Consider the following 121,896-nt stretch of genomic DNA (forward strand, 5'->3'; position numbering starts at 1 on the left):
CTTTGTTGATGCTGCCTGTATGCTGTCTGTGCTTAAATGTAATTTTTAAAAAATCCTTCTACCATAGGTATTTTTTAAAAAGGAAAAGATGCACTATGTTCCAGTTCAGATCTTGATCCCAAATTGTTACTTGACCCCAATTGTCAAATCAATCCCAGAGCTCCTGGCAAATTGTCATTTATGTAAGCGAGATGCACAGAAAGATGCAGAAACAATTACTGCCAACTTTAGTATGATTGCACAGTCTACAGACGTATAGAGAACAGCCTTTAGAGATCCTAAAACCTTTTTTTTTTCCCCCAAGATCCTCTTGATCATTTCAGACAGTGTTATTTTTCTGACAGACATTCAGGGAACTAAAAGGTTAACCCAGAAGAACATGACCACAATATCTAAAGGTCTCTTTAATGTGTCCTTAAGATTGTGAATATTTTTTAGACCCAAAAGTTCCCAGTGGAATTGTTGCACAACCTAACTTTTACATGAAGGGATTTCTAACACATCATGCTATAATTTCTGGTGATCTGATCTCTTTTTATAGAGAACTGCCAAACACCATGAAAAGCAATGAAGCTCTCTGAACTCTGCTGCCTCCTGAACAGTGTAAAACTACACATGTGTACTGAGTCAAACTGCAGCACTCCACACCAAGCAGCTTCCCACTGCTCTCTGCTGCTTTTGCAACAAGATTAACACCTTCCTGTGAGTACTCACTGATGGGACAGGGGATAATGGGCTTAAAGTAAAGATGGTAGATACAGATTTTAGGAAGAAATTCTTCCCTGAGGATGCCCAGAGAAGCTGTGGCTGCCCCTGGATCCCTGGAAGCGCCCAAGGCCAGGCTGGACAGGGCTTGGAGCAACCTGGGACAGTGGAAGTTGGCCCTGCCCTTGGGACTGATGAGCTTTAAGATCCCTTCCAACCCAACCCCTTCTGTGATTCAGAACTGAAGGGAACTGCAAGCCTTTCTCAGGGTCCAGCCCTACTATCAATATGCAACAAATTAACAGATCTTCATTATGAAAGCAACACTAAGCATTTAAGCAAACTGAGGTATTACAAATAGTCTCAGCTGTGGCAGCATGTTTCTTTAAGATAACAGACACATATTTCTCTTAAAAGTGAGATTAATCTTCTACAGCGTATCAAAAATCTTGCTCTAGGAAATGTCTTCCCTTATACTAAAATTAATTCAGATTTGGTAATGATCAGAGAAGAAGTGCCACTTTGGGCTCTCCACTCTCCAATCACAGCCAGCCATTTGAACTATGGCCCAATGAGTCCAAATGATAGGAAGAAGAGAACTGAAATGATCTCCAAGCTACTCTGCTATGCCAAGTACCCCAACATGCAATACTTGTCAATCTCCTCAGTTTTATATGATAGTGACTGAAACATTTCAGCTATTTCCTAGAAGCTTCCTTCTATGTATAATAAAACTTTTTCATCACCTCATAGCTTGCATAGAAAGAGCCCAGTACATACATGGAGATGAAAAGCATGAAAAATCATGCACAGCACTGAAAGCCCACTGAAGACTCAGACATATCCAAACATTTGTATCATCTTTAAGAATAAGATTTCTCTTCTACTTAGAAATCCCAAACATTAAGAGAGGAAGTTTGGGAGGAGTGTGATGCACACTCTGACATGCTAGCAGAGAATTTTCACCTCCAGTTATGCAGGCATTTCAAGACAGCCTGAAATCCACCATGTTAAAATTTAAGCAATTAAAGGCAACTCTCTACTTCATACAGAACAATCTGTGATACTACTTTTTTGATTAATAAATTCTCTATTTCTTAGCAAAATGAAGGCTTCTCTTGGCTGCAAAGCTGGAGCACCCTGAGCACTTCCACAGCAGCTGTTTGCCATAATTCCATGTAGCATTCCTGCCATGGATCAGTGTAAAGGAGGGCTAGTAAATGGCTCCTAACAGGAAATTATAGGTCTACAGACCAAACCCCTGCATCCCTGTCTCATGAAAATACACTGCATTGGGATTGCTGAAACTGTCAGCCAGGCTTTAAAAACACAAAACAGAGAAGATATTATGAGAAGAACATTAGCATTAAAATGTCAATTCATGCATTCTTCCAGGGAAAACCCTACACAAAATGAAGCTGAATTCCCCACAAAACAATAAACTCAGAATGAAACCATCACTTTCACAGTATACTATATATTTATATTAAGAAACCAAACCAAACAAACAAAAAAGCAACTTAGACCCATTTTAAACTTCTTTACACAGGAAATTTTAAGAAACAGGCTACCAGATTCTACTCAGTCTCCCTACCTTAGTTAATATTCCTTGAATTAATAATTAAATGTACATCTGGTTTGTTTAAGAGTAGTATTTAACATTAATATTGAAGTAGCAGCCCGAATGTAATAGAGGGGAAAACCCTTAAAGAAACTATTCCATGCAATGGCTGTAGCTTTTTACTTGGCTCCCACCTGCTCCATTTGTGTCACTGCAATTACTCCTGTAGACAGAATTAAAACAGGACAAGAGATCATTTCAGATTTTTCTATCACTGGCAGGTACTGTCTGAAAAGGCACATCCATGTACCATGAGAGCCAAGTCACAAGCACAACCCTGAATGTTCCCTTTCCTCACAGCAGCACCTGAGGCTGCCCAAAATGCAATTTCTCCATCTTTTCATTTCCCACACTTCCCTTTTAATTTGAGTGCTGCCACTAAGGACCCAAGTCACTGATACCCAGCAGAAAAGAGCTTTTTATCAAGTTGCTGGTATATCAGCATTCTGAATTTGCTGCTTTTGGAAGTCCAAGTTTGCAAACAAGGCTGATTTATTGAGCTGGAATGGATTTACCATACCTTATAGGCAACATTTTAAAAAGCTGTTCTGGGCTAATTACATACTCAGCTGATTCCCAAGTGATTAATAAAGTTCCTGACTAATTTTCTGTCTCTCTTCTGAGCTGCCAGATGGAATACCCATGTATATCCCATGATGCAGATTTTCATATTAATGGATAAAGTTTACAGCTAGGGAAAAAAAAAAAAAAAAAAACCAAACATGAGAAAATTTTATATCTGCTTTACTTTAACATTCCTAGAAGATATAAATGTCTCACAAAACAGGCTTACCCTTTCCTCTGTTTTCAGATCAGGTCAGTAATCTTTTTGTATTGGCCTCAGTTTTTACAACAGTGTTATTACACCGATATTTTAAGGTGAATAAAAAGGTATTTTTCATTAAGCAAGACAGAAGCTACCACACTGCCTTTGCAGACACTTGTGCCATTCAGAGCTGACATAAGTTCCTCTGTTCTTGAAGTCTCTATTCTTTCCAAAGAACAGTTAAGTGGATTTTGTCATTTCCCTTTGATTTTCTCACAAACAGAAAACACTCTGAAGGTGACCTTGCTGTTCTTATTTTTTTTCTTCTTTAAATTTCATAATGAATGTAAAAAGTAATCAACTATGTCCAGTGATTCAATTCTTTAGAGAGTGATTCAAATTCATTTGTCCCTTATAAGAACCAAAGGAAAAAAAAATTCATTATTAATTTAGGCAATTAAGAGTCATTTGAAAGCAATAACCAGTACATTAAAGAACCTGTCTCTGGAGTGCTACTTACATCTACAAAAAGTTAATTTTAGAGCATTTCCAGTGAAGAAAGGTCATTTCCAAGATGTGTTCTAGAGAATATTGTCATTTTTAAATGGTAGCCTAAATGAGAAGTGGATTTTTGTAAATATGGGGTGAATGGTTAAGAGAATTCAAAACAAAATTGAATGTATGTATTAGACTTATAATGTCACTTTAACTATGTATAATAATACTTATCTTTTCTTCTTATATACCAAAGAAGAATCTATAGATTTCTTCCCAACCTTTACATAGGGTACAGTCTAAAATGAAAATTTCTATGCAAGACACAATAATGAACACTAACTCTTTGTAGTTTCTAGAATCAACTGGTAGAAACAGAGTGCAGCTTTGATTCCACAGGAAAGGTGAGGAACTGCCTTACAGTGCAAAGTTTATTGATATTCAACTCTTGCCAGCCACAATGTACAGGACCAGAAAGCAGCCCCACGAGGTATACAGGATCTCCAACACTAATCAGATTCTCTTCAGCTACAAATTACCTGTCTCACCTTTTGCAAAGTGCAGAAATAGATTATCTACATGAAAACTTAGTATTTACTGATGGCATCAATTCTATGATAGTAGAAACTGGTGAAGGGAACTACATTAAACTATGTACAACTGTCAAGAGTTATATCAAGATAAAGAGTGCAAGACAGGAATAGTAGAGGCAGTTAAGTAAATTTCCCCCACACTAAAGTCAGAGAAATGATAATACAGTCACCAAGGCACAAAGCTGTGATTAAAGTTTCACATTCTGTCTGCACCAGACTTTCTAGATGATATAAACAGTGCACAGCAGCACATCCACATTCCTCAGTTTGTCATGTATAAAAAACCACTAATCTTTTCCACACAAAGGTGCAAGTGCTTCATAAGCCCAACAAATATATAAAAAAATACAGGGCTGGTCCTCACATTAACTAAAGGTTTGTGTGTGATATTCTTTGGCAAATGCAATGTTAAATGCACTAAACCCTTGTAGAAGATGAGGTAATGCTGTAAGGTAATACTCTCTCTTGCTCCGAGTAGCTCGTATTCTGTGATTTTTATAAAGGTAAGAAAATGTGCTGATGAAATTTCATGCACGTTCATTACACCACAGAAACCAAAACTAGCAGAGAATCCTTTCCAAGTTCACTCATATCAATAATGCAGCTAGATTAGATAAAAATATGGGCTTGTAGTTATTATTCTGTCTACAAAAAAGTCTTAGGTCCCCATTTGAACATCCTTCTCAGATCTTGGCATCCATCAAGAATCCTTATCACAAAACAGTCTTCAATGCAATAGGAAAACAATACAGAGAAAAGCCAACAGCAAAAAATAATAATGTACTCTAAACAAAATCATCTTCACATGACATCAAAAAGGATGAGTTTGGAAGAGAGGTTTCTTTCAATCAAAGGATTACAAGTACATATAATAAAACATATTATTATGTTCTGTCAAACTGGAAGACAGCAATAAACTTTATTTTGATAGAGCAGAAGAGTTCTTGGGACTAAATTTTACATTTCATAATATAAAATATATCATTTTTGTACAAATATATTAAGAGGTAACAGTCCTAGTAAACCATATTTATTATCTTTTCTGCCTAGTCTGGCATAAAAAGTCAACTGACATTCTGAAATAGTTGCATGTGCCAGTTAGAATTTCTTTCCCTCACACTCACAGATTGGAGAATGACTAAATATTTATGCATCATAGACTATTCCCTAAAATTATTCCAACATCTAGACATTATGATATATACCATTTTGAAGGAAGACTAACACTAAACTAGCAACACAGACATGGATTACCACACTGGGACACAGCCACAGCTAATCTTGGGGTTTCAGCAGGTATTTGTGGAAGTGTGCCTTTCTGCTGAAGAAGCTACAGAGAAGTAGCAAAGAAGAAAGAGAGGCAACTCGAACAAGCACTTTTAGCACCCAATAAAGAGGCACACTATTTATCCTGAGTCAAGGCTTGGCATTATAACCAGTTTGACTCCTGCTGTGCTCCAAGGAACCTGCTTTTGTGATTCTTTATTAAATAAATCAACTGAACTGTACTAGAAATACTCAGCCTCTCTTACAGAAACAATAACAACCATTGGATAAGCCAGTTGAAAGAAAGGGTCAGAATACTTCTGCTGCCAATAGCTAAATTTGAATTATGATGAGGATGAACAAGGTAAATTATGAAATGGAGCAGAAAAGCAGATAAGAGGAAAATGAAAAGAAAAACATAGGCTGAGAGGGCAGAAGAGAGAAAATGTGGCTCAAGGCAGCAGAAAAGCACAGATTTGCAAATGAAACATGCTGTAATAGAAGACAGATTGAAACTAAGGAGCCTTAAGAACAGAACCTTGCTTAGAGAACCAAATTATCATGTCCTTCAACCATCTGACAGCTCTTCCAAATGCCCCCAAGACACTGCTGGCCCTTTTTTGCTGCAAGGGTGTATTGCAGACTCGTTCCATTTGTCACCCACCAGGGGTTCCAGGTGGTTTTTGGCAGAGCTGCTTCCCAGCTGCTCAGCTCCCAGGCTGTCCAATAAATGGAGTTTAGCCCTTCCCATAGGCAGGACTTTGCACTTTGTGAGGCTCCTGTCAGTCCTTTGCCCCTCATTTTCCAGTTATAACCTGTGGTAACACTGTCGATGCCTGCAGTGGCCACACCAAAGCCCAGCACAAACCAATTGCTGAGCAGACTGCACAAATTCCTTTTACCAGCAAGGCCTCAGCAGAGGGGCAGAGCAAGAGAATGAGCTCTTAGTTGGCAACTTCAGGAAAAGAGATTCCTTGGCATTCCTGAAGTAACACTTTGTTCTTGGAATTAATTGGTTATTCACCTCTAACTTCTTCTAATTGTAGCCGAGACTTGAGCCCAGGCCTTTGTCCAGAGGGAAATGTGCCCTTCCAGCAAACACAGTTTGGGAGTCAGAGTTTATGAACTTGAAGTTTTCCCCCTCTCTTTTGTGATACAGCTTGTGAGGTTATGCACTGAGTGCCTCAGAACATGTCTTTGTTTTAGAAGTAAACCATTTTGCCAGTCTTTGTCAGGAATGATTAGAAGTATTCCCTATCTTGAACAAAGGTTGAGTCAAGGTCATTCTCTTGTTTCATTTGGCCATTGCTAACTGCTCTAGTTCTGAGGCCACGACTACAAAGGATGTGTGTTTGTCTATCCTGTCACTGTGCTATTGCTTTTCGTGGACTGTGCCTCATTTAAAACTAAACAAACATTTTCTCTCTTCATCCTGGCTCTGCTTCAGCTTGTCAAGCACTACAGACTATGTCATCTGCTTCCCAAAACCATGTACATGAGCACAGCACTAAGGGATTTTTAAGAAATGCCTTGGAAAATAATTTAAGAACATTAAAATAAGCTGCAATAGGCAAACATATGTAGTCCTATTTGATTTGCTTTAAGTGGACATTTCAGGATAATCTTTTCCACACAATATCTAGAAACAACATTAAAAAATAACGTCATTCCTTGGGAACCATCTTTTCAAATACTGCAATATATGAGACATAAAACCCCCAAGTGAACAAAAGCCTCAAAGGTATTGGTAGGAGAAGCATCCTCTTTAGAGCATCTGCTGGAATTTTTGCTTAATAAATATAAAACCAAACACATAATGAGTTTGTTAACTTAAAGGAAAAGTAATTATTCCAAATGTTGTTCTAACCTTCCTTCTTTGACTGGGAACAGACAAGGTAACCAATATTAGCACTTGATAACTGACTTCAAATATGTTTATTTATTATGAGGAGAATCAGAAGGAAAAGGTAGGAATAAAGGCAATTTTATCCCAAAGTGATTTAATACAACTGAAAAGGAAAACAGGAGCAGTTTTTTTATAGGGTATCTCAGAATCAGTGGAGCACTGGACTTGACAATAACTGACTGGGATACAATTTTTTTCTGCAAAATAACCACACAGTTCTTCCCATTCTCTGACACAATAAATAAAATTTTAAATTATCTGGACTCAAGGACCTGCATATCTGAAAATCCAGGCCACAGTTCTCCCAGTGTGGCAAAAAAACATATGCCACTGCCTCCTGGTTTTCCTTTAAAACTTCTATAAAGCATTGAAGATTTCTGCCTTTGGCTCTTTTCAAAACCTAACTTTACTGTATAACAGAGAAGGATCTAGAAAATTTCATTTTCATGAGGTAACAGCTTCTTAAGTCTTCTCTGATAGGAAGTACATGAAGTACTTACCTTTAGACAAAGACAGGCTTTTCTCACATCTGTCTACTTCCTTTCCTGAGTAACTAAACATATCAGAAGGGTTTGTTTGTTTTTTTTTTGGTTTGGCTTCTTTTTTTTTACCACGGCTGTTTATTAATCTAAATACTTAAATAATTTCATTTGCAGAATTCTTTCCACATCTAAATAACAGCTCAACAATTGTTGGTATTGCCTTTTCTGTTGTATTTAACTATTGCAAAGGTGTGCACAGGCCTAGGGAGAAGCTCCATAGCTCTTCTGAATGGCAAGACTCTGAAGTGAAAACTGCACACAGAGAGAAGCACAAGCACTCACATGAGATCACAATAGCTAATTAGCCACCTGCAATTTGTGCTGCATTGCCTCAAACTCCACTTAGACTTCACAACATTTTAAGCACTTAAACTTCTGACTTTCAGGATAAGCTTGCTTAAAACAAAAGAAAAAAATGAACAGAGTACACTTCCCCGAAGGAAGTAACTTGTAATCTTCATTAACCCCATTATGTGCAGCATCATTTCATCACCCTAACACTCCCTGCAGCTGTCTGGCAAGTACAATCTCAAGAAAAGCTCATTTACATATGGCTCCTGGCCTTGCTTCCTAGAAAAATTTGCTAGAACAAATCACAGTGTCAAAAGAAAGCTCATTAAATTTTTACATCAGGCTGCCATGTCACCCTTAGCTCCCTGGGCATTCATACCTCTTCCTGTTGTTAGCTTTCAGTCCTTAAGGCTCACTTTTTTTCAAGGGCAGAAGCAAACCAATCATGAAAAAGGAAGTTATTTCCTCACTGCTACACAATGGCACATCCAGCCACTGCTAATTCACATTCACCAAGAACAGCTCAATTGCCCCATCACACCACCCTGCTGAATAACACAATATTTCCACATGCATTTAATTCAGTACCAGTATTTTTGTTGAGGCAACAACAGCACTTTAGCATACTGAAAATGCGGATTGAGCACATTTTCCACCATTTCTCTGGCCCTTTTAGTGAGATAGTTTTTCCGTAACATAAAGGAACACCTAGCCCATTTATCCAGTGGTGATGTTAATGTTTCAGAAGACATAAAAATCCTTGGATATCTGGAAAAGTGGAAAACATTTATTGGCTTCACCTTAATCTACATTATGTTGAGTATTTTCAAGGAACAGGCATTTAAGGAATTGAACTACATGAAAATTATATTCCCTGTTCACCCGTGCACACTATTTAAAAGGTACATAAACAATTTTTTGCTTTTATAAAATCTCTTCTCTAATTTTATTGGATTTGAAATATTTATTTCACTTCTAAAGGATTCACCTAGCCAATATTTCACTATGCTTTTCAAGGAGTACTTGTACTAACTAACATTTGATGGAGTGCAGTCATTCCTTCCCAGCCCAGGCCTGCACTGCCACTGGCAGGTAGGATGCAAATCAATGGAATTGCTTCTGAAACATCTCAGCAAGTAAGATTTCTCCCTCAAAAGTGCCAGAGGCAGCAGATGCTAAAGTTTGCAATGCTTTTTTCAACTTCCCAGATTTCTTAGAGTTCTGCTGAATCAGGATTTTACACCAGATATGCTATCTACTGCAGATCTACACTTCTTCAACTACAAGTGGTTAAATAATTAACAGGCAACTGACCCAAAGAAGTCACAAAATCCTCAGACACCTGGCCTATGTTTAAGCTACTGATGATCATCACTATCATCTGGTGAGTAAAGTCAACTTAGTGAGACCTGGAACAAAAATAATTAATTTAAAGAAAAACGGGGCAGGGGAGAGAAGCAGGATGTGAACTCAGCCCCTCTCCCTCTCATCCAACTTATTTATTCCAGCTAAAACCATTTCCATGCACCATTGTGGGCCAGCAGGATAAGCCACAAGGAGAAGCCATCAGCATTCTAATGATTATAGATATCACAGGAGAGGAATGAAAGGCCAGCATCTCTGCAGTTAAAATCAAACATCAAGGATCATAGATTCCCATAACTCCTGATGGAATTTGTAGTCTTCCAATGTCAACAAAACAATGTTACTATGGAAATGACCAGAAGCACTGAAAAAGGCCTTGTGACCGGCTGCTGAGAGCCCAGGCATCCCATAGCTGTCCCTGACCACACAGACAGATCCACTCCACAGCCATTTGATGCACTAATATATAAACAGCAAAGTTTTGGAGCTATCTTGGAGCTATTCTGACACTTGACCTATAGCAAAGCATTAAATTTAATACTGCCATTCCTGCATGGAACTAAGGGTAGTATAACCCACTCTGCACCTTCCTAGCTGCACTTGCATAGCCTTTACAGCCAGAAATCACTTGAAATTGAAAAAAATTTGAAACAAGACAAAGTAGACAAACAAAAAAGTCACAACAGGTATTGCTGAAACACCTGAAGCTGTTCTAAACTTCCAAACATCAGCTACCAAACTGCATTTACTTTCTGCTGCCAGCTGAGAGGTGGCTCTACAACCCAGAGCCTGCCAGTCTCTTTCATTAGAGACAGTGATCCACAAGCAGGGCACTTTCTGCAATCACTGACAATTGGTTTCCATTTAATTCCTAAGGGGCCAAGGCTGCCCTTACAGGTGAGCCAAAATTCTTTCATCACCCACCCATTACAGGAGGGCAGACTTCCCACAAGGATTTCTGACCAGAAATCTGTGCCACTGATGTCCCGGCTTTCAACAGCCTAATTATGGTATGCATGAACAAATAACACTCTGAGGGGATTTTCTGATGCATTGTTTTGGGGTTTTGTGAGGGCCCCCTTCCAAATAGATAACATTAATGAGTGAAAATTATCTGACATTGATATGTCACTTAAATAGTGAATCTCTACTCCATGTGCACAAGTCCAACTGGCTCTGGTGAAAATTCAACATCTTGCACGTGTCACAGAAAGCTAAACATCAGAAGGAATAAACCTTTAGTAGAAAAATGACATCTTTTTCTAAAATTTGACATAAAAATTATTCTTTAACATTATCCCATTGAATAGAACTTTCTCCCCAAGTTTCACATGACTGCCACTGCCTTTTTAAACATGCTCTTTTCAAACAATCATGCTGGGTTAGTGAATTGTGTGCTCTGTCATTCTGAGATGAACTCAGACAGCAGGGCAGAAAAAAAGAAAAACCCAGAAACCCCACAGGATCTGTGTGCAGCATGTATCCCAATACTGACAGAAGCAATATATTTTCAGGACCTGAAAAAAAGAAGTACTAGCTGCATAAAAACATGGTTCAGTTAAATAATAGGCTGCTCTCCTTGTATTTATTGCAGTTAAAACAAGCATCTTCATGAGTGCTTCTACATTTTCATTTATTAAAGCAAAGTGCACAAAATAAGGCTAAAAGGGCTAAGATTTTGACCTGAGATTGAAGTACTAAACATGATCTAACCCCCCAAAAGCATTTTAATTTCCAAGGTACCCCATTGGAATGTCTCAAAGTAGCACATCTCACATTAATTCTCAAATCAGAAGCTGTTGTCATTCGTGCTGTACCACATTTATTTCAAACAGCAGACACATTCCCAAATACATTTTAGCTCATGCCAGAGATTGTCCATAACCACTTAACCCTCAAAATGTTTAACCTGCTAGAGATGCAGGTTAAACTTTCAGATGCATTTCTAAAATGAAGAGAGGCAAGTGAGTCTCATTTATCACTTGTAGCTTCAAAAGTTTGAGCTTTATAGATCAAGACACTGTGAATATTCATTGGAACATAATATCAGCACTGCTCAAACAGGAGCTGTTCTCAATAGACTGTTGAGCACTTTTTAGGAATACTGTGTTGTTATAAAGGCTGGCAGTTCCTTGGTTAAGATTAAAGCGAGCCATTTCATTACTGAAACCCTGTAAAACACTGCATCTGAGAACCCTTATTGCTTGTAATAGACCCAGCCTTTCAACCTGAAGAATAATATATTTGTGCATAGCTTTTAAACTGATTGGATGCTGCAAGCTCTTGTCTGTGTGGGAGTCTGCCCACTTTAGAATTTCAACAGCTTTTTTATGAGCTTCTTGTTGGGATTCACAGCACATCTACAGTTTGTCATAGGCACTACCCTTTATATCATTTGATTTCAAAGCTGCTTGCTACAAATCCTCTGCAATCAGGTTGTTATTAATACCTTTAATCTGCCCTCAGACAAGAAATCTAGTGCAGCGTTGGTTGTGCCAAGCAGGCTGAACAGTAATCAGCACCCATATCTGATGGATTATGTTCTTTGTACACTATTTACAGTGAGCAAGGAACAGAAAAACACACATATGCTCATGCCTTGTGCTACTGTGCACGCAGGCCCTGGTGCTGGGTCCATCTGTATTCCCACCAGTATGTTCTCTGCAGCCAAAGCAGCTGAAAAGAAATAGAGTTTTGGGGGGCAAGTGCCATACTGCCCCTCTAATGGAATGAAATATTCACAGCCTTTACCAAGTAACATAAAAGGTGCTACAACTTGAATATACTGTGCAGTAAATAGCAATTCTGAGCTCTGCTATATATTGTTTGCTTTTGCATATTGAATGGGAAATTCAGAAGTTTACTGAAAAGGAAAGTTTAAAGAAAAATCAATAGCAATTTCTGTTCTCCTTCTGGAAAAATTGCCCCATCACTGCTACTTATCGCTTCAACTTACAATCCCTTCAATTTCAACTGCCATTACAGTCATAATTCTGGGATCCATGTAACTGGAAGGCAGTCCTGCACTGTGGTGGTTTGTTGTTTTACAATTGTTTTCTGTTAATGAGTTTATAATGGTTTGTTCCATGTACCCCGTTCTGTTCCCCTACTGGTGTAGCCCTAAGTTGTTCACCTCAGCCTTTTCCCACCAAGTCCTGTCAGTCCCTGTGTCAGTCTCCCCCGTCCCTCCCTTGTCCCTCCCTTGTCTCCGTATGTGTCCCTGTCAATCCCCAGCTCACTGCCCCCTACCCCTGCCTGTCAAGTTAGACACACCCTGGTTGTGTCTAACACAGACAAGGAAAAACAAAGCAGAATGAAGTGGTTTTCCTTCTGGGACTCTACTCCCTTCTGCTAGGGACAGGAAATGATTTAAGCAGTGTTTCCTTGGTGCTACACAAGTGATGTGCAGCAGGTGCACTGAACGTGGCTCCTCTTCCCTCAGGTCCTGTGGTCCATCCTGGCCAGGGCTCCAGCAGGAACAGATTTCATTTCAGCCAGATCCACTTGTCCCCAACATCAGCGTTGTAGCCTGGCTTGTACTTGCGCCCAGGGAGCTAAAGAAAGCAGAAAGCTCAGCCAGAACTCTGGTCTCTCCCCTCAAAGTTCTGAAGTGCCTCGTGAGATCTACAGAACACGAAATACTGTTTTTACATTGTAATGATAAAACTTACAGAAAAATCAGTCTCTCGGAAAAGACTGAGCTGTGCAGCTGAAGGAGGGACTGCGAAAACCAAAAAATATATATGAAAATGAGGCCAATGATCTCAGCACCACATTCCGCCTGGATTCATCCTGCTCCTCCCAGCCTTGCCTGTTACCCTTTGCACAGTTCCCCATTGGATTGTTAAGCCTGCTCCCTCCCCTGTGCTGCTTTCATTGGATTACCCGAGCTGTGTTCTCCTCCCCTAATGTCCCCTCATTGGATGTGAGTTGTTTCCACCCCTTATACCCTCCCCTCTTTAAAATGTGGTGCCCCCTTCATTCCTGTGCCCTCCTTGGGAATAAAGTACCTTGGAATTAATACAAGTGGCCCCTTCGTGTTTCTTTACCTCAGCCCTTCGTTTTCTGCTTTAGAGCTGTGTTACCCACGCCACAGCCAGCCACAGGAGCTCCTTGTGAGCACAGCCAGCCACAGGAGCTCCTTGTGAGCACAGCCAGCCACAGGAGCAGCAATTCCTTGTGAGCACAGCCAGCCACAGGAGCAGCAGCTCCTTGTGAGCGCTGCCACCCGGGAGATCTCGGAAGAGATCCGGGGCAGCCCCTCCTGTTGTGCCCTCCGGCCACAGAGAGAGTGCTAGCCGGGAGATCTCCGTACTGTGCCCGCAACCAGGCAGAAACACTGTGCTACTAATTCAAGAGATTTTTTCCTTTCATATAATTAATTCTGGCAGGTGTTCCTCCTTTCTGGTTGTTGTTGGGTTTGGGTTTTTTTTTTTTTGGGGGTTTTTTTGGGTTTTTTTTTGGGGGGGGTTTTTTTTGTTTTTTTTTTTTTTTTTGTGTGTGGTTTTTTTTGTTTGTTTGTTTGTTTGTTTTTGTTTATTGGGTTGTTTTAAATGGATAGCCAATGGCAATATTCCATGTATGTACTCTAGTCTAGGCTTTTGGGCCCCTGGTTTCTACAAAATTCCTTTGCTCAGTGCACAAAGAGCACATCTGAGGTTCTGGTAAATAGCACAAATTTATTACACACACAGCAAAAAATAATCCAACCCCACAGTCTTTGTCAGTAGGAGCTAAATGAAAATACATAGCATGGAGTTTTCAAACAATGCCAATCTGCTGAAATGACAGCACAATGATCTGCAATGTTGACAAAGATAACAAGAAACCACCCAAGACTGACTTTGAACAAGCACACTTTCCTTAGAATGCTCCCTCAAAATCCAGGAAACATTGGTGATGGGTGAAAACTGGGAGTCAGCTTAATAAAAGCAGTAACTTCACACAACCAAAGTTCACCACTTTTGGCTTACTCTGAATTCTTACCACTTTTCAGCTTCTACTTGAAGAAACTCTTGCTTAGAGATCATTGCACCTGACTTCCAGCTGCACAATACATGGGTAAAGGCTGCTGAGTTAGGAAATTAGCTATGGCCATCCTCCAGCTCTAAGCTCAAGAACTGGGGATAGCTCAAAACAATCAGCACAAAGAAAACATAAACCATTAGTTATTCAAAGAACCATGAGATTACACACTGCAGGATTTGTGCGAATACCAAAGAACAAAATTTATCTGAGGAATTTCCTTGTACAGATCTGGCATTATATATTACCCTGACTGCATTTGGTGAATAAATAAGTAGATTTAAGCATTTGCAGAAGAGAGTGGAATGGGTCAGACACACTGGGAGGCTGCAGGAACTATTTATTGATAATCAACATACACACCTCAGGATTGGAGGCACTGGAGGAGCTTTGAAGCCCATAGCACATTTCTCCTTACCAACAGGCAAACAGTGCAAGGACAACAGGAAACACAGGGAATTACTTGCCTTGGCAAGCACAAGAGTTTATTCAGAAGTGCTAAACAGTTTTGAGGAAAGGCCAAGAGTTAACATATTCTTGCAAAATGTTTTGCAGAGTGAAACAGCTGTGATGCAAAAATTAATCTGATCAATGTTTTCAGAAGCTCAGCTGAAGCATTTATTTCATTGAAGCCTTAAGAGAAAAAAAGTCAGTAAGAACAGACAAGGTACAACACATGGACTAGTTTCATGTTTTTAAATTTGTTAGGCTAAAATATTTCATTTGCCAGGAAATCTAGTTGTAAGCTCTGAGAATCCAAGGAAGACAAAGGTAGTGCCAGAACACTGAAAAAAAAAAAAAAAAAAAAAAAAAAAAGGGAAAGAAGGAACTGATCTTCCAAAAGGGGAGTTGGGGAAATCATTAAGCAGCTTAATTTGAGCTCTACAAAAACTCCAAACCCAAAACAGAACAAAAAAAGCATAGGCACCAGCGGTGAGACAAACAAAACTCCCCACCACAATCAATAAGCTCCTGAAGATAAAATACAATTATATAGCAGGCAGCATTGATTTTTTCTTTTTCCAAAACAAACCAAGTTAAATTTAATTTTCCTCTGTAACAGTGTACAAGAGCACCTCAATATCAGGTTTTCTGTAACTCATCTGGAAGAGGTTTTTTAACAGTATTTCATGTGACAGTCCAAAGCAAGCTTGGAGATGAGATGAAGATGAAACTACTGCATGATAAGAGACAAAATTGTTCACTCAGAGAACAGTTATTAATTATTACCTGTCCAGAACACACCAGGAAGGTTTCCCTGTGCTCACTACTAATATATTTCTTTAGCCCAGGATGAAACTTCCTCACTATGAAAGTCAAAAGTGCCAATTTTATCACGTTGAACTGTTTCGAAACCTGAAAGAAAAATAGATTCTTATTTTGAAGAAATGCCAACCAGAATGAAAAGGGGGCACTTCACTGCTTTCACACCCTAATGATGACTTGATTAACCCAGCAATTCACAGAAGGGAGCCAAGCAGCCTCATGGGCCATGTGCAGCAACACTGTGACTTATGGCTTTACACTCTTAAACTGGCCTCTCCAACACCATCTGATAAATCAACACACAAGTCATTAAGTGGTTCATTATCCCAGCAATATGATTCATTCTGTCTGCCAGGAAGAAAGAAGAAATGATGGGCATCTTCTACTTGCAACCATGACTGCCCATCAATATAACAGATTAAGTGTACGAGGGAGTTTCGTTTGGTGGAAAGGTCAGTGGGATGCTTCATGTGCCAATTTTTCTTCTGCAAGGCTTGACCTCTTAGCAGGGGAAAAATGTGTGGACAAAGGGGAAGAGAATGTGGTTATCCTGCTGTGTAGACAGCTTTTTAAAATAAAATAATAATTTACTTCAAAAATAAGAACCATGACAGAAGAGAATGGAAACAGGGCTTGCACCTGGTCACCATGAAGTCTGCCACCATCAGTAGCCTATGCTTATAAAAATATCATTTTTACTATGCATTCATATTTCAGATTGTCCATGACAGCCAGTAGGTCTGAATAAGAATTACTAGATATATAATAAATAAATCTCTGTCATCATATTATGCGGAAGATCATGCAACTTCCCTCTAAAGATAAAAGAGTTTGAGGAAAAAACCTCTGGCCTAACCTAAGAAAACACAGAAAAATGTGTATGATCATTACTTCACAGAAACAATGAATAGAAGCAAGAGTGTATTCTTACCTCCAGTTACTCATCATATATCAGCATCCACTACAAAATTTAAGAACAAGCTGATTTATAAAAAGATTGTGTCTTTATCTTAATCACAGTAACTCAAAGTTTGTCTTCAGAATTGAAGGACTGTTATATTCCTTCCCAAGATTTTAATTGCAACAAGAGTTTGCCTTTTTAAGAGTGGTTGGGTTTTTTTTTCTTCTGTCAGAAAAACACCCAAAAAACAACAGCAGAAGCACTTGTAGTATGATACTTAGAGATGGGAAAGATTAGGTTTTCCTAAAGATATCAGGGAATTGTGTAAAACCAGAGTAAGAGCCAGGATTTGGACTAATTTTGTATCCAGAGTAAGCCCAAGGGTTTTTACCACAACCTTTGGTTGGAGCTTTCCACACAAAATTAGATACAGCAAGATTCAAAGGATATTTATGCATATTACTACATGAGAGTGATGGTATTTACATAAATTATTTTATATAGCTACACTAGGCAGATCTGTTCCTCAAAGGAAAAACTTTTCCAAATTTCCAGACTATGAGTAGTCCTTAAAAAGCATCACATTTCAGTGTCCTTGTAACTATGGGCCAGAGAGATGAAGACTTCAGGCACAAATTTTAATGATATCAGTGCACTTGTGTAAAGATCCAATTTTCTGAAAGTTGAAAGCCCAGGTATTTTTCACCAATGCCAGCTGCACTATAAGTACAGACCTGTTACAATTATTTCTAGATATCAGCTATTATGCACCTCTCAAGAGGTGGAATATAAACTGCCAGAGCAGCAGGATGGTTCTGCTTGAACAAATCATGGGGATTGCATGGCCTGGCTTTGAGACTTAACAAGGACTGCAGCTCTTACTGCAGAAAGTCTTAACAAATACCTGCTCCTCAGCTGGCAGAGCACACAAACACTACAGGTTTAGGAGGCAGTAGAAAGATTTTTTGCTGTTTTTAAATTACTGATCAGAAATAAGCATTGCACAAAAGAATTAAGTCTCAAAATCATGCATTATTTTGAATGGCTGAAAAGATTCTCTATAGAAAGTAGTAATTTGGGAATTGGAAGAAAATAATTTTTTTCTGCTTAAATTTGGAGGTAAAAAATCTAAACAAAAAGAAAAATACCATATTCCTAAAGCAACTTAGACCTTGCTGCTTCTGCAGAATACATGAAGTGAAGAGGTGGAAGAAATGAAAAAGAAAAAAAGAAAATGCAATCTATGGGCCTAAATAGTTTCCTTTTAATCTGGAGATATCCCCATAATTTGCTACCAGTAACAGAAGGTAACAATTCCTGCCTTTCTCTTTGGGGAAGTGGGGGCAGAGTTCCAGAGTTTCAGGGCAAGCAAAACACCTTCACATCTGCTTGCCTGAAAAGTCCTGGAGTGCTGCTAGAACCCTGATCATTTTAGAAAAACGTGAACAGTCTTCAGGTGATGGTCTCAGCTGGCATACAAATTCCTGAGAATCAACAGGTTTTTGTGATTAAAAAAAAAAACAAAAAAAAAACAACAACAACAAAAAAACCACCGTGTGTAGCATTCCTCTAGATATGATTTAATCACAAATGACCGTGGTTTAAAGATTAGCTTCCCTGCACCAAATGGCAGAACTATCACCCCTCCCAGGCAGAATTCCCTTGTTCTTAGGGCAGGAGAGGAAGAGCTTTAACAAAGTTCAGGCTTCCAGGGACAAGGCCCCACCCCAGCGAGCTGACCTGACAAAGTTACTTCATCTCTCTGGCTGCTCTAATGCTGGAAATCACCAAATGCCCCAGAGCCAGGCTGCAACAGGTGCTCAGCAGCCTGTCTGCAATCACTGAATAAAAATAAAAACTAGTAAAGAGTTTCCCAAGAATTTCACCACTTGGATTCTTCACGCTGACATAAAAGCATTTTTTTAATCTCTTGTCAAAGACTAAACTATTTTATTCTTTGGATTTAATGGCAACCATATTCTGCACTTTGGATTTTTGGGGGAAAAAAAGCATATCCTGTGAGGTTTTAATTTGAAATGTTAGTACATTCTACACAGTCCAACATTTCCACAGAAGTGTTGATTTCAACTTCATTCCATCTCAGTAAGGGTTCCTAGGAATTAAATGGAAATGACAGCAACAGAATTGGTTTTGGATAATGTATTTGGAACCAGATTATATAAATTAGTGTTATGTCTAATTAATTGATGATCACAGAGAGATCTGCCTTTCTAGATGCCCCTTATGGTACATCTTTGCAAATCTCTTTTCCTACAACTCAGAAAAATTTATGTCAAAAAGCAGTGAAATGTGACATATTCCCCCAGAGCAGAGACATTAACTTTTTCTGAAACTAGTCTGCATGAAATAAAAAAAAACTTAGCATAGAATTAACATTTTTGAAGACTCCTAATCTGCAAAATTATCTTATTGAAATTGACAGCAGTGAGGTTTATCTCTTCACATAGGTCTAGGAAAGGATAACCTCAGAGGGACCAATGGTCCAGCCACAACAACTAGTAGTAGTAAGAAAAAGGAATATGAGCAGTAAATCTTTTAGAAGATATTTTTCCCTCTGTCCTCCCTGACAGGGCTTTAATGAGACTCAGGAAGGGGAAGGTGAGGGTGTGGGGGAAGGAAAAAAAAAATCTTCAGAAAAGATCACATATCAGGAAAAAGCAGGACTGATGAAAGGCACTAATAGCTCAAGTTCAAGATCTCCTGATTTTTTTACTACAATCTAGTAAATTCTTTACATTTTGCTATTTATGTGTTTGTCAAAATGCAAACTTTTAATGAAAATAATGGAAAATAAACATATTTTTCAAAATAATAGAGTATTTAAATGAGATTAAAAACATTTCTGACGTTTCAGAATTTGACATCCAACGTTTAGCTATAGTGGCTATCAATTTTCATTCTGACACATACTGAATTTCACTAGTTAGGTGTTTTCTCCCCACAGAGGTGCCTTTTCTGAGCAGGATATATAGTCCTGCATTCAGTAACTATTGGCAAGTATCAAAGGTGCTATGTATAATTTCACAGAACACCTTTCAGAAGTTTTGAGATGGAAATTGTTCCAGTATTGAATTCTAGAAGTCTGGGGTCTTTTAACCCAGGGAAGGGAAGGGGAAAGGGAAAGGGAAAGGGAAAATTTATGTTGTCTATTGTATCACTTCTTTTAATGGTGTTTCAACGTGAAAACTATCTCATAGCATGACCGAAGAGAGGCAATATCCAAGTGCCACCCCTCTCCACACCAAACACTGCAGCATTACTAGAGCCCGTTCCCAGCTGTGGATCCAGCGCTGCGCGGGGGCAGCTCCGCTCCAGCCCCGCAGATCCCGTGCTGGGGGCGGGCAGGGCTGGCACATCCCGCTGGCAGCAGAGCGCTGGGACACACCGTGCTGGGAGCGGCACATCGCCCTGGCAGCAGGGCCAGCAGAGCGCTGGGACACACCGTGCTGGGAGCGGGACATCGCCCTGGCAGCAGGGCCAGCAGAGCGCTGGGACACACTTGTGCAGAGCCCTGAGCGTGAGCCGGTGCCCTCCTGTGCTCCGGCTGAGGAGCAGCGGGGACCCGCACCCCGCACCGCTGGTTGCTCCGGCAGGCGCGGGCAGAGAGACAGCCTGCAGGTCAGTGACACACCCTGCAGGTCAGCGACACACCCTGCAGGTCAGCGACACACCCTGCAGGTCAGCGACACCCTGCAGGTCAGTGACACACCCTGCAGGTCACAGTGACACACCCTGCAGGTCAGCGACACACCCTGCAGGTCAGTGACACCATGCAGGTCAGCGACACACCCTGCAGGTCACAGTGACACACCCTGCAGGTCACAGTGACACACCCTGCAGGTCAGTGACACCCTGCAGGTCAGAGTGACACACCCTGCAGGTCAGTGACACCCTGCAGGTCAGTGACACCCTGCAGGTCACAGTGACACACCCTGCAGGTCACAGTGACACACCCTGCAGGTCAGTGACACCCTGCAGGTCACAGTGACACCCTGCAGGTCAGAGTGACACACCCTGCAGGTCACAGTGACACACCCTGCAGGTCAGTGACACCCTGCAGGTCAGAGTGACACACCCTGCAGGTCACAGTGACACACCCTGCAGGTCAGTGACACACCCTGCCGGTCAGCACCCGAATCGGAGCGAGCACAGAGAGCTCCCCAGAGAGAAACCGCTTAATGCCACTCGTGCTTCACGGTGTTTTTTCCGTCCTTACAGCGGGGTTCGTGGGCAGCTGAAGGGAACTTTTATACCAGAGTGCCTTCTAGTGGTTATGGATCCCAAACCTCAGCTCCAACCAGAAATCTAACACCGGCCAAATTATTATTCACTAAACCAATCACAAAAATATGTTCATAGATGTCTTATGGGAAATACTTGTTGCGTGTCAGACCCACAGTTCTCCGCGGTTAAGCTGTTTATAAAAATAGAAACATAATTTAGTCATAAAAGGGTGTTATTTCCCAAACACATAAGCAAGAAAATAAGAGATACTAAAATGCAGTGTTCATCTTTAGGAAAATACTCAACCTAAATTGCAGGTTTATGCTAGCTAGGAAGATTTGCAATATTGTGAGTTCATTTCATTGAATAGCTCTAAGAGTTATTATTTATTAGAATGATTATAACTGTACCAGCTACACATTTATGTAATATTGAGCTATAAAATACATAGAAGTTTAGACTTAGATACTGAAAAAAATTCACAGTCTCAACTAAAAGTTCCCTAATATATAAAATAGTCTGAAATGGTGAAAAACAAATGGTCAGTCTGCTCAGGAATTATTAGGTTTTTCTCAGTCTATCAACCTGATATATAAAGTGTTCTGCAGAAACTTTGCATTTCTGTATTTGCACTGCAGGTGTAGCTCCCTGGCTGCTGTGTTTAATGTACTTTCACTAATGGCAGCAGGCTCTGGAACAGCTCTCTAGCTTAAAGTGTTATATGGAGAAGTGGAAACTGCTGGTGAGGGGGATTTGTGCATTTTCAGTTAACTTCTGAGCTGTGTCCACACCACATTGGAGTCACTTCAAGTATGTTTTCCTTTTCTGGAAACATCCCAAACCAGTGTCCAAAAGCCATGGGAAAGATTACCATTTCCAAGGAACACCAAAACATGCTGCTTATGCACCAAACTGCTGCTGCATTTATTTGAATGTCTCAAAGGCACCTCAGAAGAGAAGCTTAATGGTTACAGAAAATGTAGGGGGAAAGCTTCATTCTACCTTAGGGCTCACTAGTAAAAGTAGTCAAAGCTGATTACAAAATTCTATAGACAAGAAATAAACAATCCTTTGTTTCCAGCTCCCTTCTGTGACTGCCAACCACATTATCACACACACATCCTTCTTAATTACCTTATTTAAACCCAAAAGTAAATGCTGCTGCTCCCATAATCACCAACACAGACCTCTCAATTAGGACAGCTTTATACCAGAGGATCTATTTCTTTCTCATGATGCTGTGTTTAATTTATTTACATTTGTTGAGAAACACAGCAAAAACCTCTGGTAATTCAGGGAATTGTTCATGCAGATAAAATCTGCTAACTCCAAACACCAGCTGAAGTATCAGTGCCACTGGAGTGCCCTCAGGTGACCTCTGAGACAATCATTTCATAGGAAAAAAGGTATATAAAAATAGAAATAGAAAATGAGGCAGCTTTTCTTTTTGCCAGGGGGTGACCACCACCAGCCCCCCTCAGCACCTGAGGGGAGGAGCCCTGGAGTGAGGAGCTCCTGCCCTGGCTGGGGTGGCTCAGGGCTGTCCCCAGGGTTGGGGTACGGGGCTGGGTGGGGCTGGGGGTGCTCAGGGGTGTCCCCAGGGTTGGGATGCAGGAGCTGGGTGGGGTTGGGGGTGCTCAGGGGTGTCCCCAGGGTTGGGGTACGGGGCTGGGTGGGGCTGGGGTGGCTCAGGGCTGTCCCCAGGGTTGGGATGCAGGAGCTCCATGCCCTGGGTGGCGCTGGAGCAGCACCGCTGTTCCCTCCTAGCTGGGATACAGGAACTCCCCTTCGTTTGCCTCTGTGGCAGCACCGACCTGTCGGGATCTCTGCTGTGAGCAGGACCCGGTGCCTGGTGACCCCAGACAGTGAGGGGTGTTTGGGATTTCCCCCCAGCTGTGCCTGCAGCCTGGGCTGTGTCACATCCCCCTGGCTGTGATAAATCACCCGTGGGCTTTGTTCCCCACATTGAAGCAGCACAAGCCAGCCTTTGCACAGGGTCCCCCTCTAAGGAGCTGCTGCCTCTCTCACCTGCATGGCCAGGAATAATTCACTTTACACAGTGAGGCTGCATTGCACACATGCAAAGTGGAGCACTGTGGAAGGGAGAATTGCTCATAAACCATACTCTTAAACAATACCCTTAACATCCTACTCACCTCGCTGAGACTCAGTGGAGACACTTAACCAAAGTTACCTGCAAACAAACCGGTTACCTGCACGCATGGCTTCTTAACAGCTGTCAGACAACTGCACTGACAAAGGTAAATGCTCTCCCCTTGGCATCAGGAATGGATCAGGGAGCCTCCCCGTGGCAAAGCAAGCCTTGTGGGACAGCCTCCAGCCTGCTTTTCAGGGCTGCGACAACAGAACACAGCACCCCAAATGAAACATCAGACTCAAAATACAGTGTTCTTCTCTAAAGACATTTTCCCAGTTGCAGTCTGGCTCAGCATGCCTGCATGGCAAGGGAAGCCAGGTGAGGCCATGTGCCACCTTCTGCTTTGGCAATAGCTGTGTGGACAGACCTGGGTCACAGCAGCACCTCTTCTTGCTGGAGCTGAGCTCTTTCTATAAACCCACACCTTCTCCACAACTACTCCCCTCTCCTCCAGTGGCAATTTCTAGTGAATCATAAATGCAAGAGGCCTCCTGTGTATAAACATTCCTGCTTCCCTTTCTGACGTCCCATTCTGTGTATATGACTATACTTATAATTTCAGGTTATCTTTGATTGGTGCACAGAACCAGAGAAACTTCTAATATATGACCACACCTGCAATTCCGTTGTCTCCAACCCATTCTGCTCATGAAGACAATTCCCTCTTACTCCCCCCCAGCAGTCTATGTCCTACTGGTTATATATTCCTTCAAGGTGGGGAAGTGATACCAAAGTGAATTTTCCATACCAACACTTGACCTAACACATTAATAGTACAAGACTAATTCTCCAATTCTGTTTCAGCTTCTTTCTCTCAATGTATTTGTAGTAGATATTGTAATACTTTGTGACAGATTGCACTTTGGCAGCAATTTGAAAGCTTGGAGTGTGTGCTGGTATTTTTAGGAGCATTGCATTTCAAATCCAAGCATGTTTTCTAAAGATGTTTGCTTTCTGATTAGTTTCAAATATATATGGAGCTTTCAGTGCATCTTCACTCTACTCTGTCCTGCTGCTGGAATGTTCAACTTCCCAAAGTCTTTGTGTGTGGTTTTCTGCAACTATTGGACATTCTGCCTCAGAATGTCTAATAGTTGCATAAAACCACACAGAAAAGGAGCCAAGCCATGTCTGCTGCTAGAGACAGCACCAGCCACAGGCAACTGAAATCTTAGGCACTTGGAAATCAAGAGATGGACTTTCAGACAGCAGTGGATTTTTACACGGGTGTTTTATGGTTCCGAGAAATTCTAGGAAAGCTTTTCATATGCCCAATGCATGCAGGTAGTATTTCCAGCTCAATGTCCTGATTAACAAGAAGGGTCCCATCAAGGACAACAAGAAAAGACTGGGTTGCCTTTTACTGAGGGAAGCAATCAAATAGCATACAACACTAAAAAAAAAAAATAAAAATGCAGATCTAGAATTATAGAAATATAAACAGCATTTAAACAAGTGGAAAGTTTCAATGAGACAGTGCATGGATTTGCAAACACTTTGTTAGCACAAATAATCCTGTTTTTTTCAGAGCTTCAGTGAAGAACAACAGCATTGCTACAGCTAAGGGGAGTCTCCAAAGATTCATGACTCAGTGGTATGTGCATTTTTTACACCAGTACAGAAGGAAATGGTTTAGATCAGTTAAAATGGAAAGAATATAATGTTGGCTGCTTTACCAAAGTAACTGAAGAAATCCCAGCTTTATGGTCTTGCTCTTTATCTATATCTTTTATTAAATTGCTTCATAAATAGTCTTACTCTGAAATGAGAGAAAGCTCATCCTTCTGAAGGTAGTGAATCGATGGAATGAATATCCATTTCTGATTGCTATCAGGCAGACAGCAGTTTAGGAGAACACTTAGGCTTTAAAGAACAAGCTTAAATCTTACTGGAGACAATTATGTCCTTTGCTAACTGAAGAAAATGCTTGTAGTACCTTTAACAGAGGCTCATGGTTATGTTCAGCAGTAAGAAAAATAGTGTAAGTAAAAGGTAATAATAGAGCAGCCTGGACACAAAAATACATAAGACAAATAGAAATTACCTGCAGAATTGGAGTGTGTTATATTAAAAAAAAAAAAAAAATGTTCCTCCAGTTCAAACTTATAACCAGTGGGTCAGACTGTGTATTTCTGCTTGCCAGGACTGAGGTGGTTTCACAAGGCACAGAAAAGAATGCATGTGCAAAACCATTTCACCCCAGACACTCCTGGCACCGAGTTCCTACCTAATCCAGCATTCTTACAGCTCTCAGCTGGAAGCAGCAGCTACCAAAATGTTTGTAACATTTGGGAGAGTTGCTGGTGCTGGGCCAGGAACTGGAGGTGCAGTGGAGTCCAGGAATCTGCACTTTGGCACAGAGCAGAGAGAATCAAAGCATCTTCTCTTTCTCACAGCACACCCTGAGGGAGCACAGACCCACTTGTCAGCACAACCCAGCTCGATGATGATGCACGTGTGTTGCTCTGTCAAGGAAAGGGAAAGTAGCTTCCAAGAGCCCAAGGCAGTAGGAGGCTGAGAGGGAATTTGTGCCACTGTAACCTGCTCTCTGTGGTGGTACAGTGGCACAAATTCCTCCTGTGCCACCACTGGCACATTCCAGAGCCCATCCAGAGAGGTGTGCAGGTGCTCTCAGTGGCTGGAGCCAAAGCACAGCAGCTCCAGAGGTGGGAATGTTTGCCACTGTCACTGTCCTGAAGGACCCAGGTGGGCAAGAGACCCTGGGCAGTGTCAGCCCTCCCATAAATCTCCTGTTATCTGCTCTGCCTGGCTGGACATCACAGCTCTAACCCAAGGCTGCTCATTCTAAACCATGTTTACTTTATATCCTTCTGCAGAAAAGGTCAGCTCTCTCTGACTTTTTTGGTGTTAGCTTGTGTTTCCTTTGTACACCTGCAGCTCAAATCATGATGGAGGTCTCCCCTGTATGGTTCCCTAAGCTTTCCTAAATTGGTTACAATTAAAATAGACAGTTCTTTGACTGATCTTCTTTTCTTAAGCACAGCTAATGCAGATTAACTGTCCACAGAAAGAGGCTTTAAGTATCCAGTGCAAGAAAAACCTCATATTAAACATTACCAGTGGCATCACCATGTATCACTGTCATCATTTAATGCATTGTGGTGTTTAACAATATAATAAAAATTAGCAACTAAAAATACTTCTGTGCTAAAGGACCCACATTTTTACCCTCTCTCACGTATTTCATGTGTGCTGTCTCATTGAATGGTTCAAACTACAGCACAAAGTAATCCTTGGGTGTCCTTCTGCCTAAGAATGACCACAGTTGCATCTACTGAAAAATATGGCTGTACAGAGAGCAATAAATTTGAAATTTCTTAACTACTGTTCAGTCTGATTTTTGTTTCTAAACAGATCCAAACACATAAAAGAGATATGTAATATGCGAATGAAAACATGACAAACTCTCATATTAGAGCACAACATTTTTCACTACATTCTAAGAAAAAAAAATCCACTAAGTGTGAGCACACACAAATTATTAAACCACAGGACTTTCAAAAATACATTTCTTAATTTTGGAAAAGGGTTTTATTCTGTTTGGATGAAAAGTCGTGGTCAAGAAAAAGATTTCCAGCACAAGGAAGCAGATGAATAGAATTTGTACAACTTACTATATAAAAACCCACAAATTTTCTGTAAGATAATCTGTGCCCACAAAAAGCAGATGGATGCAAAGGACTGGTTCCTAGGGTACTGTAAGTGAAATAAACAACAACCTTGCTCCATTGTGAACAGTCCTTACAGAACAGGTTGGTGAGTATCTCAGTAGCTGTAGAAAGCACAACAATCAATGCCTGTGAAATTAATGCAATTTAAAAATCTTTGCTACTACAAGTTTTTTTTAAGTATTCATTTGCTCAACTCCGTTTCTCCACCAGTGACTCACAGAGCTCAGACTGCAGCTATTTAAACCCTCCAAAGACATTGCTGGATAAAAGCATCAAAGGCATGAATGAATCCAAGGCTAGGGGAAAAGGAGCATGGTTGGTTCTTAACGTTCCCAGCCGTGAATCCGCAGGAATTACCAAAACAAAACAGAAGGGTTAGTCAGGCACATCTAAGCAGTGGAATGTTTGTCAGTGCTTCCTTAGGAAATTCACTTGTTTATCTAAAATCCAATTTCTACATGAAGATTTGGTCCAGCTTTGGGACAGATTTTCACTCCCAAATAATTTCATTCTTTATATACTTCAGTATATAAAGAAAGAAATTATATATTCTTTCTATGCTTCAGTGTCTGAGGAAGTCTATTAGCTTTTAGCACTAACAAAAGTATGTCTTAAAAATTGTTTTGCAACCACTAATTTCTTCAGAAAAAGACTCTTTGATGATTAATTCTGCAGAAACACAGGTATTGAATTTGACTGGTACAGAGTTGCTAATGCATCAAAATAAATGCCATGGTGAAAGTTACCTGGACTCATACCAGTGTGACAGCACAGCCAAGACAGCCATACACCAGTGGTATAGTGCCTGCTCATGTTGAACTGGAAGCAAACATTTTTTTCAAACTTGTCTGGTTTCCAATAAAAAGGTTTAATAGCAAACCCCAAATTAGGATGGTAATTTCTGACAGACACAAGCAGCAGGGATAAGCCATGCTCCCTGCAGGCCACCATCAGGCACAAGAACTTTGATAAAGTAACCACACAAAAACCACCTGGCAGGACCTGTTCAGGCTCACAAAAGGCCTGTGACAGAATTCTTCACAGTACTCAGCTAGAAAACCCAAATAAAGATATTATAAGAAGCAAAATACTTGCTTAAAACTACAAACTGTCCAGAAAATAGAAATTAAAGAAGGAATAATTGGTTTACTGTCAGTATGGCTAAAGAGTAACAGTAATAGCTCAAGATTCTGTACAGAACTTTTCTCTGCAATTTAACAGAAAATATGACAATTTTCTATCTGCCAAGTTTGGTTGAAAAAAACCCACCAAAACAAAACCAAATGGATGATCTGGAATAGAGATGGTAAGCAACATCCAGAGGCACAGATTTGTGGTTTTGTTAGGTAGATTTGTCCTGCACACAAAACAATTGCCAGGAGAATTGTTGTGTGTTCCTGCAGAGCAGTGCCATGGAGCTGTGCCACTGCTGCTGAAGAGCCTCTGCCAGGCTGCCTCTGCTCCCACAGCTGGGGCAGCTCTGGTCCTGAGCTGCACTCTGCCAGCTCCTACAGATTTATGCACCCTATCTCCTGAACAAAGGAACTGTTCATGTAAGTATTGCTAATTTATCATAATCACAAGATGAATTTTAGGCATATGTTTGATTTTCTATTGAAGAAGAAAATTACTCCTGTTCTTTTTCTGAATGAGTAAGGTCATCAGGAGGCAGCTTTCACCTGCCAGTCTTCTGAATCACAGGGTAGAGCTGGATTATTTTTTAAACCCACAAACTTTTTTTTTTAATAAAATGAAAAAGATTTCCATGCACATTTCAGCATGAAAGGATATAACTCCCTATTCTTGGCACTGATTGCAGCACTTATCAAAGAGAAACATCTGCTGGGGCACAAATACTGCAGAATAACCTTCTTTGGGTTAACGTTCTGTATATCCGTTATGGATTTTTTTTCTAACCAGATAGCTATAATAATTTTAAATAAATCTAATGTACTATGATTAAATGAAGGAGGAAGTTAAGGTAAGACCATACAGACCTCAAGGTTTCTGCAACATCCACTCCCTGTTGTATGTACAGGAGGGACTTGTTAAAGATGGCAAGAAATTGAAACTTTCCACAGAATCTCGTCATATCAGAAAGATCAAATATGACTGGATGTGCAGTAAATGTAGCTTTAAATTACACAGCTAAACTACTTTGCATTGCATTGTGTGCAGGTGAGATATCTACATGAATTCTCATTTTTGGCAGTGTCTATCAGAGTTTTTCACTTCTAGCAGGTGAGGAGCAGAACCACATAAGAATAAAGAAGGTATGGCTGGGTCAGTTACACTAAATCCTCTCCAAATAGAGCCATGAGCTGCCTGGGCCACAGGGATGTGATTGCTTTCAGCTTGTGCCAAGCTCCCCTGCACACCAGGACACCTGCACTCATTGTGCACTCATTGTGCACTCCATATTTTATAGGAACAGTTCAGGCGACAAAGACTAACCAATTTACCTGTCCAAAATCATCACTGCTTTGGTGAAAAGCCCAGAACAGCTTTGCAAAGTCACTTGTGAAGTTCTTTCCCTTCCTGTGAACTGGTGGTTTTCAGTAACTGAATATTTCCTAAGGAAGAAGGCTCAGTGTAAAAGCACAATTATCCTTCACCCATGTTCATCCTTTTTCTCCACTGACACTTCCCCTACCCTTTACTCACTGCCTTTTTCTAGCTGTACTATTTCAGTCAATGAAGCTGCTGTGACTTTCTCCTCTGTGCCCTAATTTGAAAGCCCTGTGTCTTGATATATGAAGCTGTTGAGCTTTACAGGCACTTTTCATGCCCACCCAGTTTTCCTGGTGTGTTCACCTTGATTTAGCACAGGTAACACTAATAGATGTGTTCCAGGAGGGAAGGAGCACAAACACAGTACCAGGACTTCTGACAATATAGCCTTACACACAAAAATGACTGAGAAACTGAGAGGGCTCAGGCAGAGCACTCCCACAAACAAGTGATTTACACAAGGGAAAAGTGCTGTACTTCCTAAGGGACTGGCTTACACGAGGTTTAAACTTTGTGTAGAGACATTACATTGGCGTGTTTCCTATCTAAAACAAAATACAAGAAAATAGAAAGCCACACACAGAGTGAAGTAACAAATTTAAAGCAGCCTCCTTTGCCTGTTTCTATAGTAACCAGCTGCAGTAAGTGCTTGGCAGAAATCTTAGACCTAGACTATATAAATTGTTTCTGTAATCATATTTTACATGCAGACAGATCTCTGCCTTAGTAAAGTCACTGTATCACAGGAGAGAGGTGTGCTTTACTGCCTGCATTAGCAGAACAGATGGAATACATGGCACCACCATGAATACAGCAAGAGACTGAATTTTCACTCTGAATTTTTAACAGTTCTGGCACATTGTCACTCTATGATGTGTCTGTTCTGGGACACCAAATGGAGCATTCTGTCCTTAGGGCTGTCAGTCAAGCATATCAGTCAGCACTAAATTCATTTGTAAAACATCTAGATGTTGTTTCTCTTACTGAGTAAATATTTTCCAAAATTACCAATATTTTTATACAATCAAATAGACTGAGAGAAAATAAAAGTCCTATTAGAGGGACATCTGCAATCTGGAATGAAACCCTCTGAATGTCTAATAGTCAGTCAGCTATGCCTGTTTGGTCTGGGGAGATAATCTGAAAGTTGAAGCCCCCTGTGGATATTTTGTTCCTCCTTTAAAAATTTTGAATTTCTTGTTAAATGGACTATACTCAAAAGCTCTAGACCTCCCTGCTAAAGTCTAAGAAGACACAAAATAGGAAAGTTATAGCTATTTCCCTACACCTGAAATGCAGCATTAACCTCTTTTCATCACTTATAACAGATTTAAAACACTGCATGTTACAAAGCAGCACATCTAATGAGAGCACAGCATTTCACCCCCTTACCCGCAGGATGTGATTAATACACTCCAAAACACTATTTTCCTTTGGATTTGAAAATACTGAAGCAAGAGAAGTTATGATGCTTGTCTGTGTTAATTCTAAGCCCGTTGTTAATTCATTTGAAAATAAGGTCTCCCAAAAGAAAGGCATGAGTAGCACAAAATAAAAGCATGTACAGCATTCTGGTAAGATAGGTCAGTTGTTCTTGTTCTTGTTTCTTCCTACTTTTGGCTGAAGCATTTCAGAATTTAGAATAGAGAATTATTCATAGCAGGCTAAGCTTTATTTTTAACTCTCCACATAATCTGACATTACAGTAATGGATTTAGTATAAATTTAAATCAAACTCTCTTATGGCAAAGTCAGATAAGTTCCCTTTAAAACTTTTGTCTTCAAGAAAGTTCACCCTGCTATTTTATATCTCTGAACATTTGGTGGCATAACTGGTTTCTAAGGCTTTTAGTCCACTGTTCTTTTTTTCCTCACTTACTGACACACTTCCCAGGTTAGAAGCTTACTGGCTATTAGTGATCTTTTCTTCTTTACATCACTGGATGAGTTTTCCCCCATTATTTGTAGAGTTGTTGTAGAAATAAAACAATCATTCATTCTGTACTTCAGATGTAGCTTCTAAAACATTTTACTGGTGTTGTCCAAGACCTGTGTTCTTAAATAGTTCAGGTAGTTAATTCTATTGCAATCACATCTTCAAAAAGCAAAGTGGTAAGGCCAGACTGCTGCTTCTGATAGACACCAACAGCCAGCAGAGAGGAAAACAGAACTAGCAATTTTATACAAAGCTTTGGAGAAACAGCATTACTGCAGTAGCAAAAGTAAGGCAGTATGTTCCTGTAAGATATAGCTCAAATTAAAATGGCTCTCCAACCCATAATGGAATCATAGTCTAAGAAGTATCCAAAGATCACATGAAACACAATTCAAGGTGGATTCAGAAACTGCTTTCCACATTAGCTAGTCCTGGAACTAGGCTGAGAATAGAAATGGTGGATTTCACCATAACAGAGGGGTCTTATACATATTAATTGGTCTCATCAAGGTTCCTAGCATAGCTTTTTATGTGCTACAATATACATTTATCAGAGTGAGGATTTCCTCTGTGCCTTTACTATAATTTCCCCATAATATTAGAGAAGTCTCAGACAAGTTTTCCCACTAATATAGCAATAAAGTCAAAGAAAATTCTAAAACAGCGCTACAAAAAAAAAATTATTGGCTTGTTGAAATTACTCTCAGGGAAGGAACATAAACATAGATGATGCTTAAATTGAAAACTGCAGAGTATCATCCTCAAACAGTAGAAATGATCAAAGTTACCTTACAATGAAATGATGAAATTGATTTTTCATTAGGAGTAAAAATACAAGTACCTCATATACTTAATGGAAAAAACAAAACCAGTGTTCATCTGTGTGGGGTTTTCAGCAATTTCTTTATTGCTTTGAAAGAAATCACAATTTTAAAAGTCCAAGAGATTAATTTATTGTATGACTTCACTATTCAGCAAACAGCAAGAGTTAGCCTGGTATACATGGCTAAAAAGGCAGAATAAAACTTACCATAATGAAATGTCCATGCAAAAATGGATACACTGAAATAGCAACTTAAATCTGACTAATTCAGCTGCTCTCTCTGAATTTAGTAATTCTCATTAACATCATCAAGCATCTATCTGCCATGAGATAATTACAGGCTTATATTTTCATGTGCAAAAGAAAATGCAAAGCTTCACAACTGAAAAGCAATGACTACATCATGCAATGCCAAAAAGAAAACTATGATAATCTATGAAACCTGCCCCAGGAATGGAACTGGAACACAAGACAGACATGTCTGAACAGGGGGTACTCAAGGCAGTCGTGGTTTACAGTTTGCTTCCACCAATCAGGGAGCAGAAGGGAATGACTTCAAAGACCAGAAAAGTGGTGAGATGCAAGACAACGGCTTTCACGCCTCCTGACATCCCATCTTAAGGCTAAAAGGTTTCTGCTGTTTCTCCCTATATTTCCAACAAGTCAAAAAAGGAAGAGATTCTTCCATACTTAAAAAGCCAAAAGTAATCAAGAGTTCTGTCTGCCCTCAAAACACCAAGACCCAGAAGCAGGGAAAGGATGGCACACACGCCCAGGCTGCTTTGTAATTCAAAACAGCAGCTGGTCCATGAAACTGTAGTATGTTTGTAATTCAGATGCTGCATGGTCTTAGAATGTTGCCACAATCCTGGACCCTATCTCAAATGTTACTTTTTTACCATACCACATTGTATGAGCATCAGCCATTTCAAAGGTACTCTGCCAGCCAAACTCTAGCTTTGACCTGATTCCTCTCTCAAACTGCAGTTGCTTGTCATTGAATTTATATTCCTTATAAACAGCTGCACAGGTGACTTTGTGAAGACCAAGAATGTGCTAATGTGAAAAATACCTGTGAAAAACATCCTTCACACTATTAAACAAGCACATCCAACCTGGAGAAAAGCAGCTGAACAAAGGGCAAATTTTAAAATAAGCCTTTGAAGAAAAGCTCTAAGACTGTTTGGGCACTCTCAAGTAAAGTGGTACTTGGTTATACTGCTGCTTCCAGGTTTTAATTTTGTGCTGAGAGATTAAGGCTTTCTTAGAGTGGGTTAAGACCACCCAGTGATTTACCAACAATTACACAAGTGCATCCTACTGTGGGAGTGACTCAAGTGCAGTTTGCAGAGCACAAAACATCTACACACAGCAGGACCCAACCACAGCAGCCAGGCATGATCAACTACAAACAGGCACAACAAAGCAGCTGGAGGTCCTGGTCCACAGCCCTAAGTGTCACAGTTGAGATGGCCACAATACAGAGTATCACCATACCATTTCAGAAGGCTTTAAACATTCCCCCAACAGAGTAACACCTTACCACATCAGGTTTGAAACATTCCCCCAACAGAGTAACACCTTACCACATCAGGTTTTAAACATTCCCCCAAACAGAGTAACACCTTACCACATCAGAAGGCTTCAGCTGTCTGTCCATACAGAGTAATACCATACATCACAGAAGGCTGCAAGCATCCACCCTCCTTGTTCTTTAGCCCAACCTTTTAACCCCTCATGCCCCTGTGTGCCCTCTGTTCCCTTTGTGGTTGGTCAGTGCCCCTGGGCACTCCATGGCTCATTGCTGTCAGTGCTGCTCACCTGCTTCTCACAGCTGTGCCCACTGGGGATGAGGCTGGGCCAGCCCCACTCCCAGTCACCACAAACTGTAGCTACAGGTCAGACCAATGGAATCCTGTCTGGAGCAGGTCAGGGAGGGGACCCTGCCCCTCTACTCAGCCCTGGTGAGGATCACCTGGAGTGCTGAGCCCAGCTCTGGGCTCCTCAGTACCAGAGAGACGTGGAGCTCCTGGAGCGGGGCCAGCCGAGGGTGACACAGATGGTGAAGGGACTGGAACATCTCTGGTGAGGAAAGGCTGAGGGAGCTGGGCCTGCTCAGCCTCGAGAAGAGATGACTGAGAAGGGACCTCATCCCTGTCTGTCAGTGTCCAAAGGGAGGTGTCAGAGCATGGACCAGGCTCTGCTCCGTGGGGTGCAGCAATGGAACAAGAGGAACAGGCAGGAACTGATGCCCAGGAAGTTCCACTTGAACACAAGGAAGAACTTTCCTGTGCAGTGACCAAGCCCTGAACAGACAGCCCATGGAGAGTGTGAGGAAGACTCCACATTCCAAAACAATCCTGGACACAACTCTGTGCCATGAGCTCTGTGACAGTAGCACAGAGCAGGGAGCAGGACAGCAGGACCAGATGACCCACTCTGGGCCCTCCAACCTGACCCATCCTGCCCTTTGGTGATCAAGCTGATTTTAAAAACAGAGACAAGACATTGTCTAGAGCTCAGCCAGGCTTAAAATGACGTGCAAGGGAAAGAAGTACTACATGTGCATCACAAAGGTAGCTTTAAGGTTTAAGGTTTTTAAACCAGGAGATTTAAGGTGTGGAGAAGATGGACAGAAGAACCAAGTGAGTTTTCAGCCATAGTCTTTTAATAGGAATTACACTTGGGTAATAAAAGCATAACACCATAGCACAACTTTTAGCACGTGACCTAACCAATAACTGTACAAATGCTACTGCAATGGCAGCAAGAGTCAAGACAGTCAGAAAAAAAAGATACCAAAACTTCCTTTCCCATTCCATTTGAACTGATTGCCCTCAACAGAAACAAACATTTCCTGTGACATTAAGTTGTCATCAGCTTCTGTAAATCCCAGTTCACTCAGTCTTTTCCTGTGTATCTGTCTCTTCTTTGCAGTAGTAGCCCCAAGTACACTTGCAATTTCAGAGTTGTTTTCAGTTTGTTCAGAAGCCTCAGTTCGCTTATAAAGCTCCAACTCATCAGTTACACATCCAGGTTGTTCTTGCCTGGAGCCCTCTGCACAGGCTGTCTCATCACCTACCTCGGTAGGTTGTGTACACCCTAAGGCAGGAAACAGAATGTGATCAACAGTCATGCAAAGCACCCACATCATTAAAAATCCTAGAATTAATTTTTTTCAATCATAACATTGTCAACTCATCCCACTCTTTGGTACTTCATGACAGCCACAAAGTTCAACGTTATGAAGTATGCAATCCAAAAACCTGGGTATACTAGACTTGGTTAGTAGTTTCAGGAGTTTCTTCTAAGAAAAGAAAAGTACCTTTTATTCCCTGTGCTGGAGCATCCTTCATTTCAGAGGGCATCCCTGGTCTAACCAGGACCACACCATATCCTTCATTATTGTGGATCACATTATTAACCATGGTTATCCTGGGAGCCTCGTAATCTTCATCTAAGAAGCTCTACAGAACAAAAGAGAAATCTAACATGTCATGTCCAGCTACAGGGACACAAAAATCTTCTAGTTTTAGGTAGAATCAGTTCTCTGTGTTAGTTAGAGCAGGATTATTTGCCTCCATAGGAGACAGTGCAAAAGGCATCTTCTCCTTCTGGCAGATAAGAAATAAAACCAGGTAATTGCTGGAGTGGATAAAAATGAAAATATCATACTGCAAAGCTGCTGGAAGGCTGTCTGTCTATAGGAGGGGTTTGTCTTTGCAGAACTGGTTCATCCAGCAAGGATCAAAGCAAGTGCAAGACAAGCATCATGTGCAACAGGTAAGTGCTCCAGCACAGCACAGCAGGGCTCTGAGCCAACCCAAGCCTACTGGCACTAACTGTAGCAGTGATTAGCTTTTGGCAAACCAGCACCTTGTGACTGGGACTGACCTTGACCAGTATTCCCTCCTTGCAGTGGTGGATCCCGTTGTGCAGCAGGGTGCACGCACTTCCTGGATAGATCTCCACACCAGCACCCTACAAGATACAGTTGGTAGCAGTTCACAACTAGTCTAGACACATTTTTACCCTACAAGATACAGCTGGTAGCAGTTCACAAGTAGTTTAGGCACATTTACCATTGAACTTGACCACTCCATGGCACATCTTTGTGTTCGTCTACCAGTTTGCACAATGCAAAACTGTGTTACCCCTCCAGCTGTACAGCTTTGTTACCCATCTCAAGCAGCATTACTGAAGGCTGAGGCCCCACAGCATGGGGCACCAGTCCATGAGGCCTGAAGAGTAGCTGAACAGCCTTGCCTTGCTTGTGCTTTAGTCATCCCTCTCAATACCTCAAGCTCCATCATGCTTCAAAATACCCAAAGAGTATCAGAGTCCGTTTTTGTGTTTATCATCCCTCTGTAAGAATCAAAGGTGTCTGAAAAGGGCATTTCGCTTGCAGAACAAATGGAAATGAGAAAACTAGCTATGGGCAGAGAAACTGGAAAATTACTATAAAAGTACTGCAGGACATGAATCAGCCATGCAGCAATGATTATTTCACAGATGTCCCCTGTTACTGCAGCACTTTGCTATCATCACACACAAATCAGCCTGAGACATTTCACTAGATTTGATAAGGGGCTACAAGACCCCTGGGACCAATCTTCATTCAGTAACATGTAGCTGTCCAAAATGAATTTGTAAAGGTTGTGTCCACAGTAACAGAAGCCACCCTGTGACTGGCTGCGCTATTTCCAAAGAGAAAGTTTTATTTTAAATTAGGAAATAAGCCAAAGTTAAGAATGAGTGTGTACCTTTGCCCCATAGAGATCTGAGTTTTTCATCAGTAGCTCAGCTGATGTCCTTACTGTTATTCCAGTGGTTTCACACTGTAACACACAATTCTCCAGTGTGGTTTTCCCATGATGAACATCTACATACACAGAAACAATTACTGCTGGATGAACCAGTTCTGCAAAGACAAACCCCTCCTACAGACAGACATCCCTGCAGCAGCTTTGCAGTGTGATATTTTCAGTTTATCCAGTTCAAGTTCAATTCACTGATTTGGTCATGTATGGTTTGAACTCATGCTGTTTTTCTGGTCTAAGCAGGGAGCAATGGCTGGATATTTGTCTTACAGGTTGACTTCTTTTTTTTTTATGACAGCAATAATTCTTTTCATTACATTCCTAAGAGATTTTTGGATTCAATAGCTATTAAATACATGCATACATGTGTTAATAAACATTTTAGCATGTTTAAAACCCAAATGTCTGTTGAGGAGAAATATTAGTCAGCATCTTCTGCAAAGACAAGGCCACAGCCAATAAACTTCTTGGATATAATTTAGACTCAGTTGAGTGTCAGTTTGAAGGTGCTGGAAACAAAGTTCTGCAGCACTCCTACAGCATGTGCTGCTCCTCAGTGGAGCACTGGCTGGGGTCAGCTGCAGCTGAATATTGCCATGGGGGCTCTTCTGTGGAAAGAAGGATTGTTTCCATTTCCAGGCAGCCTGACACAGGCTGTGCTGCACTCAGAGTCAGGCTGCCTTAACAGCAGAACAAGATCAAGTTAATGATCTTATCCCAGTAGAAAAATAAAGCATAAGAGCCACAATAGCTTGAAAGAGCAAATGGAAGTTACTGTGATTTCCACATTATAAGCAAGTTTAAAAAAAAGAGGGAGAAGACTCGATATAGATACTCATAGGGCTCCTCTCTAGGATATTTTGTTAAACTGCAACACCAGGTCCCAGCTTTAATTCTAACACTAATTATCAAAGAGTCACAAAAAGGTCAAGATGCTTTTACACTTACATAAAATCCCCTCCACAGCACCATGCTGCACTAACTTCAAATTGGAGATCTTTATATTGGCTCCTGTACAGTCAAAGAAGTGGTCTCCTTTGCCTTGTTTTTCTATCACAACATCGTCTGGCAGGCCATAGCCTAAGAGCAGAGGTGAGAGATGCAAGCTCAGAGAATATCTGGTGACAATGAGGTACTCAGTACATAGCAGACATGTAAATCAATGACAGAAGTTTAAAGCTTGATGGTTTAATACCTTGAATAGGATTTTCAACAAGTGGTCAGGCTACACCTTACATCCCCTCTGTGCCAAGGTACATGGACTCCACACTAAACTCAAAAGTTACCTTATTTGAATGGCAAACAAAATGCAAAGTTATCTGAGAAAGTTGAACAAATGGGTAGCTGAGTTCACATTTGCCAAGGCCAAAGTTCTCACTCCCAAAAGTTTCCAACAGAGATGGGGGGATGCAGGAATTGAGGACACACAGGCATCCCCAGTCTGCTTTCAAAGGACAGAAGTTCACTACAGCAGGCAGAGGTTCCCAAGAACACAGAGGGAAAAAGCAGTCACACCACAACACGAGGAAAAAGAGTGCAAAGGGCTTGATATTGTTAGCATGCTTCATTCAGCTTCCCTATTTACATGGAATTTGGGGGGAAATTCAGTGCTCCTCTGTTGCACAGGCTTCCAGATTAATTCAGTTTAAAAAGCAACTTTCACAAGCACATGCCAACACTGATTTACTAAACCACCCACAGTTGTCAGCATTTAAGCACTTACAGGAAAATTTATGAGCATGTAAAGCTTTTATTGCTTGTCACTGACAAGAATCATGATAAGGAAAGCAATAATGCCACATCCATTACAGCAGCATGAGTCCTATCATTTTCTGAAAGCACACACAGATAAGAAGTGCCCAAGCAAGATGCCAGCTTTTAACCAAGTACATAAATAAATAAATAGTGCCACATGCAAGTAGAAAGGTTAAAACCAAAATGAAAATAAAAAGCTTTGAACAAGAGTTGGCAGAAAGTTTTAAAGACAAGCCATTTAATGCAAAGTTAAGTGATTGATATTTCAAGACATGATATTACCTAGAAATCTGTTCCCACTTCTACTGATTTATGGTCACCCCTGAAGAGGAAGTGGCAAGGGGCAGTTCCAGCATGTGAAAAGAGAGCACCACAGGACAGCAAAAATTTAACTTTTCACCACTACAGAAAGATGTTATTAACCAAAGCAGGAGTTTTAGGAATGATTGTCCTGCAGAGTGCCTGCAGTTTTCTAACAGTGCCTTTAGCTTGCTTTACACTTCACCTCTGAAGCAGCAGCTCTAGAATAAAGATTCACCTGCTGCCCAGTGGTGCTCACTCCCCAGCAGGGCTGTGCCCCTGCCTGAGCCTGAGGGACTCCACAGCGGCCAAAGGCCACTGTCATCCTCTGCCACTGAGCACACACAGGTTCCCAGCCAGCTGCAACAGCTATGGCACAAGCAGAAGGGAAGTTCTTAGGTGCCTCTGCAACACTTTCTTGTCAGGCATGGAAATTATCTTTATCATGACTTCCTGCAGCTGCTACTGCTTTAACCTTATTTAGTTCCTGTAAGTTTTTATTTATTCCTGATTTACTGATCTTCATACTTTCAACCTCAGTACTGACTGCACATTAGCTGGGAAAAAATAGAAGCTCTACTAAGCAAAGCAACATATCTTTCATGAGTCACCTCTCCATCCCAAAAAAGCCACCAAAGCAGCCAGCTGCTCAGATTAGTGCCAGCAGAGTTTGTCTTGATGCTCCTACTTCAAATGCTCTTGGCTGCTCCTACTGGTATAATACCTTATCTAACAGGAGTCCTCATAAGAAGATTAAATACCTGACAAGTACTTGTTATTCAGTGCATGGTTTATACCAAAAATACATATTTATATGCCTTGCTTCTTAAAATAGAGCAGCACATCCTTTAATGTGTGCTAGCACACCATTTGTATTTCAGTTTCCTCAAAGCCAGAAAAGCAATAAATAGCACCACACACAATTTTAGAACAATGTCATTCTTGAGATAAACAAAGCACTTTATGGATGTCCCTTGTCCTGCAGGTGCACTGGTTATCACAATGTGTGTCTGTATAAATGAAACACACACAGGAGATGGGCAAGAAAGAAAATTACTCATAAAACAAGAAGGGCAAGAAAAATAAGCCCAGAACAGCAGGAAATTAAACTCTCAGCCTTCTCATTAAGAAGCTTTGACAAGACAAAAATGCAACTAAACATCTGAACAGCTGCAGAAGGCCCAGTGATAGACTATAGCACTGCAACAGTGTGTGCCTGCCTGAAGCAAAGGGATACACTGAGAAATCAAGAATGGTGAGGGAGAGACAGCAACATATCCTAGGCAAAGCAGAAGTATTTAAAACACAAATATTTTGCAAGAAAAACCCTAAAATTACATCTGTTGTGTCTTTTGCTGCAGAAAAAAGATGTGTTAATCAAAAGTTCCCTCCTCCACCCACGTGCTTCACTCACTGCAGAGCCAGGCTGGCAGCCCCTGCTCCCCCATCACCGACATGCTCCAAGTGCAATCAGTAAACCCTAGCAGTACCTCCTGGCTCCTTCCCCCTGCACTCCTGGGGCTGCACCAGCACTGAGGCTCAGAGGCTGCCCCTGAGGCACATTCAGACACTCCAAGAAGAACAAGGACATTTCTCAATTACTCCTAAGTTAGTAGAAGCCTCTCAGAATTACTTCTCTGTTTCCACTATTACAGACATCAAGACCCTTAGGTTTCTGTTGAATCCTCTCTATTATATAATCACCATTTATACAGACAAATAGGAGGAAATTATTAATTTGGTATTAATCAGCAAAATCTGCAGTTTATCTGCACTACAGTTAATTAAACAGCTCATTCCACCCTGCATTAGGCACAGCTCTACAGCAGAAACAGGAATACTTTGAAGAAAAAAGCAAATGCTCCTGGTAAACTCTGCAGAGTAAATCCTTACACAGAGCTAGTTTAAGACATTCCATTTACTTGTTTAAGGACCTTTAGACTAGCAAACCTTCTACCTTCTAGCTCTACTGAATCAGCAATGGAGAACACGCCATCAACAAAATAATGGCCAGGACAGATGATGACTCTCTCTCCTTCATAACAGGCATTTACAGCTGCTAGTGGATCATGGTGAAACTGCAAAAGACAAAAAAAATACAATCAGCTCCCAAAGACTGCTGTAAAAATGGATGCATTTATGCCTGTAGAGCTTGCTTTCAATTAAATGTTGCTGCTTTTGCTTTAAAGAAACCCTTTCAATGGCACTAATAACACAAAATTTCTACTTTGAATTCAAGAATTGTAGCCCTCTGCAGACAAAATCAGCCTTTACACATGATTTTGATGTTTGTGTTACAGGAGAAAACTGGGGCATACACAGATAAAAGGGCACATGCACCCCAAAGCAAACTTCACTCTGGCCTTGGTTCTAGGCCAACACTTCAATTGTGCCTGAGTGATTTGCCATGAAGAAATAGATGACAGAAGGTAAAGAAAATAAAAACCAAACAATTCAGCAACTAGATCAGAGCTAGTCTGAATACTCCTGTGTTTGCCCCTGGTACGAGTCACCCCCAAACAGAGTTCAAATACCACAGTGCTAAAGAGTGCCCATATGATCCTTTTTCTTGATAAAGAGGGCAGGCTGATATCCTCCACAAACATTACTGAGGGACTCCATACTGAAGGATGACAAATAGTAAATAAAAACTACACATTTATTGCTTCCCAGCAAATTCCAGAGTAAGTCTAACAAGAGCATTTTTTCAGTTGCCAAGTCAGAAAAACAGATTTATAGCCTAAAAGTTATTCCAGGACCTTCCCCATGGCTCCATTCTGGCAATCTGTAATTCACAAACGTGATCAGAATACAGCAAACCATTTCATTTGTGTCCAAGGAATTCAGCCTGTTCTTAACTGCTGAAGTAGCAAGTCTTGTCTGAAATCACTAAAACTAAACATGGCTGCTCCTAAAAGAAATGTATTTCCTGCACAGTACCAAAGCAAGAAAACTACACTTCCTCCTTCCTACCCTAGATCACTATCAGCAGCACCAAGAGACATGGGCATTTCAAAAAGTGTCATGCCTTACAGTGTTCCATTACAGAGTTATTACAGGTTCATCTCATTTCCTACACACAGGAAGCTGCTTGTATAGAGTACTCAACAGGCACAAATGAATTAAAAGAAATTGTTTTAATACAATTTTACCACTTATTATTTAAATTACAGTGATTTTTTTAAACTGAAAAACAATCCCACCACTGTAGTATCTTGCACATGGTAAATTAACTTATCTGTCCACATTGCTTCTTGAGATGAAAAACTATTAGCAGACAGACAATTCCTGCTACTGCACCTGTACTTCTAAGGCTTCACAAGATTCTGGGCAAAGTTTGTCTCTTGTCAACAGCTGGAGCAGATTTGCTGTCATGGTCAAGGGCACAACATGAATGACCTTGGCACCCGTTGATCTCGCTCCTTTGGCCTGGAGGCTGCCGTATTTTTGGTAACCAAACACGTACCTGCAACAAAAGCAACAGAGCCAACAGCTCTTCCTTCAGTCCCCACCTCCTCTGAGTTATGTGATTCCCCTTGCACAAACCCACCAGTTACCTCAGCAGAGGATTCTCAATTACTTTTAGCCTTTGTTTTAAGTGCTCCACTTTGTCATACAATTTTAGTCCTTCCACCATGGAAACGTTTTCTGCTTCTGAGTCCGAATCATTGCTTGAGATGCTGTTCCTCACATTTAAAAACTTCTCATAAAGCTCTTCACATTGAGATAACAAGTTCTGGTAGTCAACTACCAGCCCAGAAGGCACCCGGTGTTCCAGGATGTCATAGTGCCTGCAATTCAGAGCAAGGGGTCAGCATGGCACATTCCCAATCCTCAAAGACCAAACTGAGACTGGAGAGAACCTGAGGAGTTCTGCTTCAGATACTTGAGTCAAGGTCCTCTGCAGTCTACATCAACACTGCGCCATTTTATTTGAAGCAGCAAAACCAGAAAAAATCTGAACAGACACAAACATTTTACTTTCTAAACAGCTGCCCACACACCTTGAAAGATTGTCTACTATTAGAAACTCAACCTAAAAAAAAAGGCCTAAGCAACGGCCATTAAAAAAGGGTAACAATTTTGAAGGTAATATCTAAGCCTTTATTAGAATAACTGAGAAAGATTCACACACATTCCTCCTGGAGAATGATCAATTTACAAGTTGTTGTTTACATTCAGCTCAGTTATGGTTTTTATTTTATGCCCAGAGGTAGAAAATGGAGCATCCCACGGCAGCTTTTATTAGGATTACAACTTGTATGAGTGTGACTATTGTTGGGTTTGGGCACCATCTGATGGAACACCAAGGCTCAGAAATCAAGTGGCAGCCTCAGTTGTGTTCTCTTTCCATACAAGATTTTGACCAGCAGACAGTGAATGCTGTTAAAACAAACTTGCTTCGGCTTACAAGTCAACAGGGGCTTTTTACACCTAATTGTGAGTCACTCCTCCTGCATGACACATTGCAGTGGTTCTGCCCTAAGAACAGCAAAGGTGTTGCACTCACAGTCTCAGTCGGGGCTCAACACATCGCACAAAGTAATCAAACTCATCCTCCTCCTCCTCGTCCCAGGTCCTCCAGATGTACTGGTAGAGAAACCTTTGGAAGGAAAGTGTTAAATCACACAGGAGAGCAGAGTCAACAGCACTGGAAACACAATGTAACCAATTTGAAAATTCGCCTCAAAGCATCACCTCTCACTAGAATTTCACATTACCGTCCCATACACTGCTCAGTACACATGAAGTCATCATAAAGAGTTTTATTCTGTGTGTCTAAGCTCAAAATTCATAATAACCTGTGTTCTACTTCCTCAAAAGGGAGTGAAACCAGATAAAATCTGGTTTTGAAAAGCAAGACTGACACTCTTCAGATTCTGAGGCTTTTTGGTTGTTTGGTTTTGGCCAATCACCCTTCAGCTAAGCTTTCTTTCTCACAATTTAGGTCATTCCTCCTATTTCAGCTTTTTTTGTCCAGTCCTACAGCCTATTTGTAGAGAGGTTTCAAACAGCATGTAGTGCCTGAAATAAAAGGAGGTGGAAAAAAGACAGATGATAAAGAAGAAAAAAAAATAAAATATGTGAAGAGACACCTAAAGAATAAAGAGCAAATTTAGGGGAAGAGGCAAAATGCAGAAAAAAGAATGGGACAAAAAAAAAAAAAAAAAGAGAAAAATCCACCAAAATGTTATTGAAGAGAAAGAACAGTGTACTAGTCTACAGGTGATACAGTCCAAGGAACTCTGGGGTGAAAAAGAGAGGGAAAGAAGTCTCCTCAGAGCACCAGTCATCAGATTTAGTTTGGAAAGCTTGGCTTGTAGAGCTGCCAGCATGGCCCAAGAATTCAGGACAGAACCGCCTGGGTTCCAGCAGGGTGCAGTTGTCCTACCTGACATGCTCTATGGCTAGTGCTGTCTGGTCAAACTCTCCTGACTCATCATATACAACCCACAGCTCCTGCAGCAGGATCTGATGTTCCTTCAGCTCCAGGAGCTCCTGCATGCACTCCAGGGTAAAGCTGCTGTCCTGGGACTCGCACAGGAACGGCTCACTGAGCTGCACAACTGCCTTCAGGGCCGGGAAATTCACATCAACCACCTGTAGGAACAAACAGGTCCGAAATCCCTCAGAACCCCAGATCCAGCTGAGGGAGAGAAACGTGATGTGCCTCAGTCAGGGCCATGCTGGGTCCCCACTGACCCCACACACACCAACACAAATGGTACCGTACAGCCAAGGCCATCTCATCAGCTGAAGTGATAACCCAGAGTTATGCTTCTCATAACCCCACAGCTAGAGAGCCTTTTCCACATCCAAAACTTCATTCAAATCCTTCATAATACTCATAACAAGGCCAGTAAGTTGCTTCCAGCCCTCCTTTTTTTTTTTTTTTTTTTTTGGTGTGTTGCTGTTTTTTAAAAATGGCAAAAGCGATAGACTCAAATCAATGCTTCACAGCCCTTTGGGACTCCTTTGAGGCTCATTTTTCAAAGTGCCCACAGGATATAAACAATCCAAAGAGACAGTCTGGGCCAGTGAAAGCCATTCTGTCACTAACTGGGCAGAAAAGAGCTGGGGGGCCACAAAGGTTTTTCCTCCTCAACCATGTGATGGATCTGCAAGTTTGAACATCCAAGGTTTGCAAGACAGATACATGACCTGGACATTAGAGAGGTAAATTATGCTAAGTGGAGACAAATGCCTGAGCAGCAACGACCCACTCACCCCAACAAGGACCTCAAACACATTCGTGCGCCAGATCGCCTGCCAGCCAGAGGGCTCAAGGACCTTCTCCAGGTACTCAGCTATGAACTGCTTCACCTCAGAAGCTTTGCAGTCACCTAAAAGAAATTGAAGACACTATTTATGCAAGGAATGGAAGAAAAATCCTCCAGATCACTGGAAAATGAAAGTCAACACAATTGAAATGTTCTTCTACCACCTCTAAAGTTGGACTTCATTCTATTATGTTCATGATAACAGAACAGTATTAAATACAATGGTATTAAGCACATAACCTGTGCCTTACCTTAAACAGATTTACAATACACAAAAAAAAATGTAGGAAGATCAGCTAAAACAAGGCACAGGATCCACTACTTACTAACAGTTCTGCCTTTCTATCATTCATATTTTATTTACTTATATCAAAATTACTGCCTCCTGGTCCACCAGATAGAGCAGCTGAGGTTACAGCAAAAATGATGGCAAGGCACTGTATCTTTTCCAGTCTCCATTATTAGAAGCATCTCACAGCTTAATACATACAACTGACTCCACTTAAACTGAATTGCTTAAAGTTACTGCAAGAAACCGAATTCTACCTTACTTTCCTATGAAAAAATTACTTACCCAAGATATAATCCTGGTAAGCGCTGAATCGGTCATAAAACAAAAGATGATTGGTGTGAAAAATATCTGGGAAAAGCACGTTCCCGTCTGGCACAGTCCTTCCCAAAGCAGTCCCTGGTTTGTCACGACTGCCATAGTCACTCCAGGAGCCAGCACTCCAATCACTCTCGGCGTCTTCCCGTCGCAGATCTGGGAAGAGGAGCGGGGGTAAAGCAAACCCCACAAACTGTCACTTCAAGCACTCACTCACCCCTCTGTTCCCGAAGAACTCCTGTTCAGCTCAAGGTCTATCGTGAATCTGCCTACTACAGCACGCCTTGACTTACCCCTGGTGAAGCGTTTCAAACCCACATACGTTCCTGGACGTCCATTTCAGCGCCGTGGTAGGCACTGAGAAACACACCAGAACTTCACGATTAATAGGGGAAAAAAATCCACCACATTTTAGTGTTGATTTCCAGAGCCGTCCCTACCCTCGTTTCCAGCCCGGTGCCCGCGCCTCGAGCCGGGGCGCGGCTGCGGGGCCGGCCGGTGCCAGGGGCGTCCAGGCAAGCGGGCGTTACCCTGCCCGGGCGCGGCCCGCGGGGGATCCGCACCCCGGCGGAGCAGCCCGGACAGCACAGCCTGAGCCGGCCGCCATTCGTGTCCACACCACGCAGCTGCATCCCCCGGGCACCGCCCGAGCGCGGGGCGCAGGCTGCCCTGCCCTCCCGGCTCCCCGCGCCCTCCCTGCCCGCAGGCACACGCAGCCCGTACCCTCGGCCTGCTCGGAGCGGTCCCGCGGGCCGGTGCCCGCGGCCGGCGAGTCCCGGCCGTCCCCCTGCGGTCCCGGCGGCCGCAGCTCCGCCATTCCGCCCGCTCGGCTTCAAACCGCCCGGGCAACCGCCGGCCGCCAGCGCCGCGCCCTCATTGGCTCGCGGCGGCAGCGCCCCGCTCTGATTGGCCGTCGGCAGGCGGCACCCCGCTCTGATTGGCCGTCGGCAGGCGGCGCCCCGCTCTGATTGGCCGTCGGCAGGCGGCGGCCGTTGGCGCGCGGGGCCGTCCGCAGCCGCCGCTGGCCCCGTGCGTGGCGGGGCTCGCTCCGGGGCCGGGCGGGAGCGGCGCGGAGCGGGCGGAACCTCCCCCGTCCGGCCCAACCGAACCCACGAACCGCTGCGGGCCCGGCGGGCAACGGGCGGCCCTGCCGGCGGCGATGGGCTTTCCACTCAGCCTGGCGGCCGGGGATGCTGTCATCCCTGCCGAGAGCGGCTGCACAGCGCCCGGAGAGAAGGAAGCGGCTAAGCCGCAAAAAATGTAAAAGCGCCAACAATCGGCACCCTCAACAAGGAAAAAAAAAAAAAAAAAAAAAAAAAAAAACAAAAAAAAAAAAAAAAAAAAAAAAAAAAAAAACCACAACAAAAAAAACCCCAGCAACAAATAAACGAACCCCAGCCCACAACTAACATAACAGAACGGAATTCTCTGGGGCGCCGGGCAGCCCTGCTTTGCTTCCAGCCCTGGCCGGTCCGTACACAGAAAGCACCTGATCAGAATGTAAAACACCGGTCTGTTTCATGCCCCAGCGCTTCTCCCGAGGCCACTCCGTGTGTTTCGAGCTGTGACGGTAAGGGCCGATGGGGATTAAAGCCAAAGCAATTGCTCCGAAACAGCAGCGGCCACGAGAGGGCTGCCGTGGATTTCGGACACGGCGATGGAGCAGCTCCCGCGTTAGAGCCGCTCGCGTTCGCTTCCCAAGTACCGCGTGTAGCAGCACCGTGCCCGCCGCGGCTCACGGTACAGCAACAGCCCGAGTCATCCCGACATGACCGGAGTAGGAGCTTCCGTAGGCCCGCTGAAACCAACCCTTGCCCATCATAACCCCAAGAAGAGAATGGTTTAGTCCCCAAGAGGATTCTGTTGAATGTTGTCAGAATTTAACCATTACACCGGGCATGGGTGTTTAACGATACACATACAGTTATCATCTATCACAATTAGTTACAAAATTACAGTTAAACATCTGAATCCTTCCCAAAAGGTTATTGGCAAGGTCAGGCTTTCAAAGCAGAGTGTGTTTGTAAATAGTGTCTTTACATTGGCACGTTTTAAGTGGAGGGAAGGGATGCCAACCAGTGGGATTTTCACAGGTTGAAAGCAGCCTCTTAGCCAACCTCGTGCATTTGAACGAAGCCAAGTGCAAGGTTCTGTGCAGGTACAGGCCGGGCAGAGAATGGACTGAGACTTCCTGGGGAGAAAGACTTGGGGGTGTTGGTGGATGAGCAACTATGCAACCATAAAGTTATGGCTATGGAGGTTCCCATTTTTAGATGCTTTGATTATTTTTCCTCTAAATAGGTACAATGAATTCAGGGACTCCTCAGGGCTTACAGTGGGAAGATCAGTTCTTCCTCACCAAGGTGAAACACGCACAATGTTGAGATCAGGACAATCCATTTATCCCTATTTGTTTTGTTTACAAAATAGCTGGGGGCAGATTGTGTTCCATTATATAAAACTTACACACTGTTTGATTAATTATCCCCAGTCCTTGTAAAGAGCTGTTTTACTTCAAAGAAACACAGCCCTGGCCATTGATTTCCAGAGCCAGTAATTAATGCTGCAAGTGTCATGGACATACTAAGCTCCATTTGGTCAAAAAACTCCTCTGCAGGTGGTTTCCCTCCCCTCATATTGGAAATAGAAACAGTCCTCTTATTGTTGGAAACCTTCCACTTTTCAGCTTGCATGTGCATTTATTATTGAGCATGAATTAGTGCTTTCCTGAACCTCATTTGGCAATTCACAGTCTCCTTATGCACAGCACATTTTCCTTTTACCTCAGCTACTCTTTTTTGCACTTTTTCCCAAGCTTATTTTTTTTTCCTGTGTAAGACTGACCAGGTCTGTGTGAAGTCCAGAGGACTGGCAGTATTTTACATGGAACAATGACACTCCTGAGTTTGAGGAGGGAGAGAAAGTGCTTGCCCTCACACTCTGTTCTCAGCTCTCACACTTTTGAATGAAATCTCACCGCTGTTGCTCCTGTGAATGAGATCAATCACTGAGATGTTTCTAAAACCCCCAGCCTTATCTTGGGCCCCAAACAGATTTTTTTCTCCTGCTGCTTCCCTTGAAATACTAAAACAGTGAGGGGTGCTCATATGCAGAACTCTGTCTTTTGAAATCTGAAATAGGCTTCCACTTCACAACTTGACACAGCAAATAGAGTTTGAAAATCACAGAAGGTCATTAATTGCTTTACAGAAATGAATACAAGTGCAGCTACATAAACCTAAAGAAATGCAGAAAGGAACTAGTGTCTTACTGCTAAAAGATAATTAATTGTCTTTTGGTATTTCAGTAATTTTAACTGAAGAAACACAGTGGTAAAACAAACACCACATGTGGGATTTGGCTCATCTGGGTGTCCCCAGACATATCACAGATCACAGAATTTCCAATGCAGGTGCCACAAAGGTATAAGTGAGGCTATGACGGCTCAAAGCCTGGTGCTAACACACCCCACTGGGTAAGAGGAGCCTCAACTCACAGTGCAGCTCTGGTGGCTCCAGTTATTACAGGTAAGAGCATGCAGCCAACAGGGCCAGGATATCCCTGCCTTCCATATGAGGGCTTATGAAAAAACCCACCCATCTACAGGAGTATATGTAGGATAACAAACTCACTTGGTCATTCTCAACCAGACCTTCATTGTGCCACTGATTTCCCTGGAGCAATGTCTGTTCATGCCAACGGAAAGTCTGATCCAGAGTTAAAAACCTGAATAAAATAGTAGAGTGTTTTAGCCAGTGTCCTTATCCAAAATATTTTTTTTAAATCTCTTCATTCTAATTTGCTGCTGGTACTAATTCTCTTTTGTGGACATACACATATCTCATTTGAGAGTAGAAATTATTTCTGCTTTAAGATGTCTTAAAATAGTATCTTCTTAACCATGTCTTAGTACAAGGCAACCTTAAACTACAAACCAAATCAAAAGATCAAATTATTTAATTACACACAATGAAAAAAAAAATGTTAGTTAATATAAGGCTTGCAAATCAGAAAATGTCTATGAGACGTGGGGAATAAGCAGCTGAGCCAAGCCAACAGCGATGTGACAGCAATGTGAAAGAAACAAGTATGCACAAAAGAAAAAAAATTAGGAGACCATTACATAAGACAGTAAAACATTCCTGTGTACCTTTCTCGTTTTGGCACACATTTGCTTTGTTGCCATGGCAATCACTGTAGTCTTTCTAAGCCTCCATTTCTGCACTGGAAAATGCAGATAATATTTTTTACTGCATATGTTTCAGTAATGCATTTGCAAACCACTTTTATAGCAGGGGATGAATGGCGTCACTTAACTGTGGATTGCTGTTAATTAGTTGGCTTATTACAGATTGGGTTAGATAGCTGGTGTTCTTTGACAGGTATCTCTTCAGTCTTTAGATTTTCTTTTGTAGCAGTATAAATTTAAACCACTGTAAACCTAAATGCATTGATTCTTTCCAGGAAAGCAATTGAATTTTTCAAACCTGTTCTCAATTATTTTCAGAATATTCTCAATATTGGCTTCTTCAGGAAGATACTGGGTGGCTTTAGGATTGTTCTAACAGCCACTTTATATTAAAAAACCCAATAACTGCATTGCTTATTTGAATTTTCATGTTAATAGGCCATTCTTCTCTTGCAATTCACTTTACTGCTTCCAAAATTCTTACTGCTTTGCCTGCTGGGCATTGTTCTTTTCTTAACCATATACATGCCTGGTACTGCCAATCGCTTAATTTTCAGAAATGCAAATTTCGGCAGAATGACCTTGCAAACTGAACCTTGTTGTGAGGAGCCAGTTCGGGTTTGTTATGCCTCAACAATGGCTGTCAGAGGCACATGAGGAGGGGTGCACGTGTGCCCCGTCCAGGAGGCATGAGGAGAGGACAGAGGAAAGCCCTGTCTCTGGGGGGACTTTGCCTGGCAGCCGGTTCATGTGTCACACGGGACAGGCTGTCAGCAGGGGAACCCCGAAGGCACTGTACCCCAGAGACACCCTGCAAGCCATGGCGAAAGGTCTCTGCCGATGGACTGCAGCGGGACATTGGACTGGGCCAGTGCACTCCTGTCAGCAGGCAGACTTTGGGAGGAGACAGAGCCATAAAAAGTGACTGCATAAAAGTGAACAGCCCTGGGGGCTGTTCTGTCCTTTGCCTTTTGACTTTTAGGGGGCTTTTCGAACCTGCTTTTCAAGTATGGGCTTTTGGATAGGGGCTGGGATTTTGCTTTTGAGGCTTGGTGATTCGAAGGGCTTCTTTGAGACTTGCTTGCCGAAACTTGCTTTTGAGTCGGGGCTTTTTAAATCTTACGCTTTTTGCCGTGGCCCCAGTCTTTTGGCTCTCCTGCCCTCGCTGGCTCTTGCTCGCCCTGCGTCTGTCCTGCCTCCCTGTGTCCCTGACCAACGCCCTGCCAGCTCCGTCTCTGTGTCCCTGCCTGGCCGCCTGTGTCCAGCCCTGCCCGAGCCTGATCCCCCCCCGTGATCTCGCCACGACCCTGTGCAGGCTCCGGGCAGCGTGCACCAGCCCCGCCTCGGGACATCCATGGCACTGCCGACCTCCGCTGGGAATGCCCTCTTTTTGCCTCTGTCTCCTCCATCTCTCCCATTTTTCTTCCTCTTGCTCTGTCTGCTCTAGCCCTCTTTAGTACGGTAACTCCTTTTAATTTCCCTCTTTCGTTGCCAATAAACGGTTCTCAGATACAGTGTTCGCCTCGTTTGGCTTAGTTTCGTTCCTGGCCATCTATTTTTAAAAGAACTCGCAGTTTCCCACATTGGAATGCAACACTTGTGTCCTCCTATCAAGGAGGTGGTTTTCCTCATTGAAGAGGATACTGCAATTCTGTCTTCAAGATCCACTGAAGAGCAGACAAAGAAACATTCTAGGAGACCCTGCTTTGAGCAGGGAGATTAGATTAATGACCTCCAGTGGTCCCTTCCAACCTAACCCATTCTGTGATTCTGTGAAAATGCTTCAGTAGAACTGGGTGCAGCTGAGAACTCATCTAATATAGGTGAGGGGTTATTTTTTCCTCTTTTTTCCTTTCCATTATTTTACACATCTGCACCTCAGCCATGCTCTCACCTGAGGGAACTTTCAATCCAGACATTGATTTACATAGGACTCTACATAGTAATGAAAATTCAAGTTCATGCAGAGTGCTTGACTAAGACTCACCTGCAACAGAAGAGCTATTGACCATGTTCCCTTGGGACTGGGAAGGGCCCTTCTTCAGACACTCATCTCTCTGGGGAAAGGTCTTAAAACAGCCAGGAAGCTCTTTTTGAGATGCCTCAAAATTGTCAGGAGCACCAGAGGCATAAAACAAGGCTCCTGCAAGGTGTTCCTCAACTGACTGCAGAGTACAATAGGAACACAGCCCACAACAAAATGTTTTCTTTGTTTGGAGAGAAACAATAGGCAGGCAGATTTTTCCAACAGATGTTAAAATTGAAATTAAGAATTGATGGGAATAAATAGAGGCTTTGGGCAAAACCAGAAACTGTTAACAGGCTTCAGCTTTATGACTAATGCTGTGAGATTCATATATCAGGCATTTAGCACTGTATAACAGAGTGAATGCTGGTTTTTGCCTTATTACTGTCAAAATTTTCACTGGCATCATTGCCATTACTGACTCCTCAACTTCCTGCCCCTCTAGAGCTGCTGACCACATCTTTGAAAGAATAGCTAAGATGCAGTGATTAAATGTAAAGATGAAATCATGATAACACCAGATGCAGAATGCAACAAATTGTTAGGCACAATTATGTCAGGAAGAAGACATGATTGAAGAGAATGAAAATCACTTGCACTAGTGATTTTGCATGATCATTGCACCTCTTCATTCACTGTAAACAAAACAAAATTAAATTTACTAATGATGCAACAGAATGCAGCTGCTGGAGATGGGATATGTTGTTTTGATCTACGCTTCCTTTCATCTCAGTTAAAATTTTGAACATGGCCATTTAAAGGCAATTCTCCTATATTTTTGAGATAGTTCAAGTACTTTAGGTTCTTTTTTCCAGAGGACAGCTGTGTTGTTATCTTGACAACTAATGTGTAGTAATGATGGATTTAGGTCTTAAAAATTAGCTACTGAAGTGTGTCAGAAAAGAGATGAATTAGCCTGAAGTGATTCCTGACAAACACTTGTCAGTGGGTTTATGATTGTCTGAGCAGATGGCAGTTGGGAAGTTGGAGCTGTGTCAGTGTGCTCCCTGCAGTGCCAGTCAGAGCAGTGAAGACACAGACACTTCAGCCTGGGCAGGAGAAGCCAGAAGAGAGAATGCAGAGTACGCTGGACTTGTGGGTTTGCTTTTCTGGTGTTGATTCAGTTTTCTGCAATCTGCTTAGCAATTTGTGCATAATCACAGCGATCCTACTACATGCTCCAATAATGACAGAACACATAACTACATACATGCTTAAACGATAAAGCCAATTCTAGCCAATTCTGAAGATACTTGGGAATTTAAAAAATATATTGAAGGCCTTTCAGTAAAGAAGTATTTCAGACAAAATACAGGCTTTCTACTCAGTAAAGCAGATACTGGGGTACATTCTAAGGTCTGTGGTTTATAGAACAATAGAGTATGTGACCCAGTGATTCCAAACAACTGCAATCCACTCAATTAACATCTTGTTAATTTAGCTTGTATGAAAAAAATGAGCTTTTTTTTTGAAAAACAGATTTTGGTTATTTAGTGAAATGTTTTAATTCACATATGACAATGAAAAGATGCATTTTGATCTAAATATACACTATCCTTAAATTATACTAAAATATATTATATGCTGTGGTGTACTCAGCACCTGTTCCAGGAGCTAGTGGCACAGGGAAGCATGGATGTGCCCAGCTGGGTGGGAAGTGCCTGGCACTGTGGTATTCCCAGGGGATGAAAACCCTTTCTTGTGTGTTCATGAGGTGCTGATGAATAAAGGCTGACTTTGTTCATGCCTGTCTCCTACCTCAGGTGTAACTCACTAAATATGCAGCCTCCTGCTAGACAGATAAAACTCCAGCATTCCAAATCTTGTCCATAAAAATAATCTTTTACTAGCATCCTTCTCTTGGTATCAAGCATTCTGCAGTACTTGTAACCACACCCCAGCACGTGCTTGTCACTGACTTTTTCATCCCAGATTCCTTCCATTCATTAACTCCCTTTCAAGTACAAAAATATGAGGTTCCCATGTTGTCAGTGGCAACAGTACATCAGTCATCCCTACCACAGCTCCCTGTGTGACACACCAGCTCCTGTTTTCCTGCTGAAGTCTGGAGGAGTGAGCAGGCACTGAAATACAGCCGACGACCTGAAAAGCCTTCACAGGAATATATCATCAATATGCTTCTAACAAATGTGCCCAGTGAGAGATCCTGCTTTTGACAAGGCAGCAGACAGACTACTCTCAAAAGTTGCCAAGAAATGGCACAATCCTAATTCCCTAATTCCTAATTTGGTGTTCCCAGGAACATCAAAAATATGTTCCTGTCCAGGAGTTAACACCCGTACTGAGGCAAATCTTTCACCTCTGAGAAGATAAGGCTGAGAGGGGCTGGGAGAGACAATGTTTTTGTTCAGAGCTCTGCTACCGATAATAGAAAGATAACAGCAAGTGGTTTTCTCTAGCTGTATCAAACAAACCTGGTCTCAAATGGAATATCCCATATTTACATACATTTACGTTCTATATGCCTTATCCATCCTGATCTGTAGCTATTTCATTGAGTTTATCAAACATTGTTCTTTCTAGAACTCTGCTAATACCAATATGGCCTGATCAAATTTTATGATAGATCAAAATGAAATGACCCAGATATTGCACTGGAAAGACTGAAAGGAGTTACTCATCACTTGTCCAGTTAACCTGGTAAAAACAACTTGTCACAACTCCTTGCCAGAATTGACACATACTTGGGAATGATAAAAACCAGGAGTTCTTAATAAAAGGCCAGGACCAAGGCTGGTTATTTTCAGTGTGAATCACACTGCAATGCCACTTACATTGAACTGCTGTACTGCATGGAAACCAAAAAATCCTCCAGAAACTTGCACGGCCAGGACAAGACTCAAGGATAAAGCATAAAAGTGGGGGCTGAAAGACCAAAACAGTAGCAGAAATCCAAGCAAAAGCAATGAGTTTTAAGAGAGGACAGAAAATGCATTTCAGGTGTGTCTTTATATATGCACATAAACATGCACGGAGAAACCTTACTCAGTCTAGGAAAAGACAGCATGAAATCAGTAACAGAGCAGACTATAGCTGCACCCAAAAAAAGCACAAGTGATACAAAACCCCTCTCCTAGGTACTAGAAAGCAAAATACAGCAAATATTTTACCTGTGACTAGAAAAGGGACTGACTTCTAGGGAAATCAGGTTAGCCTAAATATGGTAGATATAAGGTAAGTTTTTATACTTTACTCATGACATTATTCATTTAAGCTTTCTGAGGCCATGGACATAAATAACAAAATATATTATATTATATTATATTATATTATATTATATTATATTATATTATATTATATTATATTATATTATATTATATATCTTATTCTAAAGTAAGAAGGCAGCCTGGTACCACTGCTCTCTTCTAAAGCATCTCCCTCCTGATACCCAAAAGCTAGGCTGGAAATAAATCCCCATAGACTGGAGTCTACAGAGCAGGTATTTGTTTATTGCAGCACCAGTGGTGAGGGGGATGTCTCCACCTAACTCACCCACCTTTGTCAAGCGCTGTGGTATATTTATACAGTAACTATTGCCAAGTGTCACTAAGTCACTACAACATCATCACATACACATCAGAACTAATTCACATGGTATGATCTGATGGTTATTATGCAGATCTTTTGCACTGCACTTGTGCCTCCCCAGTTTGGGGGTCGTCAGGGGTCTGTGATGAAGGCTTCCAACATCTTCTTGACATCTGAACTTTTCAACTTTGTCTTCAGAGCATTCACAGTTATGGTGTTCCTTGGTCTTTCTGGTCTTAACCAGCCTAAATTATTTTTTTTGTGGCTAATTGGCTTTGCACTTGCCAATTTTTCATTAGTACTATAATTATCTATCCCTAAAGCTATCCACCTGGTGAGTTTTTTTCTTCTTTTTTTTTGTCCATTCAGCTTAAGCAACTAGTTAACCATTACAACTAATTAGCCATTACATTGTATAAAAAGTTATTTATATCTGGTTATATGGGCATAAAAAGCTATGATTCAAGTTAGATAGGTATCAGGTTATATAGATATCTTATAACTCCAGCTACATAAGCACCTTGTAATTTTGATCTAAGTTATATAGGCATCACTCCAAGGCAGCTACTCAGCATGGCCCTTCTTGCAGGCTTAACACCCTTAACAGTTACTGCAGAGCCATGAACTTCAAGTATAACAGAATTTAAAAGTGCAAATACCAGCTTAGAAAGAGGAAACCTTGCCCAAATTATTTCTTTGCATAGTTTGTTGGTTTTTAAGAGGGATCCTGGTCTGATAAGGTTATCTGGGGATAGAAGCAGATCCTTCAAAACATGAAGGTTTTGTTGCAACCGAAGCAGATGGAGACAGAGCCCACAGAAGCAGCATCTGGAAAAGGCAGCTGCTTCATTTAAAGCAGGAAGCAGCTCTGCTGGTTTTAGGTAGCCTTGTTGGCAAACTGGAACAGGAGTGGAGACTGCGCAGGATGTGGTGATGAACGTGCCATTCTGCTGCCTCTGCAGCTGAGAAAAACACAGGCTGTTCAGGGAGCATCCCTCCTGACACTGGCTTAGGAGCAAAGTCTATATGACATTTTGAATAAGAAAATGAAGCTGCTAGCAGCATATCAAATTGTGAGAGTTAGTTAAAGCAAAGACTATGACCATAGGAAATAAAACAACCCTTATTTTTCTTAGTTTCTTGTCACAGATGACTATGTAGAAAAATATTTTAAGATGACATCTTCTGGTTGGTTTTATTCCACTGACCTGATGATTGCCAAGAATCCCATCCATTGTGCATCTCTGCTTCTAAGAAAAGTTCCTGTGCAGCCACAACCTCTGCATGATGACTAAAGAAGAGAATCCTAGCAGGGAAAAAGCCAGTAAAACCCAACAACCCGAAAGGTGCAGAAGAGACACACAGCAAACTTCCACAGATGTTGATGTATTTCATAGGAGGCCAATGGGAGCTTTTTCTTATGGAGTAGATCCTTCTTAGCCAATAACCTCTTATTGTTTAAGTGTTCCCATTAAGGCTGGACACAAAAGGGTGGTCACAGCCTGAACAGATGCATCAGAGCTTGATTCTAGCTGTTAGGAGCCCTTGAAAACCTACACAGATGATGAAGAGAAAAATGCCAATAATATCTATCATTAGCAATTGTAATATAATTTCTCATTTACCATAGTGTTACCTCTCAGAAAAACCAGCATGGATCAGCCATGATCAATGTAGGGGCTAACACCTTGAGTATCTGAGAAATGTTATACCTTTTTCACCTTGAAATTTTCACAAAAATTCTTCACCCTGTCCATGGAATAAATAAAGCTATTGCTGCATCAGAGAAAATCTGAAGGTTGATGTGGTGGAAGAAAACTCATTAATCTCTATGATGAGATGACAAGTTCACCACATAGCTGGAAGTGCAGCACCTGCATTTCCACTCCATTTCAATTACATTCTTTGTACAAATAATAAAACTGAACTCATCATCAAAGGATGAGTATCAAATTTTAATACAGCAGATTTTTTATCATCCTTCTTACAAGCAAGATGAAAAATTAATTTGATGGATCTACACTGTGTTCCATCAGACAGACATGGACGGATGAGTATTGACAGTAACTTCAGGCATCTAATTTAGGTTCCAGTGTTCAAAGCCAAGGTCACTCTGGATAGTCTTTGGGAAGCACAGACCCTAAACGCTGGTGTCTTGATTAACCCTGGGAGGCACCTACTGTATAATCTCAGTGGAATCTGGTAATTTACACCATTTGCTGCAGAGCAGCAAATGAAAAGACATGTCATTCCCTGAAAATTTATACTGGGATGTGAAGCTGCATGAAAAACACAGAAGAGTCTTATTGATTTCTATAAATCACAGATCACTTTCTTCTTCTGACCATCTCTTAAATATTTCATGGTCAGGACCAAACAAATATTCCACTGAAATCTGGGTTTTGACTCATAGCCAGCATACGCAAGTTTGTTGAGGTGATTATTTGAAAGCTACAAAAATGCAGAGCAATGTCAGAAGCTATTTTTTAATGAGTCAGTCATAATAAATACACACACATTGAAATCCTTGAATTTCTTGATTGAAAGGTCAAAACTTTTTTGAAAGGCTTAGGGAGAAAACAGTTTCTTTCATAAGCAAGATGAGGTCACCTGGAACATGAAAGGAAGTATAGATGAAATCACAAGTTAAATCAAAATGTTAATATTAACAGCTGAAGGAAGATAAAAGAGGATGAAGTTCCCAACCCTAAAGTGGTATTGAAGGCTGGTTCAGTGACTATAAAATACAGTGCAAATCTGAGAGCAAGACAATCCTCCTGATGATAATTACCAGGTCCTGGTATTAGCAAGAAAAGGGCATTTTTATCATTACAGATGTACGTAGAAGAAATGTTATTACCCAATAAAGTCCCCTGTTATTCTGCTGTCAGTTACCATCTGTTAATGAAGTCTTCATGATGTGACAGTTCATTCTTTAATTGTCACCCTGTGCCAGTCTCTGGTTCACAGCACACTGTGAACTGAGCCCTCATATATTATAGGTTTCATGAGCTGAGTTTTCCAGGCTTCACCTCTGATGTGATCTTTATCTCCTCCCTAAGTGGCATCCTCCCACACAGCTAGCCCATGGCTTCAGAGAATCCTTTGTGGGCTGATAAATTACAGACTTCTCTGCTATTCTGACAGTGGAAGAGTATCCTTACTATCAAGCACTTCTTTCAAAGTTTGCAAGTCTCCTGTGAGACAGTCAACTCGAATGTTTGTCATTAAGAGGTATTTAATGCTAATTATCCTGCCATTCCTCAGCTTTCTCTCCAGAGTAGTTTTTAAGTTTCCATAGATACCAGCTCGTAGCTCTGTTGAATAGCACCCTTTCAGAAAATTGTGTTTTTTCCCCTCAAGACAAGACTGCTTTACCTAGAAATCTGTACAACTACATTTATGTTTTAACACCTCCTGTGTACTCTGATGTCTCTCAGATGCTTCTCTCCCATGTGACAGTCCCACCACTACACAGAGTGAGGTGCTTCGGGTGTGTGTGGCATTTTAATAAAAGGTCCACAAATATTCAGCACACTGAGAGGGAAGCCACAAAAGCTAGCCAAAATAAATTTCTCAAAGAAACATTAATTAATTACGTCTTTTCTCAATTTTAGATGGCAAAGTCTTCATTGCAAGGAATGTGTATGCGCTGGAATTCTACAATTAGGGCATTCTCCGGGGGAATAAAAAAAAGGGCCAGGGGTTATTCATCAAAAACCGAAGCAGGTGTCCAAATAACCAGGCTGCAATTCCCTCTTTTTTCCCCACTCTCCGTGCAATAGCTGTCACTGCAGCACCTCTAGAGATTTGGGGAGCTCAAGCTCAGTTTTCTCCTCAGTCTTTCAGCTTCCATCCTGAACACATGAAGAGAGGGCTAAATGGTTGTACCTCTGCCACACCACAGAAGGAAACATGAGCCTCAGACACATTGTAATATAACCAAATTTCACCTGTGTAACTCAAACATGTTGCCTTTTCAGCTTTGAATGGTCTGACATCAGGCCAGGTCTGTGCATGGCCTTCCAACACAAATGGCTAATTCTGATACTCTCTTTTGAATTTTATAAAAATCTTTCTGATATCCTGTCCTCCAACACATCAGGTATCTCAATTTAGTCACTTATGAATGAGTGTTTTCAGAACTGATGTTCATTTGTTATTTAGTCTTGCATTGTCCTGCTAGATGCAGGTTGTTCTCAACAGCAAAGCCCTAATTATGTTTACCTTTGATGCAAGAATTCATCATCTGGCTCTGGTTATGATCAAGGCTGAGATTTTGAAAACTAAGGACTAATTTAGGAACATCCAAACCAGATCAGCCCCAGTGACTTAAATCCTGTCTCCCACAGGAAGCTTTGCTGGGAAAAGAGCATGAAAACAAAGCAATCATATAATGATTACTTCCCTAGAATGAAATGTAACTTCCCCAGAACACCCTCCTAGTCTCCAAGGATTTGCAGTACAGGGAATTCTTGAGAATGAAGTTGCAGGTTTATGTGTAATTACCCTCAATGGATAAATTTAGGGTCAGAATTTCCATGAACTTTCAGTATCCACTATGTCCAGGGACTTCTGATACAGATAAAATGCATGTTTAGAGATGCTGGGGAGAATATTGTGAGTCTGTGCTTATGATCAGCTTGCCATGGAAATACCTTCCTGGCTGGGGCTAGGGGGGATACAGAGAACAGATGTGCTTCCAGCTTATTCCTCGGGAATGCTGGACCAGCAGGAGATACAGAAAGCAGCCATGTCTCCAGCTTATTCCTGGGGAATGCCATCTACTGGTGGAAAAGAAGGTGTTGTGCAAATACATTCAACTGCCAGAAACACTGTTTGCCTAGAACTTGAGTATCACTCTAGAATTGCCAGATTAGCAGGATTGTGTATCTTTACATTATCAGTGCAAATGAAAAAGGTGATGTGGCAGGGGGAAAAGAACTTTTCCAAGGATTAAGGAAGAAGGAACTAAAAATGTGAAATAAGCCACAGTCTGGGTACCTCTGATTTTTACAATGCTCTCATCACCAATACAATGTTAAGAGATATTTTTGGAAGTCTGTCCAGCCCTCACTGAGTGAAATCAGAGAACATTTGGTTCTCAGTAATGTACTTTCAGCCAAGAGACAAAATCGGGATGACATCCTTTGATGCTGGCAACATAAATGAAATTGCCCAAGTGAAATACTGATCCATGAAGTATCCAGGATGGGAAGCATACCAATGCCAAACATGCCAGACTGCTGAATTGGTAATACAGGGTACCAGGAATAACAGGTGAAAGTGCTGAAGGAATCCAGAAGGAGCAAAAGGAAATAAAAGTACTTGTAGTGCTTGTGTTTTGTTACCATGTTTCTCACTGCTAATAAAATTCTTGTGTAACCTTAGGGCAATTACCTATGGGATGACTATTTTTATTTATTGCAGCCTAATTATCCAAGTCCATGAGTTAAATCATATTTCAAATCTATCGTCTGTATTCATCAAACTCACAAGACTTACTTCTTGACAAATTGTTATTGAAACAATGAAGCCAGACATCGAGGGGCTCATGATGTTTGGATGAATTCCCATGGAGTGGGACATGGCAATCATGGCCTCTCCTGAACTGCACAACACAGAGCAGACCCCACTCACCCCAGCCTGGCCCCTCTCCCCTCCCTGGCTCTGCCTCTTTGTCACATGTGAGCACAAGAGGGTTTCCTTAAGCAGCAAGTCACACTAGAAGAGGATGGGAAGCAGCTTCTTGTTGTCTGAGCAGGCGATGATGCCTCTCAGCAGAACCAAAGGGTTGCAGTCTGCTTTCTTCGTGCCAGAGCCATTCCCTTGCAAGTGCCTTAAAACCAGGCTGGGATAACTACACCAGCTGCTGCTACTGACACCCACACCAAAGATCCCACAGCCACATCCCTCACAGGACTAAGGCCTAGTGGATGTTTCTTTACTGAAGAAAAGAAAGTTCCTCCTTGGTAAATGGCAGGTAACACTGTGAACAATGAAGCAGATGCCCTTCCATTGGCACTGATCAAACAGTTGACTTTTCTCTGCATGTGTGGGAACAAGAAGAAAATGTGAACTGCATCATATGCAGGAAGACTTCTACAAAACATTTAAAAAAATGAAAGGAATCAGTAGGCAAGAAAAGCCCTGGCTGGCAAAGGGTGTAAGGCTAATAGGAAATGCTCACGGCAGAATTTAATTTTCCCCATTCATTTAACTAGGATCAGCTCCAACAGCAACACTTGATTTCCCAAGTGGTAAAGCCTTATAGGCATTTTCTCAGAGAGTCTAAAAATCATTCTTTTTTCTTAGCCAAGATACCAATCACTCATAGCAAAAGAATAGTTGACAACAACCTCTAAACATAAAATGAGGCTATTAACAAGTAAATATTTTGTCAAGATTTGCAAAACTACTAATGTATAGTTTATTTTAAATAAGTGAAGGTTCCAGCTATGGCATCCCACTCTTGAAGTGTGCAACAATTGCCCTTTAGCTTCAGTAAAGCTTTGGTACCAGAGAGCTTGTGGCACACCACGAAAACTGCCCCACATGTGAAGGTCTCTCTGTAAAGAACAACAAGAGCATTATGTACACTGTGCTATTTGGAAAGGGCACAATGATTTAACTTTGGGTTCAGATGCAGGCAAAGACCCAATATAAATATATTTATTACCTTACTGAACTGTAAGAAGATATCTGCAGAGGTCTTCAGCACCCTCTGGCCCAGCAGGCTCCACAGCCAGCTGGAGTGTACCCCCTCTCCAAGTGGTTTCCCAAGTATTTTTGGAACCTGATTTTGGCCTGTTCTGGGAAAAGTGTTATCTGTCTGCCGTGTGGGAAAATCATTCTGGTTTTCTGTCATTGCTCTGGATATACTCACCCACATATGCTCGAGTCATAGAAAATGGCATGATTCAGACAGCTCTCAGAAGTTACTGAAGGATGTCTTTGGAAGTGAAAACAATTATCAGGAAATCACAGGGGGAAAAAAAAGTTAAAATTTCAGAACACATTGGTATTGATATGCCTTGAAAAACAACACTACATCTTTCATTTTCTTGGGCTATTGTCATTCCCCTTTACTAACTCTAATAATTTACATTTTTTACAGCAAGAAAATGTTTAAAATCTGGATTTTAAGACCTGCTGTTCTGAGAGTGCTGCCCACCTAATGCACACTTGTATCTTCTGTCTGCAAGGTCTCTGGATAGCACTAGCACAGTCTTCAACAATAAGTCTCCAAAATGCAGAGTTATGGATTGATAGTTCATGTTTTCAAGAACAGAATTCTGTTAAGACATCATCCCCTGCCAAAGAGCATTAAAAGGCAGTAAAGGCAGTTATAGGACTTACTGAGAATCTCGAAATCTGCCAGGAGGTAAAACATTACAAAAGCTACTTCACATAAAGAACACAAGTTTACATGCTGCAAACTCACTGAGCTGCTGTAAAATTACATTAGAGCAGTTAAAGAATATAGCAATTATTCATGACAGAATAAATCCTCATGTGTTTTCCTGGTGCTTGAGATATTTTTTTTTTTTTTTGTCTTTTGAGTCTCTTGGCTGACTCTTTTATATACCACAACACAATCAGAAAGCAGTTAATATCACAAGCTTGATCTTGTCCAAACTGAAGTGAATGGAAAATTGCCAATGAGGCGCAAAGAGTAGAGAAAAAAGAGTCCCCAAACTAGGGGTTAATAATAATCATAAGCTCCATTGTTCCTTTCAGTTTGTTTTGCATGGCTTTACTTATTTGCTTTAGGGAGAAAATGATATGGGGACATGTAAAAGGAGTCTTTTCCTCACACATATTAGATATGCAGATGCCGTTTCTGTTTCTGGACTGGCCGTATCATAAGCAGTTTAAATTGCAAACTATCCTCAGTGGAGCTCCTGATTTACAGAGATTAACTGGCCCGGAATTTCTACTTCTAGCATTGACAAAGGCTTTATCCTTCCCCCTGAGGAAAAGGCCAGCCCACTGTTACCCTGAGAACACATGCTTCACCCCAGACAAATAAGAGAGAAGTTATTCAGCTGCTCTTGTTGTCTTACCTGATGCCCATTGGAATAGTTCTCTTTAGAAAGCTGCTGTGATTGCTTCTAAACTTATTTCAAACAGCTGATTTATGCAAATCTTTTATAAAAGAGGAGCTTACCACATGTGAAACATTGGCTGAATTAAGGGAGGCTTATGCATTGGTTTTGAGCAAGTTCTGTTGTCTCTTAATGATAAAGGGGCCCTACCGAAGGCAGCAAATCCCAAAGTGCTGTCAGCCGCCACGGAACTCTCATGGAAAGGGAGGCAAAGCCCATCCCTCAATGGTCACGTATTTTAAAGATGAAGATCCAGTGGGCCAAATCAGGAGAGCAGAGGTAAAGCTGCATTTCCTCTTCTGAACTACCCTTCCAAGTCAACAAAGCTCAGCAGCCTGGGCAGCTCTTTCAGAGGTCATTGTGTGCCCCTCCTGCTCCCCGGGCCACCTCAGCCATCGTGCCAGAGGCTGAGGGAGGCCCAGGCCCTTTCCTGGCTGCTCCTGGGTTTGGTTTTTGGAACAGAGCTGCCTTCCGTGGTTAAACTGGCTCCTTGACATCACATACAGTGCACTTTAAACACTGTCCAAGGCCACTGCCAGTTTTGAAAAAAGACGTCTCATTCCTTCATATTTTGTGGGAGGATGGATGCCCTGAGGGCGAGAGGGCACATCCCGCCCGGAATGGCAGAGAGCAGACAGAGACCATGGGGGAGCGCCGAGGGCCACGGGGACGAGCTGAGGTACGGTGTAGGGAGCAGGGCAGGCAGAGCAGCTGGCCCCGGCTGCGAACGGACTGGGAGAGACTGGGAGAGACTGGGAGAGACTGGGAGAGGCGCTGGGAGCGTCACGGCCGGGCTGGGCAGGGGCGGGCACGGGGCGCTCCTGCCCAGCCCCAGAGCCCCGGGCTTCAGCCGCGGGCTGGGATTTCTGGCGCAGCCCGCCCAGCCCAGCGCCGCCAGCGCACCCCAGGAAGTTTTGCCGAACCGGCGCCGCCCCCAGCAGCGTGCGGGCTGGGCTGGGCTGGGCCGGGCTGGGCAGGACGGGGAAGGACAGGGCAGGGCTGCACCGCCCGGCCCTCGCTGCGCCCGGCGGGGCCGAGCGGTGCCGCAGCCGAGCTCCGGCTCCGGGCAGCGCCGCGGGCTGTCTGCCCGCGCCATGGGCCGGGACGGGCCGTGGCTCAACCTGTCCGGCAGCGCCTGTGCGGCGGGCGGGCCCTTCCCCGCCGGCACCGCCGCGCTGCTGGCCGCGCTCATGGGGCTGCTGGTGCTGGCCACGGTGCTGGGCAATGCCCTGGTCATTCTGGCGTTCGTGGTGGACCGGAGCCTTCGCACGCAGGGAAACTTCTTCTTCCTGAACCTGGCCGTCGCCGACCTGCTGGTGGGTGAGTGCCGGGGCGCCGCGGGGCGGGGGGTGGCTCCGCCCGTGTCACCGCCGAGCTCTGTCCGCAGGCGGCTTCTGCATCCCCCTCTACATCCCCTACGTGCTGACGGGCGAGTGGAGGCTCGGCAGGGGCTTGTGTAAGCTGTGGCTGGTGGTGGACTACCTGGTGTGCACCGCCTCCGTCTTCAACATCGTCCTGATCAGCTTCGACAGGTTCATCTGTGTCACCAGAGCGGTAAGGGCTGGGCAGGGGTGCCAGCGGAGCGGCAGGGGCTCCAGGGCTGCCCTTCCAGGCAGGGGGGTTGCTTAGGGCACCTGGCTTTCAACGCCCTTGAGGCTCTCCCGAACAGCACATGAGACGGGGGCAAGCTTCTCTCAGTCCTGGAAATAGTTCTGGGAGTGATCGGCTTTGCCAGAAAATGCATTTCCTTCTCACTTTTACAGTGGAAGAGGTACTCTGCTTTAGAAACGGCACAGGCTGTGTTTGCAGAGGGAACAAGGTGTAATTATTTCCTCCCCAGCTGCATCTTGAATAATCTTTAAAAGTATTACCCAGCTGAAGCAGGGCTGCTCCCTCGGAACACGGCCATGCCCCCGTCGGCAGCGGATAGCCCAGCTGCGGTACAAGGCAGAGACCTGCTCGCAGTGGGTACCGAACTGTCAGGGGAATCTGATGTGTACACTGGGGGGGGGGGTCAAAAGTGGCCGATTATAATTTAACATCTTGCAGAGGATGCAAATGCCATTTCTACATAATGGCCACAGAAATAGCTCAAATCATGTCTGCAGCACACCACCCATTAAAAAAGGAAGATTAGACTTTGAGGCATTATGGTCTAGGTGAAAATTAAGTGCAAAGTATTTTAGATGGTGTCAAAATAACACATTTTTACCTGTTAATAGGTTTCACACTTCTACACACACTTCTTGGTTAAGTTCCACCCACTTTTTCTTAAAGTGTTCATTTAGGTTTGTTGCTCATTTAAATCACAAAAAGTACAAAGAGAGACTGCAGAATCAATTCAGCAGTTTTACCAACTTCTTTTTGAAGAGGGAGAAATGAACAGATTAATTCTTTATCAGTCAACACTCAGAATTCCTTTATTTTCTAGGTTCTGAATTAGCCATGAATTTTTCTTTCATAAACCAATCTCTCATGACTATGCACATAGTATAAATATATAAACTAGATGGTTTCAGAAACAGAAATGGAAACTGGTCATAATAAATGAAAATAATAATCCACTTTAAAATACTTCGAATTAATCCCTCATATAAAAATCCCTCCCCAAGCAAAAGTACAGAAAATGACTGTTGGGTTAGGGCAGTATGAGAACATATAAACAGGACTATCTGAAGTTCCAAATTATTCTCCATCTCAATGAAAATAGTGACTTCCTCTTAGACTGCTCCTGAAATCATTCATAGCTTTGTTAAGGACTGCAAAATCAGACCAAGTTCAGACACACTCAGGTTTCCTCAGCTCTGTGGCTCCTCTACCAGAACAGCACTGGCTGTGGAGAACAGGGCCCACAGATGGGGGCAGTAAACATGAACTTAAGAATTTAAGAATTTCATATTCTGAAGGCTGTGTGGCTGCACCATGGAGATGTAAAGGGTGATTTCCAAGCCACTACATGAGTATTTGTCCTTAGGGACAAACATTCCAGGGAATCAGAAACAGAGATGATGATCTTGACTTTAAGATTCTGATGAATTCCACTGCTGATATGGCTGACATGTTATTTCTGCACCTTAGCTTCTCTATTTTCTAAATAACAGAAATCAGTTATTCTCCTGTAAAGCACTTTGCAGACCACAACACTCCATCTATACACCTTAACTGCAAACAGGAATTCTTTAAGTACTTGATGAAAGAACAAAATTAGGTATATCAAACAGAAGAAGGTGTTGTAAGTTTTTTGTGTGATTTTCACATTAAGTAAAAGAATCTCTCTACAAAGTAGAAATAAAAGAACTTGCATGATGCTCTGTGAAATCAAACCTTTTTACATATTTCTAATTATTTAAAAATTCCAAATAAAGGGATCCAATAAACGTTTTTAACCATTCTGTAAACAGGTATCACAGCTAATACAATTAAATATGAAACAACTGGTGACAGCCAATTCTAGGAAGAGCAGTGGTTATTTGCTTTGAAGGAGACTTCGTTTTCAAGCTTTTAAGATCTGATGCATGTTCTCAGAACTTATCCAATCACCTTAATAAGGTTTCTTGGAAGGCATATTTCAGAAGTAACTCTTCTGTGATACCAGTAAGCTCGGTCTAAAAACCCTCATCCCAAAACCAGTCTCTCACCAACTTTCACAAGTGACAGAGAGGGCCATGCTCCAAAGCAGTCACATGGGAGATGTGTAACAAGTGTGACTTTTGTCCCTCAGGTCAGCTACAGGGCTCAGCAAGGAATGACCAGAAATGCCGTATTGAAGATGATGACTGTATGGATTGCTGCTTTTCTTCTCTACGGGCCAGCCATTCTCAGCTGGGAGCACATTGCCCAAAAGAGCATCCTCCCTGAAGGAGAATGTCATGCAGAATTCTTCTATAACTGGTATTTCCTAATGATTGCCTCTACTGTTGAATTCTTTACACCTTTCATCACTGTTATGTACTTTAACTTAAGTATTTACCTTAATATCAGGAAACGCACGTTGCTCCGAAATGAAAACCTCTCACCTGGTCAAGACTGTGAAATGAATTTCCAGGGGGAAAAAAGGGAACACACTGTGTTTTTTGTAAAGGCAGCTAACAGAGACAAACATGCAAGCAGCCTTCTTCCCCCAGGGAAGGCTCCAAGGCTTCAGGCCTCAGCTGAGCTTGGCTATCAGACATCAAATCTGAGTGCCAGTCTTGACCTTCCACCCCTCCAGGTGGATGTAAAGACCAGGCCTCCCAGGAATGGCTTCTTCAAAGCAACAGAAAGCCTTTGCCACCCCAGCAGCAAAGTGGACGTTGCTAACATTATGACAAACAGATTTAGACTTTCCCGGGATAAAAGAGTAGCAAAGTCTTTAGCAGTTATTGTCTGTGTGTTTGGGTTGTGCTGGGCTCCATACACACTCCTGATGATCATCAGGGCAGCCTGCCATGGGCACTGTGTGCACTATTCCCTCTATGAGATCTCATTCTGGCTCCTGTGGGTGAACTCAGCCATTAACCCTGTTCTCTACCCGCTGTGTCACATGAGCTTTAGGAAAGCCTTCATGAAACTCCTGTGTCCACAAAAGGCCAAAATTCATCCTGACGTTTTGATGTGAAAAGTCGGAAGGCTGAAAATTAGTGTATCTTATATTTGGTGGGAGCACCAAAAAGCAAGTATTGCAAATATTTATGGAATACTGGTAAGTAGGCACAAGTGTAGATATTTATGAATATGTAGAAATACAGTCATCCATGTAGCTGGGAAAATCAGAGCAATGAAAAGAAAGGTCATTTTTCAAAGCTCTTTGGGAAATTACACCAACAGTGTATTTTCTGGTAATCATGCACTAGTGTTGAAGTGCTGAAAACAAAAAATAACCTTCACGGCTAATTATTAGAGTTCAGGCTCTGTCACTTTTAAATAACTGTAAATATTGCTGGACTTTCATAAAGCATTAATCTTGAATCTGTTATATCTTACCCCAAACCCACTTCACGACATCAAGGGTCTCAGTTGTTAAGTCTAGGATGCTTTCCCCCACTTCACCTAGTGGCAAGCCAGACAAGACATGATCAAAGATAAAAATACAGGAAAAGCATGGGACAGGAGGCAGCACAACAGTGATGTTACCAGAGAAGGTGAGCAACTGTAGCAGGTAAGGGAGCACTGATTTGAGGTAAAAGGTGATGGAAATAGAAGAGAGTGGAATATTTAGTAGAACAAAGTCCAGGAACAGAAGTATAAAAGGGTTTTGAGCTTTGTAATAGGGGATATAAGAATTGGTAACTTACACACTAGAAGACTTTCACTAGTTCCTTCCTTCCTTCCCTCAGCAGTGACTTCCTGCTCCCCACCAGGATCCATGGGCAGGAATCTACTGAGGTCAAAAACTCTACTCCTTACAGGGCTGAGGGCATTACTCTGTGCTTTGCTGTAAGGACAGAGTACACCTAAGTAGTTTGTGAGATCCATGACACAGCTTTAGGTAAACTTCCCTTCCAGTAATTTTTAAAACATTTACAGTTGGACCTTTACTACTTCTGGCTAGATTAAAAAAAAAAAGTGTTGTTTTCCCCTACCCCACCCATTGAGTCTTTCCATCCATCAAGTCACTAGTGGTCAAGGAAGTATCAGTTGAAGTGTTGAGATATTTCCCAGGTTAGGCATCATGCCTGGCATGACTGTTGCCATTTACAGCCTTGCTACTGCCCAAGAGTCTCTGCCATTGTGTCTGTGCCACAGGAGCAGCTCACACAACTGATTCTGAGTTTGGAGCAGATTTGTCCCACAGGGTGTCACACTGAGCATCACTAATGATACAAGTTTGTTCCACCATCACCAGCACTTACTACATAACCTAACAGATGCTTTCATTTGCTGACAAGTGATAGTTACTGAACAGCTCTAATTGTCCATTGCCATAGTCAAAATGCATGGTAATACAATTGATCTTAAAGTTTACAGGCAGTAAAATTATTTACTTTGTAAACTTTCAATAAAAGTAATTAAGATCTGTTGTAAGAGTTCTAACTGTTTAGCCCTAACAAGTGGGAGAGGGTGAAAAAGCACAAGTCTGGTGCTTTTGGGTGACTGCAGTTGAAACTGCAAAACTGGTATTTCAAAGACACTTCCTAAGTTACAAGGACTGACACTGAGAACTAAACAGACATGGTTAGCAAATACTGTAAACTAGGAGGGCATATCCCTACACTAAGAACATATCCACATGAACATCATCACATTCTGCTATGGATGTGCTATAACAAACCAGCTTAACAGTTCACCTATGAGGAACAGTTTCAAAAGATACAGAGCAACATGAAGATTTTTCAATTAGCATCAGTTATAAACCGGGGGAAGTAAAGCCTTTAAATTATCTCCCCGTTCATTCCTCCTCCCTTCCAAGCCAAGCTTACTCATCAGTATATTAATGATCTAATTGTTGTCCACTCTGCAATTGCTTCCTAGGATTGTATTTGCCTTTTTTCAGAAAACAAGTAGCACTAAATTACTGAACAATCCCACCAAAGTCTCATTTAATATCCAATCAAGCCAGGACACATTTTCAGAAAACAGGGGTCACTCAAGGAGTAACACAATTCAATGTTATCTTTAGAACACCATGTTCAGTCAAGGCAAACGAGACAGGTCAAACCTTTCAGCAACTGGCATTAACCCATGGATGGGACCAGCTTCACAGCAGCTGCCACTGGCTGTGCTCTACTGCTCAGTTTCCTACAGCACGGTCATTCAATTGTCACTCCCTGGCACAGAATCCAAGAGGATTCTTCTTCACTCCAAGTATGTCATAAAAGCATTCTGAAATGTGAGCACACATCATCTCAGCACCATGTGGAGAAACACTGGGTTTGTATCACAAACTCCTACATGAGAAATGCCAGCAGCTGCCCAGCTCGGCCAGGGTAACTGTGCCTTGATCTTTCTGTCCCTACAAAAGCAAAGTTCTTTCACTTTTATCAGAAGGTTCAACATTAGCTTTGGGTTCAACAGTGGGCTCTGAAGAGACATGAAACAACAGGTGTTAATAGCAACTTTATTGTTTCACCGGTGCAAAATCATGATACTGAATAAACTTGTGTAATGCATTTTCCCCTAAATTTACAGTAATGAAGGTTATACATATCTATATAGATTGAAATTTCTCTATTTTTTTATACTATTTGGAACAAAATTATCTTGATAAATATGCCCTGTGCACAGTACTGGCCCTCACTGAATGTCACAGAGCCTTAATATGCAAAATATAACTTCTGTTTTTGAACATGGTACTTTAAAACTCTCCAAACATGCATTAATATATTCTAGTTTTAGGGAAAAATATTACACTTAGTCTTCACTCGCATTAAAAGAAAAGCACAAGCAGAATTTGACATACAATAATCCCAAAAATCTGATGCTCTGTAAGGATCAGACACAGTTTCAGCTGACAGTCACTGCCAGTTTAGAGCTGTAGTGCTACAGAAGCAACAGTGAACAGACAGAAGAGAAATCGGAACTGAAGAGCCCTACCATGTCACATGGATTTCAAAAAAAGTTTCAGCCATGCTAACTGATGAAACCTGTAGTTGCTGGTCCAACCTTCCAAATTTGTTAGAGTACTCAACACAAGTGTTTGAAGTGCCAGACTGAACACATGAATGTTAACTTGACATTTCTGAAAGGTACAACCTAGGAACCTATCTTAAAAAAAAATGGTATGTAAATGAAAACAGGTACAGTGAGTGTCTTTCTAAAGAACAAGACCTTCATAAATTGGCCCCTCAGATTCTGGTGATTCCCTCCTCAGACGCAAGTGCTCCAGTGTGTTGTGAAAATGTTTGTTAATTTGTTCTGTTTCTTCAGTAGACTCAAGGTTTGGGAGATCTTCTCTGATCTTCTGTATAAGCTGATTCAAAACCTGAATTGTCACCTACAGAACATAAAACAGAAGTCATCAACATCACCTGTGTACAAGTGCAGAGACATTAGTTTTAACAGACTTGTCTTTAAGTAATTTGTATTTGGACAATCCTTCAAAATGCTGTAAAGACTGTATGCAGACAAACTGTTGGGGATTGCTTTCTCTGGTTCTGCACAGGACCCTTCCAATTTCAGAGTTCTGTGGAAATTCCCCCATCCCAGCAAAGGTGAAAAACTTGTCATTAGCCTGACAGCTTTGTAACTATTCCAACCTTCCAGTGTATTCAATACAAATTTAAAAATCTTCAAACAAATGGCACACACCATCAGATTGTATGTGCACTGTGAGATAATTGTTTCTTACAGAAGTCAGTCAGGATGTCAATATGAGATTTAAAGCTATTCTTAAGAGAACAAGTCATGGCTGCCTACAGGCTGAAGTTCTGCACTACACAAAATGCACTGCAGGGCCACCAGAGTATCCAGAGAGTATTTTTACATCTGCCAAGTGCTTTGAAATTCAAAGCTTTATTTTCATCTCCATCAGATATAGCATCTCCTATACTAACAGCACCCCTATACTGAGAAGCCAGTTTAGTTATTGGAAAGTCAGCAAATCCCTCAAATTTCTTTAGGAATTCTCTCAGAACTGCAGGGTATTCTTTAATGTCTGCTCTCAATCAATGACATCAGAGAAGACCCTGATCTCTACTGGACCAAGCAGGTTTTTCAAACTGCACAACTCTTCTTTATCTGCTAACACAAAATGGATCAGGTAGCTAACCCAAATTATACACACACACAATTTAAGCTGAGTACATATGGTGTCATATCTATTTTGTGAAATTAAAGCTTACACCAACCTGGCAGAGTCACAGTGACCATGAACACCTGTAAAGAATTTTCTTTCCCTTATGTACACATTGAGTTAGATGCCTCTAAAGCTAGAATCTTACTACTTTCTCATCTCAGTTCCAGTAAATTTTAACCTAAAATATTTTAGGTATATGAGTCTCACAATATTTAAATTCATAGCTAAACAGCAAACATTTCCCCCCAGTGTGAGAAGAAAGAATACTTTTACTAGCATATCAAGAATTGACTCCTCTCTTATCACAAGAATTTGTGCCTCTCATGAGACTACAAGGCAAGCTGAAGAGAATTTGTGCTGTAAGTTTGAATGAAGAGCTTAAAGAAACATTCTTTAAAATAGATGCAACAGAGAATGGATTACCACTCACCGCCTCATTTTCCTTTTCATAAAAATAGATATATCTATTCAGAATTTCTATGAAAAGCTGGACTTGCAGAGAAGGGTCCATGCACTGATTTGCTATCTTCAGAGCCTTCTTTAGGCATTCCATCACTCTTTTTCCTCCATGAAGCTAGAAGGAAAAACACCAAAGTTACAAGAAATAAAAGAACCTTGGGGAGCTCCAGTATCTCTTCCCTTGGCACACAAATCATTTCCTGGGGGTCTGCCACAGAAACACAAAACTACACAAACTGCAAAGAGCAAGCTGCCACTGAAAGCCCACCCTGCCTGCCACCAACATTAGATTTTGTTAAATCACACAGTAGCATGAACAGTTGTTGAAAGCCTTCAATTATGAGATCAGTTAACTCAATTTTGTAGCATGTACCATAATGCATACTTTGAAAAATATGTTTCAAACACTGCTCTGTAAAACGACAACAGCTTATGTGACAAGCCCTGAAGAACACAGAGGATTTTTTTACCTTTACTTCAACAACTTGTATCTGTAATTTGGAAGTTTAGTAGTTCACATGCAAACTGAGCTAATATAATAAATACAAGCAAAGTGCAGCCCAGTCAACTAGCCTTTAACTAGCTGACACTCAAAAGCTTGCCTGGTACTTCCACCCTTAAATTAGAGTTTTCTCCATGTTTTTATTTATGCAGTTTATACTCCAGTGAGTTTTAGAAGTTTCATGTATTAGAATAAATTTCAACCAAACCTACTTCACCAATGTATCTATTTTAGAAGTGTCTACAGAAGGAAGGCAGAACTGTTACTGAGGCAGGATGTGTCTGTCCCACTGCTGTCACTTTGTTCTTACCTCCTCTCCATTCTTGTCAGTGTTTCGGCCAGACCAGAACAGATGGGCACAAGTGCTCACAGCTCGGCACTGGTCTGGCTTCTTCAGGAGTTTGGAGGCTGCCAGTGCACACTGAGTCCTCAAAGGCTCGTGGTTCTCCTCACTGAAGCACTTCATCCTCTCAAATGTCCCAATTATCAAGGTGATTGCAGCCAGCTGTGCTTTTGAGTCACTGATTTCATCTTCATATAGAGAGAAGGCCTAGACAAGGGAGCAAGCAAGACTCAATCAGAACACATCAGAAAAAAAATAAAATCACACCTGCTACTCACACAGCAAGAAACTGTCCAGTTTTGCATTTGTTAAAAGCTTCAGGCAGGGGAAAAAATCTTTCATGTAGAGTGTAAAATCAAGTAAATCCACAGACCAGAAAAAGTCTTACAAGAAATAGTATTCAAGTGGTCATAGCAAACAAATGTGATATCACATATAATCTGAAGACTGAGTTTTTCTCCATTTCAAGCACCTATTCAAACACAGAACTTCAGCAGAAATAGTCCTCGAAGAAGATTTGGTTCTTTGAAACACACAGAACAGCAGAGCAGAAGTTGAGGGCAGGTCAGTGATGACAGAGTAGGTAAGAAAAGCACTTGCACTGCTGCTACATGGAGGAAGAATCTTCAGAGAATAGACAAATCTGGAACTGTATCTCTAATGGAAAGTACATTATTGCCATGCTGCTCTCACAGTCAGAACTGTGCTACAACAGTAACTGATACAACACAGTGAGCAAACCCAGCTCATCAGCAACTCTGTTTAAAAACATGCATTTAGTAGCAGTATTAGAGGAAAGATTAGGACAGAGCTACAACATGGATAACATAGAACATATTGGTTCTTCATGTGATGGGTAGGAGGGGGTTTTTGCAACAAGTAAGGCTTAAGACCAAGTTACAAGTTCAAATAGATTTTCAGAGTAGTTTATAATAGGTTTCAATACAAGGATTTTAATTGGCAAAGCCCAGCATAGCAGTTGTGAACACTGCAGATTTTAGAAAACTTCCAAAGAGTGCTTGTGGTCAGGGCAATACCAGCTGGGTATCAGGAGCTGGAGACAGAAGCAGTGAAGGAGCATTTTATGCTGAGAAACTACACTCCTCCAGTGAGCCAACTACACGAGCAGGAGGCAGCATTGCAACATACCACTGTTGTCAGATTGAGTATTCAAATCAGTAGCAATGGAGCTTAATTCCACAGCAGCCTGGGAAGCAAGAATGAAATGAGGAGTTTCTACCTAGTAGCATTGGCTGCCCATCACTTCAGGTGTTTAGATAACACCGATGGTTCAGTGTTCAGCAAACCTACCCAAATCAAATTAAAGGCAGCACAGGACACCAGCTCTAAGAGTTGGACACTCACCTGGGACATGAACTCATAGGCCACAGTTTCGTGATTCTCAAAGCCAATCTCTCCTGCAGCCAGTGCTCCCTGCAGGAAGAGTCGCAGAGGCAGCTCTGCCAGCTCTGCTTTGATCAGAGCACTGATGGTCTGATGAGCAAATGAGAAGATCTTCTGGCACTTCTTTTCCCATTTGTCATCCTAGACAAGAAAAGCAAGTAAAGGCTTGAACAAGAGCATTGCTACAGGGAAAAGGTAATCTCAGTTGTACTAAGATCTGTTAAGTGCTCCAACCTGTTGCCCTCTGATGCCACTCCAGTCACTCCAGCAGTACAGTGTTGGCTTCAGTGGGTCTGCACAAAGTATTTCTTTCATTTACAAAAATTTCACACCCATTTTTCCTACCAGCTCATAAGAGCCTTCTTCAGAAGCCTACACTGAACTGCAGTTAGGACAGCTATGCTTAGCACATAACTGAGCAAAAGCCTAGTTAGCCAAGGGGAGAAAAATTCTGTTCAGTCCAGAGCAATCAGAAGTGGAAGAGAATTTTAAAACCTTCATTTTGAAGAGTATTTTAACAAATATTTAACTTTATTTCCCCATAATCTAACACCCACAATAAAGGAAATACATATTTAAGGTAACTATCTCAATCAGAAAGCATTTAAAAGCCAATATGGATCAGTCATTATTTTAATGTACACTTACATTAATTTAATGTACACTTACATTTAACTTACTGTATAAGTTAAAGCAAGTGGTTTTTTTTAGGTTTAGAAACATTTCAATAATGTAGCTACAATTTAGAAATGGAAGAATTTCAATATTCAGATATTTAAATGAGTTTCAATAAAGGCACATAATCAGTCACCTTAATGAATAAACAAAATTAGCCAATTTCTACTTCTTCACTTCTAAAGTACTAAAGTAATTTACTATGACTTGATAAAAATCTTCATTAAATTCAAAAGCATTCAAACCGTGAGAAAAAATCCAAACAAAACTAGCCTTTCGTATCAAGTCTGAGCATACTTATGCAGCCAGACAAAATGCATTTTCAAGAAAATAAAGCCAAGCAAGCATACAAGAACAAGCTAGAGGTGAACTTACCACTTTGGAGTTCTCTTTGTAGCGAAAAGCAAGCTGGTAGGCAGCAAAAACCAAGGGTGGGAGCGTGAAACGAATGCGCTGGTTCCCCCCTGCCCCAAAGTGCTTCCGGGCAGTGTTGAGGATCTAGAACAGAAGCACTGTCAGCTCAGAGAATCCTTCACACAAACATGCACTCAAGGGAAGCACAGTGCCCCACCCTAAACATATTTTTAGATTAGATGTAGATTTCATGTAAATAACCTGAATATACAGAAGTCTGTAATCACGCATTGCACACTGGTTAGCCACTCTGGCTAATACACTTGGACTAGGCTGTTTGAATTTGCATTTCAGATCTCTTCCATACAGAATGCATAATTTAAAGTGAGATACTGTGAAAATCCTGTAACCTTGGATTTTTCCTGCTGCCGCTGTATTATAGAAAAATTTGATGCAAGCATTTGTGATGCTAAGCATTATTAGTAAAAGGTGTTAAGTAGCTCATGGAATTGTACCTAAAAGATAATGTGACAAGTCCTTTGATGGCATTTAAAGGGGTCAACATGATTAAAGCAAAGCACTGCTAGATGAGAAAGACAGACTGACACTCAGAATCTTTGCAGAAACAGCTTCAACATCTCTAGCTATGTAAATTATTTTGGGGTAGAAATATTAATTTCCTTGTTGCCAGCATTCCTTTGAGGGAAGCTTTGCTCTCTATAAGGAAAAAAAACCCTTTCTGCTTTACTCCAGTAATAAAGTCCTGAAATACAACCAAATCCAGTTCCTGTAAAGTTATTCTTCTCCCCATTACACACGTTTCATTACACTTCAAGCAAGTTTTTTATACTAGACCTTAAAGCCAAGCTAAATCAATGCTAGTTGTGTTATGCATAGCTTGCACTTTATTCTGTTGCTCTATTCTCACTGTTTACACAGTGTGACATTTATTTCAGGCACAAAATGTAACTTCACAGTAGTCCCTTAAGCAGGCCTGACTCTGACCTGAGCTAACTGCCATCTGCAGCAGATTCAACTTCATCACAGCTTCTGCCAGCTTCTCCAGTGGATCTGGCATAGGCAGAATATCCCTGGCCCTCTACTCCAACACACAGTTCTCAAGATAGTTTATTTGAAGTGACCTCCCTGAAGCCAGATACAGCAGATTAACAACAGAGAACTACATTAAGCTGCTATAGATCAACTCAAACCGTTACAGGTACCATAATGCACAAATTTCAAGGACGTGTCAAATCTACTGCTACAGATGAACCAAGCAGAGAGGAAAAGCATTTGGAACCAAGCAGCAGGATACTACATGCTGTATGAAGACCCCATCCTTACAGAAATTAAAATTAAAAAGCTGTATTTTCTGAGGTTTTTTGCATTCTCTTGGTATCAAAATACACAAATAGCACAGTACTCCAAACACCACTTGCTGTGTTTTCAACAGATTGTTATATGAAGTTGCCAGAACATTAGGAGTTCCACAAACTAATACAGATAGTTGCAACCTCATGGGATGAAAACTTTCCATCAACAAATGCTAAAGTCCTCATCTGCTTTTTCTGTATAAATAGCATATTATCCTACCACTAAAGGTGTCATACATAACGTTCTCTACTGAGTTTGTAGTGCCAGAGCAGTGATGCCCCAGCTCCCAGCTTCACTCAAGTCTTGTAGAGACAATAATGAAAGAACTGTGACAGTTCAGAGAGCACAGACATTGAGAAGCACCAGTCACCAACCAGGTACTGTTGGTCAGGGTCATCAGAACGCAGCAGGTGAATAAATCTTCCCACAAGACTCTGCTCATCCGCAAAGTCCTCAGGGTCAGGATCTTCAGCAGGCTGATCTGGTTGATCCTGGATCAGCGTGGACACCAAATTCATGATAGCATCGACCTGGTAAAAGCAATAGAAGCTCTGTTTAAACTACAGTAGTCCATAAGCATAAATTGCCAGAAATTGGGAACATCTTTACAGCCACTCATAGTGGTCATGCTTCAGCCATATGTGCCTTACACCCTGAAGAAGGGTCTCTCTCAGCACAAGTGGGACAGGGCAGCACAGCAGTGCAGAGGAAATTCAGATTCCAAAGGCTGTGCAGCCTTCTTTAGATAGGAGACCCAGTTTTAAAGGGATTCAGGGTCCTTTTTCACATCTAACAGATTACTGTCTAGGCTGAGGTGTGGTAAATCAGAAGTAGCCTCTAGGATGACGTTAGGTAAGATGTTCAAAGACATTTAAGAACACAGGAGGAAGAATTACCAAGTGGGACAAAGCCTGTGCCAGGGGAGGCAGGGGCATGCAGGCTAGGAAACAAAGCATGGCCTGCATGAAGTCACTAAGTGTGTTTTCAGGTCTTTGAACAATCATTTAAATACCTAGATTTTCAAATTAACTTATATCATACCTGTTCTTGGGACACAATTTCTGTGTTATAATCCAATACATTGCTAAGCACGTAACAACTCATGCTCTTCCTGGACTCGTAATCAAAGTATTCAAAGAGTGGGTGAAAATGTTTTAGTTTCAGAACTGTCAGGATATTGTTGTAAGTATCAACTGGGATTTTCAAAAGTCTAGTCAGCTCCTTTGAAACAGCACTGCTTGTTGCAATACTAAAAGAAAATATATGCAAAAAATACAATTAATCAATGGTTCACACATGTAGACAGGTTTGAAGTCTGCTTCAGAGTATCAATTCTGAGGTATACAACAACCACCAAGCAACTTGGTGCTAGGCTAGGGAGAAAGGAAATGAGTACCAAAAAAAGTCAGATCTTGCTCTTTGGGACATACAGTAACAACTGCATGTTTTAAGTTGCTGCCAGCAGAAGCAGAGTGTGGCTGCAAACGCAGCAATAGCAGAACTCTAGAGTGCTGTAAGGGATGCCTACAAAATGCACACACATGGTGTGGATGTACAGCACAACTTATGCACAGGGGAGCAAGTCCTGGTTAGTCAGGAGTTTATCAGGGCTGCTACAGCTTGGTCCAAAGCAGTAACCTTACACACCCAGAGCATGGCTCTGCTATCTCACCAAATGTGATGAAATGCAGAAGGCCTGATTTTAGGGTATTAATTGCCAGCCAAAGAAAATGCAAGAGACACTTACTGTTCCAGATTAAGTTTGTTGAATATTTCCACAGTAGTCTCCAACACCTTGTCAACATAGTCCACACGGTCTGGGTAGCATTTCATAGCCAGGTTAATGAGAGAAACTTGCAAAGACACCACATCCTCTGAGGGCATATCCTGCCGAGACTGAAATTTAAGACAGCACGAAGTTGATACTAAAGCACAGAACTTTGCAAAAAGCCAACCCCAAAACTGCATGCAGGGATATCCAACGTACCTGTATAACAGTAGCAACCTGCTGTGAAAAGATATCAAACAGTTTGATGTCTGCTGGGATACCAGGTCCATCTTCACGATGTGCAAATAAAGCTAACCTGGTGACAGAGCAAGGAAAGCAGCTTGGTCAGGATAGCTTTTCCACTCCTCAAATACAGAGCAGAAAGAGGGACTGGCAGAAAAAGCATGTCCTCTAGGTATATTTGGAAGCTCTATTACAAGCAAAAAGGAAATTAATGAAAGTCAGAAGCCTTATAGGCAACTGAACCTGGTAACTATCAGTCCTGGAAAAAAGTGCTGACAGAAAAGGCAAGGTGAAGAAGAAACAGGAAGGACATTTCCTAATTGATGTTCTTCAGCTAGAAGCAAGTGCTCTGTTTTTTTCAAGCAGATAAAGAGGTATAGAGTAGGCTGATGGAAGAGTAAATACCCTGCATTTATTCATTCAGTGATATTACTGAAATTAGACACCCAATAGCATCCTCCACAAAACAGCCTCCAGAAAAAAAAAAAAACTAACTCACAGAAGGAATATGCTGACTTAACTATTCTTTGTCACTAAAGACCAACCAACATATTTGGAACTTACACTATTTGCAGAGAACAAAATACAAAGTGAACTTAAGAAGAATGGAGAAGTGAAGAATATTGGGTTTTTGGTTATTGGGGGTGGGAGCAAGAAATTGCCATCCAACAAGCATTCAGGAGACAGTGAGAGGTATTTTTATCTGTAAGAGGAGAAAGTCATGCCAGGAACCATTTCTGCAAAAATGAGATACAGGATAGAAAGCACCACTATTAGAAGATTAACACCGTACCAGAGCTGAAGCTTAAGAAGCTCAGTACTGCTATCTTGACTTTCTAATTATTGAGATTATTATACTCTGAATTAGAAAAAGAACTACAAAAATATTTAGGAAAAGGCATTACATTAAATTTTTAAAAATTCTTTCTACAGGGTTTCTCAATTTTGATTCTGAATCTGAAATAAAGAGACACATAAGAAAAGCCCAGGAGGCAAAAAAAACTTCACTGCCAGGAAAAATAAGACATTGAACTATTCTTATATTTGATTAGGGTGATAAGAAGCAGACTTTCTAAAGCCAGGAACAATCACTGCCTTTTCTTAGAGGCACAAGGCAGCTTTCCTTGGCAACAGCTCAGCGTAAAGCCAGCAATGCTACAAGGTATGAACAAGCTGCAGGCAGATGGCAGCATAATTAAAAGTCATGAATGGTTTAGTAAGGCAACAAAGATCCCAAAGCAGCAAGACTATCTGATGAGACTCCTTTAGCAGGAAAGCCCCACAGGAATAAGGAAAAAAAAAATTTCACAAGCTTCTTCAGCAGTCACTGATGTTCAGATTCAATTAGCCAATGCCAGCTGAAACAAAGATGAGAAATGCCAAGAGGCACAACCTATGCAGGGCAGCTTCACATCTCAACTACACAATACTGAAGCTCCTGGCCATTGCTGTTACCAGCTCCAACACAAACACAAGAGCAACATCCTCCCTACATGCATGGATTCCAAGAACAGATCCACTCATATGCTCCAACACTGGCAGTAACATCACAGTCAAAATCCCAAGCTGCCACACTACAAAGATAACCATTCTGCTGCCACCTTTCTGCCCTTGTCCCACCACCCAAAGAGAGAGCTCTGGAAGTCTTCAGTGGCCCAACAAACCTGAGCAGTGGTAAGGCTGGGAGGACAGAGGGTCACTGCTGGTCACTCACTTACTGGTGAAAGTAACAGTAACAACACAAAAACCTTACTGTGGAGGTGATACCAAGTTTAGCAGGACAGCAAAAGCTACACAAGGAAAGCCTTCTCACAACAATGGCACTAACACACTCCAGTGTAAGAGCTTAGCAAAATATCCCGTGACCTCTTTTAAAAGTAATCAAGCTAGTCTCAAAAATCAGTTACAGGCAACATTTCTTGGGATTTGGGGGTTTTGTGGTGTTTGGGGTTTACAGTTTTGGAGGTTTTTATTAAGCTAACAAAATTATGAAAAATCTGAGCCACAGCATCAAAGTATGGGAAACCAAAGAACTCCTGTGAACATTTCTTTGATGCCTTCTGTATGAAGGCAGCAAAGGCAGCACAATATCTCTGACAAATGCATAAACACTGAAAGATATTCCAAAAAAAACCAAAGTCTTGAACATATAAATCTGACATAACCTGGAGAAGACAAACTACAGACTTGGTAAATAAAAAATTCAAGATCCTAAAGTTGTAGTTGTACCAGTCATACCCAATATGCACAAGTCCTCTCCAGGCATTAGAGAGGATACAGCAATCCTACCAATGCTGAATGCCAGGGGGACCTAAGATCCCTGTGCTAACTGAAGTCCATACATTGGTACATGGACCAGATGTATGAAGGTACATGTCTGGATGCAAATGCAAAGGACAAGGCTTTTCTACAGCCTGAGACAAACCATGCAAGTGCACTTCCTTTCTGCAGTAAGAAAGTGCAGGTACTCACTGAAAATCTGTGTTTCCTTTCAGGGTACAAATTAAAACTTCAGTTTGACCTTAAAGGTCTTTTCCAGCACAAAGGATTCTATGATTTCTCCCCCAAATCTGAACTCAGTGCAAGCAGTTTTAAGCAGTACCTCCAAAGGAAAAACATGCTTTTGAGAGAACAGTCAAGATGCTAGTGGCAAGCTAAGAATTAAGAAGGTAGTTCAATTTTCTACTAGTTCTGTTCTGAAGAAGCATTGTTACATGCTGTGATCTCTGACCCTGAAGTATTCCTGACAGATGATTTAGGATCTTCAAGATTTCAAGAGGTACCTATGAATGATGTGGTTGTCAAAGCAGGGCACTGCTGTCACTTCAGTTCTGAAGCATGAAACTGCTCTGTACTAAATGGGCTGTTTCCTGGCTTAATCTGTTTACAAGTTTTAGTCAGTCCATAAAGCAGGTTTCATTGGAAGCTGTAAAAGCAGAGTCCAGAGAGTAGAAGCTACAGAAATAATACTCTTCACAGCTTTAATTACAGCTGATAGAAAGACATGGAAACGGTGAAGTGGTATCAAAAATTAAACATATTCAAATGATAGAAGAATTATCATCTGCTTGTGCACAACACAAACTTAATTTCGAGTCAAGTTCCACCCCCTTGGTCACTCACCTGTCAATTAAAGCAATAATTATATTTTTCACATTCACATTTTGGTGCAGCTCAGCACAGGCTCTGAGAAATGGGTTCAGGGTTTGGAGGTGAAATTCATCTGGGAAAACCTGAAGTTTTAGATCAATAGTCATCAAGTTATAAACTGAATTTGCCCATTGTTACATAGAAGAAAAATGCAACAGAATAATTCTAAAGCAGATAGCCACACAGTAAATACACTCTAGCCTATGAAGCTGACCATGACTGGGTAAATGCATGAAGCAAGAGATATAAGACAAATGGGTAACTCGAGGGCCCACCTCTCTATTACAACTCATAACAGGCACTACTAAGATGCTTACAAGCTACTGCAACAGAAGGGGCACAAAACGGACCCATCTCCACTCTGCCATCTGGTAAAAAATAAAGGACAAGCCACTGTGTACAAATCCCAGGGATTAAGTTTTCCAGTCCATGAGGAAGATGTCTGAATCTAAGCGTATAGAAGCGTCCCTGTGTCCCATCACTGCAATTGAACTTAAGCAGCTCACCTGTATGATGCACTCCATGAGGTACTCCTGAGCTAAAGCATCTCTACAGTTCACAACTTGCTCCAGTATTCCAGGCAGAACAATCTGGAATAGGGGGGAAAAGGTCTTGCAGTGATTTTATAATTACCTTCTAAGTTTATATTCATACATACATTTAATCCAAGCAGAACAGAATTTCTAACAGTTCTCAGCTGATTCTCTACATAAGGACTTTCTGATAAGAAGTCCCATTTTTCTGCAGTTCCATCCTTCAGAGAAAAAAAAAAAAAAAAACAAAACCAAAAAACCTACTGATCTCAGAAATCTATCCCTTTCATACATTATGCAAGCTTTGATTTCCCCAAGTCAGTGCTACTGACTTTGCTGGCACATACCCAGGGTCTCAGCAGCACCACTCCAAGCTGTTTTCAGCAGCTGTATGGTAGAACTTACAAGGGACAGACTTTTAAATAATACATTTCCTTCACTGTCATTTCACACAGTAACAGTTCTCTTGAATGCTTTGGGAAGCACAGCCTCACAACTTGTGAAGTCTATCCCAGAACACTGGATGTGTACACATCCCTTAGACCAACCCATTATTCTGCAAGGAAAATGGGAATCAAGAAGGAAAGGTTTAGAATTTCTTGTCACTATTACAGACAGAATGTTACAGGAGAATGTGAGAACCATGTCCTTGGCCTGAGAACACACTGTATACCAGTATTCACAACTTTTCCTCAGGTGAAGAGTTTGAGAAGCACTGGGATTACTGAACTTTTAGCAAAGCTGTAACACCTCCAGCTGCTCATCTGGAAGTCCAAACTAGTTTGGAAAGAGCTGGCAGAAGTCAGAAAGGATGGACAGCCATCCCACCTGCTTGTATCTCTCCACATTAACCCCTTCCAGCTGACTGAGGCGAACCAGGTTTGTTCCCACGAGGATCCTCAGCTCCTGCCTCTCTCGCTCCCTTTTCTCTCTGTCCCGACTGTGGCCCTGGTGCTGCATTCGCACCCAGAGCTTGTTCATCTCAGCAAAGTTCAGCAGCACAAAATCCATTGAGTCACTGATGTCTCCAGTGGTTTCTTCACTGCAATTGATAAGAGGTTAAGAACAGAAAAGCTTGTCAGAGGTATTCATCCTTGCAGCCACTGGTGAACATACAAGTTTTAATAAGGTTAGAGAGTGACGTTTCTGGGTTCATAAGAAAAGTTCATATCCTCACTTGTGAGGAACTTTAGTGCTAGAAGGGAATTCTTAATGGATAAAACAACTGTCAAGTCTGTGGAATTCTAGCATACCTACTTCTCTCAAATCTGAAGTAAGTCACACATAAAATTTAAATAATCTCTATTAACAGTAATTTTATCAAGTTATAGCCCATCCTTCTTACTCTGCTTGCTCGCCTTCATCTGGTAAGATATTCCTGGTACACTGCAGGAGATAGTTTCGAAGGAAGAGGCCTCTAAGAGGATGCTGCACTCCACGGCACATCTCCACCAAGTCTTTCAAAATATCTTTCCTGGACTGTGGAAATGACTTGACATAGACAACACCTACTGTTATCAGCAGATACCTGCAAAAGGCACAGAATCAAACAATAAATCATAAAGTAACAACATCACACTGAAAAGCATTAGTTCCTTTTGGCCATTATGGCAGGATTACCACAGCACAAAAAAGGCAATAAAATTATCACCTAGGTCCCATAATTTTGGATATTTAGTCAGCTTTCAACTCCTATTCTCATCTGCTACAGAGCACAGCAAGTCTGAACTGCCACTAGACCTCATTACAATGCTTGATATACTGAATGTGTAAATGCTCACAAAGTTCTGAATGCTCTCAGACCAGCTCATTTATACTTCCACCATCCCACTAAGCTGGAAAACTGTTCTGAAAACATAGATAAGCAACCTACGATGGGGAAGTAGTTTAGCCTCTCTCACACTGTAGTCTACCAGGATAGGAACTACTGGCTTTGTACTCGTTCTCTCAGCACCTCTGCTGAGGTAACAGGCAGCAGGAATATGTGAGATGCAGAAGATTGCTGCTCCAGTATATTTGGACTCCCCTTCAGCTTAGAAGAAAAAGACTACAATCCTCAGAACATACAGGTATTCAGTTTAGAGGCCTCACCCCTCCCTGCCTGCTCCTCTGCCCCATGCACAGGACCTCCATGAAAACACCACAAGCCTCATCAGGGAGAACCAGAGGCTACAAGCAGGCAGGAAGACAACTCTGATGGTTACAAACAGAGGTGAGGACACTGGTGGTAGCCATCAGCCAAACTCCATAAATTGCATGAAGATGCAGCCTGGTGTGTCCAGAGCCTCTTCCTGGCATGAACATAAGGTCAGGAATGAAAAACTTGAGTACCAAGCAAAATCTAAATCCCAAAACTGACTATGTCGAAGATGTACTGCAGCCCAACAGTCACATATTTAAATATAAGCCTCACAGGCCTTCAATTATCATTTCTGGCAAGCTACCACTTTGCAAAAAAAAAGTCAGAAGGACAAAGACTCTAAGAGTGAAGTCACAAACTTTCAGCTTCCTTCTCACACTTCTTATTCTCTAAAAAGGCAGAAGGTTATGAAGCAACTACTGTATGGGAGAAGGTAAGATCTAGATCTCAGGTAATTGAAACAGTTAATAAATGCATAGTCCATCTCCCTGATCAGAGTGTGGTACTTGGTTATCTTCCACTGACCAGCTCTTTAGCCAAAAGCCAACTTCATTCCAAGATAGAAGTGCTTTCATCTTGGTCATGTGCAAAATTAACACACTGACAGGAAAAACTGACCTTTTGCATCTGCACTCTTGGCTTTATCTCAGAAGTTTCACAGTAATCCACTCCAGATAGGCAGAAATACTATTGACCATTGTAAACTGATTGAGAAGCCAATCACTGCCTGAACCCAGAGCTGGACAACTATCCACCAGTTTAAAAAAGAAAAAGCAAACAAAGCCACACAGCAACATCCACACACTTACAGTCTTGGAATGATATTTCCAGCATACTGTACTAGCTCATAAAGGTCTGCCACTTTCCTGCCTTTGGCAAATTCATCTGTCAGGTAGACTTCCAAGTAGTGTAGCTCATCAGAAATTGCCATGTCTTTTCCTTATAGTTAAGGATTGTAAGTGAGAATGTCTACAATGTATTTTCATAGTAATTTGCTCATTCACACCCAGGAAGAAAAATGCTGAACCAAATACAAATATACCTAAGCAGGCAGTACTTCTGAACAGTAATCATGACTGGGATAAATGTGTAAAATTAACCTCAAACCTTTGATCAATTTTTAGCATATTAGAAAAGGGAATAAAACTGGGAATAAAAAAATCGTTTTACAGAGCTGATATTGTTTTTAGAACTAGACTCCTGGAACTTCCCAGAGGAAGATATGAAAGACCTGTTTTATACCAGAGAGAAAAACTGAACTTAAACAGTGAGTAAAGCGTATATTCTCCTACAATATATACACATAACTGAATACTGAGGAGAAAAGTGCTAGTAAGTATCTGATACAAGATACCATTGTACCAAAAAAAGCAAATTAATGTCCCATTCCAAATACATTTCAACTATTAGTTTCCTCTTGAAAGGATACAGAGCTCATAATAGCTCTTTGGAGATAACATAGAAGTCCGCAGCTCCCCAAGCATGTTGGAAGCATGTTTCAGAGCATCCATGAGCTTGTTCTTGTCCTTCAGAGGAGGAAAGAGAAAAGTCTGTTAGAAATGACACTAGGCAACTGCAGGATTTATCTATGAAAAAAAATCTCAAGTGGTTTAATATCTAGCTTATACTACACCACCCATGCTAACTAAGTGAGCATTTTATCTGAGGTGATAAGAGTATGAAAACAGAGCTACAGTAATAAATTGCAATGCTAATGGTAGGAAAATCTGAAATCATTCTGCTTATGCAGCAATCTCCACCCAACACTCAGATTCTGTCCAGCAAGCAAAATAGATCATGTTCCCCTCCTCCAAATCTGTTGTTTTGCTCAGATCTCACAGATCTCTTAGAAACCTCTAGGAGACAGACAATACACACTGCCATCATCACCTTCCCCTCCTTCTCACCCATAAAAAACACCTCACTGAAAGCCATCCCTTACTAGTCTGCATCTAACTTACACTTCTGGTGTGTTTAATCACCTGGCATCAAAGGATACAACCACAAACCTCTAATCTACCACTTACACAGACTTGAGCAACCCATCATAAGCAGTAGCAGTAAGTTTTGAGGGACAACAAAAAGAATTGCTAGTGTGATCCACTCTGTATTTATACTGCCACTTAATCACAGAGAGCAGTGAAAAGCACAGCTGCAGCTACTTAAAGATTTCCAAAGCATTCCACTGAGCACAAAACTGGAAGAGGTGTTACACTTCTTGCTACTGTCATTTGGCTGCAAACAAAGTTAGCTTGGCTAACCACATGAAAACATATGGAAACATTTAAGTTTTCATTGCAACTTTAAGCAGTTTCTCCAAATAAAAGCTGAGGCTTCTCAAACCCGAGAAAGCTACGTGTGATTACATAATCTGCCTGAATTGGCTACAATTCCCAGACAAAAAAATCTCAGCATATCACTAGCCTGTGGTGTTTTCCAGTCACAGAATTCACATGTCTGTCTACAGTTAATCAGTACAAAATTGATCCTATGCAGCAGGTAATTCATCAGCAGCCTCTCAGTCTGTCACACCAAGAAAAGGCTACACAAAAAAAACCAACAGAATGCTGGACATAAACAATGATCTCATAATAAAGTTCATCTTAGGTTTATTTAAATGCAAGCATGTAAATTAAAAAGGTACATCTTTGACTTATCTTGTCAAATACTGGAGCAAAATCAGGAAGACACATTCAAAGAAATACCCAAGGCTCACTCTCAATGAGCAGTTGCCTCATTTATTAGCAAAGTCTCTGGCACAAAGATACATAAAGGGTTAATTTTCCTCACAGCACTAGGGATTGGTATTGATTCACTGTTTTATTCCTAGCAGACAAGAAGCTTAATTGCCTTTGAAAGTCACATTCTTACCAAGCATCTCTTCATCTGGAACGACTGCACCTTCACAGCCTGAATGGCTTCATCCAGGAGTTTTTCCTGCTCATCCTGAGGAGATTGCTGTGTTGTTGGCTGGAGGAAAAAAGAAACCAAACAAAACAGAATTCAATGAAGCTGCTTATGACTTGACTAAAACTGGATTCCCACACTTCAGAATGCACTGCAAGTGACACTGCAGTATGACCACTCAATGGTTGTCAGAAATAGTTGTGTGACACCTAACAGAGAAAGCTCAAGTGCCCTGCAAAAACCTGAAGGGAGGTTACAGACAGCCTGCAAGCACCACTGCTTCTTGGACAGCAAAGCCACAGGGGCAGAGCAGGGCCAACTTTTCCTTTCCAGCATTCAGAGGTCAAGAACCCAGTGCAAGTATCTGGGAAGAAAAGCTCCCAGAGAATGCAGAGACACAACTGTGCTGAGAGGAAGCACTGTTGTTACTTCTGCCCACAGAGCTTCAAAGCAGTGCCCAGACCACACACTGCAACTGCACAGATGCTCTCTGTGCTCACAGGTTCTCAACTGCTATCTGAGCCATGCCATTCCATTCAGGACAAGTTTCTGATAAGCAAAGGATGAAGTACAGTTAGTGCATTCCAGAAGGTAGAAGCTACTTGCAGATTGGATCAGAAAGCTGAAGAGAAACAACTACTCTTCATGTGTCCTTGTCCTAGTCACAGTGTCAGAGTGACACTCTTGTTTCCCCTCAGAGAAGCACATTCTATGCCTTCAACTTTCACTATCTTTTGATTTTCCAAGGTTTATACTGCATTTTCTTAAAATATTAAATAAATCAATTGCTTACACCCTTATATTTCCTCTCAATCCAGTTATAACAAGCCTTCTCCTACTGCAGCTGCTACCCTCTCTCTACCAGAATAATGAGATCAATTTCTACAAGCATCTTTAAGATATTTGCTATGAGGTCCAAACTTGGATCAGAACCCCTACTGCTGTCCCCACCTGCACCCCGTCTTCCTCCTAAAGCTTTACAAGGAAACACTGCCATCCACCTATTGTTCAGGATCAGCCTTCAACACCTCATTAGAGCATCTCCACTTCTCTCAGTCTTGCAGTTTGTTTTCAGATGGCCTCTCTGAAATACTGCTGGAGACAAAAGCACTGATGTGGTATTTCAGCTACATCTTCCCTAGTAATGACAAATACCAAGCACAGTCATTTGCACAGCAGGTTCTCTGAGCCTTCACCTTCAGTAAATTCTCAGCTATTTATATTTGTTCCCTTCATCCACTGTGCTCAGAAGGTCCCTGGTCTCCTTTTAACTGCATTTCGGAAGCAAGCTGGAAGGGCCATGAATTACATCACCCTAATGTTTTTAAAAACTCTATCTTCAGTACTAACTCCCACATGCCCCATGTGAGGAGTCCCCAGAAGTATCTGTTGAGGACTGAGATTAAAAATGAGGCCTTAATTAAAGCAGGGAAGTTTTAGTTTAATACCAATTTAATGGTGATAGAGCATTTCACACCCCTGTTATTTCCCATATTTAATTGGGTTCTTGTTCTGCAGTTGAAATCTCCCCACTATCCTTTTCCACATACAGAAAACAGAGAGTGCTCTGCAATAGTGTTCCTGCCTTGATCATGTCCTAATGAAATTCTGCTCTGGAAGCTCCTCAATCAACCAGCTGGACAAAACCAAGGCTGATCTGATCTAACACTGGTGACACACCTGCTTCAAGGAGGTTGTATGAGAAAATGGTTCCTTCCAACCAACACTTCTGTGAATCTGTGTGCCTCAGTAATTTTCCAACTATGCACAATAACTAATTAAGAAGTGTATTTAGTCAGCAGAAAAAGCCATCTCTGCTAATTAGAGTGACTTCACCTCTTACGAAGCTCTCTCTCTATATAATTAATCAATGTGCAGGTCTTCCAAAAATTATTTAAGCATATGGAAAAAGCAGCAACTGTGGTTAGATGAACCTATTTCCCAGGCAATTCAATAGCTACAAACCCTTAGACAACCTCAAACTGTGAAACAAGTATGTTCTGCCAGCAGAAGTTTGCTGTAATTGCTAAGCTTTAATTATTCAATGCTAGATCAGACTTTTAAGGAACATAAAATGACAGTGCAGGGACTAGTGTGCAGTAATCAATATCAGAACATCACATAACAGACTTGCTGAATTATGTCTATGCCAGAACACTGGTTACACTCTACAGTCCCCTGAATCCATACCAGTGCTTTAGAGATAATAAATCACTACTGAGCTGAATTCCATATGCTCTGACCACATCAAATCTCTAATAAAGCACAGCTAGGAACAATACAGCAATGCTAACATTGACCACAAGTTCCTAAGCCCCCTTGTCCTGATGGGCATTAAGTTTACACAGCCACCAGCCCTGCTCTTCCGTCCCCAGCTGTTCACAGGGCCAGACAGTGCTGGGAGAGCAGTTTAGGCTGTAAACCATCAGAAACGCTGTAAGACAAGCCCAGCTGATTAATAGATTACCATTCACCCGGTTCAGCCTAGAGCCACATCAAACACTGCAAGCAGGGCTGTGAAAAGAAGCCTTTTTAACAGTAACACCAAGCCAAAGCATTACTGAAACATACACATATTTGCTACAACCCCAAGAAGTATTTGGCTGAGTCCATGAGCATTGGTTTCCTTACTTTGGGTGTGCAAACATATTGGTTGTAGAATCATGGCTACAAGTTCTGAACTATCCTTTTCATACCAGCTATGAGCCCAGCAGATACATTTGTATCTTAGAGAACTTTAGCCACTGTAGTTTAGCAGCAGTTGGGGAAAAATTGGGAGTTCCATTAATTTACAGTCAGCTTTACACCAAACTCTCTCTGCATTAACAGAAGACAGAGAATACTTCCACTTCTGCTCTAAATTTGAACAGCCAGGTCCCACACTGTATTTGACACTGGGGCTAAGTACTGAATTCATCCACAGAAGCATTTTCATAGTCACACAAGATATTAATTTATTTCTTAAGTATCTCTCCAAGATAAGGAGAATTAAGAAAGAGGAAAATTCAATTTGTATGTGTGCTGATTTGAAGACTGAGAAGGTGATCAGACTAAATTACTACAAGGGCACTATACTTCATGTCTGAAGAAAAGACAACTGTAGCATTTTCGAGTGGCACGGGTAGCACAATAACCTCCACTGCTGTCAAAAGCCTACCACAGGAGCAGTTGTGTCACTTGAGGGGCTGCTTTATTTCTGTAGGAATACAAAACATCTGAGCAGCAGCACTAGTGAACAAGTTCCAACTCTTACTTTTCCAAGTCTGAATATGTATCAGCTTACCCTTTTCTTCCAACTTCAGAAGGCAAGCTACTTTCAGCTTCAGAACTGCAGGGGTTCCCAAACATAACCTGGTTATTATCAAGTGATACACAAGATCACATCAAGACACACATATCCTACTAACACATGCCTGAAGTTTGAAGATGTGGGAATAAAAGGCAAATGAAGGAAAGAGAACATATAGCAAAAGCCTACCAGTGACATCCAACAGGGCACACACAGAATCAGAACACATTTCTGTTAGATTCCATGTTGAATAAAGCAGTTTATGTTCAGTATCTTACACTTAAATTACCAACCTAGTAACATAAGATGGTATTTTTAAGTGTCATTTTATGAAAAAAGCAACTGTGGAGTCCTTGGGCCACCTACAAAAACAATCTTGAACATCAGCTTTTGAAGTGGAAAACACTTTGACCCCAGGCAAAAGCAGCAGTAGAGAATATCATGCCTTGTCAGCTACATGTACAATATGGTACAAACCCCTGCCTGAGCACAAGAGAAGCAACTTACAGCATCCATTATGCAGCTATTTACACTTTAGAAATGTCTGAGCTATACCCACACTAGATACATTGTCAATGTTGTAGAAAAAAAGGACAGTTGATGGGAAGAGTTTTGCTTTACTCATTTTTTCCTCTGAAGCAACAAGGAAGCAAGGAGCAGTGGAGAAGGGACAGAGAACTGCCTCCCCCAGGTGTACCAGCAGCTTCTGCACAAGAGAAAAAAGCCTTTTGCTAGCTTTGAACACGGGGCTAACAGGGTAACGTAAGCTACCACACACAAGTTATGGAAGTCAAAACTCCCAGCAGATGAATTTTGGAGGGGAGGGGTGAGGAAAGCTAGCTTTTGGTGTGGGTTTTTTGGTGTACTTTTCGTTCCTGTTTCTTTGGCTTTTTTTTTTTTTTTTTTTAATAAAGGCTAGTAAACTAAACTGTAAGTTGCCTTGGAAAACAATTTTTTTAAACCCAAAACAGCTTGAAACCACCTTATAACCAGCTTATAACCAGAACAGTTATACACGTTATCCTGCAGATAACTATTAGGGAAGTGTATTACTGCAGCAGCAAACATTATTCTGGATCATGACTATCTTCATAATAGCAATTCCTCCTGAACATACAAACCAAACATTGCACTTATTGTGTAAGATTTACTCATTTTCTAACACCAGCTCCATGAGATTCATTTTTAGTTCCGTATTTGACACTGAGCTGCAGTCCAGAGAAGGCCCAAAATAATAACCAATGTGCTCACTTATTTCACTAAAAATTCTGGAGTACTCAAGAATGACACAGTACTGAAAGACAGCAGAGTTCCAGGGAGTTTGTTGAGTCTAAAAACTCATGTTCTGACACACAGGTGCCTCAAGCTGCATGCAGAGTAAAAATAATGAGTAAAAGGTTGTGCTTCCATTCCATTCTAAAGTGCATTCTCATCTAATCTCCAGAAGTCCTTTTCTTCAGTTAACTGATGTGCTTACAGCCTGTTCCACATGGCACTTCCTTCTGTTTGCTCACCCACCTCTACTGAACAGCACAACAAGTGACATTTAGCCAAGGAGGCTCTCCTGCCTCCTCCCATTGTTACTCACACCACCTGCCAACACATCGCTGCTGAGACACTTCAAGTGAGGCTGCCCAGGAGAGGAGGGCTGAGCTACAGCAGCAGATCAAGGCACTGCCAGCCTACAGCTGAAGTCTGGGTGCACACAGTGCACTGCTGGTTAACATATTGAGGGAATTACCAAAAAAAAAAAAAAACCCAAAAAAACCCCACCAAAACATAAGCATTTTATACCATACAGGAAGCATTTCTCTGCAACACTGTAGGCTCCAGAACTTCTATTATATCTCACAGTACAGTAGCTCAGAGATAAATCAGAGAGATGAAAGCATTTTTCACTTGTTGAAACTGGTACTTACTGCTACAGGAAGCCACAAGACACTATTAAGTATTAAAGAGATGGACTTTTTATTCAGGGTATGATCAAAAGCAGCCAGAGCCTTCTTAAAACAAGTCATGTTAAAGGTACTTAAGCATTCAGCTTCAAGGTTTAAACCAAGCTCAGCCACAAGAAATCACAGGGGAGCCTAATTTGGTAGAGGGAGTTATCCCATGTTTAACACCTGTGATTATCCCATGTTCAACATCTGTAACTTTATTTTTGCTGAATCACCTGACAACAGCTATTCTGAGAAAGAAGCCATGAGACCAGACAAGTGTCTGGCCAGTTCCCATGGAAATGACAGGCAAAGAAAAGTAGTTTCATTGCTGAATAATTGACTATCACAAAATATTTGTGTGCGGGACAGAGACTGGTGGCTATATAGATTTAGCATTTCTCATTCACTCAATCCAGTATTTAACATTCCCCCTTCAAATAACAGTACAGGTTTTGCCCAGCCTCAAACATACAGAGAGCAACATACATATAACTTAAAAAAAAAGTCTCTTCCAAGAGCCTAAGAACTGAGCAATCCCCTGTTTATAAGGCACTCAGTTATTTTCTGTCCCACTATCTATATACTGTTAGTACTGTTCACATACCACACTAAGACTAATTACACACTGTGGTGGTTACAGCAGGTGCTGCTTAAAATTGTATTGAATATTACACACCACTGAAGGTACATTAAAGATATTTGGGGTTTACTAGGAAACTTGAGACTGTCCCCTTATTTTCATTGAGGACTGAAAAGTATTTCTCAGTATGCATTATTTCCATGTGGAAATTTCAGGTTTCACAGAATGAATGAAAGATCAAACACCACCCTGTCAGCCAGACCACGGTACTGAGTGCCACGTCCAGTGTCCAGTCTTTCCTTAAACGCCTCCAGGGACCGCGACCCCACTACCTCCGGGGGCAGTCCATTCCAATGTCTAGTCAGCTGTTTTGTGAATAAATTCCTCCAAATGTCCAACTTGAACCTCCCCCGGCACATCTTAAGACTATGCCCTCCTGTCCTATGGCTAACTGCCTGGGAGAAGAGGCTGACCCTCACCTCGCTGCATCCCTGCCTAACAAACACCAACATCTGCGGCAAAGAGCGCTAAGGAGCTGCGCCCACCAATGCACAACCACCTCTTCTGCCGGAAAAGAAAGGAAGTTTACTCGGGAAGCCTACGACAGCAGTCTTGGAGGGTCAGGAGGGACTGGAGCACGGGCTGCAAGCGGACAACCCCGGCACACGTGCACAGAACCGGCAATGACACAAGCCCGGGATGAACACAGGGACAGCACGGCCAAGGAGAGCGAAACTGACCGCTGGTACGGCCGCGATTCCCCGGTAAAAACACCACCTTCCCCTGCGCCCCCAGGAGCAAATGGGCAGAACCCAGCGAGGCGGTGGCCCGGCCCAGGCCGCGGGCAGCGTTACCGCCGACACGACGGGCCCGGCCCGCACCTCAGCCCCGCCCGGGCCGGACCGCGCGGCCTCCGCGCCCGCTACAGCCCCGCGCCCGGCCGGGCCCGCCGCGCCGCCGGCCGAGCGCGGCCGCTCAGGGCGCTGCCCCGGGCCCGGGCGGGGCCCGTCCCTCGGCCGCCGGACCCCTCGGTCCCGCCGCAGCCCCGCCCGCGGCAGGGGCTCCCCGGCGCCCCGCGGCCCCCCGGCCGCTGCCCCTCACCATGGTCGCGCCGCCGCCGCCCCCGCCAGCGCCGCCCCGTCATGTGACTGCGCCGCCCCGCCCCGCCCCGCCGCCGCGCGCCGCCCATTGGCCCGCTCCGAGGAAGCGCCGCGCTGCGCGCTCATTGGCGGAGCGGGCGGTGATCGGCGGCGCGGGCGGCCAATGGGCGGCGTGCGCGCCAGGCGCGGCGGGCGATGGAGCGAGGGGCCGTGCGGGCCATGGCGGCGCGGCTGGGCCTGGCCGAGCCCGCCCTGCTCAGGTAGCGCCGGGCGCTCCGGGCCCGACCCGCTCCGCTCCGCTCCCCCGCGCTCTGCCCGGCGCCGCAGCAGCGCCCGCCTTGGGTCCGCTGCCTGTGCTGAAGCCGCAGAGCCGCGGGCTCAGTGAAGCACCCTGCGGTGCAGAGCTGCTGCTGCCCAGCATCACAGATAGGGCGGCGGTGCCCCGGCAGCACCCCGGGCCCCACGGCCGCGCTGCAGCCCGACTGCGGAACCTTGGGGCGAGTCCTGGGGGACGTTCTGTCCTGTAGCTGTGGCTTTGACGAGGGCTTTGTGTTCTGGGTGTTTTGCAGAAAAGCTGAGGAGTATCTGCGGCTGTCCCAGGTGAAGTGCACGGGGTTAATGGCTCAAATGACGGCGACAAGCAGTGCTGTGATGTGCCTGGACCTGGCGGCGAGTTTCATGAAACAACCAGTTGACAGAGTAAGACAGAGCGTGTGACTTGGCTGGCCGGTGCATTCTGCCTGACTCCACAGAACAATTGTTCTGTAGTGTGTGTTGGGAGCAGGAATGGGAAATAATAACTAATTTTCCCCTAAATCCTGCCGTTTGCTGTGTTAGACCTTTCACTGTTCAGTTTGCAACAGTGAAAATTGAGATCACCACCATAGTTCCTTAACAAACTGAGCTTGCTTTGGTATAATGTCAACTTAATTTCAACTCTTGTAGTAGCAAATAGATTACCAACAAGGATGTTAAATTTAAGATCTGTCTCTTTTACTGTGGGAAGAAAGAAGCTGCTCTAAGAAATCTCTCACTGTAGGGGTACCTGTAAACCTCCCCTGTAAATCTGCCAGGTGAATAGCACTGTGCTATTCAAAATAATGCCTGGTACAACCTATTTGTGATTGTCCATTTACAGCAGAGGAGAATTTAATTGAACCTGACTCCATGAAGGTGTTGCTCATGTCTTCAACCCAGACTCGAGTAATTTTGTCACTAATTACCTTGTAGTAGTGAAGGGGCCGTGTCATGTGTGGAAATGTCAAACCTCACTTCCAGTGAAACGGCCTAAAAATATTACTGCATTAAAAGATGTGGCATTCCTGGGTGGATAATCTTTCTGTGTGCAGTCAAAACACACATTATTCACTGCACAAATTTGTTAATAACTGAACTTAGTGGTTGTGTTGGTTGCCTGATTGAGATCTTAGACAGGACCCTTGCTAATTCTTGGGGCTTGTCTTTGTCTTCTTGACAGAGCTATTGTGTTAAACTCTCTGGTTTGAACAAGACCACCTACCAGAGCTCCATGAAGTCTTTGGAGTGTTTGCTAGGGGTGAACCAAAGGCTGGGGATGCGAGACTTGGCTGTGCAGTTCTGCTGCTCAGAGGCAGTGAACATGGCTTCAGAGATCCTGCAGAGGTGAGGAAGCTCTTGTGGGCACACTGGGAACCACAAGTAAGGTTCTTAGCTCTTTAGGTGTGTAAAGAGCTTGGTGTTTGGAAGGGCCAGATATCTCCCACTGATTGGAGCACTGAGGTGAGTTCTTAGCACTGAGAATCTAGCCATGAGCTGAGCCACTTTTTAGAATACCTGTTAGAAAGATTTAGTCTGTGAATCTCAGCAACTGATTATCCAACTAGGAATTTTTCAGCTGGGAATAGTGTAAAAAATATAGGACTCTTACTCCGTGTATTTGCCCATAGCATCACACTGTCGTCCATTTAACTGCTGATCATGGCACAGTTCAGAAGTAATGCTCAGTAGAAATAAATCCTCCCTTTTGGAGATAGAGATCTCCTAAAATGCACATTACTCTACCTGTAAAACCAATAGGTAGAACATTTCAGGGGAGATTCAGCAGAATGGAACTAAAATGTTACATTCTGTATGAGCTGCTTTAAGCAGAGCAGTCCCTGAAGAGCTCTGCTCTGCAGTGCTGTCACCCTGATAGCACAGGTTTAATGCTGTTAGGTCAATGCACAAAGGCTGTGACTGCTTAGTGGCACTTAATACAAACTGGAAAAAAATAGCCTGGGGCAGGTGGACGATAAAAAATGACATTTTTCAGTGCTGCACATCCACTTTGTCATTTTCCATTTATAAGCCTTCCTCTCTGTAACATACATATTCCAGCAATCAAAGAAACTGTAATACTGCCTCCTATTGTAGGATGCATGGAAAGCATCTCACTGTAAATTTTAAGATGGTAGGGAGAGCTAAAAGTGCTGTGTTGATCAGGAGCACAAGAAGTAGATTTCACTGACATGCCTTGATCCAGATCCCCAGTTTAAAATACCTCTAATTCCAGAAGAGGAGGTCATCCCAACCCTCTTCTTTCCCTCATGTGTTCTGCTTTTCTCAGCCAGCAGCAGCTGTTTCTGCTTGATGGGTTGCAGAGGCCCAGGTAGTCCAACAGACCTGTTCAAGGTCTGAGTGACAGATGGATTTGAGAGCTTCATGTGAGGCAGATGCCCAAGTGTCACTTGCTGTTCCAGGTATGAGTGCAGCCTCTCGGAAGCACAGCGAGCGGACCTGGATTTCTCCAAACCCTTGTTTCTGACAGCTGCTCTGTGCACTGCATGCAGGTGAGTGCAGCCTGGGAGACCTTCTGCAGGCTGAAATGGAACGCCTGCTGAGACACCAGCCAGTGCCAGCAGCTCACTCATTCAGGATCTTGCTTAGCATATCCTGCTGCCCTGCTCCTGCAAAGGGAGACAGCTGGAGCAAACCAGGCGTTTCCTCATAGTGAAGTCTTCAATGTGCACTGCACAAAGCAAAGACTTACATGGCTTTTGGTGAAATGCTGCTCAAGGTACAAGAAGGGCTTCTGAGCACCAAGAAGCAGCCATTCTGAAGAAGGAAAAACCCCAAGAGCTACACCATCACATCCTGAGGATGCTGTAGCATCTGGGAGATGGCTCTGATAGCTGTAGGCCCATGTCAGCTAAGAGAGGTTTGTGATTCAGCCAGCACTTGGGAAGAATTTGCTTGTATGCAAAGATCTTCCTTCCTTAGCATTACACTTGTGACAGTTTTATTCAGCAGTACAGGTGCTGTGTAGTTGCACAGCTCCTGACAAGGGCTTTCTTGACACAGTGTCACATTTAGCTTTTTGTTGTAGTGGCATTTTATCCTGATTTCTCTGAAAATCTGAAAAGTTACCTTTTCCTAAAACAATTCCTTATGTAAGTTCAACTCATCCTGAGTTTCAATTGAGCTGTGTTGACTGAATAGTGTAGGGGTCATGTTTTTTAACCAGATTTGTTTCTGAGTGAGACAAGGATAGGTGGGACAAAAAGTCAGGCCTGCCTTCCTCATTCTCACAGGCAGTGTTGGTACAGTAATTTATCACCTCCCCTAAGTGATAGTTGCTGGAGTGTTGTTTTGTACAGAGATAACTTTCTCTTGTAGGTGTTTGAAGCTAAAAGTGGACAAAACTAAAATGGTGGCTACATCTGGAGTGAAAAAAGCAATATTTGACCGGCTGTGCAATCAGCTGGAGAAGATAAGCCAGCAACTCAGCAGTAAGTTTTTGGCTTTGTCCCTGCAAGACAGCACACTCATCCCATGGCCTCACTTTCAGCTGTCCCAGTCAAATCTGCCCATCCATTCCATTCAAACATGTTTCCTGCAGCCCAGTTCCACTCCCAGTCCTTGCTTCTGGAGAAGTTGCAGTAGTTTAGCAAGAACAAACAGAGGGAAAAAGTGGCAAGGACAAAAATAATATTTTCCTCTCTTCTCAAATGTTCACTGCTCTTTACAGCCTCTGCTGCTGCAATTTATTCCTTGCTTCTCCTGTACTACCTGACCTATCTTGGATTCCTCCCTCTTGCCTGGTTTCTGCATCCTGTTAACATGGCAACCTGGCACACAAATTATCACAAAACATCTTCTCGGGCTGACTCACTCCTGTGCTTTCCTTTCCCCCACTGCAAGATTAACAAGCTTAAGCCTTGCTGTTCTGGTACCAACTCAGCCATTCCCTGGCACCACTCCTCCTCATACCTTGGGCAGATGTCAGGAATATTTCTTGCCCATTGTTGAGCCTGCAGCTCTCTCTGCTCCCTTTTGTGGGGGAGAAAGCCTGAAATACAATTATGTGCCCTAATGTCCTTGTATTTCTGCTGCCTCGTTTTTCTTCTTTTCCCAGGCTTTCATTTTTTACTTTCCCACTGAAAGTTATCCTCTCTTGCTGTCTCTTCATACCCTGATCTTTTCTGCAACATGCTGCCTAAAGATACCCCAAAAGCTGCTACTTTCTCCTAGGCATGTGCCCTATAAAAACCCAAACATTACCCCAGCACTAAAACAACTAAAGACAACTGGGAATTTCCTGAAGAATTCAGGGAAGAGTGTGCATCTGTATACCTGCACAGCTCCCTACCTGTTGTGGGCATCTATGAAAATAGTAGGAATGGAATAGAAGGGAAAGAAATAATTGATAATGCTGCCTGAGTGACCTAGAAGGGTAGCAGTGTGGTTTGGGGCAATCAACATGGTGGATCATTGTGGCTACCAATGCAGCAGCAGTTTGCTGCTAATTAAAGCAGCCAGCCGGTCCCTGCCATACTTGAAGTGCTGAGCATCTGTCTGGACCAGGGAACTGCTGTGACTGGACAACAGCACTTGTGGAAGGTGGCACTGCTGTCAAAGATTCACATTTAAGCCATCCTTGGAGCCACAAATACCATTCAAAAGCAAAGCAACTTACTTGGTTTTATTTTTTAGAAGATGTTCCACTGGCTGCAGAGACACCTGACAGCTTGCAGAGCACCCTGGAGCAGTGTGAGCAGGAAGATGGTAAGCTGTGTTTAGCTGTGAGAGAAAATCACCTCACTGGAGTAGTTCTGAGCTTTCTTGCTGCTCAGTGTTTGAGTTGTGTGATGGGCCACGCTGCTCCAGCACACAGCAGCCCTCAGTCCTGTAAACCTTTGTGGAAGCACACGGAGCCTGGCAGCAGGACAGAGGAGCTCATGCTGAGTAGTCCCAGCAGAATGAAGGGCATTCAGAATGTTCAGACACAGAGGTGCAGAGGTGACTGTCCCAGCAGGGGAGGGCAGCAGTACCCACAGGATTAGACCCCTCCTGCTGTCTGATTTGCTCACTGCCTGTTAGCCCCAGCAGCATGCTGCCCATGATGGCCTCTCATGGGCTTTCTTTGTTTCCTCACAGGCTCTGAAGAGGATGAGGAACTGCCATGTAAACGGCCAAAGACTGAAACAGATCAGGACTATGAGGAATGGAAAAAGAAAATCCTGGAAAACGCTGCTAAGGCACGAGACACAAGGAGTACTGACTCTGTAATGCCAGCCAGTAATGTAACTGCTGCTTGCTCTTAATTTTAACTCTCCCTCTGCTCTAACAAGAGATCCAGTAGCATGTGAATGATGGCTGCCTGGCAGACAGCCGATTTTATTTAGGTTTTAAGTATTTAAGAATGTTATTTTTAATAAATTACACCACAGAGTGATAGGATTTTACAGGAAGTGTGTGTGGCTGCTCATCAGGCTGTGGCATTAGGGGTAGAACAGCTTCATTCTCTTGCTGCAAGAGGCAGGTAACATTCTAATGCTACTTTAAGTGTAAATAAGTTATAAGTTACAGGCCCTTGGGCCCCTGCCTAGAAGCAGTCAGTGAATGAAGAGGAAGGGGACTAACAGTGCCTTGTTAAACTGCAAAGCCAGCAGAGAAATAAAGCCTTATTTTTTTAGTTTTTGGGGCTTTTTTAATAAATATTGTTCAGTCAATGAATCTGACTTGTTTTCATGTGTATAGGAATGAAATGTCTTGTGCTTTTGTAAGGGGTCCCAAATATTCCAAGAAACAATAAGTACTGGAAGGAAAAGCTTTGTATTATGACATCTTCTTGGCACAGGTACTTGGAATGCAAAATAAGTAGCATGGAGGAGATGCCTGTGCCTTAAGAATGAAGATATCCAGAGGAAAAGGATGTTGACTGGTAACAGATTTTTTGTGTCTCACAGTCATAAGCTTAGAGAAGTCTTTGTTCCATTTCTCTTGCATGTTTTCTGCCTGGCCTGTATCTCTGGACCCACCCAAAAATACTTTCAGGCAGCAGGGCTTAAACCAATACTGATGAATATTCTTGTTCCACTTTGATGAAATTTATTAGCATTAATTCAGAAATATACAGAGCAATGAATACAATGACATTCAGCATGCAGAAACACTGTGGAAGGAAAACATGAACAAAAGTGGGCCTTCATAGAAGGTGATAAATTATCTAGATTCTTCTCTGTCCCAATTCTGGAAATGCTGCAGAAGTCAGGACTATGCAAAGTGAGAAGCCCTTGAGTGGAAAAGATAGCTAGACCAGAGTAAGGCAGTCTTACAAACCTCATCATTAGCAACCAACACTTCTGCAAATTCAAGAGGTGTGAAAGTCCATAAAGTTCAAAGGAACTTTACAGGTGCCTTTGCTGGAAAGCTACTTTTAGTAATACTAATTTCCAGTTTTCCTAACAGCCCATCCAGTTCACACTGAGTTTTGCAGAATCCAGAAGAGGAAATCACAGGTTTAATAAATAGTGTTGCACTTTTATTTGAGAGATTGTAAGTGACTCCCACTTTATGCATAAGAAAAGAGTTTAAAATCCAAAATAAGTTAATATTGTGAAGAAAAGGTTTAATGTTCAGTTCAAGAGCTAAGTGAGGGGGGGAAAAAGGGCTTCAACCTCCTAACTGGACTAAAGGCAGAGTCTGGCAATACACTGTTTCCCTGTCACTGAACCTATTAGAAATGAAACCTGTTCTGCATGTCACACCATACTAGCTTCTCATACTGCATTAAAATTTCCAGAGAGGAGAAACAAATCCTCAAACTAAAACTTAAGTGCTGCAGTCATGGACAATTAAAAGCACTTACAGGTTTTAAAAACATAAAATCCCTGGAACTCTCCTCGTTTCTCTACAACATGAGATCTTTTTGCATAGACCCAACAGTCATTAGGTGATTTGTATGCAATGCAGTTTCACACATCTCCTTCCAGAAGTTCAATCAGTTCAGCTCAATTCAGCTTGCCCTAAGAAACAGCAATGGATTGACTTAAGTTACTTCAAACCAGGGTTCCTCATAGTTCCTAACTATGCAGTGACTATTTTTTAAAGGAGAGAGTAGAATAATTAAAAAACAACAAACCAAAACCACCCAAGCCTGGAGTTGCACTGAAGCATCTTCATGTTGTGGGGAAAGTATCTTTTGGGAAGAAATACAGACATTGTTTTCTTCTGTATCTTTTGTTTTAAGTAACAAACACCTGAGGGACAAGTTGTGCCACTGTGTGGCAGTTCTCTAAAGCTGGTAACTCAGAAACATCAGTCAGGAAGAAAGTCTTTAGAGATCCTGTGCTTGGTGTGAGAGAGCAGAAAACTGCCAGAGGTTTTCTGCTATGAACACACCATCAATACTCTGCAGAATCAAAGCCTTCAGCAAGAAGTCAGCCCCAGTGACAGCCACATTTTTCCACCACTGTATAGAACAACTAAAAACTTGTAAAAACAAACAAAGTAGCTTCTGCTTTTAGAAATCTTGTGTTTTTTCCTTAAGGCTCTTCTGGAACCACAGCACTAACACACAAAATAATTGAGGAAGACAGTCCCAAAACCTTAAGTTATAAAACAGGGATAGAAATGTTTGGAGACACCGAGTCCTCCTTCCACGGTCTCATGTCCATCTCCAGGAGTGGTGGAGGTTTCACACAAGCTCATGCAAGCTTGACAGACATACTCTGAAATCTCTTCAGCCTGTTAGCAGCAGCCACCACATAAAAGTGTTTCTGTGAACAGAAAGAACAGTCCAAGCATGAGTGAAACCAAGGCAAAGGAACTTTTCTGCAGCTGACAGGGATTTCTCTTCCTGGTAAATCCATTTCCCTCTAGTGACTCCCAGCTTGTGTGGGCAGTGGTTCCTGCACAGCACTGTGAGGTTCTTCAGTGTTACTATGAATTGAACAGTGATAGGTCTTTAGATTTTGTCTTTAAAATGCATCTTTTAAATGCAGAAGTTTGCCCCAAGCACTGCAGGACTGAAAAAAGTGTAAGCCTCTGGTTTAACTCCTTGGCAAGGAAATGCAACTCCCCAGTGACACAAGGGAAGGAAATGGTCCTCACTGAGTTTGCCTCACAATTTCACAGGCTTCTTTCTAACAAGATTGCCATGTTCACCTTTTAGGATCAATTATCTACAATCAAGTAGAGACTCAAACACAAATTATTATCTTTCACTTCATAAAAACGTAGTTCAGAAGGAGCCTGGGGTTATCAGTAAGATCCTGAAGAGTTCTCTCAATGGGTTTAAGCCTAGTTTTTTTTCCTCTCTCCCACACTTCCAATCTGCAGTGGGAGGCACAAACTGCCTTAAGTTATATCCCTACTCCTTAGTGACAACAGATCAATGCAACTGTTAGCAATGGGAAAAGTATAAAGAGAATGAACTTTTAATATAAAGTAGCATCTGAAGCTTCTGAACATGTAGAAAGAAAGATGCAAAAAACTTCTAAACATCAATCAGCGTGAAAATTGAAACCAAACTTGCTAGAGATAGAAGCAGGACAAGACACTTCCTTTACAGGTAAAAACAGACTTCACAGCTGGTACTTACAAGCAAGAACCTGTGGGCACCAGTGAGCCACCACTCGAGAGGAGGGAATGGCTCCGCCTGTGCTGTGCAGATTTCCCTGTGGCAGCAGGTTTATTTACCTTCCATGTCCTGTGGGCCATGTAGCTCTGCAGCAGCAGCTGGGACTTCAGGCGGAGCTTGCACTTCTGGGCCTTGGCAGGGAGGTTGTTGAGCCACTCGTGCTTCAGGCACTGCGTGGCGCTCATCCGGCAGCTGCAGGGAGGGATCTCCGTGAAAAGCCAGCCCCCTGTGCTCCCCTCCTCAGGGCCCTGCGCTCCTCTTTGTTAGGGATGAAGAAACTGCCTCAGGTGAATGAACAGCAGTGCGAATGCCCGTGCGCGGGGCCCTAGCAGCTCTCCAGCAGGAGGGGTGAGTGGGACGAAGGACTGCTGCAGGCCCTGCAGTGCCGCGGCTGAGCCGTGGAAAACTTCATGGGGTAATGCATCACTTTATTATGCAAATTCAGAACTTTGCTAACAGAAAAGGAACATTCGTGGTGTTATCTGTCTGTCCTGACAGCACAAGCTGTGCCTCATATTTAAAAAGCACAATTGTCTATTCACCCTAAACTTGGATCAAGCTAAGCATACTTAATATCCTGACATCCAACAAGGGGCCCAAATGCCACAGCCTGTCCTAAAAGGTTTGGGAAACACATGGTAATAGAGGAAATCTTGAGGTAGAGGTGTTGGGAAAAAAAGTTTAATTTGCCTTTTTTTCAAATCAAAAGCCTATGTCTAACTCCTGAGCTCTGTCTGATGAGCTGATGAAAAGACAGCTCCTGCCTGCCCACCCCAATTTCAGCAGTCAGGGAGGGGGCTGCAGATCCTGCCAAGGCCAGACCCACTGTCCCAGCAGGGCAAAGGTGCCTGGGCTGCAGGAGAGCAGAGGCTGCCACACACCTTGTGAACAACGGGGCCAGGTAATCACTGCTCTCTGCAACTCACTGGCAACACTCTTCTCTCACATACTCATTTCATTCACAGCTTGTAACCAGACTTTGCAGATGGTCCCTCTGGACACCCTAATCCCATTGCACAGAAAAACTGAAGACTCCAAAGTTCACAGTCTCACAGCAAATCATCATTACAGTCTGAGAAAAAATCCTTAGATCTCTCCTGCTGGCAATATGCTAAATTTCAGCAAATTCTTTGTTTTTCATAGTAACCTATTGTTCAAAATGGAATTAGTACTAGAACTGATTTGTCTGATTTAGGTAATGATCTGGAAGTTATTAATATTCCAAGCACTCCTTTGAATTCCCCCCAAACACACAGTTTGTTTTATTGTATGCATCATTTCTGATTTGATTAGTTTTGTATCACTACTCAGCAAGAGAAAAATTTCTGTACCCAGCCAACTCCCCAGCCGTGGTCTGACATCAATATGATCCTCATTCTCTGCATTGTTTCATATGTGCAATCACTTTTTATCTCAGCAGAGCCAAGAATTAGAAGCAGAGTTAAGTCCCAAATGCTCCCTTAATATCTCCCAAAAGCCTGTAGACCATTTTAGAAGAGAACAATGCACATTTTCACAGCTGCAGCTTCCATTTATCCTCCAAGAGGATAATAATAATAATTCAAGAGGCATTTTTGCAATTTCTGTCAAGGCTTGTGACAGTCCAAAGTAACAATAGAAATAGTTTTTGCTCAGAGAAGCAAAAGCTTTAGAGACAGATTTCTATACTGCAAATCCTTCCAGATTTCCTGTGTTCTGCCTGCATTGATGCTACTGTGAAAAGCAACTTTCCACAATCAGGGTACACAGACCCTTTCCTTTAAAACAGGGGCTTCTGAATCATTGAGGAACTGCCCAGCAAGCCCAGAGCCAGCAAACAAAAATGTCACATAGTGAGTTCTCATTGTTGGCTGCAATCCAAACAATTGGCTGGTAAGAATTTAGTATCATTGGTGCCACTGTTCCCACAATCAGACCCAGGTACCTTTTCTCCTTCACAAGCAGTCTGGAAATAAAGTCTTTGGCGTCCTCTGAGAGCTGTTCAAATGCTTCTGCATCAAAATCCCAGCTGCAATTGACTACATAATTCATTGTCTCTGCATCAGTCTCTCCCAGGAATGGGGACAGGCCACTAAGCCTTAAAAAAAGAAAGATGGGGTGGGGGGAGAAGAGCAGTTATCAGATGCAGGGTGTGTTTTTCCTTCTATGAATCCTCTTGCTACCTTATGGAGGGAAAAGGCTCTCAGCTATGGAGGGTTCCACTTCTCAGTCTCTGCCATGATAAGGCAACAGTCTGGGGCAATTAAGTGTTGTAATTTAGTGTTAGTCCCTAGCAGTTCACTCAGGTCAGGGAGCACCATTAATGGATCCCCAAGGAAAGGATTCAGTGAGGATTTAGGTACATCCTTCAGTGCTTTCCCAGACAGGAAAGCTAGAGGGACTCAAGAGCTTTCCCAAATCGGGGCCCATATCCTTATGTGGCTTGAATTAAACAGAATTCTGAACAATGAATTACTTTTTACAGTTAGTCTCTAAGCCCATCTTTATTGCTTCCATCATTTGGGTTTTGGCTAACATACAAATTTAAACCAGAAATTTATCCAGTTCACAGAAAATGTCTGTGAAAGATTCTGGGATGGAAAACAAGCTCATCAGAAGGTAGACTTTGGACAGACAAGCTGTCCATGGTTGCCATCCAGATATCAGAGAAAAGTTTTAGCCCTATTCATGATTGGTCATTTCTAAGACCCATGGCCCAACAGACAATGTTAATTCTCCTGAGCAGATGCACACCAAGTCTAAGATTATAAAATGATCTGATTACAAATTTAAAAATTAATTCAAGTCCTCAAAAACACAATCAAAATTAGAATTCTTACATATTTTGGGTAACTTTTCAGAGTAAAAAAAAAGACTTGACCCATTTTACTTTGCTAAGAAAGATGACAAGGGTGAAGAACATTTACATATTTATCAAAAGGCTCATTTGTTGTTTCGACACTTTGGACACAGCGAGGCGCCTCTGTATGGAAAGCTGGGGGCTTTAACAGAACTCACGAGGAGTGCTCACAGCCAGATGGGCTCAGAGGCTGCTGCACCCTGCCCTGCAGGGCCCCTGGAGCACTCACAGCATGTATGTGATGACACCCACGCTCCACATGTCCGTGGGGAAGGAAACAAAGTCATAGTTCACCACTTCGGGGGCCAAGAACTCCGGAGTCCCAAAATTCACCTTCAGCTTCTCACAGGGTTTGTACCTGTACCAGGAAAAGAGCCACGAGTCAGGAGCTGGGGAGCTCATGCCATCAAGGGAAGAGCAAGGCACAGCTTTTGGGAGCGTGGCAGGGGAGCAGAGCCAAGTGCCCGGCAGCCAGGGCAGCACTGGGGAGACCTCAGGGGAATATTCCATCATTGTCCCTCTGCCAGAGCAAAGCCAGGAGGAAGAACAAGGACACTAAACCCTGCAAAGGGCTCCCCCAGAGAGTGGTAGCAGCTTTACCCTCTGCCAGGCACCAGAGGATGCTTTCCAGCAGATGTCCAAAATCCATAAAACAAATGAAGCAGTTTTGACTATACAAGATTTGGAGAGAATTTGATTAGTGGGATGTCCCCAGCTACAGCTCAGGGTGAGCATGTGCATCACAGATATGAACACAGTGTAAGTGAGGTGGGATTGAAGAGCATTACTGGGGCTTGGGAACAAGTAACAGTGACCCCATATAGGGGAAAATGACTATTCTTTTTGCTACTGCTAAACAGGGAAAAGTTACAAAACGGAACCAGTGGCAATTGCCACTGACAGCAGCTGGAGTCACATCTGTGTTCAGACAGAACAAACCACTACAGCACTGCTGTAAAAGGAAATCCCTTTCTCCTGGATGATCTTGTTCCCAAAACTGCTTCAGTAGAAGCTTGTATCTTTACCCTCCCAAATTAAAAACCAAACAAACAAAAGCCCAAATTCAATGTACATTTCTTTTCTTTCACAAGTATTTTATGGAGACAAAGTCCTTGAACAGACACTTATATACAAGCACATAAATATATATATGCATGAATGTACCAGCTTTTAGCTGAAGAAAAGTCTTAGAGTTTAGAAAATAATTTGAGAAATATTATTGTTATTACTGTCCTAATAATAGAAATAATTGCTTTTTATTCTAGGGCAATTGACCTATGCTCTCACTGCTTTTTTTAAAACTCATGCAAGCAAAATAAAAGAATGGAGAAAAGTCTCCATTTTTCTGAGGGTTTCCTGTTTCATATGGGATGGTTCAAACATGCTTTTTTTTTCCCCCCTTTTTTTTTTCCCTTCAATCAATGTAGCTACTTAAAGAGTTTAGCAGATCAATTCTACAATTAGAATCTGCACCATGAAACTCTGCAGTCAAGAAGTCTCTGGGCACCTTCACAGAGTCCCCAGAGTAATGGGGAATAATTTTGAGATAATTAGAACAGTAGTAAAGCTTTATCCAAGAGAAATGTTATTTGAAAAAGTAATTAGATAATTAATGCACACAGCAGAAAGCTCATGCAAAAGCATAATGCTTAACTCATTCACACAGAATTATTACAGAGCCATCAAAACACAACTCCCCACCAAAGAACTACTAGAAACATACCAGAGATTTGATTTGGTGAGTTTGATTTGGTTTTGTTTTTTAAAGTAATTCACAACTGAACTTTCTTACCTCCTTGCTAATCCAAAGTCAATAATTTTAATCTGGTTTCCTGTGCGATTTACACATAGGATGTTTTCAGGCTACAAAAAGAGAAGAGGGTATTTTGAGTTAAATGTTTGAGAGAGATATATAGCAAAATATAGTATAAAATTCCCTCCATAAAATGCCACAAAAAGCAGATCAAATGCACCCAAAATTATTTTTTTTCCCAGTGACAATGTTTTTCAAGGTGGGGATGGGGGGGTTGATGGGGTCCAGCTGCAGAACTGTCTGTGAGCCAGCCTGGTTTAATGTCATTTCTGTAAGATGCTCTATAAACAGGCAGGAAAAATGCAGTCTGTATTTCTGTTTTAAAATATCCATTATTAAGGGACCATTAGGAAAACATTGCAGTTTTGCTGCAGGTTGGTTCCAGGCAGTAAAAGGTACAAACTATAGAAGATGACTGAACAGATATTTGTACACTGTTAAAAAAGGGGTAGGAGAAATAGAGGGAAGACTGTGGGCATTTCTAGCCAAGGAGGTTTTGGATGGGGTTTTTTTTCATCCATGATAAAAGGGGATTGTTTAATGCTACAGAGAATGAAAAGCATCTCATTTAAGACAGGCAAAAGCCCAGAATCCTGATGATTCCAAGCAAGCTACTGAACAGACATTGGAAAAAAGTAATCAATCTTTAAAAGCTCCATTCATTGCAGCTATTGAGTCTATTCCTTTATGACGTGAGTCCATGAAATGAGAAATTATTCCTCAGTAATCAGAGACTCTGTGGTGCCTAAAGCAGTACCACTAAAGCACAGAGAGCACAAACAACTGACCTTCAGATCTAAGTGGAGAATGTAATGCTGGTGCAAGTAGTGGACTCCTTCACAAATCTGTTTGGTGAACAGGATGGCATCCAGCTCTGTCAGATGGTAATTTTCATCTGTGATCCGGTCAAATAATTCCCCACCATCAAGACTGAAATTTTCACACAGAAAAGCATTAAAAACCCTAAAATCTTGCATTAGCCTGATTTATTTCCAGGTTGGGAATTAGGCTCTGTAATTGAGGGTCCTAATAAAACATCCAATACAAAGTGTATCAGCAGCCTCAATGACTGCAAGAGACTTATTTCTCTTGAAATTAAGTATCAATCTAAATTCAAAAATGGGAAAGTTGGCACTAGTATTTGGGAGGATACATGCCAAACCCAATCCCAAACCCACATGACCTAGTGATCTCATGGGACCTGGAAAACCTACAGGGAGTACTAAAGTGTCTGCTATTCTCTCATCTTACTAGTCATAGGAAAATAAGTCTTCAACCTACAAAATTTACTAAATGGAACTTCTCAAACTGAAAGCTGTTTCATATGAACTGACAACTGAACCTAATTCTGCACAGAAGAGAAAATTACTCAGAGATAAAGCTCTGAAAGCTTTTAACCTGAAGAAATTACCTTTAAAACATTGTTTTTTCCTTCTGGAAGTGAGATCAACTCTCTCTTAGGCTAGGAAATCACTCACTTCTTCACAGCTCAGAATTATCATTCCCTATTTGCTTTAGTGACCTGAGAAAACCCAGACACCTGACAATTCCTGAGATCATTTAAACTTACTATTCCATTATCAAAGTGATATTATTTTTGGCTTCAAAAGCATCATAAAGCTGGATCAGATTCACGTGATTTAACTGGTTCATGATGTTAATTTCATTTTTTACTTCCTCCTGAAAAAAATAACAAAGTAACAAAAAAAATGAACAAAATACACTCCTTGAATTTCAACATACCAAAACAGAACTATTTATAAAGCCCAACAACAGCTACAGCACAGATCTCAAGGGGACTGGGGGTTTAATCATGAATACAGGAGATGATGAAGATTCACAGCAAGCCCAAGATTTTGCAGTATTTGATGGTACCCTACCCCTCATGGGGCAGCTCGGGGCAGTGGTGCTGGCCCTGGCAGGGAGGGCAGGGTCAGAGCTCCCAGCAGTGTGGTTACCTTCTCTTTGGCTCCTTTCACTTTTATGATTTTGGCTGCCAGGTTGAGCCCCGTCGATATTTCCGTGCACTTGTGGACTTGCCCAAAACGCCCCCTGTGGATGCCAAGGAAAAGATGGGAAAGATGGGAAAGCAGCTCAGCACAGAAACCCCTCCTGGAACTATTCTTATCATGAGCAAAAATAGCCCAGTACAAAGTGAACGGAGTCGGGTGGCCAGCAGCATGGAGCTCCTCTTTCTCTCAGCTTATGAAGGATTAGTTTTATCTTTCCAGCCAGTTGTTCAGTGCTTACATTAAAATATTAAGCCCCGTTGGTCCTGCTGAGATATGATGGCCTGGCCATGCTCTGGCTCCCTTCTGTAACTGGACCCCCTTGCTGTCCTTCAGGGATATGTTAGTGGGTCTATTAACAAGGATATTTCTGTCCTGATCCCAGAACTTTTTAAATGACCATAAGACCAGTAACTGTAGCCACTCACAGCCTGCATTTCTGGCATGCTGTAAATTCTCCCCCATGTCACACAGATATGTTAATGCCCCTTGGGATGATTCCTAAGCACCATCTTCCCTGCTGTTGCATCACATTGGTTATACTTATTAAGCCATATTTGTATGTAGATCAATGTGTAAATCAAGCCTTCTTGTCACATAAGTAAGGATAAAAGAAAACAAAAGCTGAAGCAGCTGCAGACTTCCTATGAGTGAAAACTAAATATAAGGTCAAAATAATTATAACTCTTCCTTAGTTTTATATGCAGCTCAGCACAGGGAAAAAAAAAAAAATTTTGGAAGCTGCCTGACCTAATAGGCTTTGTTGACTTTTCAAATGAATCTGTCTGCCTTAAGGATACAGGTTCTTCTCACAACACTGAGGCCAGGATTATTAAAACAAATGAAAAAAGCAGTCATCAGGATGGCAGTGAGGCATCTGAAAATGGGGCTGGGGCAGAAACCAGCCATCTAAGGGACATCCTTGATGTAGGAGCAGCTGTGATCACCCAAAGGGCTCCAGGATGACCCCACCCCCTCTGGCTGCAGAGAGCTTGTCTGTCCCTCACACACACACCTTGGGGCCAGCTGCAGAGCTCTGCAGCTCGCTGCCCTTCCCCAGCAGCAGCACAGCACGGGGACAGCCACACTTACCCCCCCAGCACCTCGTGACGACACACGGAGTAGCTCGTGGTCACCTCCGCCTGCTTGACGCTCACGATGCGGTGCTCGAAAGGAGCTGGAGGAGAGGGGCTGTCATCTGCAGGGGAGACAGGCTGCTCACTGACATTTCTGCACTCATCACTGCCCTGTTCCACCTCCTCACACCATGGATTTCACCCCGGAGGATGTGAGGGCCTTGCGCTGCTAAATGCCTTTTACAGACAAGCAACACAGTCCCAGAACTGAGATCAGCATCCCACCTCCTGAACCTCCACTCTTTTTAACAGAGTAAAGCCACTGGATACCTTTAGGAGACCAACATCTTAGTTTATGCATTAACAGAAAGGGCCACCAGAACATACTACGTGAAAGTTTGAAAAAAATTACACTTATCTTTTAATTGTTACATGACAGCCAGAAAAACCAGCAGAAATACACAGCACTGAGGTGGGAGGACAGTGATTGATAAAATCATGGAGTTCCTCTTAGCAGCAAGAATTTTGCAGACAATTTCCAAACTAAAGCTGCAATTATTAGCATTACAACTACTACATTTAGTCTGTTTGTGGTAAGCTAAATTAGTTAACTGTGATCACTTAATGTCCAAGGCTTTCTAGGGTAAAGCTTCATTAAACCCATTTTTTATGCCTCCCATTAAAAGCAATTTTATAATTAATCTCCAGGTACCCCAGGCTGCAATTTAACACGTATTCAACTCATCTCCAGCCCCTGCTCAGAACGCCAGAGCAGTCAGGTCATCCGCCCGTGTCTGTACATTCTGGAATGTACACACACATGTGCTGCCAGGAGAGAGACAAAGCATTCCCTGAGACAAAGCACCCAAGTGTTCCCTCAGGAACCAAGAGATCCATGGCCAATAACACAACAGGCCACAACAAGAAACATTTCCTGCAGTGCTTTTCTGTGCTCTGCATTTCCATAGTTGCTAAAGTGTGTTTGGTTTGCACGCTCTATCTGAAGGGACAAATGCTTCATGTAATGGACTTTTTCAAAATTCTCGTACTTCTCATCACACATGCACTTCATGCTATTTTATTTTAAATTATATTTTTCCCCAAAACACACTTTAAAAGGAAAGTTACAGTCAAAAGAATCTGTGAATTGTTAGTCACATAGTCAAAGGTACCCAATACAAAATGCCCTTGAAGTGTAAGACATAGGTGTTCCACTGAGCACTGCTCCTGCTCTTATTTGTCTACACAACAGGCAGGAATAGCAGAAAATCCTCAACATACAAGTTTCAAGAGTAACTGTGAGCAACTTACCAATGATTTCTCCTTGAGTGGGAAGAGCTCTGCCAGCTACCAGAGACTTGGTCTTCTCTGGTGCCTCTCCTGTACACTGCTGAGCATCATGTCTGCTTCCCCCTGCAGTCTCAGATTCCCTCCTCTCAGACTTGGTATCTGTTGGGGATTTTTCTGCTTTTGCTGTTTCTTGATGTATTTTCACTTTTACCCCTGCATCTTTCACAGGCTCCTTTGCAGAGATATTCTGTGAGGTTATGGGCTCACATTTTAATTCTGATTTCTCTTCAGCTTTTTCACCTGGTTTGGGTTTGCTCAGGAATGGCTTTTGCTTCCCTGTTTGAGGTGCAAGTTCATTTTGCTTATTGTCCCCTTTAACTTCTGAATTTGGCTTGGAGCTGATGTTTTTAGGACTCTGTTGAATTTTTAATTTGTCAGGCTTGACTCCTTTCAAGTCTGCTGGTGTGGATTTCACTTTGGAACTTTTACCTCTGCTGTCACTTACGTTTCCCTCCTTGGCCATCTCAATCTTTTCTTTCATGTCAGTCATATGTACACTGATGGATATCCTGGAGAGCAAACAGGAGGCATTTGATATTGATTTTGTAACTTTGTGGGGGAAGAAAAATCTGTACTTTTCCAAAGCCATACAATTCTATAGTATGGATAAGACCTAACTGTACCAATCTTGCTGGGAAAAACCCACAAACACTAAGGGGAGAGCACCAAAAAGCATGCTGGTTCTTTCTCTGTGTCCTCATCTCTCTACATGTCTGCCCTTCTGCTGAACAAAATGCCTCACCCTGCAAAGAGTTAATCCCACATTTGAAAACTTACCCACTTTTTGCAATTATTACGGTTGGTCTAATAAAACATCATCATCTGGGCAGAGAGAGGATAGTGATTGCCTTCACAAATTACAGGCTGGTTAGCTAAATGGCTGGCTGCTCATGTGCCTCTACAAATCTGATGGCTTGTATCCTCTTCCAGCTGGCTGACCTGCACACTCAGCCATCTGTGTTTGGGTCTTCTGATGGGATAGCATTCTTTTCACAGCCTTCTCTTAAAAATCTAACTTTGATAAACTCTCTCATTCCATCAATACTATTTTCCTTGGCATTTTAACTGCTGGAAAAGTTTAATGATTTTTTTCCCTCTTGTGTTGCCTAAAAAGAATACAGGTTAGAACCAATTCTCTGTGCTCCTAAACTCCATCAAAGACATTTGAGTGATAATGTTTGAGTCAACTGTTACAGCTCCAACTGTCATGAGCAGTCTGATTTTACCAAGGCTGAATTGAAACTTGTGAAGCTGTAAAGCAGATTTTATACAATGGCAAATGAAGACAGTATGGGAGAGAACATACCTCATTTTCACAAAGGTAATTGCATCTTTCAGTGGAGCAACCTCATTACAAAAGATGTTACAGAAGAAAATGTTTCTGCTTTCGTAAAACAAGAGTCTGAAATGCCTCATTTTTCTGCACCTTTAACATCCTGGTGCTGTGCTGGATCTAAGCTGCTCTGGTGTGAGCTGTGAGAGCAGCTGAAGCCAGCTCTGAGCAAACACTTCCTCTGCTATCTAGACAAGCCTGAACTCAGTGGGACTCTCGGGCATTTCTCCAAGCTGGGGAACACAACGTTCCTCTGATGCCTCTGTGTGGGCTTACAAACTTCATTAAAAGTTGCATCCATTTTAGAGAGGTGTTTACCACCCTCATGTGACTTCACACTCCAAACCATGACAATGCCCTGGGCTGCAGCTGCCTCTGGGATTTACTCCAGCTTCTGCCTTCCACTTACCTGCTGGCCTCCCTTATCCCCAAACCAAAATCTGGGGCTCAGACACCAAATTTATACACATAAACAATGGAGAAATTCCCCACCCAAAGTCATACATACATTTGTGGGTGTGTATGGATGAGTGTCTGTCACCACTTTACAGCCACCCACCCAGACAGAGAAGGTATTGGCAGCTAAAATCTGCCACAGAAGTTCCATTCGTTTAGGTTTAGTTGGGAGGGGTCTTTTGGTTGTGGGGTTTTGTTGTTTTCTGTTGTGTGGGCTTTTTAAATTTTAAATAAATGGGATTAAAATAAATCCTAGATAAATAATCCAGAGGAAAATGGACTATGTAACACCTATATGAGGAAAATATTAGTCTGATAGAGATTAATAAATGAACAGTCTTTAGGTGACCAAAACACTGAAAACACTGAGGACAACAAACACAAGTTCTTGTTTTGTCATACACTAATAAATATCTCAATTTCCTTTGGTTTCTATAGTGCCCATGGCTATAGAAGCCAAGGAGCTGTGAGGGAGTGAGTGGTTTGAGTGAGTGGTTTATAACCACCTGAGCTCCTCTGCAGTGGTCACCTTTCTATGTCAGCACACAGCAGTGCTGATACCTCAAGCCCCTCTGTCCATCCGAGCCCTGGGCTGCACAGAACTTTACACAGGGCCCCCTGAGCCTTCTGCCTTAACCCTTGTAAGGTTCCTCCTACCCCACCACGCAGGAGCTGCCTCCTTTAATGGCCTGGCCTTCCTTTTCTCCCTTGTAACACATGGAAAGGTTTCAGGTCCCACGGAAAGCCACCACAAGGCCATTACCTGGTATGTGTCACTTCACACCCCGTGTCAGATATGGCCCGGGACGTGGAGGGCACAGCTTCCCGGGATGCCGCACCCGCCGCCGGAGCTTTGTTTTCATTCTTCCCAGGTTTCTGATGAACAAGCTGCCTGTGGCACTCATCAAGGCCTGGGGCTCTGTCCACCTTCTGTGCTTTAGCAGGAGCATTTTGGTTGCCTGCATGATCTTGGTGTATGAAGGGAAGACCATTGTGCTGATTCACAGCTTTGACATCGATGTCCTTTTGCTGTGGACAGCTCTTAGAGCTCTGTGTTTTGCCAGCACCTTCTACCCCTTGCTGCTGCGCTGTCCTGTCTTTAAGCTGGGGTTTGGAGTCAGCTTTGTGGGCTACAGCACTGGAAGTGTTCACCTTCTCACATGCTCCCTTGTTTTCATCCAGCTTTTTCACGCTTTTTGTCTCTGAATAAAATAATCCATTAATAAACAATCCTTGGCAAAAGTGATGGCAAAACAGAGGAGGAATAAAGCAACACACCTCTCAAAATAACCTACAGAGTTACACCTGAAAAGATGGCAACAAGAATCCCCCAAAAGGTTTAAAATCCTTACACCATCAGGCTCGAGCTACTACTAATGCTCATGGCTTAAAACCAGAGATTCACCTGCTCTGGTGCTTTCCAGCAGTGCCTCAGATTGGACTTGGATTCCTTAAAGCAAACAAAAATCCTGCAAGGCCCAAGTTCAGCGTATCTGAAATCTGAAATTGCTTTGTGGGCAGGTATAACAGGTAGTTTAAGGCACTGCAGATGCTGCAGGACCCTCCTGATCCCAATACAGCCTTCTCCCCAGTTAGAGGGGTAGAGACACAGCCAGCAGGACTCTGAGGCACGAGACAGAGCCCAGCTGCAGTTTCCACAGAAGGACTAAAAGGTTCTCCACCGCCTTCCGGGACAATGGCTGTGGTTATTAACATTCAGCATGCCCAGACCACCAGCAGCCAAGGTTTGCTCACAACTCTGTGTAGCTTTTGAGTCAGAATTGTGACCATTTGCTTTGTTTTAGTCACTTCCAAAGCGATGAAGCTAAAAAGGTGACTGGCCATAAGGCAAAGGATTCACTGACAATTTGTGAAGACAACAGCATGACAGGGCCTGCTCAGCATCATGTTCACCCCTGCTGCAACTGCACAGGCATTGACAGTGGATGCAACAGGGCAGTGCCCTGACAGATGCACCCTAAATAGGAATCTGGCCCTGACATGCCAGTGAAGCTTGTTGATCAAAAAAAGATATTCCAGTGTCAACACGTCCCTTTTTCAGAGATGGGGAAGAGGGAGGGCTGCTTCAGAGGTATTAATGGAAAAGAACTTATTGGGTTTGCTATGTGACGGGGCCACTATCTTCACGGTATCTCCAAACAAGCTCTGCTCTCTGAATTCAGCTCACTGAAACCCAACTCAAAAAACCCAGCTCTTCAGCTAAACAAAACTGCTCCTTTTAATTTCTGTATCTTCTAGCTTTTTGTAGTGCTTGATCCTGGGGATAAATCAGCTTGTGAAGGTGGTGAGAACAATTCTATACTCTCAGAACTGAGGGCAAAGTTACTCAGTTACATCTGAGTAATTCAGGTAGTGGGAAATGGCAGGCTATTAATTTCCAGTTTGTCTGCTGCACATTCTAGAGTCAAAGCTTGCAGCATGCCTGGAGTGATACATACCTTCCAGAAGCTTCTTGCTTTCAGTCTGGGTTCCTCTGTTACTAAGCACATGCTTAGGTTTTGCACCACTCTCCTCAGACTTATCTTTGGCCTAAAATTGACAGGGGAACACAGAAATTACAGTTACAGCCAAAAGTGTCTATTTCCCATTAGGTTCCTGCAACTATGTAGGCATTCAGACTCTGAAAAATGGACAGTTACACCTCTTCTGAATTATTAGTCAGTGCTGTGTTTACTTCCTTCCTCCAGTCTCTCCCTGCCTTTGCAGGCAGGCATCCTTTTAAAACAACATAACAGATTAATACATTAGCTCACTGCTTTCCAAAATTTTCACTGTCTGGGTTTTTGCCTCCTGTCATCTTTATTCACATTGATTAAAAAGTATGACATGTGAAACATGAGACAGTAGAAAAAGAAATGATGCTGTATTTCTGTTGCTTTTTGGCTGGTGACAGAACAAAAAGTAATGTTTCTGAATATATTTGTCAAAACATATTTGTCTAATCATTTGACCCGATAAGAGGTGATACCAAAAAATAATGTCTAGTTTTATATCAAGTCTTGTGTATGTATTTGACATTTCACATGTCACCTTTAGAATGATTAAAAACAGAAGCAGATTTTATCTTTAAGCAGTGTTTTTCCCCCCAGTTAATTTGAGGGGGAGGGATATTTTGTAACAGGCCCACTGAAGACTTCACACAGCAATACATGTGAAATCAAATTACAACTGACTTCTATGCAGCAAAAAGCATTACACAAAATTAGGAAAAGGCATAATATTTCCTGTGGTTGACAAACAGTTAAAAATCTAGTGATGATCTAGCCTCCTATCCTGATTTGTACAAGCAAATAAGCAACACGAAGTATTTCTGCAGGTAACTGATTACAAAACAGCTGCACATCAGCCCTTCACCTGTTAGTAAAAGCAGTTAAGGATTTCATGCACCAACCCTACAGACTGAACAGAGCCTCCCCACCTCCCCATTCCAAAAAAAACCAAAACACCCAAAAAGTAAAAGTAGGAAAAAATCATTACCCTTTTTATTACAGCTCTAAGCAAACCTGCAACAATGACCAGGGTGAACATTATTCTGGCACAATCCTACATGCAAAGAAAGCCTTGCGTAAGTGACAGTTTAATGCTGGTGTGGGTTTTTTTTTCTGGTTTTTAAGAAGTTAGAGGTTTGGAACCTAGGAAGCTCAACAGTCTTTTGTTAACTCCAACCTCACAAAACTTCTTCCATAAGCATTCCCAAGGCATCCCTGGAATGCTGTCACAAACAGCTTCACCCAGAAATGCAAACACGACCTCCCCACTCCCAGCCCAGCCCCTGATAAGCAGAGCCCTGGTACAAACAGCAAAGGCTGGAAAACAGGCACAAGCAGGCAGCTATTTATTTTTCTGTACTCCCCCTGCAACTGTGCAGCTCTTTGGACATGTCTGTGCTGCTGTCACACAACAGGCTGCAAAAACCAGACCCAAGTTAGCACATGGCTCAGCACAAGGTAATGTGTTCACCTGTGCTTTGCTCCACATTTCCCAGCCAGGTCACGTACACACACAGCCTCACTCACTCGAGCCTAGTTCAGGCATCACTCAGCAGTCTGTGATCAAAGCACAGACTTAAGGTCTTATAACTGACTTCATGCTCCAATTTCAAAAAGTGTTCATGACCAGAAACAAAAAAGGAGGACAGTGATGGTCATGTTGCAAAACTAGAGGTTGCCATAAAGGTGATCACCCACTACACCCTGACTGTTCTCCAACCAAGGCACGTGTTAGAGCCTGGGACACAGACCTCCACCTCTCCCACTCCAGCAGGTTGTCACCAGCAAGTCATTTCACCTCAATCTCTATCTGCCTAGCCACAAAATCAAACAAAGGACAGTATCTGTCTCCAGGCATTTTGCAGTGACTGCAGGCAATGACTGCAATAACACAGCTTTACCTAAAACACATCAGACTTTCCCATTTCTCCAAAAATCTGTAGAACTGAAGCTGTAACTTCAAGTATAAGCTTTATCTCTATTCAGATTTAAGGTTGATAACTAATGTATGATTTCTTGTTCTCAACACTAATGGAAGCACTTAATAAATTCCTCTGTCTCCTAACAGCCCACCTCACTTGTCAGCCTCTGACACTTAAAAAAGGGAGACCAGGAGAGCACTGAAAACTTGGAAAGGTACATTGCCATCAAGCACTGCCCTGTTCTTCCAATGGGTTAGATGCACTTTCCCATCAAAGGATTTTACAGCTTTGGTGGAAAATACTTGCATTAGATACCAATGGACATTTTCATTTGAGCTAAATTCTCCTTACTGTAATCACATCTCTACATACATGGGGATTTGGAATGAATAAACATATTCCAGCTCTTGCAGTTTTCCTCTCTTTCATTCCCATGGTGGGGTAGAAGCCACAGTGAAAAATGGAAACTCCCATTACCTACAACTAATTCCAGATGCCTATCACTGTTAAAAAAAAAGGTTGATGTACTTTAAAACATTGTATCAGCTAAGTACTGGTCTTGCCTGTTCCTCACTCACTGTCCTCAATAATTAAGAAATGCTTGGAAACTGAAGTCTGAGAACTTGCAAACACAAGAACTACTTGATTTCAGGAGTAAATTATGTCAATGGAGTTGATGAAGTCACAGCTGCATCACAAAAATGTAGCTAAAGACAGCCAAGATGTCTAAGGACATGGAAATCTGCTCAGTAACATGACCATAAGTCAGCACAGGTCTCAGGAACTGGTGCTGTGTTCAGAATTTGTGAACAAACAAGGAAATAGAAGCTTCTCTCAAACAAACCCCAAAAGCTTCTTAGTATGCTACTCATACTTTTCACTAGGGCCTCAATTCAGTCACTGATTTGGGTGACATTGCTGAGCTTTGAGCCAGTGCAGTGAATTTTCCTTTCCAGTAGCAATCTCTTTCTCACAGCCATTACAGGACTGCCCAGCACCCTTCAGGAACCTCAGACACTGTTTTGAGCTTGCTCCCTGCCTTAAGAGCCTTGCAATCCAAAGGTCCCAGCAGTAACCTGTACCAGCAATACAGAAAGGAAAACGTGAATGCAACATCATGCAAGAGATTGACAGGAGAGCCTAAAGCCCTGCTATGTCATAAAGTGAAATGAAGAACAGTAAAACTAAACCAACCTCAACCGGGATTTCCAGCAGACTCCCCTTCTTCCAGGGCACAATGCCTTTGAGAATGAAATCCACTACTTTAGAATTTTTTAATACTTCTCCCACAAATGTAATAACTTTATCCAGGGTATCAACCCTTTTCTCTATCTTTGCCAGCCTCTCCTTATGCTTGGAGGCATCTAGCTGGGCAGCTCTCATCAAATTCAACACTTCTGAGCACATGCTCTGGACGTCAGCCTGGGCAGCGCTGTCCGGTTCCTTCAGGCCTTTCTGCAGAGCATCTGTGTCATCAGGAGCTGCCCGGGATACTGTGAGCTTGTTAATGCCATTTTCTACACCAGCAATGCCTCTGTCCACCCGCTGCAGTTTGCCTGTCAGGTCTTCTTGGAAATGCAACAGTTTGTCCACCTTTTCGTTCAAGAGATACAGTTTTTTGTCCACCGTACTTAAACTGTTCACTTTTGCAGGCTGAAACTTTGTCAGGGCGTTTCCCTCTGCGAGGTCCAAGCTCCCTGCAGACATTGTGTCCAGACAGCAGGAAGTCAGACAGATTAGGCTGCCTTTGCATTAATCATAAATTAGAAAATGAGGCTCTGAAAGTTCATCTTCTTCAGCTATTCCTACACCAAACAAGCTCACTTACTGGAGTCACTAGAGCATATCGTGAGATAGCTACTGCACAAAAGATTTATTTCTGTGTTATCTATTTCTTACTGTGTGCTTTCAATGATGGAGGCAATTTGGCACCAGACTGTGTTTTTTTGTGCCTCCTTGACGTCACAAAACCATTTAAAATTCTTTCTCGAGTGGCTGTTGATAGGCAAGCATCTTAACAATGGCCAATGCCTGCGCAGGCCTCTGGAGGGAGGGGGATTGTTTTCATGACCAGTTTTAGTTCTGTGATAATGAAAAGGTGCTAGAACATTTCCCTTCATTAAACAGGAAAAAAAATAAAAGTAAACTGGCTGGCCTTGTGCTGAAGCTTGGAAGAATTCAGCTCTGTAGCACGGATGCAGAACACCCAGCATAGACACAGGGTGCTCTTTCAGTTGGCTGGTACTTGAATTTAAAAATAGAGTACAATGACAATGACCTGAAATACGTATCTAGCACCAGCATGTCTTTGTCAACTGAAACTTCTAAAATTAAATCTTTCTCACAGGTTAGAAAAATGAACCAATTAAAAAAAAATCATAACAAAGGCACAGCAGAATTAGTCTAACTATTAGCAATTAAATTATTAAATTATAAATCTTAAAGGATTTGTTATTTACTTGCTTTTCACTTCTGAATCACAGCATATCTA

The 121,896-nt window shown here is 42.3% G+C and overlaps 5 protein-coding genes and 1 long non-coding RNA gene across 6 annotated transcripts; 2 read left to right on the forward strand and 4 right to left on the reverse strand.

Moving 5' to 3' along the window:
* Positions 1 to 15,243: 15,243 nt before the first annotated feature.
* LOC128812884 (uncharacterized) lies at positions 15,244 to 20,386 on the reverse strand. Its single transcript, XR_008438867.1, has 3 exons — positions 20,263 to 20,386; positions 15,806 to 15,931; positions 15,244 to 15,360 (listed from the first exon to the last, which is right to left on the reverse strand). It is a non-coding gene; the product is annotated as an uncharacterized LOC128812884 (long non-coding RNA).
* A 14,367-nt stretch (positions 20,387 to 34,753) lies between these two features.
* On the reverse strand, positions 34,754 to 46,739 carry SHCBP1 (SHC binding and spindle associated 1). The gene is made up of 13 exons (XM_053987702.1): positions 46,594 to 46,739; positions 45,838 to 46,026; positions 45,211 to 45,326; positions 44,375 to 44,583; positions 43,493 to 43,585; positions 42,540 to 42,773; positions 42,283 to 42,448; positions 40,940 to 41,060; positions 37,876 to 38,007; positions 36,871 to 36,989; positions 36,002 to 36,088; positions 35,433 to 35,574; positions 34,754 to 35,209 (listed from the first exon to the last, which is right to left on the reverse strand). Exons 1-13 carry the CDS (start codon positions 46,685 to 46,687, stop codon positions 34,890 to 34,892), a joined length of 2,022 nt encoding a protein of 673 aa, XP_053843677.1. The 5' UTR covers positions 46,688 to 46,739; the 3' UTR covers positions 34,754 to 34,889.
* Positions 46,740 to 64,757: 18,018 nt separating this feature from the next.
* On the forward strand, positions 64,758 to 68,562 carry LOC128812654 (histamine H3 receptor-like). The gene is made up of 3 exons (XM_053987176.1): positions 64,758 to 65,062; positions 65,130 to 65,296; positions 67,464 to 68,562. Exons 1-3 carry the CDS (start codon positions 64,837 to 64,839, stop codon positions 68,337 to 68,339), a joined length of 1,269 nt encoding a protein of 422 aa, XP_053843151.1. The 5' UTR covers positions 64,758 to 64,836; the 3' UTR covers positions 68,340 to 68,562.
* A 2,202-nt stretch (positions 68,563 to 70,764) lies between these two features.
* On the reverse strand, positions 70,765 to 95,246 carry VPS35 (VPS35 retromer complex component). Its single transcript, XM_053987174.1, has 17 exons — positions 95,218 to 95,246; positions 88,272 to 88,370; positions 86,830 to 86,926; positions 86,210 to 86,333; positions 84,606 to 84,788; positions 84,089 to 84,302; positions 83,234 to 83,317; positions 82,701 to 82,810; positions 79,554 to 79,650; positions 79,314 to 79,462; positions 78,608 to 78,815; positions 77,941 to 78,096; positions 76,214 to 76,336; positions 75,125 to 75,304; positions 73,727 to 73,966; positions 72,886 to 73,029; positions 70,765 to 71,654 (listed from the first exon to the last, which is right to left on the reverse strand). Exons 1-17 carry the CDS (start codon positions 95,218 to 95,220, stop codon positions 71,475 to 71,477), a joined length of 2,391 nt encoding a protein of 796 aa, XP_053843149.1. The 5' UTR covers positions 95,221 to 95,246; the 3' UTR covers positions 70,765 to 71,474.
* A 161-nt stretch (positions 95,247 to 95,407) lies between these two features.
* On the forward strand, positions 95,408 to 101,189 carry ORC6 (origin recognition complex subunit 6). The gene is made up of 7 exons (XM_053987177.1): positions 95,408 to 95,476; positions 95,786 to 95,915; positions 96,694 to 96,857; positions 97,934 to 98,023; positions 98,850 to 98,962; positions 100,167 to 100,238; positions 100,611 to 101,189. Exons 1-7 carry the CDS (start codon positions 95,412 to 95,414, stop codon positions 100,775 to 100,777), a joined length of 801 nt encoding a protein of 266 aa, XP_053843152.1. The 5' UTR covers positions 95,408 to 95,411; the 3' UTR covers positions 100,778 to 101,189.
* A 352-nt stretch (positions 101,190 to 101,541) lies between these two features.
* Positions 101,542 to 121,112, reverse strand: MYLK3 (myosin light chain kinase 3). Its single transcript, XM_053987173.1, has 14 exons — positions 120,600 to 121,112; positions 118,472 to 118,537; positions 117,433 to 117,523; positions 115,737 to 116,175; positions 113,146 to 113,693; positions 111,851 to 111,956; positions 110,708 to 110,801; positions 110,320 to 110,429; positions 109,538 to 109,679; positions 108,729 to 108,799; positions 107,166 to 107,294; positions 106,022 to 106,174; positions 104,157 to 104,289; positions 101,542 to 103,234 (listed from the first exon to the last, which is right to left on the reverse strand). The coding sequence occupies exons 1-14, from the start codon at positions 121,110 to 121,112 to the stop codon at positions 103,163 to 103,165; spliced, it is 2,667 nt and encodes an 888-aa protein (XP_053843148.1). The 3' UTR covers positions 101,542 to 103,162.
* Between the last annotated feature and the right edge of the window lie 784 nt (positions 121,113 to 121,896).

This window comes from Vidua macroura, chromosome 11 (assembly GCF_024509145.1).
Source record: "Vidua macroura isolate BioBank_ID:100142 chromosome 11, ASM2450914v1, whole genome shotgun sequence".
NCBI lineage: Eukaryota > Metazoa > Chordata > Aves > Passeriformes > Viduidae > Vidua > Vidua macroura.

Excerpts from the sequence above, each read along its gene's own strand:
- SHCBP1 (XM_053987702.1), bottom strand. The coding sequence starts at position 46,687 with ATGGCGGAGCTGCGGCCGCCGGGACCGCAGGGGGACGGCCGGGACTCG. Across the intron at positions 44,584-45,210 it reads TGTTTGAGGTCCTTGTTGGG|GTGGTTGATGTGAATTTCCC; the intron begins GTGAGTGGGTCG and ends TTGTTCCTACAG. Across the intron at positions 35,210-35,432 it reads TCCAGCACAGGGAATAAAAG|GGTGTACACAACCTACCGAG; the intron begins GTACTTTTCTTT and ends TTCCTGCCTTAG.
- LOC128812654 (XM_053987176.1), top strand. The coding sequence starts at position 64,837 with ATGGGCCGGGACGGGCCGTGGCTCAACCTGTCCGGCAGCGCCTGTGCG. Across the intron at positions 65,063-65,129 it reads CGTCGCCGACCTGCTGGTGG|GCGGCTTCTGCATCCCCCTC; the intron begins GTGAGTGCCGGG and ends CTCTGTCCGCAG. Across the intron at positions 65,297-67,463 it reads TCATCTGTGTCACCAGAGCG|GTCAGCTACAGGGCTCAGCA; the intron begins GTAAGGGCTGGG and ends TTTGTCCCTCAG.
- VPS35 (XM_053987174.1), bottom strand. Across the intron at positions 84,303-84,605 it reads GATGAAGGCGAGCAAGCAGA|TGAAGAAACCACTGGAGACA; the intron begins GTAAGAAGGATG and ends TATCAATTGCAG. Across the intron at positions 71,655-72,885 it reads ATGAAAAGGAAAATGAGGCG|GTGACAATTCAGGTTTTGAA; the intron begins GTGAGTGGTAAT and ends TATGTTCTGTAG.
- ORC6 (XM_053987177.1), top strand. The coding sequence starts at position 95,412 with ATGGAGCGAGGGGCCGTGCGGGCCATGGCGGCGCGGCTGGGCCTGGCC. Across the intron at positions 98,024-98,849 it reads GCTCTGTGCACTGCATGCAG|GTGTTTGAAGCTAAAAGTGG; the intron begins GTGAGTGCAGCC and ends TTTCTCTTGTAG. Across the intron at positions 98,963-100,166 it reads GATAAGCCAGCAACTCAGCA|AAGATGTTCCACTGGCTGCA; the intron begins GTAAGTTTTTGG and ends TTTATTTTTTAG.
- MYLK3 (XM_053987173.1), bottom strand. The coding sequence starts at position 121,112 with ATGTCTGCAGGGAGCTTGGACCTCGCAGAGGGAAACGCCCTGACAAAG. Across the intron at positions 117,524-118,471 it reads TTAGAGCTGTAATAAAAAGG|GCCAAAGATAAGTCTGAGGA; the intron begins GTAATGATTTTT and ends TGTCAATTTTAG. Across the intron at positions 104,290-106,021 it reads CTGCTTGTGAAGGAGAAAAG|CTGCCGGATGAGCGCCACGC; the intron begins GTACCTGGGTCT and ends CCCTCCCTGCAG.